This window comes from Canis lupus, chromosome 16, assembly GCF_003254725.2.
Source record: "Canis lupus dingo isolate Sandy chromosome 16, ASM325472v2, whole genome shotgun sequence".
In the NCBI taxonomy this organism is placed as follows: Eukaryota; Metazoa; Chordata; class Mammalia; order Carnivora; family Canidae; genus Canis; species Canis lupus.
The window spans coordinates 26428789-26540980 of NC_064258.1; the positions used below are offsets into that span (position 1 = coordinate 26428789).

Here is a 112192-nt window from a genome sequence, read left to right on the forward strand (position 1 = left end):
CCTCAGCATCCGATTCCTGAAGAATATGAGGACATTCATTACTTACTCATTACCACTCAAACAATAATCACCTCAGTTCTCATTCTGCTTGATCTCTAAGTAGCATTTGAAGTTTTTAAAATTCTACTTTGAAATTCTATTTGTAATCACCATAATATCTTCTTTTTTCGCTCTCTCTCTCTGTAATAAATATTTAAAGAAAAATCATTGTCTGGCAAACAAGTCCTTGCAAAATGGAAATTACGCAAGCCATCAACTTGCATAGTAAGCCAAAAAATAAAAGTTCTGTCCAAGTTACTCCCTTCTCATGTGTGAATGTCATACTGATGGGGAGAAAAGTTTACGTTTAACATTTTACTAGCCACAGATTTTCTTAGGAAAATATTTTTTTTCCATTTGCTGAATTTATTTAAAGAAATCAATTTAGAAATATCATAGAATGAAACGAGACTTCTGACATGTAAACACACTGCTGTATTCCTGAAACAGATGTTAACACCTGATAAAAGTTAATCCTCGGCAGGAAAGCCGGTCTTCAGCAGTTACTAAAACCATTTTGCTTCTTCAGCTTTCCTGGTGTAACAATGCAATACTATCAAACCACAATCAGATATAATAAAGGACAAGATTGGATGGACAGGTCAGTACCATTGGTTACAGCTGTTAAACAGTTTCATTCTTGGCGCCACGTAAAAACAAGCCAATCACATCAAATAAATCATGGCTTTTAATTGATTTTATTTTTTACATAAAAAGTTCAGTAAAAATTGGATAAAGTAAAGTGATTTTAAGCAGTAAATCAATCTTATCAACATAGCACAAGGCTGGCCAAAACCACAAGGCAGCCTGCTTTGGAATATTTACATGATAACAAATTAAACCTTGCAGGAGAACTTAAAACGGTCCTTACAAAGTCTTTTCTGTGATCTAGCACGTAGAGGCTAAAAGCAAAACGAAAAACAAAACCAGGAAAAAACAAATTATTTTCAATATATTCACATATACATTAAAATATAATACAGATTGTCAGGGTGAAGGGTTATGGGTGGGGATGCGTATGGGTCTGTGCGCTGACAGCACCGCCAAGGAGACCCAGGTTTGGGAGTGGGGCTAGCCTGGCCAGGATCTTAGCGGGGTCCTTCCCTAAGCCCTCGCCTCTGACGGGCTTCCAACCACACCCCAACAGCTCCTGACCAGGGATCGCCTGTTGCAGATGGAGCTCAATTTCGTGGCTTTCAGTTGAAATCTGCAGGTCTGAAATCCCCAGGGCGATGTGTCACCAGTAGCACAGCCCTGACAGAGGGGGAGGGAAGGGGGCAGCAGGCCCACGGGGTTTCTTCTCCCGAGTCGGTCCTACCTGCTCATCTGTCCTCCCACCCTGGCCCCACAAGTCACTCTAATTCAGTGTCCTCTTTGGGTTTGTACACAGCCCCAAACTTCTTCTTAATATACTCCTTGGAAGCCATGCTATACACATGGGATAAATAAATAATGGGAAGATAAAGTTGTTATTACATGATTATTTCATAGATGTGATTTGTTTTTGCCCTGATATTTAAACTGCAATTCTATATTGAAGGATTAAAACACATACATGCATCCATGTCATAATTAGCGTTTTATTTAGTTTCCTTAACAAATGAGCTTTCTAAGAAAGTTATCGACCATAGAACTAATTGGTTCAGATACGTTTTTTTACACTCTTTATCTGTGTGCACCTGTATTTGTTTTGATCCGAGACTTCTAGAAATCTGGCAGTAGATATGCTTAAAACAGACACCTGTCTGCTAATAAACATATTGTGAATTTCCATTTTCTATTTTCTTTCACTACAGTAATTCAGCCATTGCGCCAGAAAACTACGACGTGGACTATTAACACCGCCAAGCACTTCACCGGCAAACGGCCCGTCTCCAGGGTAGAAAATGCACTTCGTGACCCTCACGTCACCCCCGAACGAGTCTCCGATGTCCCCGCCTTGCAAAATAAAGCGCAAGCCCACGAGGGCAGCAGGACCCGCGGGTGTGCGCTTCCCACGCGCAGCGGGCGGGGCAGGGGGCGGGGCGGGGGGACTGCGGCTGCGCGCGGGTCCGCGGAGGGGGCGGAGGGGGCGGGGTGGGCGGAGCAGCCGCGCCCCCGCCCCGCCCCGCCCCGCCCCGCCCCGCCCCGCCCCGCCCCGCCCCGCGGCCCGCGCCGACGCTTCCCACCGGCCGGAGGGCAGGGCCCCGCGCGCGGCCGCCGTTCCGCAGCCAACAGCCGTCACCGTGGCCAGGCCGGCGGGCCCCGCGATGCTGTCTCTCCTGCTGATGCTCTCAGGTCTGGGCCGGCTGACCTCCGCGGGCCATCGTGAGTGACGGACCCTGCTCCGCGGAGGGCCACCGGCCGCAGAGCCTCTGGGCTCGGCGGGCCCCGGGACCTTGCTCCAGAGCCCCGGTCCGCTGGGGAGAGACCAGCGTCTTGTCAGAGCCCGCCTGGCGTCAGGGTCGTCCTGGGCCTGCTGCGGGGAGGGCTCGGAGCGAGGCTGGGACAGGTGCCCCTCCCTCGCCGGACCCTGCACCTGGAGGGGAGGGCGCGCACCTCTGGGGCCTGGGGCCTGGGGCCTGGGGCCTGGGGCGCAGCACTCCTTCACCTGCGGGCTGAGGTCGGCCAGTCCCGAAGTCTGGACCGGGGCAGGTCACGCTCCCCACTTCCTGGGAGCCTCTTCCCGGGATGTAAAAGTCTGATTTTGTGGTGGGTGCGTGCGTGCCTCTGTGTGTGTGTGTGTGTGTGTGTGTGTGTGTGTGTGTTGGGGCTTGGAGCTTCAGAGTGAGGTGGTGTGAGAGGAGAAGTGAAGAATCAGGATGCGGCCGGGCACTGGGGAATGCTCACACATGTTGTCCTTACTGTAGATCCTGAACCATCCCTTCTACAAATTACCGTGCCGCGGAAGATTGGGACAAGTACCAATGACGGTGAAGATTTCAAAACACATGTAATTAAGAAGTCACTTTTTTTTAATGAAAAAAAATTTGTTATCTGCAAATAGTGAAAGTTTTACTTCTTCCCTGCCAATTTGGATGCCTTTTATTTATTTTTGTTGTCTGCTGACTAGGACTTCTAGCACTATGTTAAATAACAGTGGTGAGAGTGGACATCCTTGCCTTGTTCCTGATTATATTGGAAAAGCTCTGTCTTTCCCCATTGAAGATGATAATTAACTGTAGGTTTTTTATATACGGCCTTTATTATGTTGGGGTATGTTCCCTCTAAAATTACTTTGTAGGGTTTTTGCCGTGAATGGATTTTTACTTTGTCAAATGCTTTTTCTGCATCTATTGAGAGGATCGTATGGTTCTTATCTAATCTTTTGTTAAAGTGGTGTATCACATTGATTTGTGAATATTGAACCATGCTTGTAGGCCAGGAGTAAATTCACCACCATTGATCCTGGTGAATGATTTCCTTAATGTATTGTTGAATTTAGTTTGCTAGTATGTTATTGAGAATTTTTACATCTGTGTTAATCAGAGATATTGGTCTATAATTCTCTTTATTATTGGAATCTTCATCTGGTTTTGGTAACTCCTTAAATGTTGGGTAGCGTTTGCCTGGGAAGCCATCTCATCCTGGACTTTTATTTGTTCAGAGATTTTGATTACTGATTCATTTTCTTTGCTGGTAATTGCTCTGTTCAAGTTTTCTATTTCTTCCTGTTTCAGTTTTGGTAGTTTATGTGTCTTGGAATATATCCATTTTCTTCCGTGTTGTCCAGTTTGTTGGGATATAGTTTTTCATAATATTCTCTTATATTTGTTTGTATTTCTGTAGCATGGGTTGTTATTTTTTACTCCCTCATTTGTAATTTTATTTATTTAGTTGCTTTCTCTTTTCTCTTTGATAGGCCTAGCTAGAGGCTTATCAATTTTATTTTTCAAACAACCAGATCCTGGTTTCATTGACCTATTGTTTTTTTGTTTGTTTGTTTTTGTTTTTGTCTTGTTTTGTTTCTGTCTCATTTATTTCTCCTAATCCTCTTTCATTTCTTGTGATGCTTTCAGGTTTCACTAATTGTCCTTTAGGTGTAAGGATAGGTTGTTTGAGATTTTCTTTGCTTCCCAGGGAAGATCTTTATTGCTATATACCTCCCTCTTAGGACTGCTTTTGGTGCATCTTAAAGGTTTTTAAAGGTTTGGACTATTGTGTTTTCATTTTCATTTGTTTCCATGTGTTTGTTTTATTTAAATTCAATTTAGTCAATGCATAGTGTATTAGTAGTTTCCGGGGTAGAATTCAGGGTTTCATAAGTTGCAGTGCTCATTCCATCAAGTGTCTTTTTTATTGCCCATCACCCAGTTACCCCATCCTCCCACCCACCTCCCTAGCAGCCCTCATGTTTCCTAGAGTCCAGCATTTCTTATGGTTTGCTTCCCTCTCTATTTTCATCTTATTTTTCCTTCACTTCTCCTAAGTTCATCTTTTTTGTTTTTTAAAATACACATATGAGTGAAATAAATGGTATTTGTCTTTATCTGGCTAATTTATTTTGCTTAATACTTAATATCTGTATAATAACCTCTACTTCCATCCACATTGTTGCAACTGACAAGATTTCAGTCATTTTGATGACTAATATTCCATTGTATATATACACCACATCTCTTTTCTTTCTTGTTTTTTTTCCTAAAGATTTTATTTATTTATTCATAAGAGACACAGAGAGAGAGGCAGAGACATAGAAGAGGGAGAAGCAGGCTCTGTGCAGGGACCCTGATGCAGGACTCGATCCAGGGACTCCAGGATCAGAACCTGAGCCAAAGTCAGACACTTAACCGCTGAGCCACCCAGGCGTCCCTCTTTTCTTTTCTTTCTTTCTTAAATTCAAATCACTAACATAGTGTATTACTAGTTTCAGAAGTAGAGATCAGTGACTCATCACTTGCATAAAACACCCAGTGCTCATTACATCACTTGCCCTCCTGAATGTTCATCATCCAGTTAACCGATTCCTCCACCCTCATCCCCTCCAGCAACCCTCAATTTGTTACCTAGAGTTAAGAGTCTCTTATGGTTTGTCTCCCTCTCTGATACCATGTTTTATTCTTTCCTCTCTTCCTCTATGATACCGTGTTTTGTTTCTTAAATTCCACATATGAGTGAGATCATATGATAATTGTCTTTCTCTGATTGACTTATTTCATTTAGCCTTATATCCTCTAGTTCCAGCCATGTCATTTCAAATGTCAGGATTTCTTTTCTTTTCTCTTTTTTCTTGTCTTTCTTTTCTTTTCTTTTCTTTCTTTTCTTTTTTTTCTTTCTTTCTTTTCTTTTTTCTTTTCTCCTTTCCTTTCCTTTCCTTTCTTTTTTCTTTCTTTCTTTCCTTCCTTCCTTCCTTCCTTCCTTCCTTCCTTCCTTCCTTCCTTCCTTCCTTCCTTCTTTCTCTTTTTCTTTCTTTCATTCATGGCTGAGTAGTGGTCCATTGTGTGTATGTGTGTATGTATGTATATATACATATCTTCCTTATCTATTAATTTGTCAATGGACATCTGGTCTCTTTCCATAGTTTGGCTATTGTGGACATCACTGCTATAAATATTGGGGTGCAGGTGCCCCTTTGATCACTACATTTGTATCTTTGGGGTAAATACCCAGTAGTGCAATTGCTGGCTTATAGAGTCAGCAATGCTGGGTGCAAATGCTGGGTCATTTCCTTCTATTTTTAACTTCTTGAGAAACCTCCATACTATTTTCCAGAGTAGCTTCACCAGCTTGCATTCTTTTTTTTTTTTTTTAAGATTTTATTTATTTATTCATGAGAGACAGAGAGAGAGAGAGAGAGAGAGAGAGAAAGGAGAGAGAGAGAGAGAGAGAGAGAGAGGTGCAGAGATACAGGCAGAGGGAGAAGCAGGCTCCATGCGCGGAGCCCGATGTGGGACTTGACCCCAGGGCCCCAGGATCACGCCCTGAGCCGAAGGCAGGTGCTGAACCACTGAGCCACCCAGGGATGCCCCAGCCAGCCAGCTTGCATTCTTACCAACAGAGGAAGGGAGTTCCCCTTTCTCTGCATCCTCACCAACATATGTACTTTCCTGACTTGTTAATTTTAGCCATTCTGACTGGTGTGAGGTGGCATCTCACTATGGTTTTGTTTTCACTGATGCCAAGTGATGTGGAGCATTTTTTTCTTGTGTCTGTTGGCCATTTGAATGTCTTCTTTGAAGAAATGTCTGTTCATATCTTCTGCTCATTTCTTGACTGGATTATTCTTTGGGTGTTGAGTTTGATAAATTCTTTATAGATTTTGGATACTAGGCCTTTCTCAGATATGTTATTTGGCAAGTATCTCCTCCTATTGTGTTGATTGCCTTTGGTTTCCTTTACTGTGCAAAAGTTTTTTATCTTGATAAAGTCCCAATAGTTCATTGTTGCTTTTGTTTTCTGTGCCTTTGAAGACATGTCTAGCAAGAAGTTGCTGTGGCTGAGGTCACAGAAGTGCTGCCTCTGTTCTCTAGGATTTAGGTCTTTCATCCATTTTTAGTCTGTTGTGTCCAGTTTCATCCTTCTGCATGTGGCTGTCCAGTTTTCCCAACACCATTTCTTGAAGAAAGAGGCAGTTTTCCCTTGTATATTCTTTCCTGCTTTGTCAAAGATTAGTTGACCATTGAAATTGAGAGTCCATTTCTGGTTTCACTATTGTGTTCCATTGATCTATATGTCTGCTTTTGTGCCAGTAGCAAACTGCCTTGATGATTACAGCTTTGTAATATAGTTTGAAGTCTAGCATTGAAGTCTAGCATTGTAATGCCACCAGCCTTGGTCTTTTTTAACATTCCTCTGGCTGTTCATGATCTTTTCTGGTTCCATACAAATTTTAGGACTATTTATTCCATGTCTGTGAAAAATGTTGATGGTATTTTGATAGGGATTGAATTGAATGTATTTATTGCTGTGGGTAGCATAGACTTTTTTTTTTTTTCCCTGGAGATTCAACCCTTTATTTGTTTTTTTCTGTTTTTCTGGTCCAATCTTTTTAGCATAAACATATTAACAATATTTATTCTTCCAATCCATGGGCATGGAATGTTTTTCCATTTTTTTTTGTGTTTTCCTCGATTGTTTTCATAAATGTTCTGTAGTTTTTAGAGTTCAGTTCCTTTACTTCTTTGGTTAGGTTATTCCTAGTATGTTATGGTTTTTGGTGCAGTTGTAAACAGGATCAATTTATTAATTTCTTGGGCAGTCCGGGTAGCTCAGCGGTTCAGCACCACCTTCGGTCCAAGGCATGATCCTGGAATCCCGGGATTGGGTCCCATGTCAGGCTCCCTGCATGGAGCCTGCTTCTCCCTCTGCATATGTCTCTGCCCCCCCCGCCCCAACTCTCATGAGTAAATGAATAAAATCTTTAAAAAATTTTAATTTCTCTTTCTTTAGTCTTATTGTTAGTGCATAGAAATATAAATGATTTCTGTGCATTGATTTTGTATCCTCTCACTTTGCTGAATTGCTGTATGAGTTCAAGCAATTTTGGGGTGGAGTCTTTTGGGTTTTTCATATAGAGTATTATGTCATCTATGAAGGGTGAGTTAGACTACTTCTTTGCTGATTTGAATGCCCTTTTATTTATTTATTTTATTGTTCTAGCTGAGGCTAGGACTTCTAGTACTATGTTGAACAACAGTGGTGAGGGTGGTCATCCCTGTCATGTTCCTGACCTTAGGAGAAAAGATCTGTTTTTCTCCTTGAGAATTATATTCATTGTGGGCTTTTCATGTATGACTTTTATGATAATGAAGTATGTTCCCACTATCCCTACTCAGTGAAGAGCTTTAATCATGAAAGAGTAGTGTACTTTGTCAAATGCTTTCTCTGTATCAGTTGAGAGGATAATATGGTTCTTTTCCTTTCATTTATTAATGTGATGTATAATGCTGTATGATTTGTGAATATTGAACCCCCCTTGCATGCCAGGATGCAAGGTCATTGTGAATAATTCTTTTAATATACTTTTGGATCCTCTTGGCTAGTATATTGGTGAGTATTTTGACATCCATGTTCATTAGGGCTATTGGTCTGTAATTCTCCTTTTTGATGAGGTCTTTGTATGGTTTTTGGATCAAGGTAATGCTGGCCTCATGGAAAGGGTTTGGAAGTTTTCCTTCTATTCTGCTTTTTGAAATAGCTTCAGAAGCCTAGGTATTATTTCTTCCTTAAAGGTTTGGTAGAATTCCTCTAGGAAGCCACTTGGTCCTGGACTCTTGTTTATTGGGAGGTTTTTGATTACTGCTTCAATTTCCTTGCTGGTTATGGGTCTGTTCTGATTTTCTATTTCTTCTTTTTTTCAGTTTGGTAGTTTGTACATCTCTAAGAATGCACTCATTCCTTCCAGATTCCTTAATTTGTTGGCATATAATTGCTCATAATATGTTCTTGAAATTGTTTGAATTTCCTTGGTGTTGGTTGTGATTTCTTTTCTTTCATGCTTTTATTAATTTGTATCATTCCTATTTTGTTTTTGACACATCTGGCTAGGGGTGTCAAATTCTTTTGAAGAACCAACTTCTAATTTTGTTGATCTGTTCTATTCCTCTGGTTTCTATTTCATTGATTTCTGTTCTAATCTTTATTATTTTTCTTATCCTGTGTGTTTAGTCTTTACTTTCTGTTCTTTCTCTACCTCCTTTAGGTGTAAAGTTAGCTTGTGTATTTGAGATTTTTCTAATTTTTTGAGCAAGGCTTGTATTGCAATTTACTTCCCTCTTAGGTTTGTCTATGCTGTATCCCAAAGGTTTTGAACAGTTATGTTCTCATTTTCATTAGGTTCCATAATTTTTTTTAATTCTTTAATTTTCTGGTTTACCCTTTGCTTCTATAGTAGGATGATCTATAGCTTCTTTGTATTTGAGTTCTTTCCAAATTTCCTCTTGTGACTGAGTTCAAGTTTCAAAGCATTGTGGTCTGAAAACATGCAGGGAATAATCCCAATCTTTTGGTAGCAGTTGAGACTTGTGACCCAGTATGTGATCTCTTCTGGAGAAAGTTTCATGTGCACCCAAGAAGAATGTGTATTCTATTGCTTTAGGATGGAATATTCTGAATATATCTGTAAAGTCCATGTAGTCCAGTGTGTCATTCAAAGCCATTATTTTCTTATTGATCTTCTTCTTAAATGATCTGTCCATTGCTGTGAGTGGATGTTGAAGTCCCCTACTATTACTGTATTATTATCAATGTGTTTCTTTAATTTTGTTGTTAATTGTTTTAAATAACTGGCTGTTCCCAAGTTAGGAACATAAATATTTATAATCATTAGAGCTTCTTATGGATAGACCCTTTAATTATGACATAGTGTTCTTCGTCATGTGTTATTACAATTTTTGGTTTAAACTCTAATTTGTCTTATATAAGGATCACCACCCCAGCTTTCTTTTGAGGTCCATTAACACGATAAATGGAATTCCACTCCCTCACTTTTAGTCTGGAAGTGTTTAGGCCAGAAAGAGTCTCTTGTATCAATGGGTCTTGATTTTTTATCCAATCTGATACCTTGTGTCTTAACCCTATAGGTTGTCTTAACCCTCTTGTCTCAAGCTGCTTTCAGTATTTTCTCTTTATCTCTGAAATTTGCAAGGTTCACTATTATAATTCAGGGTGTTCATGAATTTTTATTAATTTTGGGAGGGGTCCTCTCTACCTCTTGGTCTTGAATGCTATTTCCCTCCCCTGATTAGGGAGATTCTCAGCTATGATTTGTTCAGATATACCTTCTGCTCTTCTCTCTCTTTTTTCTCCCTCAGAGAACCCAATAATTCTAATATATATAATTTTTTGTTTTATGGTATCACTGATGTCTTGAAGCCTCCTGTCATGGTCCATTGTTGTTTTACTCTTTTATTCAGCTTCCTTCCTTTGCATCAAGTTTCTTCTAAGTCAGTTACTCTATCTTCCACCTCATTACCCTAGCTGTTAGAGCATCGAATTTAGACTGCATCTCAGTTATAACATTTTTAATTTTGGCCTGATTAGATGTCATTTCTGTACTAAGAGATTCTCTAGTGTCATTTATGCTTTTACCAAGTCTAGCTAGTAACTTTATAATTGTTGTCCTGAATTCCAGCTCTGATATTTTACTTATATCCTTATTGGTTAGGTCTGTGGCAGAGAGGATTACCTCTAGTTTTTTTCTTCTGTTTTGAATTCCTCTTTATAGTCATTTTTCCCAGAGAAAAATAGATGAATGAATGAAAAAAATAAATGATATCAACCATGACCTATGCAAATACATACTAGACAAATCCAAAGAGGTCAGAAACCAAAAAAAGAAGAGAAAAAGAAAAAGAAAATGAAAAGAAAAGAAAAGGGAAAGAAAGAAAAGGAAAAAACCGGAGGGGGGTGGGTGGGGTGAGTAGAGAATATAATCTCACAGGGTGGACAAAACAGGGTGATCCATTTGGTCCTGAGTGTATTTTGGTCTCTGTGTTAGAAAACACTAAATCCTAAAATTGTGAAGAAAGCAAAACATTATATATATATATATTATAATTATATTATATATATAATATATATAATTGAATAGGTGAAAGGATACCAAAAATGAAGAATATATCTATAAAATGTAGGAATATATCTATAAAATGTAGATGTAAAAAATGGAAGTTAAAAAAAGACCTAAATCAGAGTTTGGAAAAACAAGAAACTAGTTGAAAAGGGGAAGAAAAATAGGAAATGGAAAATTTTAAACCAAAAGATAAATAAATCATGAGAAATAACCTTGAATTCTTTATAGCTTTTTCCCCTACCTCTGGAGCTTTCCAGTACTGTGAGATCCATAAAGTTTGCTATTCAACTGTTCTTCCAGTTGGTCTTCTGAGGGGAAGGGCCTACTGTGCTGATTCTCAGGTGTCTTTTGCTGGGTGGCGTTCACTGACCCTTGGCAGAGGGCCAGTCTCAGTATAAGCTATTTTGGGTTGCTTTGTGTGGCTTTTGTTCCTTGAAAGCTTTCTGCAACTCTTTAGAGGACCAAAACAAAAATAGCGATGACCTGATCTCCAGCCCCAGAGCTGAAAGGTTGAGGTTTTCTGTCTTCAGTAAACCCTCAGACATAAGCAATCTTCATTTTTATGTGTCTCAAACTCTGCTGACTCTTGTGGAGCGTGCCCACACTGATTCTCCCAGGGGAAGATGGAGGATCACCCTGTTACTGTCCTTTACAGGGTCTCCATACTGAGAGCTGCTGCCCAGTCCTGTGCACATCCTCTCTGTCCCTCCCAGGGAAAGACAGGGGGTCCCTACTTTCCTACCCTTTATAGGGTCCCCACAGGGAGAGCAGTTACCCAATTGGGCCTCAGCTTGAGGTGTATGGCAAACTGTGCTGACAGCCCACTCCTGAGCTTGCTGTGCTGATTGTAGCCAAATTCCCTGCTCTGATGCCTGGGAACTCGACAGGTTCAGGCATCCTCATTCTTTCTCCAGCTGTGGGGATCCTGAGATACACTGTCCCAACTAATATTCTGCCCCATTTCACCACCTGAGCACCTTTCAGGCAGGGATGTCTCTTACTGGAGTAGATTTCTAAGGGTTCCAATTTTGTACTCTGGGGCTATATCACTTTCCAGTAGCTGGCTTATGGAGGCTTCCTCCCATCGCTGTTTATCTTCTGATACATTGCTTAGGATTCACTTCTCCACACCTTGTACCTTGCTTCAAGTGATCACTTTTCTATTTGTAGAGTTCCAGCAATTCTCTTATTACATCTCAAGTTGAATTCATGGGTGTTCAGAATGATTTGACAGTTATCTATTTAAATTCAACAGCTCCAATTAAACGAGGTCCCCTACTCTTCCACCATTTTGCCCCTTCCCTTCTTGTGATTGATTTTTAATTTCATAGTTTTGTGCTTAGGGAAGGTGCATGATATGATTTCAGTCCTTTTGCATTTGTTGTGGCCTGATCTGTGAACTAATATGTGATCTATTCTGGAGAATGTGCCAAATGCACTTGAAAAGAATGTATATTCCTCTGTTTTAATGGGTTGTTTTGAATATATCTGTTCAATCCATCTTGTTGTGGGTCTTTTTTTTTTTTTTTGAAGATTTTACATATTTATTCATGAGGGACACAGAGAGAGGCACAGACACAGGCAGAGGGAGAAGCAGGCTGCATGCAGGGAGCCTGACGTGGGACTCGATCCTGGGTCTCCAGGATCATGCCCTGGGTTGAAGGTGGCGCTAAACCTCTGAGCCACCCAGGCTGCCCCAGTGGGTCTTTCAAAGTTGTTTCCTTGTTGATTTTCCACTTAGGTGATCTGCCCATTAATGTGAGTGTGGTATTAAAGTGTCCTACTATTATTGCATTATTATCAGTTAGTTCCTTAGGTTTGTTATTGTTTTATATATTTTTGTGTTTCCATGTTGGGGGCATAAATATTTACACTTGTTATAGCTCTTGTCAGATTGTATCCTTTATGATGATATGGTGCCATACTTGTCTCTTGCTACAGTCTCTATTTTATTTTATTTTATTTTTTATTTTTTATTTTTTTAATTTTTATTTATTTATGATAGTCACAGAGAGAGAGAGAGAGAGAGGCAGAGACACAGGCAGAGGGAGAAGCAGGCTCCATGCACCGGGAGCCTGACGTGGGATTCGATCCCGGGTCTCCAGGATCGCGCCCTGGGCCAAAGGCAGGCGCCAAACCGCTGCACCACCCAGGGATCCCCAGTCTCTATTTTAAAGTCTAACTTCTCTGATAAAAGTTTTGCTACTCTGGCTTTCTTTTGACATACATTTAGATAATAAATATTTTTCCATCTCCTTACTTTTCCTCTACAGTTGTCTTTAGGTCTAAAATTGAGTCTCTTGAATGTACCATTAGATGGATCTTGTTTTATTGTCCATTCTAATATCTGTGTCTTGATTGGAGAATTTAGTCCATTTACATTCAAAGTAATTATTGATAAATATGTATATATTGCCATTTTATTATTTTGTTTTGTTTCTGGTGATTTCTCTGATACTTTCTTGCCTTTATCATTTTTAGACTCTCCTTTGCACTCAAAAAATCCCTTTTAATATTTCTTGCAGGGCTGGTTTAATGATAATATATTCCTTTAGTGTTTGTTTGTCTGGGATACACTTTATCTCTCCTCTATTCTGAATGATAGCCTTGCTGATAGAGTATTCTTGGCTGCAAACTTTTCCCATTTGGCACTTTCAATTTGTCATACCACTACATTCTGTCTTGCCAAGTTTCTGTTGGGGAATCTCCAGCTAAACTTATGGGTCTTCCTTTGTAGGTTAAAGACTTTGTCATGCTGCTTTTAACATTTTTTCTTTATCACTGTATTTTTCAAATTTAATTACAATATATCTTGGTATTGGCTTGCTTTTGTTGATTTTAATGGAAGTTCTCTGTGCCTCCTGGATCTAAATGCCTGTTTCCTTCTACAGATTTGGAATATATTCAATTATTATTTCTTCAATTAAATTTTCTGTCCTCTTTTCTCTGTCATTTTCTTCTGGGACATATAGATAGCACAGAGAATTTTTGAGAAAGTGAATGTCCACCTACATTTCTAGAGATAGGAAATTTGAAGTTAGTTAATTTTTAGATATATGCACACTCATTTTTAATTTTTGTGATTATAAGTTTAGTGTAAGTCTCCAATCTTGATTTTTTTTTTACCCAAATACATTTCTTTTGACTCAGGCAGAAATACAATATCTGCTTGTAGATTGATTATACTTATAATCATAAAATTATTTGAATTAGTAATTAAATAAATTGCCAGAAAATCCCATGCATCAGGTAGTTTTAAGATTGATTGATTTTAAAGAGAGAAAGAGACAGGACAAGAGAGGGGCAGAGAGAGAGGGAGAGAGAATATTAAGCAGGCTCCACACCCAGCATGGAGCATCATGAGGAGCTTGATCTCAGAACCCAGAGATGATGACTTTAGCCAAAATTAAGAGTTGGATACTTAACCAACTAACCCACCTGGATACTCTTATTTTAAACTTTTAGACAAAATTCAAGGAAAAATGATATATCCTTTTTAGAGACTAGAACACAGAATAGAACATAAGTTAACTAATCCTTCAGATCATTTAGTAACATTTAAAAATATTGATGTACCTTTAATAGAGGCCAAGTAAAATATGAGAAAGGGGAATTATAGGTCCTTTCACTTAACTAAAATATTTAAAAAGTGAAAGTAGCAAATAATTATAGAATATTATGACCAAGTAGATTTTCTCTGTTAAAGTCTTAATAGTAGAAAAAATTAAACTACCACACTAACATATTCTTAAATATCAATAAATGTATCCAAAAGAGCATTTCAGAAAATTACTCACATATTCATACATACATGTTCACCAAATATGTACATAATACTTCTCTTTGGAAGAGAATGGCCTCAATGTGTTTAAATGGCTCCAGAGAACAAGGGAGCATCAACCAAAGCTATAACTAATATCACACTTAATGTTTTACACATTATATAATTCTATTTAGGATCAGAGTAACAGAGGTGCATATTATTTCCATTTTATTCAGTAATTTAAAATATAAAAAGTTAAGAAATATTTAAAAAGTAGGGTTTAAAAGATAAGACATAGATCAGCTATCACATAGACCATGGTTCTGCTTTGAGTAACTTTGTTATATGGTGATGTCATTACCTACCTAAAATCCATAATTTAGAAGGGAATTACACAGATTTATTCTCAAACAATAGAAAGAGGAGGGATACTAAAGAACTGGTACTTAAATCAATTTGTTTTCCATTTCGTTTGCATTTATACAATTACTTTTAGCAATAGCCATTGTGAAATAAATGCCAGTAAATCTCTGAAATTTGTCCTTCAGAAAGCATCCTTAAATTTTAAATGATTAGGAAACATTTTTTAGAAAACCTAACTATTACATCAAAATGGACCAAATGCTAAATATTAAAAAAGTGAAACATCACGGGTAAGCTGATGCAACTACAATATCAGATAAAGAAACACTTCAAGAAATGAAAGATACCTTAATGATAATTTATCCTGAAGATATCACCATATTAAATAGGTTTTATACCAACAATAGAGTTCTAAAATCTGTAAGGTCAAAAACTACAGACGAAAGGAGAAAGAAATAATATCACAATAATTTAGGGAGATGTCAACACACCTTTTTCAATAGCTGCAAACTTGCAGAGGACTGAACATGAGAAGGTTTAAAATGACTTATACAGAAAACTGTACCCTAATGACAAAATTCATATTCTTTGCAAATGTGGAAAATTTACCCTTATTAACAACATGCTATGCCATGAAGAACAGGTATGTATTATGATGATGTCACAGATTAGATTCTTTGGGATGGAGTATTTGAGAAGATTCCTGTGAAGGCAGTTTATTAGAGTATGCTCTTGTGATGAACCCCTGTGAAAGGGGAGGGGAGGAAGTAAGAAGGGGAGATGGAGACTCAACTGGGTCTCAGCAAAATGTGAAGCTTGCATTGCCCATCAGTATTTGGAGTTGGGATGAGGGGACTTCTAGGTAAACGTGGGCCGTCTCAGAAAGTTGTGACTTGGTAAGAGGTGACCCTCTGTAGCTGAGGCAATTCTCAAAGAAGACATGGAGAAGAAATATGTTCTTACAGTTAGGAGATACTTCTTTTCTTTTTAATCTGAAAAGGGGACCTGTCCTGTATTCTTTCCCTCTTCTTTTCACCTTCATTATTTTCCATAACTTTATCTTCTGTATCACATAATCATTATATCCAATTTCAAGTCTTGGTTATCACTTTTTTCATTTTGGCTTCACTAGTTTTTAGATCTTTTATTTCTGTGATAAGGGAATTCTTGGTGTCTTCTATGCTTTTCTAAAGCCCAGCTAGTATCCTTATGATTGTTGCTTTAAATTCTGATCAGGTGTATTATTTATATCTTTTTTGATTAGATCCCTGGCCATGACCTTTTCTGTTTTTTTCTTTTGGGATGAATTCCTCCATCTTGGCATTTTGTGTGGGTCTCTGTCTTCTCTGTGTTAGAAAACTTGTTATGTTTCCTGCTCCTAAGAGTAATGGTTTTATGAAGAAGAGACCATATGCTGTCCAGGGCCTGCCACTTCAGGAAGTGTCTCTGGTGTACGCTGCATGTACTCTGCTGTTGTGTTTTGGCTGCTCTTTCCCTCAGGTCAGTCCTCTGCAGAGTTTTTCCTTGCCTGCAGTGGGGAGTGTTTGGACCTTGGCCAGAGCATGGCAAGTTTTGATTAAATGTGCACTGGTTTGCTTGTTAAAAGAGACCTAAGAACTGAAGCTTTCAGGACCCTATGCTCAATAGGCATGGTATGTGCAAGGGTTTGTGCTAGTCTTCTTGAAGATGGGCCCACTGCTCTGGTTCTCAGGTGCAGTGGCCTGAGAAAGGCGGCACCTGTAGAGCTCAAGGGGGCGGGGCTTGGTGTAAGAACTTCAGGCAGACAGTGTTGGTGGTGTGCTGCTTACTGAAGTAAGTTTATGCTGAAGGGTGGAAGAGAGATATGGCACCAGCCAGCTCTCTTGTCCCTAGAGAGAGGAGTTCACACCTGCTGCTTCCTGGAAGACCTCCCAGAAGAGCAAACAGTCTTCCATCCTGGTCCCAGGCATCCCTCAGAATGCTGCTTTCACCCTGTCTGTGTCGGGCCACCTGCCAGACTGGCAGCACAGTGCACCTTGGGATCTATCCAAGGCAGGACAGCTGAGTTTTAAAACTCCAAACTTTAGAGATATGGGCGGGTGTGGACCCAACCACGCTGGTCCTCTGGCGGAGGATCTTGCTATTCTGGGACTGATGCAGATTCGTCCCAGAAGGGCAGTCACAGCCAAAGCACAGGGGTGCAGAGTTTGGAGTAAAGTGCAGCAGTCTGTGATAGGTGTCCTCAGCATCTATGCTGAGGGGCCAGGGAGGGTAATGGTGCCCACTGGTTGTTTTGTTCCCTAGAGGGGCAATGCTCTCTCTCCTATATGCACTCCAAGAAGGGGAATGGTCTCTCCCTGTGCATCCTGGGGATCCTCAGATGGCAATGTCTGTTCCTGGGCTCTCCACCCTCCTTCTCCACAGGAGCACTGCACCCTCAGGGTGCACACTCTTAGACTCCAGTCTTTGAGCCCTGCTGGTTGTAAAACCTTCTGAAAATCAGTCCCTCTCATTTTGCCAGTCAATGGTTTTGGGAAAATGTTTTCCTTGCGCTATCCCCTGTATGCTCCTCTCTCTCTGTCTCGCTTCCCTCTGTGACTAGGGCTTCCTCCCTTCTGCAGCACCTGCAGTCCATTTCTCCCCCAAACCACATCTTCACACCTCCTACCTTCCACAATGTGGCCTCTTTCCTCTAGTCCTGCAGTCCTCAGATGATTTCTTGGGTATTCAGAGTGATTGGTTAGAATTATCCATCAGTGTTCGGGATGAGGCAAGCCTAGGGTTTTCCTACTTCTCTGCCATCTCAGTTCCACACAACCTGTGTAGTAGTCTTTAATTTTCAATTTATTTGGGCTAGAAATCAGAAAGTAGAAAAAAGTTAATAAAATTTATTTCGGAAGATTACTCAGCATTTCTAAATGTAACCATTTTAAATTAAAATTTCATATGATGATAAATGCTAATAACTAATTCTCTTAGTTTTGAAAGAGTTAACTCCTAATTGTATTTAAATGTAATTATACTTAATTCTGTCACATTCCAAGAGTGAAGATAGTAATATATATATGTTATATACTTTATATATATATATATAATTTTGAGACATTTGTGATACCATTTGTTTACATGAATGAATACTGACATTTAAAAAATTGTGGCTTTTGACTTAAGAATTTTAGATTTCTGCTAATTACTTTCTGAATACTTTATTGTAGGTCATTTATGCCATCAAAATTGACAGGGAAACCTATACTCTCCATCTTAAAAAACAGTAAGTGGTCATTTTTCTTTTCATGCCCTTCTTTGTTGTTTCTTTTTTTCTAAGATTTGATTTATTTATTTATGAGAGAGAGAGAGAGAACAAGTGGCGGGTGGGGGGGTGGGTGGCGCAGAGGGAGAAGGAGAAACAGGCTCTGTGCTGAGCAGGGAGCCCAACATGGGCCTGTATCCCAGGACCCTGAAGTCATAACCTGAGCTGAAGGTAGCCACTTAACCAACTGAGCCACCTAGGCACCCCATTCTTTTTCGCTACTTAGATTTTTCAAATTAGTACTCTATATTGAGTCTAAAGAGCATGATCATTGTATTTATTTAATATGTTATATCTTTGTGATTTATGACAGATTAGAATTTCAAGTCTTCCTCTTGAGATTTTAAATCTAATATTGAAGCCAAATTCTAATTTAATGATATAAATATTAATGTATATTAGATAAATTACAATTATTCTATGCAATTTCTTGAAATATAACTACAATAACATTCGGGAAATAATTTTATTTGTATGTTTAATTTTGTTTTCATGTCATTTTATATACTTATGTAATTTTAAGCATTCTACTTGGTAATACACCATAATTTTTCTCATCTTGGAATAATATAGAATTTAATCTCTTAAATTTTGTGTTCTTTAATTTTTCTGTTTGAGGAAACCAATGTTAATAATCTTTGGTGTATATTTTCACCATTTTCTATTCTAAATTTCATGTCTCCCTTAAATGAACCTATCAAAAGAGTTTGTTTTTACACAAATGGAAATACTGTTTTGTCACTAGCAGATCTTATTTAATAATGGTGTTCATTTTCTTGCTATATATATTTTAACTCATTCTTTAAGAGATAACATTTCACTGTATGTAATATTAATAATGAGTTTCATTCCAGGAATTATTACTATAGAGTCCTGCAACAAACATCCTTGTATGTATATTCTTACGTAATAGAGATTTTGTTTTGTAGACTTGATATCAAGAAATGGGTTTCTGAGTCAAGAAGTATGAATGATAATAATAATAATAACAACAACAAAAGTAACTGACATTTATAGAGCACATACCAGTTGCCAGGAATCTATCTTTTTTCATCCCTCCCTCCCCTCCTTCCTCCCTCCCTCCCTTCCTTTTTTTTTTTTTTTCCAGAGAGAAAGAGAAAGCAAGTGTGTGCACATGTGGTGGGGGCAAGGAGGAAAAGAGGTAGAGGGAGAGAGGATCCTAAGCAGACTCCATTCTCAGTGTGGAGCCCAGCACGGGGCTATGTCTCATGACCCTGAGATCACAACCTGAGCCAAAATCAAGAGTTGATCCCTTAACCAACTGAGCCACCCAGGCACTCTTTACCAGGCATGTTTCTAAGCAGTTTGCATGTAGGAACTGATTTAATGTTCACAACAACTTTCTTTATTACTCACATTTTGTAGGATAGGATATTGAGAGATATTTTCAGTTTCTGAAATCAGTTTAGATTTTCAAAAGTATGTGAGATATGCTAAAATATTATATTGCATCTTTGTACCAATTTATATTTCCCTCAATAACTTCTCTAAACAATTATTAGCCATTTGCATTTTCCTCCTTCCTATTCAATATTTATTTTTCAGAGCAGTTTTAGGTTCACAGTAAAATTAAGGGGAAAGTATAGTTTCTGTGTACCCCTTGACCCCACACATGCATGTCCTTTCCTGTAATGAACTTGCCTCACCAGAGTGATACATATGTTATAATTGATGATCATTATCACCCAAAGTCCATAGTTTATATTAGTCCCGAATTTTTTACATTGACATTTTTTTTGGTTAAAAATAAAAAGGAAAATTCTGAGAATATAAGCAATTAGGTTTTCACCATGAATGACACACATGTAAGCATTTTGTTTATATATTTTTCTAGAAAGTGTACATGGTAGGTAATAGTGAAATCTATTATTCCTATCCTTAGACATATTCAGTTCTTTCACTCCCCAGTGCTAATTATAGTTGTGATACTGACACATACTGTCATATTTTTTTCATTCGTCTGTATGCCTAGAGTTCAATATGAATCATCATGTTTTGAGTATTACCTTAAATAAACATAAATGGCACAATACTCCTTTATATAATTTATTTATCTGAATATGGTGGGCCACTAAGGTGACCCCAATTCTTTACTTCTTTCTGTATCTTCAATCTTTGCCATAAAACATTGAGTTCTTATCTTCAAGAGGTGGAACATAGGGGTACCTGGTGGCTCAGTGATTGAGCATTTGCTTTCAGCTCACATTGTGATCCTGGAGTCCTGGGATCGAGTCCACTCTGGAAGATTAGTCCCTTGCTCAAATTTCATAAGCTAAATGATTTCTATAGACAAACTTCATATAAGTGGTACCAAAGTGTCATCTTGCAGAGAAGATAGTGATTGTTATGGTACAGCCTGACACCATTATTTATTGCTGGGAGACTGGGATTCTTAAGGATTCCAAACACCAAGGGGCAGTTCAGGGCCAGAATCAAAGAGAGACCAGCACATTCATGGAATGTGCACTTTCACCCCTTCTCATTTCAGATCTGCTTCTTCATCTTTTATCACTCCTGACAGCTCTTCCTTTCCTCAATCCAAATAACAAAACTAGAGAGCTTCCCAGAAAAAAAAAATACTGCTATTTATCAGACCATATCCCACATGTATTCAGAGACAATGCTGAGTGGCTTGGGTTGCTTTAGGTGTGAGTACCTGGAATATGGTCAGAGCCATATTTTGTAACTAAGCATGTCAATGGAGGTGGTTGAAATGGGAATCCAGAAGCATCTCCCAGGAAAAGGAAATTCAACAGATTCCTGACAAGCATAATTAAAAAGACACAACTTAGTTTTAGTCAATAGAGAGAACAAATTTTGTAGTAAAAAACACAGCCAAAATAGAGATTTGAAAATAGTTGGAGGAAAACTATACTATAAAGAGGGCAGATCCATAAGACCCAGGAATAAACTATAGATTTCCATATTTTTTTGATTTCCATAAAATTTTAAAAAATATGTAGTGATTTAAAATTAAAATGAAAAATTAAGGGATTTATCACGTTAGGGAAGATGAATGTAAAGCCACACATGTACGCATGCACATGTACTCAAATGTACAAAACACACACTAGAAAACTGATATAAGATGAATTATTTCATGTATTATAAAAATTAATAGCAAAGGAATAGGACTCAAAATTCTACATACTGCCAAGATGTTATTCAGTTATGAGAACAAAAGGTACATTGCATATTTCTGCACAGATCCAGAAAACATGCCATTTGCATAGTCTATCTGAAGAAAACAATGTGAAAGTAGAATAAATATACAATAATCAAGTCAGCATAAAATCACAAATAAAAAAAGAAGCAGGAGCCTCGGTGTCCAACGAAAGATGAATGGATAAAGAAGATGTGGTTTATGTATACAATGGAATATTACTCAGCTATTAGAAATGACAAATACCCACCATTTGCTTCAACGTGGATGGAACTGGAGGGTATTATGCTGAGTGAAGTAAGCCAGTCGGAGAAGGACAAACATTATATGTTCTCATTCATTTGGGGAATATAAATAATAGTGAAAGGGAATATAAGGGAAGGGGGAAGAAATGTGTGGGAAATATCAGAAAGGGAGACAGAACGTAAAGACTGCTAACTCTGGGAAACGAACTAGGGGTGGTGGAAGGGGAGGAGGGCAGGGGGTGGGAGTGAATGGGTGACGAGCACTGGGGGTTATTCTGTATGTTAGTAAATTGAACACCAATAAAAAATAAATTAAAAAAAAAAAAAGAAGCAGTGGTAAAATTTGGAAAATGCAATACAGTTGTAAAATACTGAAAGATTTTACATCTTAAATATAAAATAATTTTTAATACTATCATAATATTATGATACAAGTTCAGAATATGAGAGACATGAGAGAAATCTGAAAACCTATAAAAATAATGAACATATGATTACATAAAAATTTCACTTTTATAGCAATGAATCCCACAAAGATAAAGGGGGGAGGACAACAGGCTGGCAGTGTTTGTGCAACATATAGAACAGATAAAGGGGGGATCCTTGGGTGGCGCAGCGGTTTGGCGCCTGCCTTTGGCCCAGGGCGAGATCCTGGAGACCCGGGATCGAATCCCACATCGGGCTCCCGGTGCATGGAGCCTGCTTCTCCCTCTGCCTGTGTCTCTGCCTCTCTCTCTCTCTCTATGACTATCATAAATAAATAAAAAAAAATTAAAAAAAAAGAGAACAGATAAAGGGTTGACGTCTACAGTAAATAAAAATTCCCACAATTTGATCTTGAAGAAAAAATTTAAACAGATAAACCATGGATTGACAATAACTCGAAACAAATGATTAAAACTAAAAACGCAAGGAGAAAACAAAACATTGGAAATGAAATTCAATTAGTGTAGTCAGTGAATATTCAAAAAGATACTCCTAAACAACAATTAAAACATATTAAAAGCATTATTTAAAGCAGAATAAGGGGTGCCTAGATGGCTCAGTCAGGCTAAACATCTGCCCTTGACTCAGGTAATAGTCCTGGGATCAAGACCTCAGTCAGGCTCCCTGCTTGGCAAGGAGACTACTTCTCCCTCTCCCTCTGCAGCTCTCCCAGCTTGTGGTCTCTCCCTCTTTCTCAAATAAATAAATCAAAATAAGATCTTTAAACAAAAATAAATAAAGCATAATAAAGCATTAGCATATATTAAAATGCCTTACAATAGCATTTCTTATCCATTAATTAACAAAAATAAATAAGTGAAGATACTAATTTTGTTGATAAGATAGAGAACAAAAATGCTTTTGAATGATTGACAAAAGCAAAAACTGGTATAAACCCTCAAGTAAAAGTGGGTGGTATATAGCACTCTTGGGAATTGTATCATTTATAACCCATCAATTTCACTGGTGCCCAGGAAGTCATGGCCAAGGATATCCACAATACACCTTTTCTTGCTATAAATATGGGTGAATAAATAATAAATGAGATATATTTATTTGATAGTTATATATTTAAAACTATCATTTTGCACACATCAGTATGAATGAATCTTGAAAAATATTATACAAACTGTTGCACAAAAAGCACAACCCCCAAAAACAGAACCACACACATTAACATAGTAAATATCTACTGCTCACACTTATGGGTTATGTGTGAGTAACAATAGTAGTTCTGCTAATGGTGACCAGGCTTGCTTGCTCAATGGTCTAGGATTCTTTCATTCAGCTAGATTCTGGATTCATTCATTCAGCTGAATGTTGACTGATCTAGGTATGATTAGGGCACCTTGACTGTGCTCCACTTGTCTCCATCTTCCAGAAAGCTGATCAAAGCATATTCTCATGGGGATGGCAGACAAACAAGATGAAAAATACAAAAGCAGGAGAGCTTTTTCAAAACTCTGTTTGAATCAAGTCAGCTAGCATCTTTTTGGCCAAAGTCACATAGCCATAGAATGGGCTGCATGATTTGCATGAAATGAAAATATAAGATCTCTTTTTCAAAAGTACTAAGAATCACAGAGCATCAATAGCAGAGCATTTAATCAAGGACAGGGCACTTCTAACCTTGGGGCCCTGGGGGAACACAAACTCAGGAAGTTGGCTTTGCAGGCATAAACACAGATCCAAGACCTGGGGAGTGGGGAGGCTGGGGAAGATGTATATGTTCCACCCGCCCCCCCCTTTTTTTAAAAGATTTTATTTACTGGGCAGCCCGGGTGGCTCATTGGTTTGGCGCTGCCTTCCACCCAGGGTGTGATCCTGGAGACCCGGAATCGAGTCCCGCGTCGGGCTCCCTGCATTGGGCCTGCTTCTCTCTCTGCCTGTGTCTCTGCCTCTCTCTGTGGCTCTCATGAATAAATAAGATTTAAGATTTTTTTTTATTTATTTATTCATGAGAGACACACAGAGAGGCAGAGACACAGGCAGAGAGAGAAGCAGGCTCCAGGCAAGGGAGCCTGATTCAGGACTCTATCCCAGGACCCCGGGATCATGCCCTCAGGTTTCCTAGTCTTCTGCTTCTAAACAAAGGCTTTAGGAATTGTTGTGTGCTTCTACAATTTTTTTTTGCCTTCTGCTACAAAGAAAGGTATGTTCCAGGGGTAGAAGGTATGTCTTTTCCCAGGTTCCAGAATGAAGGCAGATGGAGCTGAACCTGCAATAAACTGTGAAGAGCATTCACTGTTGTTTTGAGGCATTGAGAATTTGGAGCGTATTTTTACCATGGTATAATTTCATGGAAACTATTGGAAAAAGCATATTTTTTTCTTATCAATCTATGGCTATTTGTTAGCAAATATTAGCTAACATATTTATGCAATGAGATTGATTGTTGAATCTAAAAGAAAACTTTGCCATAGGAATCAAGAAGTCCTGGTTTCTAGTATACATAAATCTATGTCATTATGATGTCCCTGATGCTATCTGATTATGCTGCTTATTATTTTTTATTACATACAAAATATGCTATCAAAATGCAAATGAGATAATGGAGAGAGGAGACCATTTAATTTTTGGATATTTGAGCTTGTAAAATTGAATGAAAATTTTAATTTCATGACTCTGGTTTTGTTAATGTTACTATTACATGAAGTGTCATTACTTTGGTTGAATTAGGTCATTTTTAGACCCTCATTTCCTGGTGTATGCATACAACAAATTAGGAAAATTGTATCCAGATTCTTCTTTTGAAAAGGTAAGTTTTCTTTATGCTGTGTAGATTTACTTTTTTGTTTTTTAAAGATTGTGTTTATTCATGAGAGACATAGAGAGAGACAGAGACACAGGCAGAGGGAGAAGCAGGCTCCATGCAGGAAGCCTGATGTGGGACTCGATCCCGGGACTCTAGGATCACGCCTTGGGCCAAAGGCAGGCTGCCAAACCGCTGAGCCACCCAGGGATCCCCTAGATTTACTTTTTAAATATCATTAAGATACCATTGGCAAGAAGAAAAAGAATGCTTTCTACCCCACAGTATGATTGGGCAAACAGATCAGAAGCCCAAATGTAATGTGGCTTTACTATGAAGGCAGATTGAAAGGAACAACTGCTTTTCACATTTGGAACTCAAGGAATCTTTTACGTAAAAAGGTCGTTTAAACTATCAGAAGTATTAGCAGGGGTGTGAGAGAGAGAGAGAGAGAGAGAGAGAAAGTGGGTTAAGGAGCTAAGAATAAGAATCCCCTAAACACAGAGTCATTTTAACTGAAATGTCCTAGGACCTGAGCAATGGAGGAAGTGGTGGAAATCACTTTGCGGAAAGACCTAATAGAAAGAACCGCCTTATGGAAAGAGTGAGGATGTCAAAGCATATTGGGTACAGAATCTGAAGAGGTTCACGTGTGAAACATAGGAGTTTGTATTGATCTGAAATTGCAGATAGGGTTCAAGAAATTTTTAAGTATCTGAGAAAATTAGTGAGTTATTTACTTTGTGAGAACAGATGATTGGCAAGAAGTAAATGCAAGTGAAGGGTCAAATTCTATTGCTATATTGCAGTTGAGAGGTAATAAAATTAAAAATAATTACTGCAACATTGTCGCCATCTGTAAGTAGAAGACAGAACAAAATACAAAAGACACCTGTTCTGAGACATTTGGCAATAGGCAGATCAGGAAAAATTTTTTTTCTGAGAGATAAGAGAACCCAGAAGGTGAGTCACATTCAACTTGGCCCTTCTGACTGAGGATAAAGTCTCAACCATAGCATACATAGGGAGTTGGGACCAAGCAGAGCTTGCAGATTTTGGACCAGAGCTGCTGATGCAGCTTCAACTGGGATGACACAGGACCAGAGAGAGGGGCCGTCAGATGTATGAATTTTTTGCAGGGAGGGGAGTTGTCCTTACGTCCTTGACTAACGATTAGGCTGCCTGTGTGCTCTACTGAAGAGGGTAAGACTCTACTGAAGAGCAGAGAGTAAGATGGAGGTAATACTAACTGTCCAACAGAATCAGGAGATGTTGGATTTTCAGCCTGGACAGAGTAGAGTGACTTTGCTAAAACCCCAGACATTCAGCTGAGCCCAGAACCCTAATCCTTAGGAGGAAAGACCAAGCTTTAGAGTAAGAGATACTCTTATCACCCTCCGTACCCCGAGGGCTAAAACTCAGCAACAAGAGGATTAAGGAAGGTTGCCATCAAATTAATTACAATACAATATGAAATACTCTATAAAGGGTTAAAGCATAGTAGAGGAAGGAAATAATTCAGATAAGGGTAGAAATCAATGAGATAGAAAAAGGAAAAAGAATAGGAAAAAATTAAGCCCATAATTTAATTCTTTAAAAGGACTAATAACATTAATAACCCTTAGTAAGACTGACCCAGAACAAAAACAAATTCCATCAATATTAGGGATGAAGGGAGATATGACTAGTCATACAGAAGATAAAATATTTGGGAGTATTATGAAAACTTTAGGTCAATAAATTTGATAATTTAGATGAAATGGGCAACCTCTTTGAAAGGGTAACATCAAAATTGAGGGGAGAAATAATAGAAAATCTCAATCACTTGAAATCTACTTAAAAAATTGAGTTTCTTAATAACTACATTCCCATGCCAGGTTTAAATGTTTTCACACTTTACCTATTGAGAGATATTTGTTGTTTCTAATTTAGCTATTAAAAAGAATGTTTATATGAACATTCATGTGCAATTTGTTGTGTGGATATAATTTTTTAATTCTCTGGAATGTATATCCAAGAATATGATTACCAGGTCATATGATAAGTGTGAGTTTATTTAATTTAAAAAATTCTATTTAAATTCAATTTAGTCAACATATACTGTTTTATTACTTTCAGGAGTAGAATTTAGTGATTCATCAGTTGCATATAACACCCAGTGTTCATTATCAAGTGCCCTCCTTAATACCCATCACCCAATTACCCTACAGCCCTACCAACTTCCCCTCCAGCAAACCTCTGTTCAATTACTAAACTGTTTTTCAGAGTAGCTCTACTATTTCACATTTCCAATGCCAGTGTATGAGAGAGAAAGAGTGCATTTTTGCCACCACTTGGTATTATCACAATTAAAAAAAAAATTTAGCCATTGTGATAGATGTGTAGTGATTTTTTTCATGTAATTTGGTTTGCATTTTCCTAATGACCAGTGATGTTGAACATATTTTCATGTGCTTATTTGTCATCTTCTGTGAAATGTCTATTAATATCCTTTACCCATTTTCTAATTGGATTGGTTGGTTTTTTACTGTTGACTTTTGAGCAATTTATGTATTCTAAATACATGTTCTTTGCCAGATATGTGATTTGATAATATTTATTTTCAGTCTGTAATTTACCTTTTCATCATTTCATAAGGTCTCTCATTGATCAGAAATTTTAAATTTTGTTGAGGGTTAATTTATCAACTTTGGATGAGTAGTGGTTTAGTTATCAAACCTAAGAACTTCATATAACTTTAGTTCTTAAAGATTCTGGTTTTTTTTCCTAAAAATTTTGTAGTTTCATTTATATTTAATTGTTCACTTTGATATAAAAGTGAACAATTAGCTTTGTATCAGGTGTGAGGTTTGAATCCAATTTCATTCTTTTGACTGAGGATGTGTATTTGTTTCAACATCATTGATAGAAAAGACTGTTGTGCATTAAATTGCTCTTGCATCTAAGTCAGAAAGTCAGTAGGACATATTTTTGTGGATATAGTTCTGGGTTCTTCAATCTGTTCAATTCCTTTATGGGTCTATACTTATGTGATTATCATGCTGTCTTTTTTATTTTACCTACATATTAAGGATTTATGTAAACTATAGTGATTTCTCCCACTTTATTTTTATTTTTCAAGATTTTTAGACTATTCTTGATATTTCATACAAATTTTAGACTAAACTGCTTTATGTACACAAACTTGATAGGATTGTGATAGACATTATGTCAAACCTATACATCATTTTGGGGACAACTGACATCTTCACTATGTTGAGTCTTCCAATCCATGAATACAGTGAGTCTCTCCATTTATTTGGTCTTTTTTTACATGTCTTTTATTAGCATTTTGTAATTTTAGCATTTAGATTCTGTACATATCTTTTTTTAAGGCTTATGCCAAAGTATTTAATTTTATTGTTGCCATTATAAATGGTATTGTATTTTCAGTATTTATATATTTGTTATTATACAGAAACGCATTTTGTTTTATTCTCATGTCCTTCAAACTTACTGAAGTTACATAATTCTATGATGATTTTTGTTTTGTTTTCATTTTTTTGGGTAGAGTCTTTGAGATTTCTACATAGACCTGTCATTTACAAACTTGAAAATTTTTCCTTTTTTTGTTTTCAATCTGTGTGCTTTTATTCACTGCTTTGCCTTTCTGTGCTTGCTACAACTTCCAGTACTGTTCAAATCACAATAGGAAGGGAAAACATCCTCATTTGTTCCCAATCTTAAGGAAAATTTATTTACTCTTTACCATTAAGGATAATGTTAGTTGTAGGGTTGTTTTTAAACATTCTTTATAAAGTTGAGGACATTCTCCATTTTTAGGTTTCTAAGACTTTTTTATATCAAAGTGTGTGTCTAATTGTACCCAGTGCCTTTTTTTTTTTGCTTCAGTTGATAAGATCACATAAATCTTTGTCAGCCTGTTGATATGATGGATTACACTGATTGATGATCAAATACTGAAAACAATATTGCATATCTAGAAAAGCTACAACATGGTCCTGCTATACAATTCTTTTTATTCATGACCAGGTTTATTTGCTAATAATGTGAGAGACACAGAGAGAGAGAGAGGCAGAGACACAGGCAGAGGGAGAAGCAGGCTCCATGAGCCTGACATGGGACTCAATCCCACCGGGACACCTGCACCCCGATGTTTATAGCAGCAATGTCCACAGTAGCCACACTGTGGAAGGAGCCTCGGTGTCCATCAAAAGATGAATGGATAAAGAAGATGTGGTCTATGTATACAATGGAGTATTACTCAGCCATTAGAAATGACAAATACCCACCATTTGCTTCAACATGGATGGAACTGGAGGGTATTATGCTGAGTGAAATAAGTCAATCGGAAAAGGACAAACATATGGTCTCATTCATTTGGGGAATATAAAAAATAGTGAAAGGGAGTAAAGGGAAAGGAGAGAAAATGCGTGAAAGGTTCAGTGAGGGTGACAAAACATGAGAGACTCCTAACTCTGGGAAATGAACAAGGGGTAGTGGAAGGGGAGGTGGGCGGGGGGTTGGGGTGACTGGGTGATGGGCACTGAGGGGGGCACTTGGGATGAGCACTGGCTGTAATGCTGTATGTTGGCAAATTGAACTCCAATTAAAAAAAAAAAAGAAAAAAAGAGGGAGAAGCAGGCTCCACGCAGGGAGCCCAATGTGAGATTCAATCCGGGTCTCCAGAATCACGCCCTGGACCGAAGGCGGCCCTAAACCACTGAGCCACCTGGGCTGCCCCGGTTGTTATGTTTCTAAGAACAAGTCCATTTTCTATCATATTCAGTTGTTGGTGTGTGATTGTTAATAGTATTCTCTTTTGATCCTTTTTATTTCTGTGACATCAGTTTTAATTTGCTTTCATTTCTCATTTTGTCTATTTGTGTTTTCTCTTTTTTCTTAATGTAGCTGGAGGTCTGTCAATTTTATCGAGTTAAAAAAAACCCCTTAGCTTCACAATTTTTTTCTATTATTTTCTTTCTTTTTCTTTTATTCTTTCCATTTTATTTACTTCTGCTCTAATCTTTATTTTTAGTACTTTGACCTTTCTTCTATTTTTAGATTTTTAAAAGTTTTATTTCTAATTAGGCTCCAATGCCCAGTGTGTAACTGTGTGTGTGTATATATATCTATATATATATATCTGTGTGTGTGTGTGTGTTTCCTATTCAGCCACTCTATGTCTTTTGTTCATGGAATTTAATCTATTTACATTTAAATTAATTATTGATAGGGAAGTTATTTACTATTAAAATTTTGTTAATTGTTTTGTGTTTATTTTGCAGTTATTTTGTCTGTCTTTTCCTCTCTTACTGTCTGTTGTGTTTCATTTATTTTTTTCTTATTTGCCAATTTTTACTTAAAATATTTTTCTGCTATTGAGTTTCTTACGTATTTTGCATTAACTCCTTATCAAATACATGGTTTATAAGTATCTCCTATTCCATATTTTGCCTTTTCATTTTGTGATTTGTTTCTTTTGATGTGAAGAGTCTTTTAGTTGGATGCATCCCCATTTTTTAAAAATTTTCTTTTCTTATCAAACCCCAAAAATCATTGCTAAGCCAACATTAAGGCATGTTTTCCTATGTTTTTTCTAGTTATTATAGTTTCACATCTTATAGTTATGTCTTTAATCCATTTCAAGTTCATTTCTGTAAATGATGTAGGATAGGGGTCCAATATCACCAGTTTTACAACTACATTTATTGAAGACACTATCATTTTCTCATTGTGTGTTCTTGCCATCCCTGTAAAAGATGAGTTGACATTTTATGTATGGATTTGTATCGGGGCTCCCAAATATGCTGCATTGGTCTGTCTTTTCATGCCAGGAGCATATTGTTATAATGACCTATAGATTTTTAATACAGGGTAAAATCATGTAGTGTGATACTTCAACTTTCTCATTTACTTTGCCTATATGGGGTCTTTTGTGGTGCCATAAGAATTTTAGGATTTTTTAATCTGCTTCTGTGAAAAACACGATTGAATTTTTGATAGGGATTACTTTGCATCTGTTCATTTCTTTAGGTAGTGTGAACATTTTAACATTATTAATTCTAATTCATGAACATAAGATATCTAATCATTGTGTCCTTATCAATTTCTTTCATCAGTGTACTATAGTTTTCAGTGTACTGTTTTTTCAACTTCTTGGTTAAATTTATTTCTAAGTACTTTATTATTTGAGAACTATTGTAAGGGGATTATTTTGTTAATTTCTTTTTCTGATAGTTTGGCAGTGAATAGAAACACAACTGATTTTTGTATGTTCACATTGTACCCTGCAACATAGTTCAGTTGACTGATTTTTCCCTTTTAACCTGTAGTGATTACTTACATTATCTGATTTTTTAAAAAAATTTTATTCATGAAATAGAGAGAGAGAGGAGAGAGAGAGAGAGAAAGAGAGAGAGGAGAGAGAGAGGCAGAGACACAGGCAGAGGGAGAAGCAGGCTCCATGCAGGGAGTCTGACGCAGGACTCTGACCCTGGGTCTCCAGGATCATGCCCCGGGGCCAAAGGTGGCACTAAACCACTAAGCCATCCAGGCTGCCCACATTATCTGATTTTTTAATGTTGAACCAGCTCTGCATATCTGGGGTAAATCCCAGTTAGTTGTGGTCTATAATTTTTTTTATTCACTGTTGCATTCAGTTTTCTAATATTTTGTTAGGAATTTTTGCATCTATATTTATGAAAGATATTGGTCATAGTTTTTTTTTATGTATTTGTCTGATTTTGGTATTAGAGTAATGGACCCACTGTTTGTTTATCTTTTTAGAAGCATTAAAAGCTAGTTCAGTTTTGAGATTTGTTTTGAAAAGCCCAGGCAGTTTTGTCTGGCATCTGCCCCTCTTCCATTCCTGTGTGGGATGTGGCCACGGTGGCCTGGATTCCTGGCTGTTATTCTCTATGGTCACCCAGAAAGTGGCCCCTCTCAGGGCTACTCTGGTCCTGGGGGCTTCATGCAGTGGAGCTCCCAATTGGAAGCAAGGTGGCAGAAGTCAAGCCCAGGGATGGCTCAGGTTGGGGGACCTATCAGGTTTGAGCTGGTTTACCAACATCTCAACCCCCAGGATGAGGGTGAACCAGGACCAGACATTGACACCTGCTTAAATACAGAGCAAGAAAGGAGATAGGCATTCCTGCAACTGCTGTGCTAATTCAGTAAATCTAAGTAAAAGTCCCCCCCCCAAAAAAAAAAACCTTCCTAATTGAAGTAGTGCCTCTGCTTCTATACCCTGAAAGAGTGTTTAGAGAATTGGTATTATTTCTCCCTTAAAATTTTAGTAGAATTTGACAGTGAAACCCATCTGGGCCAGCTGATTCCTGTTTCAAAGGTTATTGTTTTTATTTAATTTCTTTAATAGATATATACCTATTCATATTGTCTATTTCCTCTTGTTGAAGTTTAACAAACTATGTCTTTCATAGAAGATTAACAAATTGTGCCCACTTCATCTAAATTTTCAAATTTGTGGTCATAGGGTTGTTCATCATTTTCCTTTATTGTGTTTATATGTATATGTATATTTTATTAAATTTGATTTGCCATCATATAGTATAACACGCGTGCTTATCCTGTGTCAAGTGCCCCCCTCAGTGCTTGTCACCCAGTCACCCCATCCTCCCACCCACCCCCCCTTCCACTACCCCTTGTTCATTTCCCAGAGTTAGGAGTCTCTCATGGTTTGTCATCCTCTCTAATTTTTCCCACTCATTTTCTCTCCTTTCCCCTATAATCCCTTTCACTATTTCTTATACTCCCTGTATGAGTGAAACCATATGATGATTGTCCTTCTCCGATTGACTTACTTCACTCAGCAAAATACCCTCCAGTTCCATCCATATCGAAGCAAATGGTGGGTATTTGTTTCTAAAGGCTGAGTAGTATTCCATTGTATATATAGACCACATCTTTATCCATTCATCTTTTGATGGACATCAAGGCTCCTTCCACAGTTTGGCTATTGTGGACATTCCTGCTATGAACTTTGCGGTGCAGGTGTCCCGGCTTTTACTGCATCTGTATCTTTGGGATAAATCCCCAGTAGTGCAATTGCTGGGTCATAGGGTAGCTCTATTTTTAACTCTTTGAGGAACTTCCACACGGTTATCCAGAGTGTCTGCACCAGTTCACATTCCCACCAACCGTGCAAGAGGGTTCCCCTTTCTCCATATTCTCTCAAACATTTGTTATTTCCGGTCTTGTTAATTTTCACCATACTCACTGGTGTGAGATAGTATCTCATTGTGGTTTTGATTTGTATTTTCCTGATAAGTGTTGTGGAGCATTTTCTCATGTGCTTGTTGGCTATATGTATGTCTTCTTTGGTGAAGATAAAGAGCTTCTGCACAGCAAAAGAAAGAGTCAACAAAACTAAAAGACAACCTAGAGAATGGGAGAAGGTATTTGCAAATGACATATCAGATAAAGGGCTAGTATCCAAGATCTATAAACAACTTATTAAACTTAACACCCAAGAAACAACAACAACAAAAAAATCCAATCATGAAATGGGCAGAAGACATGAACAGACATTTCACCAAAGAAGACATATGCATGACTTTATTATGCTTTAAATGGGCATGAGATGTAGAATTATGCTTTTTTTTTTTTTTTTTTTTTTTTTTAGATCTGATATGAGTAACTAATGTCCTTTCTCTTTTGTACTTAGTTTACCTGGCTAGAGGTTCAGTAATTTTATTGATAGGAACCACCTTTCAGTTTCATTGATTTTCTCTATTGATTTCCTTTTAAATTTCTTTTCAAATTGTTATAATTAATTTCTGTCTGCTTACCTTAGATTTAATTTGTTCTTTTCTAGTTTTCTAAGGTGGAAACTTATATTAGGGTTTTTAGATACTTTTTCTTTTCTAATATGTGTATTGAATATAATATAAATTTCCCTCTAAGCACTGTGATTTGGTGTCTGATATTAATTCAGGGAGATTTTCAGTCATTGCTTTCAAATGTGTCTTATATTCCTTTCTCCTTTTGGTATTCTAATTATCTTTATGTAAGCTCTTTTGTAGTTGTGGCATAGTACTTGGATGATCTCTTCTGTTTTTTTTTTCTTTGTGTTCTTTGCTTTTTATTTCGTTTTTGAAGTTTCTACTGATAATAGTCTCAAGCTCAGAGATTCTTTCTTTAGCCATGCCCAGTCTACTGGTGAGCCATCAAAGGCATTTTTCATTTCTCTTAACATTTTTTAATCTCTAGAGTTATTTATTTATTTATTTATTTATTTATTTATTTATTTATTTATCTATCCATCCTTAGAATTTTCATCTCTCTGAATACATCTCCTCATCTGTTCTTGCTTGATGTCTACTTTATCCATCAGAGTCCTTAGCATCATATAATCATGGTTGTTTTAAATTTCCAGGCTAACAATTGAAATATCGTTGCCATTCTTTTTTTTTTTTTTTTTTTTAATGATAGTCACACAGAGAGAGAGAGAGAGAGAGGCAGAGACATAGGCAGAGGGAGAAGCAGGCTCCATGCACTGGGAGCCCGACGTGGGATTCGATCCGGGTCTCCAGGATCGCGCCCTAGGCCAAAGGCAGGTGCTAAACCGCTGCACCACCCAGGGATCCCTATCGTTGCCATTCTGATGCTTGCTCTCTCTCTCCAAATTGTTTTTTGAATTTTGGCATGCCCTGTAATCTTTTTCTTAATAGTTGGATATGACGTAATGGGTAAAGGGGATGCTATGAATAAATCTTTTGTAATGTACTGGTGAGGTGTCAGGAGAAACGAGGTGTTCTACAGTTTTATGATTAAGTCTCAGTTTTGTAGTAAACCTATGCCTCTGAACTATGAACTTCACAGGTGTTTCTCAGTTTTATTTCACCTCAATCCAGGTTCTGTTAAGAAGAGAGTGCTCTGATGTATTTAAGAATGTTTCCCCCCCTCCCATTGCTCAAAGTATGAGGAGTTTTTCTGATATTTACTATGGCATCATTGTCAAGCTCCTGTAGGTAAATTCACAAAACTGTGGGCCACCCTCATGAGTTCTCTGGAGCATTATTCTAGCATTGTCCATATTCTAGCATTTCATAAATTATAATCAGGATCACATGCTTTGGTTCTGGCTCCAGCAGCAGTTTTCACTGATTCTCTACTTCAGTAAGTTGCAACTCCCTGTGTTCTCTCCAATCCTGGAGTCTGATTTTCCCTGTGTCCTTCCTCTCTTACAGATCCAAGAAGACTTGTTGATTTTTCAGTATAATTAACATTTTACATGCTGTTAGGGTAGAGTGGTGACTTCTAAGCTCCTTACATGCAGAACCAGAAACTAGAAGTCTCTGATTCATTCTTCAGTTTGGCAGGATACAATATTTTTGGTTGACTTTTTTCCTCTGAGTACTTTGAATCTACTATCTCACTGCCTTCTGGCTTGCAAGGTTTCTGCTGAAAAATCTAAACTTAATGGTGTTCCATTATATATGATAAACCACTTTTCTCCTGTTGCTCTCAAAATTTTCTCTTTATATTTCACTTTTGATAATTTAATTATAATATATCTCAATGTACATTTCTTTAGGAACATATTATTTGGTGTCTTTTGAACTTCTTGGATCTGGATATTAATTTTCTTCTATATGTTTGGCGATTTTCTTTTTTTTTCTTTAAAGATTTATTTATTTATTTATTTATTTATTTATTTATTTATTTATTTATTATGATAGAGAGAGGCAGAGACACAGCAGGATGGAGAAACAGGCTCCATGTTGGGAGCCTGACGCCGAATTCGATCCTGGGACTCCAGGATCGCGCCCTGGGCCAAAGGCAGGTGCCAAACTGCTGAGCCACCCAGGGTTCCCCATGTTTGGGGATTTTCAAGCCATAATTTATTTGAATAAGCTTTCTGTTTTTTTCAATTAAGATATAATTGGTTGGCAGCCCTGGTGGCACAGCGGTTTAGCGCCTGCAGCCTGGGATGTGATCCTGGAGACCCAGGATCGAGTCCCATGTCGGGCTCCCTGCATGTAGCCTGCTTCTCCCTGCCTGTGTCTCTGCCTCTCTCTCTGAATAAATAAATAAATAAATAAATAAATAAATAAATAAATAAATAAATCTTTAAAAAAAAGATATAATTGGCATAACATTATGTAAGTTTAAGGTATACAGTGTGTTGATTTGATATTTATATATTTCAGTATGATTATCATTATAGCACTAGCTAACTCCTTTATCATATCACATTATTCCTCCCTTCTCTCTCTTTGCCTTCTGAGACTTCTATTATGTGGATATTGTTCCTCTTGATAATGTTCCACAAGTACCTTAAGCTTTTTTCACTGTTTCAGTCACTTTTCTTTTTGCTTCTCTGACCTGTCTTTGAGGTCAGTTATTTTTTCTTAATGTTAATCTAGTCTGCTATTGAAACTTTCTAGTGTATTTTTCAGTTCAGTTATTTTTCAGCTCTGTGCTTGCTATTTGGTACTTTATTTTTTCAAGTTTTAATTTAAATTCTAGTTAACATAAAATGTAATATCAGTTGCAGGAGAATTTAGTGGTTCATCACATATATATAACACCCAGTAATCATTATAGCATGTGTTCTCCCTAATCTAAATCACCCATTTAGCCCATCCCCTACCCACTTCCCCTCCATCAACCCTCAATTTGTTCTCTATCATTAAGAGTCTCTTATGAAAAACAAGACTCTTATGTCTTTTTTATTCTCTCTCCTTTTTTCCCTTTCCCAAATGTTCATCTGCTTTGTTTTTTATATTCCATATATGAGTGAAATCATATGTATTTGTCTTTTTCTTACTGATGTATCTTACTTAGCATAATAGACTCTAGCTCCATCTACATCATTGCAAATGGCAACATTTCATTCTTTTTGATAGCTGAGTAATAACCCACGATGTATCTATAGATATAGACATGTATCTATATCTGTATCATCTATATCTATATATATATACCTTCTTGTTATCCATTCATCAGCTGATGGACGTTTGGGCTCTTTCCATAGTTTGGCTATTGTTGATAATGCCGCTATAAACATCAATGGTGCATGTACCCCCTTCAAATCTGTATTTTTGTATCTTTTGCGTAAATAACTGATAGTACAATTCTTGGATCATAGAGTAGTTCTATTTTTAACTTTTTGAGGAACCTCCATACAGTTTTCCCGAGTGGTTGCACCAGTTTGCATTCCTACCACCAGTGCAAGAGGTTTCCCTTTTCTCTGCATCGTTGCCAACATCTTTTGTTTCCTGGCATTTCATTGTGGTTTTGATTTGTATTTTCCTGATGCTGAGTGATGTTGAGCATATTTTCATGTTTCTATAAGCCATCTGGATATCTTCTTTGGAAGAAGTCTATTCAAGTCTTCTCTCCATTTTGTAATTGGTTTGGGTTTTGGTGTTGAGTTTGATAAATTCTTTATATTTTGAATACTAACCCTTTATCAGATACACTATTTGCCAATATATTCTTCCATTTCATAGGCTGCCTTTTAGTTTTGTTGATTGTCTCCTTCACTGTGCAGAAACTTTTTATCTTGATGAAGCTCCCATAGTTCATTTTTACTTTTGTTTCCCTTTCCTCCAGAGATGTGTATAGTAAGAAGTTGCTGTGGTCAATGTTAAAGAGGCTTCTGCCTGTGATCTCCTCTAGGATTTTGATGGTTTCTTGTCTCACATTTAGGTCTTTCATCCATTTTGAATTAGTTTTGTTTATAGTGTTAGAAAGTGTTCTAGTTTCTTTTGCAGGGTACTGTCCAGTTTTTCCAATACCACTTGTTGAAGAGACTTTTTTTTTAATTGGGAAAAGACTTTTATTCCTGCTTTGTCAAAGATTAGTTGACAATATAGTTGTGGTTACATTTCTGGCTTCTCTATTCTGTTCCATTGATCTATGAGTCTGTTTCTCTAAAGATTCCATGTATTTATTTGGCAGAGAGAGAGAGAGAGAGTGCACAAGCAAGGGGGAGCAGCAGGCAGAGGGAGGGGGAGAAGCAGACCCCCCACAGAACAGGGAACCCAATGCAGGGCTCAATCCCAGGACCTTGGGATCATGACCTGAGCTGAAGGCAGACTGAGCCAACTAGCATGACTATGTGTCTGTCTTTATGCCAGTACTATCCTGTCTTGATGATCACAGCTTTGTAATATAGCTTGAAGTCTGGAATCATGATGCCTCCAGCTTTGCTTTTCTTTTTCAGGGTTGCTTTGGCTATATGGGGTCTTTTGTCATTCCATACAAATTTTAGGATTGTTTGGTCTAGCGCTGTGAAAAATATTGGCATTTTGATAGGAATTGCTTGTCTTGGGTAGTATACACATTTTTAAAAAAGAGTTTTAAACTTATTTTAGAGACACAGAGTGCAAAAGGGAGGAGAGAGACAGCAGAGGGGGGAGAGAAGAAGAGGGAGAGTTAGAGAATTTCAAGCAGAGTCCCTGATAAGCACAGGGCCCAATGTGGGGCTTGATCCCAAAACCCTGAGATCATGACCTGAGATGAATTCGGGTTGGATGCTTAACTGATTGAGCCATCCAGGTGCTCCAGGTAGTATAGACATTTTAACAATATTGGTTCTTCCGACCCATGAACATGGAATGTTTTCCATTTCTTGTGTTCTTTCAGTTCCTTTCTTCAGTGTTCAATAGTTTTCAGAGTACAGATCTTTTACCTCTTAGGTTAGGTATTTTATGGTCTTTTGGTGCAATTATAAATGAGATCAATTCCTCTATTTCTTTTTCTGCTGCCTCATTACTGATGTATAGAAATGCAACAGATTTCTGTACATTGATTTTTATATCCTGTGACTGCTGAATTCATGTATTAGTTCTAGCAATTTTTTGGTTGAGTCTTTCAGGTTTTCTACATAGAGTATCATGTCATACATAAATAGTGAAAGTTTGACTTCTTTGCTAATTTGGATGCCTTCTATTTCTTTTTATGGTCTTATTGGTGAGGCTAAGACTTCCAGTACTATCCTAAATAACAATGGTGAGAGTGGACATGTCTGTCATGTTCCTGGCCTTAGGAGAAAAGCTCTCAGTTTTTCCCCATTGAGGATAATATTGATGTGGATCTTTTGTATGTGGCTTTTATGATGTTGAGGTATGTTCCATCTATGCCTACTTTTTCAAGGGTTTTATTTAAGAATGGATGCTGTATTTTTTCAAATGCTTTTTCTGCATCTATTGAGAGGGTCATATGGTTCTATCCATTCTTTTATTAATGTGATGTTTTACATTCTTTGTTTTGTGAATATTGAACCACCCCTACAGCCCAAGAATAAATCTCACTTGATCATGAGAATAATTTTTCTTTTGAGAGAGAGCTAGTGGGGGGGGGGGCGCGGAGGAAAAAGGAGGGAGAGAGTCCCAAGCAGGCTTTATACCCAACCCAAAGCCCAGCACAGGACTTGATCTCATGATCTTGAGACCATTACCTGAGCTGAAATCAAGTGTAGTTGCTTCACTTAACTGAGCAAGCTAGACATCCCATGGTGAATAATTATAACACATTGTTAGATTCAATTTGCTGGTATCTTGTTGAGAATTTTTGCATCCATGTTCATTAAGGATATTGACTTGTAATTCTCCTTTTCAGTGGAATCTTTGTCTAGTTTTGGAATCAAGTTAATGCTAGTTTTGTAGAATGAGTTTGGAAGTTTTCTTCCTTCTCTATTTTTTGGAACAGTTTGAGAAGAATAGATAGAACTCTTCTATAAATGACTAGTATTTCCCTGGGAAGCCATCTGGCCCTGAACTTTTGTATTTTGGGAGATTTTTGATTATTGATTCTATTTTTTTTGTGGTTATGAGTCTGTTTAAATTTTCTATTTTTTCCTGTTCCAGTTTTGATAGGTTGCATGTTTCTGTGAATTTATCCATTTCTTCCAGATTGCCCAGTTTGTTGGCATACATTTTTTTCATAATGTTCTATTATAATTGCTTGCATTTCTGTGGTATTTGTGATCTCTCCATTTCATTCATGATTTTACTTATTTGGTTCCTTTCTCTTTTCTTTTTGATAAGTCTAAGTAGGGTTTTTATCAATTTTATTAATTCTTTCAAAGAGCCAGTTCTTAGTTTAGTTTATCTGTTCTACTGTTGTTGTTTTTTTATCATTTATTTCTGTTCTAATCTTTATTATTTCCCTTCTTCTGCTGGCTTTAGGCTTTATTTGCTGTTCCTTTTCTAGCTCCTGTAGGTAGAAGGTTAGGTTGTATATTTGAGACTTTCTTGCTTCTTGAGGTAGACCTGTATTGCAATATACTTTCATCTTATGATAGTCTTTGCTGCATCCCAGAAGTTTTGCACTGTTGTGTTTCCATTTTCATTTGTTTCCATGTATTTTTTTTTATTTATCCTTTAATTTCCTGGTTAACTCATTAATTCTTTAACCTTAGTATTCTTTAATATCCATGTATTTCTGGTCTTTCCAATTTTTTTCTTGTGGTTGACTTCAAGGTTCATAGTGTTATGGTATGAAACTATCCATGGTATGATCTCAATATTTTTGTACTTGTTGAGTGCTGATTTGTGACCCAGTGTGTGATCTATTCTGGAGAATATTCCATGTGCACTCAAAAAAGTGCTTTAGGGTGAAATGTTCTGAGTATATCTGTTAAGTCCATCTGGTCCAGTGTGTCATTCAAAGACGTTTCCTTGTTGATTTTCTGCTTAGATGATCTGTCTGTTGGCTGTAAGTGTGGTGTTATAATCCCCTACTATCATTGTATTATTATCAATGAGTTTATGTACATCTGTTATTAATTGATTTATATATATATTTGGGTGCTCTCAAGTAGGGGGCATATATATTTACAGTTGTTAGTGCTTAATGTATAGAACCCTTAATTATGATATTGTACCTTTCTTTGTCTCTTATTACAAGTTTGGTTTTAAAATCTATTTTTTTCTGATATAAGTATGGCTACTCCAGCTTTCTTTTGATATCCATTAGCTTAATAGACGATCCTCCGTCCCCTCACTTTCAATCTGCAGGGGTCTTTAGGTCTAACATGAGTCTCTTGTAGGTGGCATACAGATTGGTCATGGGTTTTCTTTTTTTTTTTTTTTAAACCCATTCTGATACCCTGTGTCTTCTGTTGGAACATTTAATCAATTTACATTCAGAGTAATTATTGATAGACATTATTAGTGCCATTTGTTGCCTATAATTTTGGTGTCTCTCATGATGTTCTCTGTTCCATTCTAGTCTTTGTTGCTTTTTTGTCTTTCTTTCCCACTCAAAGTGTCCTCTTTAAGGGCTGGTTTAGTGGTCACAAACTCCTTTAGTTTTGGTTTGTCTGGGAATATCTTTATCTCTCCTCTTATTCTGAATGACAGCCTTCCTGGATAAAGTATTCTTGGCTGCATATATTTTCCATTCAGCACATTGAATATATCCTGACACTCTTTTCTAGCCTGCTACATTTCTGTGGTTAGATCTGCTACAAACCTGATATGTCTTTCCTTGTAGGTTAAGGACTTTTTTCCCTTGCTGCTTTCTGGATTCTTTCCTTGTCTGCATATTTTGTGAATTTGACTATGATATGTCTTAATATGGGCTGGCTTTTGTTGAATTTGATGGAAATTCTCTGTTCCTCTCGAATTTTGATGTGTTTCCTTCTCCTGTTTAGGGAAGGTCTCAGCTATCATTTGTCAAAACAAAACAAAACAAAACAAAACACCATTTCCCCCTCTTCTGGGATGCCTCTGATATTGAATATTATACTTTAAGGCATTGCTGAGTTCCCTAATCTACATTCATATTCCAAAAATTTTTCTTTCTTCTTTTCAGCTTCATTATTTTGTATAATTTTATCTTCTATGTCACTGATTTGTTCCTCTTCTTCATCTATCCTTGTTGTTATTGCATCCGGTAACTTTTGTATCTCAGTTATAGCATTTTTTATTTTGGCCTGACTAGTATCTCTGTAGTCAGGGATTCTTTAGTGTCCTCTATGCTTTTATCAACCCCAGCTAGTATCCTTATTATTGTTGTTTTAAATTCTGATTCAGGCATCTTACTTGTATCAGTTTTGATATACATAAGAATGAGTCCTTTATTTTTTCCTGTTCTTTATTTTTTTGTGGTGAATTCCTCCATCTTGTCGATTTGTCTAGGTCACTAAATTTTTTGTTTGGTTGTTAGGAAAGCCTCGTATATTCCTGCTCCTGAGTGTAATGGCTATACTAAGGAAAATTTCCTGTAATATATTGGGCCTGGTGCTTTAGAAGGTGTTTCAGAGTGTACACTCTGCTGTTGTGTTTTGGCTGCTCCTTCCCTCAGGTCAGTCCTCTGCAGAGTTTCTCCTTGCCTAAAGTGGCAAGTGTTTGGACTTTGTCCACTATGTGGCGAGTTTCAACTCAGTGTGTTTTGGTCTGCTTGTTAAAAGAAGTTTATCCTAGTTCTACTAAAGCTGAAGTTTTGCAGTGCTGTGTGATCAGTAGACATAGTGTCTGCAAGGAGTTTCTGCTGGTCTTGGGGAGGGGCCTGCTGCACTGATTCTCAGGCTGACTTACTCTAGTGGAGGTATACTTTCAGGGCATATATGTGGGGGTGGGGCTTAGTGTAAGCAGCCCTGGCCTCCACTGAGGGCATGCTGTGTTGCTCACTGAAGTTGGTCAATGCTGATAGGGGTAGGGAGAGAGATAGCATCACCCTGCCCTCTCCTCCCTGCGGTGGGTAGTTCATGCCTGCCACTCTTCAGGAAGCCCTTGCAGAAGAGCAAACTTTCACACTTCTTGTGTCCCCTTCTTCCATCAGATCCCTACCTTCACCCTGTCTGTTTTCAAACTATCTGCCATCTGGTGGCACAGTACTCCTCTGTTTAACTCAGGCACTCAACTAGGTTTCAAAACTCCAAATTTAGGGAACTGTGTGGTGGTGACCCATGCTGATCCTCTGGGGGTCTTACCACACTCTAGCCATTGCCAGTTGTCTCAGAAAATCAGTCATATGACCACGCAGCAGTTTGAAGTTTATGGTATAGTCAAGGTTTGCTGCCCTCAACAGGTGTCTCTGTTCCTATGCTAGTGAACAAGGCAGTATGGTGGCACCACTAACTCTTTTGTCCTTGGAGAGGCCATGCCACCACTCTGAAATGCACTCCAAGAAGGGGAACTGTCTCTCATCGTTCAGGCCACAGGATCTTCAGAATACTCTGCCTTCTCCTGTGCCCCTGCCCCACTGGATCACCACTAAGCCCACCAGGCAGGACCCTAGAAATGGCATAGATTTCTAAAACCTCAGGCTTTGAGCTCTGCTGCTTATAAAATCTTGCAGTAGTCAGTAGTCAGCCCTTCTCCTTTTACAGTCAATAGTATTGGGGCAGTTTTTCTTGTGCAATCCCCTGTTCACACTTTCACTCATTCATCTCTATATCTTTTCACTCTCTATCTCTCATGTCTCTTTCTGTGATCAGGGCTCCCTCCCCTTTATAGCACTTGCAGTTCTTTTCTCTCCCAAATCAACTCTCTGCAGCTCCTACTTGCCATGATGTGATCATTTCTCTACCCATGGATATGAAGTTTGTTCTCTCAGTTCTCAGATTGATTTTTTAGGTGTTCAGAATGATTTGATATTTATCCAGCTATGTTTGAGGAAAAAGACCAGCGTAGGGGCCCCTCCTCCTCCATCTCAATTATGTCCTCTGTTTCATAGTTTAAGAAAATGTTTTCTATCTCTTTTTTTTTTAATTCTCACTTTGTTCATGCATTGTTCTCTTGAACTCAGCATTTTTAATTCTCTGTGAGATAATTAATTTAACTTCATTAAGATCAGTTTCTGGCTATATCTTCTTCCTTTCTTTGAAACTTCTTTTTCTGATTCTTCATTTTACTTGACTCTGCTTTGGTATCTGCTCATTAGAAAAAACTAGTTGCTACTTTCAGTCTTTACTGACTGACCTTGTACAGAAAAGGATCCCAACAAGTCATCCTGGCCAATGATTTTGGAGGCCTCCACCAAATCTTTATATCTCTCAAAGGGGAAACATGCATCTGTGTCTTTTTCCTGCTCTGTTTGTGTTGGTGAGGCGAGGGGATTAGTAGCATTTACCCTCACAAGCTGCTGCCTCTATTCTCACCCTGGCAATTATATTGTGGTTGGCCCATCTGTGCTCCAGCATTGGGAGACCGCTGCTGATTCTTTGGGCTGTTTTGGTGAGGTAGGAAAACTGCACACATGGATCAACTTTTTCCATCTCCAAGGAGAAGCAGAGCTGGTATCTTTTTGTCCATTTACTCTGTGTTTAGTGGTAACATGGGGGAAAAAAATCAATAGTGTCTACTAGCCCAAGTCACTATCTCCATTTTTGCCTGGGTGGCTAGTTTGTGCTGAACCCATTAGAGCTTCAAGACAAGTGAAATAGGACATAGTTCTTTGACTAGCCCCTTCAGAAAAATTGGGGCACTAGATATATGGAAAAACCCTTCTCATGGTCTGGGTCAAGCTGACAGCCTGAGGGTCTTTTTGTGACCATATGGTAATGGTCCGAGGCAGTGTCCCCATTGAAAGGGTCTACCAAGGGATCCCTGGGTGGCGCAGTGGTTTGGCGCCTGCCTTTGGCCCAGGGCGTGATCCCGGAGACCCGGGATCGAATCCCACATTGGGCTTCCGGTGCATGGAGCCTGCTTCTCCCTCTGCCTGTGTCTCTGCCTCCCTCTCTCTCTCTCTGTAACTATCATAAATAAATAAAAATTAAAAAAAAAAAAAAAAAGAAAGGGTCTACCAAGCCTCCATCTTGGTTTGGTAAGTCTTATTTGACATTCTCCCAGAGTGTGCAGGACCTTTCAATTAGTTTCTGATTCCTTATAAAGGAAATTTGTCTGTGAATTGTTGCTGAATTTGTTTTTTAGGGAAGAGAGGATTCAAGGATTCCTCCTCCATTATCTTCCTGACCATAGTTTTAGCCTTTAATTCTTTGATACTTTTTAGCTCCAAATTCTTTCTGTTCTTGTCAGATTCTGATATGTATTTTAGATCTTTTGTTATTGTACCACAGGTTCTTGAGGCTTTATTCATTTTCTTATTTTCTTTCTTTCTTTGTTCATTTTTCTGTGTTATATATTGAGTAAATTCTGTTGATCTGTTCTCAAGTTCACTGGTTGCTGTCTCCACTTTGCTGTCTCCACTTTACTTAAGAGCCTATCAAATATGTTTTTTTCTGCAGGTTTGTTTATTATATATTTTTAGTTCTAATATTTTAATATGTTTTTATGGCTTCTAGTTCTGTTCTTTAGCTTTTAAAAGATTATTTGTAATTGGTTGCTGAAGCAATAGTATCACAGCTACTTTAAAATCTTTGTTAGTTCCATCATGTGGCTTATCTCAATATTGTTAACAGGTGGCTTTCTTTTCTCATTCTTGTGATTTTCTTGGTTCTTGGTATAGTGTATGACTTTTGGCTGTATACTCAACATTCAACTCTTTTTAAAAGCAAGTAACCCAGGTTAAGTTTAGGTTTGTTGTGATTTACTGTACCAAAGGCAATTTCTCTTTTTTGTGGGGGACTTTTAATGTTATTCTATTGTGATTCATTCTTTTGGCTCTTAAGCTCCTGCTGGATCTCTGCTGATGCAGGCTATAGTGGTAAAAGGTACTGTCCTGGGCCACTTTGTATTGCGAGGTGGGGCTGGCTGATGAAGGTCCCATGGGATAGATAACATTTATTCTGGCTCTTCTCTAACCCTATCAGTACACTTCTCACTCCCTGTTAGTGCCCTTGGGTAAGGACAGTTCCTACCTGTGTCACTTTTTGTGTTGGGAATGTTGAGAATTATCTTATGAGGCTCATTTTCTCCCCCTGGCACAAGGCCAGGAGCTACAGAGACTTAACTACTGTCTGATGCTGGACAGAGGATTGGGGCATGGTTCACCTTATACCTTTTTGTGAAGGGCTTGTGGTACAGTCTGCTAGAACTAGTGCAGACAAAGGTGGCTGCTACTATTTCTTGGTGTGGGGCAGGGTAGGCCTTGCCACTGTCAGTGGGTGGAGGATAGGAGTTAAGCCTAGTTTTGAGGAAAAGTGAATGGTTACTGATAGAGATGTATGTCTGGCAGCTAATAACATATAAACAAATTCATAAAAGAGAATATGATGACACTGAAGTTTTAATAGCATATCATTAACAAAGCAACAGGATTGATTATAGATGTCACTAGATTTTTAAGGGAAGAAAAGGGAATATTCACTGAATGAGAATATTAGGGGAGAACCTGGGGAAACTAATGCTGCAAAAGTCCATGGGGAGGAGAGCTTGAACTAATGATGGTAAGATATTAAATAAATTAAATGATATGATGAGATATTAAAGAGAAATAAAAATGAGGAAATATCAATTAAGATACTTTTGGGTAACTTAGAAAAAAGTGATATGTTCACATTTGAAGTCAAATTAATATTATTTACATTGAGTTAGCAGTTATAGATTATGTATTCAGGAAATGTCAAATAAAAAAAATTAAATAACCTAACAAAAGGAAAAAATCCAACTGAGTCATTAAACATAAGTCTGTAAAATAAACTAAGGTAATAGAACAGGGTAAAGATTAAAACTGCAATGACCATATTTGAATAAAACTTTACAAGTTAGAAAAATAAAGAAGAAAAAGTATGGCTGAGAAAGAAAAGACATAGATAAGAAAGTTGTTCATCAAAAATTTAGAATTATAGCAAGAATTATTTTGTGGGAGAACAGAAGTCATAATCATTTTTAGGTAAAAGAGGGTTAAGAGAAAGAGATTTTAAGTAGATAACAAGGCAATGGAATCCCTGGTGAATAATATTATGGTAATGACTAAATCTGAACGTTTGATGATGTTTAGGAAGAAAAGATAAACCAAAAACTTTATATAAAATCATTCATGAATGTATCTTCATATACTCCTGTTTAGGGCCATTGCTTTTATCAAGGATATGCTGCAGAAGTTCCAAAATCAGCTGTGACACTTAGCACCTGTTCTGGACTTAGGTAATGGCATATTCCAGAGATGTACATGATTGAAAATCTTGTGTGACTCTTTAATTTTTAGAAATATCTTGAAGGATAGAGTGAAGGCAAAGAAAATAGAGTTTGATTGTGTTTTTACTCATATACTTTCTTTTCTTCCTCCTCCTATCATTTTTTCTATCTCTTGTCTCCATCCCAGGCTTGCAGTCATAAAATTTATGCAGGAAAAAAAAACCCTGGTATGAGGAGTATTCACATTCCTCAGTCATACTAAAAACACAATGAATCCTAAGTAACATAATAGACAGAAAAGATATAAAATTAGATTTGAAAGCTTATCCATGTAAGAAAGGATGGTTCTTAGATGCTAAACTACAAAGACCACTATTAAATTTTTATAAAATATTCTTATTTAATGGTGATTTATATTCTCTGTGGGAATATATATTAATTATCTTTTTATTTCTTTTTTATGTATTTAAATGTGTAGGGGATTATTGCAGTTGGAGAATGTCAGTTATGGCATTGAGCCAGTGGACTCTACAGCTGCATATGAGCATATGCTTTATCAAATAAATAATGATAAAATTGATTTTTCTCTCTTACACAAAAATCCTATGCCCCAATTGGTACAAAAGTCCTACAAGATTCTTGTGAAATCAGAAGTAAGTAACCCCTCTTATGAAATCTTAATTTGTGTTATTTCTAATAAATTTATTTATGTTTAAATGTGCTATATTTGGGAAAAATTTAACAGATATTGAACTTCTGTTGTAAGATCTTTATTTTAAATATGTTTTTATATTTAGTCATACAGTATTTAGAAACTGTAATAGATATAATCTCACATAAGTTAAAAATCAAAGTACTCACATTTCCTTAATTGAAAGTGTTTTTATGCATATAAACATAGGTTCATTGTTACCAAATTTGCATGCTAAAATATAATGATATCCATATTTACTTATTTTTAGTTTGTCTGCATTTCCTTGACAATACATGTTTTCTTTATTAGTTTGATTAAAAAAAATAAAATTAGAAGGGAAAGAAGAAATTGTCCAAGGTCATCATCTAGAAATAGTGCTTAGAATTTTGGATTATTTATTCCAATTCTTTTTATATACCTAGTTATAAATCTAGATGTATAAGTGCATAGATATTTTTAAACAAAAAAGTGATATAACCACATGTACTTCTTTGAAATTTATTTTTTTGCTATTAAGGTGATAATACACATTATGTTACACTTATTATAATTTACAATTAGATAATATATGGGTTAGCATCTATTAAAATATTAAGCATATGCATTTGTAAGGAAAATAAGAATGGATAAAATGTTATTTTCCAAAGGTAAGTGCAGTTGTATAACTATGTAGAAACCTTCATTCCTTTTCTTAACTAATTGTCTCTGTTGTAGACTGACAGATCAATGAAGGCTGTTTTCTTTGGGGAGCCTATGAAATGGAGATACCAGGCACATATTTCCCATTGTACTTCCTAATAGAGGAGGAGTACCATACTAAGACTTGTGTGCTTAAGTTAAATTTGACACACTGGATATTGTGAGCCAGGCTTACACATTCTAAGAAGTATATTGGAAGACCCCTCTTCAGGAGGGAATCAGACATGCCAAAATAATAAAAACTAACCACATTAACAGCAGGGTTTTCCTAACCAACCCAGACAAAATTACTCTCTGTAAACACAACACAACAGCCCATAAACTCCATATATAGTCATAAAGATATTGAAATAAGCTATTAAAAGTTCAATTGTTAATATGAAGAGGTACTAGACATATGATCAAACAATTTAACATGGAAGATAGAGACATGAATAAATCCAAATTTTCAAGTTTGAGGAACCAAAGAACACAGAGGGTGAAGAAAATAAAATGATACAGAGAAAATATTTTATCCACAAAATAAGAATGAAGTGTAATTTAAAAAATACCATTCCGCAGGTAAGTAACAGTTGTTGGAAATTGAAAGTATGATAATAAAAATGTAAAAGCTCAATAGAAAGTTCACAGGATTAAATTCCAGAAATTATACAAAAAGAAAGAAGACAAATGACAGAAATTTGAGATAAGAAATGAAATTAAAAGAACAATATTGGTGGTAGAAGTTTCAATATCAATAAATAGAGCAAATTGAATCAAATAACTCATAAAACAATTTAAGAAAACTTCTCAGAATTACTTAAGGTGAATTTCTGAACTGATATTAAAATTTTTGGTTTCTTATATATGATCAAGATGCAGAATGGCATGAAATTTTCCTACAGCAATACTTGAAATTGAAAGATGATGGCACAAATACTTAGGCAAAATAGTTTCTAATCTGTAATTCTATACCAATCCAGAACTACAGAATTGAGGGTTTTTTTTTTTTACTAAAACTATTTCTTCCTAATGTGAAACATTCTTCCTAATATAAAAACAAACAAACCACAATTAAGTGGAAAAAAGAGACTCTAATCTCATCTTGATGGAAGATAGTAGCCAGACACCATCACAACCAGATCCAAAAATAATAGTTGTCAAATATCATGAACTGTCAACCAAATGAAAAGAGGGAAGACCTGTGTAAGCAGCTGTCCTCAATCTGTATTTTTCATAAGCATCACTATTAGGTCATTGAGATTTGGAAGCAAACAATTCCAACTGTCAGTGGCTTAACAGGTTTATGTCTTGCTCATGAAAATGCCCAAGTGGATGAAACTCCCCTGATTGTTTCCCTTCCTAGCTCTGATTCAGGGCCTCTAAGAGTCCCCCTCACTAGATTATTTGAATTTAGTCAAGAGTAGAGGGTGAAGGGTGTATGCATCCCCACCTCAATACAGTTGAGCCTGGACAGGTGTCTCATTGACATCTTTTCTTTTGGAGAAGGGAGCAAACATCCTTAGATAATTGGCCATTTCTTATAGTAAAATAAAACTCATTGTTTGACTTTTATTATGAAATTTGACTTGAAAGAATGGTTTGACTTGAAAGAACTACGTATATTCTAAAATAATAGTAACTAGAAGGGATAAACATGGAGTAAGTATGGCCAAATTCAGTACCTATCCATGATAAAAAACTGTGATGTGGAAAACTTCCTTGATATCTCTGTGCCCCCTCACATCAACATACAAGAGGAAGACAGCCATTTGCAAAGTAGGAAGAGTGCTCTCACCAGATGCCACATCTGCTGGTGCCTTGATCTTGAACTTCCCAACCTCTAGGAATGTGAGAACTAAGTGTTCATTGTTTAAGCCCCCTAGTCTATGGTGTATTTATTAATTAGAGCCTGAACTGACTAAAACAGCCCATAAGATTAGGAATAAAGCAAGGCTATCTGCCCTCACTATTTCCAGCCAACTTTTTCCTAGAGTTCCTTTAGAGTGGTGCAATAGGAGAAAGAATAAGAAAGGGCATACATTTTTGAAAGAAAAATGTCTTTTTTCTTAAAATGACCTAAATCTGTACATAGAAAATACTAAACCAGTGTCCATAGCAGCAATGTCCACAGTAGCCAAATGGTGGAAAGAGCCGAGATGTCCATTGACTGAGGAATGGATAAAGATGTGATAATATACACAACGAAATATTACTCAGCCATCAGAAAGGATGAATACTTATCATTTATATTGATGTAGATGGAACTGGAGAGTATTCTGCTGGGTGAAATAAGTCAGAGAAAGAAAATTATCACATGGTTCCACTCATATGTGGAATATAAGAAACAGCTCAGAGGATCTTAGGAGAAGGGAGGGAAAACTGAATGGGAAGTCATCAGAGAGGGAGAGAAGACATGAAAGACTCTTAAATACAGGAAACAAAGTGAGAATTGCTGGAGGGGAAGTGGGTGGAAGGATGTGGTAATTGGGTGATGGACATCAGTTAGGGCACATGATGTGATAAACACTGGTTGTTGTACACAACCGATAAATTAATGAACACTACATGAAACAAATGATGTACTATATGTTGGCTAATTGAATTAAAAAAGAAAAACAAAGAAAGAAAAAGATGTTTTCTATAATAAAAGAAAAGATTAAACACTCCCCTCCAAAGCACCAGAACTAATAAGAGAGTCTAGCAAGATCACAGTAAGAAAGAAATTGATGTTATTAAAAATGTTTATTTTCTTCTAATGGATCTATAGATTCAGTGTAATTCCAATCGAAATTACAGAAAACTTTTTTGTGGAAGTTGGTCTTCAAACTTTCAAGGAGAAATGCAAGTATCCTAGATTACTCACCTAGTTTGAAAAATGAGAACAAGATGAAGGACTTCTATTATCTTTTTCTTAAAGGGCCAGAGTGTAAATATTTTAGATTTGTGGGGCAGATGATCTGTTGAAGCTACTTCATTCAGCCTTTGTAGCATGAAAACAGCTTAGAGGATCTATAAACAAATTGGTATGCCTCTGTTATAACAAGTTTTTTTTTTTTTTTTTTTTTTTTTATAAAACCGGTGGCCATGTCTTGGGCTATATTTGCTGGCCCCTGCTGTAGAGATGCAGATTGTGTTATTAATATAAATGAAGACATATTGATCAGTAGATCAAAATAGGTCAGAAATACACATGCTATTGGCTGATTGGTTTTCCACAAAGGTGCTAAGAAGGACTTAAAGAATGAACTCTTCTACAAGTGGTGCTAAAAGAGTGGATATTCACATGACATAAATTTTGGCCCTTACTCAGAAGAATTAAAATAGAGCATAGACAAATGTCAAGACTAAGCATAAAATTGCTACAGAACTTAAAAGAGAAACCAAATTAATGAGCTATAAGCCTGTGAAAGATGTTCTATATCATTAATCATCAGGAAACTGCAAATTAAAACCTCAATGAGATATCAGATATCAGACCTACAGGAATGGATACAATGAAAAAAACTGATAATGCCAAATACAGACAAAAATGTGGAGTAATTGGCAATATTTTTAGTTCTTGGTAAAAATGCAGAATGATCAAAAAGCTTTTAGAAACCAATCTGGCACTTTTGTCCTACTTCACACTCCTACAATTACCATATGACAGGCATTCCATTTTTAAAGATTTTCCAAGAAAAATTAAAGAACATAATTGCTCAAAGACCTCTACATGGATGTTCATAGTTTTATTTGTGATAGCTACAGTTTCTAAATAATCCAAGTGATTATCAACAGGTAAATATGTAAACAAATTGGTATATATTTCTCCAATGGCACACTACTTAGCAATAAACACTAATGAATTATGAATAATCACAGCATAGTAGATGAATACTAATGAAAGAAACCAGATATAAAAGTGTGACACATGATTTCAGTTTTATGAAATTAAGGAATAGATTATTCTAACCTATGGTGAAAGAAAGCAGATCATTGATTGTCTTGAGCCATGTGTGCTCTTGACTTGGAAAAGTGTGATGGAAATATTCTTTATCTTAATATAGAAATGGTTACATGGATGTATACATTAATATCAATGAAAAAAACTGTGATAGAGTTAACATAAAGAATTGAAAGTATAAAAAAAAGAGAAAATAAAGGCAATGTTTGGGGGAAAGATGATGGTCATTAATTTAACTTGAAGGTTGGAGGAGGGTCTAAGATGAAGATTTGAGAAAAAGGAAACATGGATTCTCCCTCATTTCAGTAACTTTTTTGAGGATTCTAATAAAAATGTAAGATAAAAGCTTTTGATTATTCCTAAAATTTTTATTTGGAATCTCACTTGCTTATTTATTCAGTGGCCTTCCATCCTTTATTTTCCTTTGACCTATATGTATCTTTATGTATCTGTAGTGAGCTATCTTACCTATTTATTTATTCGTCCATCCCTCTGTGTGTGTGTATGTGCACAAATAATGTATATAATAATAGAAGAATTTTTTCTTATAAAATGTTTTATTTTTATGTTTTATTTAATTCATGTCATCTGTTTTGCAGAAAGATTCAGATATACTATTAAAAAGAATTCTGAAAATACAAATCATTATGGATAAAGCCTTGGTATGCATTATTGATATTGATAGTATCTTTGTTTTGTGTTTAAGTTCAAAGGAAATTAAGAAAATTCCATTTGTCTGAAATACAGATATATTTTACTCTGAAATGTGTATCTCAGTGTAGCAAGACATAAAGAAATGTTGTCCATTGCCTTTGCATTGGCATTGGGGGCTCATATTTATATTATTGGTTTCAAAATCAATATAGAATTCTAACAAAACTGTATAATTTATATGTATGGAAAGGTTCTGCTACATTATGATCTAGTCAATTATAATGAGCTGTATATACTTCTGGATGCACTCCAAATAGTGATGAAATTCTTACACAAATTAATTTCTATTTTAAAATAAGCTATTTAATTTATTACTCAGTTGGAGGTTCCTGTTATTTAAAATGACCTTTTATTTTTTTAAGATTTTATTTATTCATGAGAGACAGAGAGGGAGAGAGAGGCAGAGACACAGGCAGAAGGAGAAGCAGGCTCCATGCAAGGAGCCTGATGCAGGACTCCATCCCCGGTCTCCAGGATCATGCTCTGGGCTGAAGGTGATGCTAAACTGCTGAGCCACCTGGGCTGCTGAAAATGACCTTTTATAAGATTTTTTTATGCTTCTACAATTTCTTGGATTCTCTGATGGAAATTCTATATTTTATTTTATTTTTTTTAAGATTTTACTTATTTATTCATGAGAGACACAGAGAGGCAGAGACATAGGCAGAGGGAGAAGCAGGCTTCCCGTGGGAAGCCTGATGCAAGACTTAATCCCAGGACCCCAGGATCACGACCTGAGCCAAAGGCAGATGCTCAACCACTGAACCACCTAGGCGTCCGGAAATTCTGTATTTTGAAAACAGGAAGAATTATTAATAGGAATATTTATTCAATTTTTGTTTATATAATCAGTTTTAGCCAAGTCATTATGGGTAGCAATTAAGAAATCTGATCTTTTCAGGATGCCTGGGTGGCTCACTGGTTGAATGTCTGCCTTCAGCTCAGGGCGTGATCCCAGAGTCCCAGGATTGAGTCCTACTTTGGGCTCCCAGCAGGGAACCTGCTTCTTCCTCTGCCTATGTCTCTGCCTCTCTCTGTGTCTCTCATGAATAAAGTCTTAAAAAAAAAGAAATCTGATCTTTTCATTATCACTAATATTTTTGCCTAAAGTCTGTCGATAAGTGCCATAATTTTCAACATAAAATTTTGTTGATAAAAGGAAATATTTAGATCTTTAAATAATTTGTAATAAAAGCAACAGGAAAGAATAGACATAATAAAGAAAAAAGCACATATAATTTTATTATCAGGAGGTAAATTTTATGCACACATTTTCTGTTTTTAATATATATATGTATATGTTCTTATACCTTTGTTTTATATATGCTATTTTGTAAGTTATTTTATTATGTTTTTCCACATATTTTTTAAACATGTTTTTTTTAAGAGATTTTATTCATTTGGTCATGAGAGACACAGAGAGAGACAGAGAGAGGCAGAGACACAGGCAGAGAGAGAAGCAGGCTCCATGCAGGGAGCCTGACATGGAACTAGATCCGGGTCTCCAGGATCATGCCCTGGCGCTAAACCTTGAGCCACCCAGGCTGCCCCTGTTTTTCCACATATTAATGAAATATATTATTACAGTTTTATTTTAACACTTACATAGTGTCTGATATATTTAATATAATTTAACCTATTTTACTAACTATTGCCCTTTGGGGGCATTTAGATTTAGATTTTTGTTATGTGGGGAATGTTAATACTTAACACCAGTATCATGAGCATTGAAATTATGCTCTGCAACAGCCACCTCCATGAGGTTGTTAATATTAAATCTAGACAGCCTACTTTCCTTTCTATTTAACGGGCTATCTTCTGACCATTCCAATAAAACAGAAGGCATTTTCAACGCACATATCATCATGCAAAAATAACAACAAAGAACTCCAGAGTTTTTATAATATCCTCTGATTAGTATTCCGTTTCTTTTTTATGTTGTATATCTGTCTTAAATTTTAAAATATGACTCTGTAAACTATTTTTTCTCCTTACTCGGAAAATCCCTGGCTTTTCATTGGAATGTTTAATTTATATTTATCAAAATTACTAGTGTTGTGCCCAAGATCGTGAATCCGAGAAACCGCCAAGGAGCCGACACCGATGCAATCACACGAGGGTTTATTTACAAGCTCGAGCCTGGGTCCAAGTGTACCCGACGCAGCGGAGCAGGGACTTGGACCCCGAGACTAAGAGGCGTAGCAGCTTTATAGGGGCCAGTGGCCCATGGGATAGGCAGAAAGTTGCACAGTCATGCTGGTCCGCTGAGCGGGATTTCCGGTTAGGGTGTGCCCTGGTCTTTGACTAGGCCTTGGCAGTGCCCTAAGTAATAAGCAGGTCAGCAGCAAGGCGGGTGCGGCCCAAAATAGAGTCAGTCCTGCTCTGCTTGTCCTAGGGGTAGGGGATTTTGTTAAATTTCCTGGGTCCCACAACTAATACTTTGGATGTAGGTTAAGTACTGCTATGCTATTAGTGTTGTGTGTCCTGTTATTCATTCCTTTGTTCCTCCGTTGCTGCCCTTGGATTAGTGGGTTATAAAAAAATTTTAAAAATAACCCACTAATCCAATCTTTATCTCCTGTAAAGATAAACCAATCTTTATCTTCTATATTGTTTTTTCCTGCACTCTCTCTTTGTCCCACATCTTACCCCAGTGGTTTCTCTGTTGGTTCAAATTAAGATTCCTAACTTATCACAATATAGAATTAATATTATACCACTTCACATATAATGTAAGAAGTTTATAACATTAAAGTTCCATTTAACCACTGTGTATTAGCTCCTTAACAGACATATCATTTGCAGACATATGCTCTTGTTCAGTAGGTTGTTTTTTCATTTTATGGATGGTTTCTTTCACCATTAAAAAGCTTTGTTTTTTCCCCCCAAAGCTTTTTATCTTAGTGTAGTACCAATAGTTTATTTTTGCTCTTTTTTCCCCCATTGCCTTAGGAGACCTATCTAGAAAACTGTTGCTATGGTGGATGTCAGAAAATTACTACCTGTGCTCTCTTCTAGGATTTTTATGGTTTCAGGGTTTACATTTACATATATAATCCATTTTGAATTTGTTTTTGTGTATGATGTTAGAAAGTGGTCCAGTTTCATTCTTTTATGTAGGTGTCCAGTTTCTGTAATATCATTTATGGAAGAAATTGTCTTTTCCCTCATTGTATATTCTTATCTCCTTTGTCATAGATTGATTGACTATTTAATTGTGGATTTACTTCTGGGATTTCTATTCTGTTCCATTGATCTATGTGTATACTTTTGTACCAGTACTATACTGTTTTGATCACTACAGCTTTGTAATACAACTTGAGATATGGAATTGTTGCCTCCAGCTTTGTTCTTGTTTCTCAACATTGCTTTGGCTATTTGGGATCTTTTGTGGTTCTACTACAAGCCATAAAGTAGAAAGAGGTCATGCTATTTGTGAGCTGCCCTAGAGGCTATTCTGCTAAATGAAAGAAGTCAGAAAAACAAGTGCTATATAATTTGACTCATGTGGAATCAAAAAAAAAGAAAGAAAGAAAGAAAGAAAGAAAGAAAGAAAGAAAGAAAGAAAGAAAGAAAGAAAGAAAGAAAAGAAAAGAAAAAAATTAGATACATAAATAGAGAAAAAACTGATGGTTGTCAAAGTGAATGGCGTCGGGGATAGGCAAAATGAGTGAAAGGGAGTGGGAGAGTCTTCCAGTTATGGAATGAATGTTACAGAAATAAAAGGCACAGCATAGCATTAGGAATAGAGTCAATGATATTATAATAGCTTTGTATGGCAACAAGTTGTAGCTACCCTTGTGGTAATCAGAGGTGTTGTTTGTTTACACTATGGGAGGAATTACTATGCTGTACACCTGAAACTAATGTGACATTGTCAACTACACTCAAATTAAAAATTAATGAAAATAATTATAAAAATAACCCTATGTATTATTGTAATACATTTTACTCTGCCATTTGTTATAAACCATAAAAGAAATTATTTTTTAAATATTCAGTTGCTTAAAGAAATTAAGGAAAAGAAAAAAATTCATTTTTCTCTCACATTTACCATTTTCAAAGCTCTTCTTTCCTTGTAGTCTGTGTTTCTGATGTTTAGCCGGTTGATGAATTTGCTTCAGCTTTTGTTCATCTGAAGTTATTTTTATCCTCACTTTTAAAATATTTTATTTGGAAATATTTTCAAACTTTCAAAAAAAGTTGCAAGAAGAAGAATAAGACAAAAAATACTTATAACTCTCTTTACTTAGATTTATGAATATTGTATCCTATTATCAATTGTGCTCTGTTCAAAAGTAAGTTGTAAATTGCAATATGGAGATTCATTTTCAGTGTGCATTTACCTAGAATAAGATCATTATCTTAAATAAACACAATAGTTATCCATGTAAGTAAAAATGACATTGTTAAAATACTTTATATTAAGTCCACTATAACTTAATTGCATTATAGTTGGACAATATGATCTAAGTGACGCTTAATGTTTTATATTCAAATAACTTTTGAATGGCCTAATATGGGTCAATTTATGTAAAACATTCATGTATGTTTGAAAAAATATATATATTCTCTCATTGTTTTATATAGGCCTTTATTCACCTTCACTCATAGTGCACATGCTACACTGTGTAAATATACAATGTAATTTATTGGGAAAGATTACATACAGAGAAATAGCAAAGTACATAATTTCTAGAGACTAGGAGGATATTACATTTTATTTTCTGTTAGTGGTTTTCAGCAGACGTGCTGCAAATTATAGAAGAATCTCAAACTGCCACTTTTCATTTTCAGCAAAAATCTTAGAAATGTGTGTACACATACAATTAAAGTATTTAAGAGAAAATATGTGATTTTTGTTTCCTTGAATGAGAACAGTTGCTTGAATTTCTTTTATTATGGTACATTGTTTATCCAGGATACATAGTCATGTTATCTTACTACAATGAAGATAAATGGTGGCAGATAGAGTAGATAAAAATGACTTTGTAGTTTAGTTAGAGATTTGAGTCCTGGTTCTTATGCTTAGTAGTTATAGAATCTTGGCATCTTAACTTTCAACCCTTCATTTTTATGTGTAAAGAGGAAAATATTCACAACCTTTTCATTTAATATTATTAATACATATGCTCCCTATATTTAAACCTAAAACTAACTAAGCAATTGATAAATCTTAGTTCTTTTTTCCTTTCACTGAGCACCACTTTAACATTTTTTTAAAGATTTTATTTATTTATTTGATAGAGAGATAGCAAGAGAGAGAGCATGAGCAGGGGGCAGAGAGAGGGAGGCTTGATCCCGGGACCCTGGGATCATGACCTGAGTTGAATGCAGAAGCTCAACTGACTGAGCCACCCAGGTGCCCCTTACCATATTATATCCATTTAAAATATGGTAGTTTAGTAATATTCAATAGTGAAACAAAATTTTTCTTTCAGTTTGATTATATGGGCTCTGAAGTGGCAGTTGCAGCTGAGAAAGTTGTCCATATCTTTGGTCTTGTCAATACTGTAAGTATTTTTCATTTAAATTTTAAGCATCCCTATTAATGCAATAACATTGTGTAAATAGCATTTGTAATTTTATTAAGTAGTCTTACCAACTAGTTTCATTCACCAATGGATTTCACTTCCAAAAATAAGTATGTTAGCATTATGTATAGAGATGTAATACTTACTACTACCTAAACCTGCATGTGGTGTATCTCCTATTTTTAGATGTTCTCCCAGCTTAAAGTGACTGTTAAGCTAACTTCTTTGGAGCTCTGGTCAGATCAAAATATGATTTCAACTAATGCGGATGCTGATGAAGTACTACAGAGATTTGTGTCATGGAAAGAACAATTTTTGTTTCAAAGATCCCATGATCTAGCATATTTATTAATGTAAGTGCATTATTTTCATGGATATAGGGCTTATCAAATTATGTGATATGTTAGCTATCAAAAAATGTGTTATATATAATGACAGGAAACCTAAAAAACTATATGCATACTGTGTTAGCGAAACGTAAAATATAAAAATTTGATAACAATGTAAGACACTAAATCATGGTAGGCCATTATTCTCAGAGTGGACTGTTTATCCATGGAAATGTAATAAATTTGGAAATTTGGAAAGCCTTGGAGCAACATGGTCCTCAAGGATTTTAAAGATTTTTCTCAGAGTTAAAGAACTGAAACCATTGTTTTAACATTAAATAAAATATAAATTAGTTAACAAAATAAAATAATTATATATAAAGCTGGTTATGCAAAAAAATTAAATTTAATAGTAATGTGGTGACTTTATATATATATATATATACACCATATATATTATATATATAATTATATGCACTATATGTACTAGATCTTTCAAAAGTTTTCATATAGATGTTTGCTTGACTTAACTTTATTCTTTATGGGGAAAAATAAAAATACAATTCTGAAGGTCTTAAGCAATATGGAATACATTTACAAATCTATTGGTGTCTCCTGTGGCTTTTAAAGTCTGATACGGGAGCTCAGGAGCAACATTAACAGAACTGAAATGTGTGAGGACACTTTCTGAATTCTCTTTTCGTTAGTGTACTGCACATTCTTCTTTCCCTCCTTATCCTCCAATTCAACATTTTTACACACCTTAAAGGCTCACTATGTGCAAATCATGGCAGTAAGCTATCTTGACTTGTACACCTTAGAATTATATCCATCCAGTCATGGTAACGCTTATGATTAGTATTTTGGATGGATTAGTCACTGCTGGGTTTGGGGCTGTGCATCATAAAATAGGCTATGGAACTTAACTTTGTAGGAACTGTGAGAAGTTATTCAAATACAAAATGATTAAAAACACTAGATGTGATATGTAATATTCAAGTTTCAAAACACAGCTTTTTTTTTTTTTTTTTTTTTTTTTTTTTTTTTTACTAAGGAGCCCAATTCTTAAAAGGTCATTAAGTTATTAAAAATTTAAAATGTATTTATTTACAAGAAAAATTTTGGTATTTAGTTATAGGGATCATCCTAATTATGTAGGAGCAACATATCATGGAATGGCATGCAATCCAAAGTTTGCTGCAGGAATTGCTCTGGTATGCATTTAATTCCCATCTATTTGGTAATTATATCACATTTTGAAAGTTAATATCCACTTCAAGGAGCAAAAGTACATATAGCATATCTATTATGCTGTTTTGACACATTTTTATAAAATAATTTTTATTCGGATTTTGAAATTCACATATTACAATTTTTAAAAAAATTTTGAGGGAAAAATATACAACATGAAATTTACCACCTTAACTGTTAAGTGTATATATGTCAGTAGTATTAAGTATGTTCCATTATTATGTAACAGATCTCCAGAACTCTTCATCTTGCATATATGTAGCTTTGTCCTTTTATTCAACATGGCCCCATTTTCCAAACCCTCTAGCCCCTGGCACTCACCATTCTACTGTCTGCTTCTGTGAGTATGAAATTTTTGGATTCCATATATAATGGTGATCATCTGATATTTGTCTTCATGTGTCTGGCTTATTTCTCTTAGCATAGTACCATCTAGGTTCATCCATGTCATTGCAAATAACAGGATTTCATTCTTTTTATGGCTAAGTAACATTCCATATCGTGTGTGTGTGTGGGGGGGGTTGTTTCATTTTTACATTCATCTATCAATGAGCACTTAAGTTGTTTTAAATACCTTGGCCATCATAAGTAATACTGCAGTGAATGTGGGAGTACAGGTATCTCTTTGTGATACTGATTTCAGTTATTTTGGATATATATGCAGAAGTGGGTTTGTTTATTAGATCATATGGTAATCCTATCGTTAATACTTTAAAGAACCATCATACTGATTTTGAGGGTGGTTTACAATTTTATAATCCCACCAGCAGTTCACATTATATTCATCACGTCCTCGCCAACATCTATTATTTTCTGTGGTTGCTTTTTTTTTTTTTTTATGGTAACCATCCTATTGAGTATCTCAATGTGGCTTTGATTTGCATTTCTATGATTATTTGTAATATTGAGGGTCTTTTTATATGCTTTCTGGTCTTTTGTATATCCTCTATGGAGAAATGTCTATTCATGTCTTTAGTCCAATTTTTAATTGGTTGATTTGAATTTGATTTTTTGTTTTTGTATTGTAGGAGTTCTTTATATTTTGGATGTTAATCCATTATCAGATATAGGATTTGCAAATTTTCCCATTTTGTAGGTTGTCTTTATACTCTGTTGATTATGTACTTTGAAACACAGAAGTTTTATGTTTGGTGTAGTCCCATTTGTCCGTTTTTGCTTTCATTGCCTGTGGTTTTGGCATGATATCTAAGAAATCATTGTCAAACCTAATATGTAGATTTTCCCCTGTGTTTTCTTTTAGGAGTTTTATAGTTTTGAGTTTTGCCCAAATCTTGCCCTTTAGATTTTTACCAAATTTAGATTTACCCGAATGTTACCCAATCTACTGTTTAGACTTTTAAGCTGTTTTTAATCAATTTTTGTATATGAAGTACATAGATACAACTTTATTCTGTATGTGGATATGCAAAGTTCCTATCACCATTTATTGAAAAAGCTATCTTTGGGATCCCTGGGTGGCGCAGCGGTTTGGCACCTGCCTTTGGCCCAGGGCGCGATCCTGGAGACCCAGGATCGAATCCCACGAGCCTGCTTCTCCCTCTGCCTGTGTCTCTGCCTCTCTCTCTCTCTGTGTGTGACTATCATAAATAATAAATAAAAATTTAAAAAAAGAAAAGAAAAAGCTATCTTTTATCTATTGAGAATACCTGTTGAAGAGAATGTCATTTCTGCATTATCTCATCTTGATCCCCTTTTATAGATCATTTAATCATACATGTAAGGATCTATTTCTAGGATATGTAATCTTGTTCAGTGATATTTATGTCTATCTGTATTGCCAGTACCATACTGTTTTTGATTATTGTAGCTTTGTAATACCTTTTGAAATCAGGAAATGTGTCCTTCAATTTTGTTCTTTTTTGAAATTGGCATATTTATTTAGTGTTCCTTGGGATTCCATATTAATTTGGGGGTTATTTTTTAATATTTCTATTAATAGCTTAAATTTAATTGCATACAAAAACACTGTCCTTTATAGTTCTATAGTTCTTTTCTAACCTTTATAGGGTTTTTTTAAAGATTTTATTTATTTATTTATTTATTTATTTATTTATTTATTTATTTATTTATGAGAGACACAGAGAGAGAGGCAGACACCCAGGCAGAGAGAGAAGCAGGCTCCATGCAGGGGCCCAACTGGGACTTGATTCCAGGACTCCAGGATCATGCCCTGAGCCGAAGGCAGACGCTCAACTGCTGAGCCACCCATGTGTCTCTATCCTCTGTAGTTCTATTACACAGATTATAGGATTTGTTTTGTTTTTCGGTATTTGTCTTCCAATTCTATCCACCAAAATTACAATAATGCATGTTACTATATTTGTCACTTTTGTCTTGCTGTTTTCAGGATTCTCTCCTTGTCTTTGACTAATGGGAATCTTTGTGAATCTTTTTGGGTTTATCCTGATTGGAATTTGTTGAGCTTCTTTTACAAAAAAGATTTCTGAAGTTTGTGGCCATTCTTTCTCCAAATAAACTCTGTCCTTTTCTTTCTCTCTTCTTTTTCTGAGACTTTTATAATGCATACATTAATCTGCTTGTTGATGTCAATAGGCTCTTTTTATATTCTTAATTCTTTTTTCTTTTATTTCTATGACTGGATAATTTCAAATGGACAGCCTTCAGATCTGATTCTTTCATCTGCCTTATCAAATCTGATTTTGAATACCTCCAGTGAATTTTTAAGTTCATTTATTGTATTTTTGGGGTCTAGAATTTTTTTAAAGATTTTATTTATTCATGAGAGAGCAGAGAGAGAGAGAGGGGCAGAGAGAGAGAGAGGTAGGCAAAGGGAGAAGCAGCCCCCCCTCAGCCCAATGCGGGACTCAATTCCAGACCCTGGGATCACATCCTGAGCTGAAGGCAGATGCTCAACAGCTGAGCCACCCAAGTGTCCCTGGATTTTTTTTTTATAATAGTTTATATCTCCTGTTGATATCTCTACCCAGAATTTATAGGTAAGGCAGTTCATCATTTGAAAATCAATTAATATAACCAATGCCATCAATAGGATAAATTTTAAAAATTATTTGATCATATTAATAGATGCAGAGAAAGAATTTAACAAATCCAATGCCGTTTGTGACAAAATTTAAGAAAGTAGATCAAGAAGGGACATTCCTTGAGGAAAAAAAACATCTAGAAAAAAACCTATAGCTAAAACCTTAATGGTGAGAAACTAAATTCTTTCCCAGTGATCAGGAACAAGGCAAGAATGTAACTTACCAGTCCTTTTCAGATTTGTACTAAAAGTGCAAAACACTGATATTACCAGATGCTGTGAGGATGTAGAGGAACAGAAACTCTCATTCATGAAGATATGAATGCAAAGTGGTACGGCCACTGTAGAAGTCAGTTGGGCAATTTCTTACTCTTACCATATGATCCAGCATATGTCCTCTTTGGCAGTCATTTAAATGAGTTGAAATCATATCCACATAAAATCATGTACATGAATATTTATAGCAGCTTTATTCATAATTACCAAAAATTTGAAGGGACCAAGATGTCTTTTAATAAGTCAGTGGATAAACAAACAGGAATAAATACATAAAAAGGAATACCATTCAGTGTTTTAAGAAGTGAACCATTAAGCGATTGGAAGATATAGAGGAATCTAATACTTGTTCATGAAAGAAGCCATTTGGAGAAAAGACTAAAAACTGTTTTATCCTGTATTATACTGTATTATTATTACTATTCTGTGACATTCCATAAAAGGCAAAACTATGGAGATAATGCCAAGGTTATTGATTGCCAGATGTTTCTGTGTTGCCAATGTCACTACTTCTCAAGTTTTACTTTTTAAGACAAAAGAAATGCTACTTGCAAGATATTTTAGTATTCCACCTTTAGAAAAAAGTTAATTTGTTTTTTTCCTCCCTAAAACTATTTCTAAAGTCCATACGATTTGCCAAGTCAAGCCTTAAGAACCTGTGTATTTTTTCTGAGTGTTCACTTGAAAAGTAATATAGTTACTGGAGAAATGCTTATTCTTCTCAATTAAAAAAATATATATTAAGGGCACCTGTGTAACTCAGTTAATTAAGTGTCCAACTCTTGATTTTGACTCATCCATAATCTTAGGGTCATTAGATTGAGCCCAATGTTGGGCTCCATGCTGGGTATGGAGCCTGCTTAAAATTCTCTCTCTCTCTCTCTCTCTCTCTCTCTCTCTTTCAAATAAATAAGGAAAGAAATTTTAAAAAATAAACAAAAAACAGAATTTAAATGAGTAATGTGTCAGGGCAGCTGGGTTTCTCAGTGGTTGAGTATCTGCCTTTGGCTCAGGTTTTGATCCCCAGGTCCGGGGATGGAGCCCTATATCAGGCTTCCCACAGGGAGCCTGCTTCTCCCTCTGCCTATGTCTCTGCCTTTCTCTGTGTGTCTCTCATGAATAAATAAAATATTTTAAAAATATAAATATTAGTAACATGTCAAAAGATTTCATTGATCTTAATTGTTATTTGTCAATGCTATTTGGACTAAAAATACCATTACTCAAAGAAAATAACAAAATTTACTATTTTTTTCCAAATTTTTAAGCAAATAATAATCTTTGGTATACTAGGTTTTCTTAAATTTGTATTTACATTTACTTGAAAAGATAAAATAGATGAATACACAACTTAGATAACAATTCTGATATTTTGTTTATTTAGTATCCACAGGTGATAACTTTAGAGGCGTTTTCAGTTGTTATAGCACAGTTGCTTGGAATTAGTCTGGGATTAACATATAATAATGACATCTTCACTTGTTACTGCCCAGGAGCTACATGCATAATGAACGCCAAAGCAATGTAAGGTTTTATTTTTGTTAAATCTGTATCTTCCCTTGGGAAATGTTTGTAATATTTTTAATGTATAATGTCTTTCAATATAATCTGATTAAGAGAATTGTTTATTACATAAACATGCAATTATTTAATGTTTATTAAAGGAAGTGAGTATATGATATTGTAGAAAATGTGCTTATTCTATATTCTATGTGATATTGTAGGGAGAAAGTGGATGTTGATGATGGCTTCCTGGGTAAAATTTAATTCACCCTCAAATTATTAATAAGCATCTACTGTGTCTTGGTTATTGTGTTACTTTGACTTACAAAAGGTTAACAAGATAGATAAGTCCTAAATATATTAGTCCATCAGGGACAGAAAATTTAAAAAAGGACAAAAGAACAAGCAAGATCTAAACAGTTTATGACAGATGCCAAGAAGAAAATAAATAGAGAAAATATTAGGAGAAGAAACTTTCTGATAAAGTGGTCTAGGAATAATTATGGAAATAATTATGTTGGGATCTGACAGAGAAGGAACAAAGATGTTTATTAAAGAGTTGAAAACTTTTCAATGAAAACAAGTGAAGTAATACTTGAATAGTAACAAGCTTGACAGACTGATATAAGGAGGCTTGTGGAGAGGATAAAAATGAAAAAAAATAGCTGGGCCTATAAGAAGAATGTTTAGACATAAGGAAAAGAAAATAATATAGAGTGAGGCTAAAGAATGAGTCAGGAGAAGTCCAGGATGTGATGTAGGAATATAGGGAAGACCTTAATCATGCATTAATGATGTGAAAAGGGATTTTATAATAAATGTAATGGAATATATTTTAATTGGTTTATTCAGTATGGATAATAAAAATTACCTTGTAAAATGAATGTAAAATATAGCACAGAGAACAATATAGTGATATTTGGGAATATTTGGGATATTTCAAAATAATAGCAGTTTTTTAAGACTGAGAGAAAAGGAGATGTCAAGAATTATTGGTAGGTAGGGGGCAACATAGGAAGAATCTGAACACATGTCCTTCATAAAAATAAAGATAAATAAGGAGCTTACTGGACAAATCAAGCAAACCACTATTCACAGTATAGAAGTCCCAGAAGGAGAGAGAAGAGTCAAAGGAACAGAAAACTAGTTAACATTTGTGATCATATGGACACCTGGGTGGCTCAGTGATTGAGCATCTGCCTTTGGCTTAGGGTGTGATCCTGCGGTCCTGGGATCGAGTTCTGCATCAGGTTCCCTGCATGAAGCCTCCTCCTCCCTCTGCCTATGTCTCTGCCTCTCCCTGTGTCTCTCATGAATAATTAAGTAAAATTAAAAAAAATTGTGATCATAAAGAATAACATATGTCTTTTTTTTCTTGTGATGAGAACTTTTAAGATCTAGTCTCTTAGCAACTTTCAAATTTGCAATACAGGGCCTTGCCACCCTGTCACTCCTGGTATGCACCCTAGTCTGTCATGGCCAGGACTCTCAGATGGGGCAAGAGCGAGCCCTAGTCACCAGTGTGCCTTTAGTAGTTGTGGCTGCACCTCACATACAGATGCACTGAGAAGGAGCCCCACTCACCAAAATCCACACCAGTCATGGCCTAGCCAGAACAGGATAATGCACACAGCCCATACAGAGGGCAGTCCTAGGGCACCTGGCTTTGGTGTCCAAGTGGGTTTGCATTACTAAGCCTCACAGGACCACCTTCTGCTTAAAGAGGCTCCTTCAAGACATAACTATCTAGTACATAGAGGCAAATTAGGCACCAGAGATTGCAAATGAAAGAACAAGACAAAACCTGAGAAATAGAGTGAAATGGAGATAGTCAATCTACTAGATAGAGTTCAAAGTAATAGTCATAAAGGTGGTCACCAAACCAGAAGAATGGGTGATCACAGTGAGAACAAAGACATAGAAAATATAAAAAAATAACCAATCAAGCTGAAGAATACAATAAATGAAATAAACATACTAAGGTAATCAATAGCAGATTAGGTGATGCTGAAGAATGGACAAGCAATCTGGAAGCCTGGATAGTGGAAAGCACTCAGAGAAGTAAAAAGAAAAAAGAATTTTTAAAATTGAGGTTATTTTAAGGGACTTCTAGGTAACATCAACCACACTACCATTCGTATTATAGATGCTCCATAAAGAGAAGAGCAAGAGAAAGGATCAGAAAGCATATTTGGAGAAATAATGTCTGAGAACTTACCTAATCTGGGGAAGGAAATAGACGTCCAAGTCCAGGAAGAACAAAGTCTCAAATAAGATTGATCCAAAGAGAGCAAAGACACATTAAAATCAAAGTGTCAACATTTAAAGAATCTTAAAAACAGAGAAAAATGAGTAGTCATGTATAAGGGAATCCTCATAGCTAGTTTTTCAACAAAAATTTACAGATCAGAAGGGAGTGGTAGGATATATTCAAATTGATGAAAAGAATATTAAAAAAATGGTACACATCAAGGTTATCACTCAGAATTGAAGGATAGATGAAGTTTCTCAGACAAACAAAGCTAAGGAAGTTCATCAAACCAAACAAATCTCACAAGAGATGTTAAGAGAATTCTTTCAATGGAAAAGAAGAGGCCGTAACTAGAAATAAGAAAATTATGAATGAAAAGAATCTCACTGGTAAAGGTAAATATATAGTAAGGGCAGCACAGCAGGTCAATCACCTATGTAATAATAGTATGAATGTTAAAAGACAAAAGTCATTTACCTGTAATAATTAGTCAAGGTATACACAAAATAAGATATCAAATATGATATCAAAAATAAAATGTAGGGGGGATATAAATGTAGCACTTTTGGAACACATTTGAACTTAAGCAACCATCAACTTAAAATAGGCTGCAATGTACATAGGTTGTCACATATGATTCTCGTGGTAAACCCAAAACAAATACCAATAATAGTTACAAACCTTTGCAGGGTGTTAATGTTTCCTACTATTACTGTATTACTGTCAACTTCTCCCTTTGTGTCTGATAATATTTACTTCATGTATTTAGGTTCCCCTATGCTAAATGCATAGATATTTATAAGTGTTACATCATCTTGTTGGATTGGTCCCTTTACCATCATGTAATGACCTTTTTCTTTTTTATCTGTTATGGTTTTTGTTTTAAAGTCCATTTTGTCTGATAGAAGTATTGCTACCTCAACTGTCTTTTCATTTCTATCTGCATGAGATATCCTTGTCCATTCCTTCATTTTCTCTCTGTGTATCTTTAGATCTGAAGTTAGTTTATTGCAGGTAGCTTTTGTATAGGTCTGATTTTTATCTGTCCATTTAAATACTCTATGTGTTTTGATTGGAGAATTCAGTCCATTTACATATTTAAGATATATACTTACTGCCATCCTATTGATTGTTTTATGTTTTTGTAGTTCTGTTTCTTTCTTCTCTTGCTGTCTTCTGTTGGTATTTGGTGACTTCTCTTGGTGTTATATTTATGTTCCTTTCTCTTTTTTGTGTCAATGGATAGATCATCTAGACAGAAAATCAATAAAGAACTATTGACCTTAAATGACATATTAACCAGATGAACTTAATAGATATATAGAGTTTTCCATCCAAAACTGGCAGAGTACACATTCTTTTTTTTTTTTTAATTTTTATTTATTTATGATAGTCACACACACACACACACAGAGAGAGAGAGAGAGAGAGAGAGAGAGGCAGAGACAGAAGCAGGCTCCATGCACCGGGAGCCCGACGTGGGATTCGATCCCGGGTCTCCAGGATCGCGCCCTGGGCCAAAGGCAGGCGCCAAACCGCTGCGCCACCCAGGGATCCCTACACATTCTTTTCAAGTACATTTGAGAACATTCTCCAGGATAGATTATGTTAGGTCACAAAACAAGTCTCAATAAATTTAAGAAGTTAAATTATATCAAGCATCTTTTCCAACCACAACAATATGAAACTATAAATCAATTACAAATTAATCAAGTTTAAAGTTAGTAGAAGTAAATAATAAAGAGGAGTAGAAATAAATGAAATATATACTTAAAAAACAATAGAAAAGATAAAGGAAACTAAGAGCAGATTATTTGAAATAACAAAATTGATATGCTTTTAGCCAGACTTTTCAAAAAAAGAACGCTGCAATAAAACCATAAATGAAAGAGAAGTTACAACTGATACAGAAATTTAAAGAATTCTAGGAAACTGCAAACAATTATATGCCAATTAATTGGACAACCTAGAATAAATGGGTAAATTCTTTCAAATAATAGTCTTACAAAACTGAATCGAGAAGAAATAGAAAAATTGAACAGATTTATCACTAGTAATGAAATCTAATTAGTAAAACAAACAATAACAAGAAAAACATCCTAAGTACAGTACTAGATGGTACTGAAGAAATGTTAATACCTGTACTTCTTAAAATATTCCAAAAAATTAATGAGGAAAGAACACTTCCAAACTTATTCTAGGAGTCCAGCATTACCCTAATTCCAAAACCAAATAAAGGCACTGAGCTCCCAAAAATATTACAGGCCAAAAGCCCTGATGAACATAGATTCAAAAATTCTCAACAAAGTATCAGGAAACAAATGCAATAATACATTAAAAGATCATACACTCAGATTAACCACGATTTATCCTAGGATGAAAGGATGGTTGAATATCCATAAATTAGTGTGATACACCCCATTAACACAAAGAAGGCTAAAAATCATATGACCATCACATTAGTGCAGAAAAAGCATTTGATAAAATTCAACATTTATGATAGCTGAAGTTGTAAACAAAGTGAGCATAGCATATATGGTCTTTATAAGACAAACCCACAGCTAACATCATACTCAATGGTGAAAAGCTGAAAGCTTTTCCTCTAAAATGCCCATTCTTGTCACTTTTTTTGAATACAGTGTTGGAAATCCTAGCCACAGCAATCAGAAAAAAAAAAAAAAAAAGAGAGAGAGAGAGAAGAAGAAGAAAAAGAAAAAGAAAAGAAACAAAAGCATTCAAATTGGAAAAGGAATATTCTCACTATTTGCAGATGACCTGATACTGTATACAGAAAACACTAAGGACCAACAACAACAAAAAATTAGAATAAATCAATTCAGTAAAGTTACAGGATATAAAAACAGTATAAAGAAATGTTGCATTTCTATACGCTAATAATGAACTATCAGAAAGAAAAATAAGGAAACAATACAATCAGAAAGCATGGTTCAAAATGAAAATTGTGAGCCATTTGTTAATATGCAATGAAAACAGACTCAGCAACACTTTTGTAATAATGTTGCCAAGATGCATAACCTCAGTGTAGTTATGAGAGAACATTTTATAATCCTAAATTGCAGAAAAGGATTACTTTAGCAAATAATCACCCTGTAACCATAAAACTTTTTTCAGGGTTATGAAATTCGATAAGAAATGTAGATAACTAAACTAAAAAACAAACCTAGATATTGAGAACTAAATGGTCGATTCTGAACTGAATCCTCTTGCTATAAAGTGCCAATATTGTAATGAAAGGTAAATTTGAATGGCATCTGAGGATTAGATATTAGTAAAGCATCAGTATTTCTTTATTTTTAAGGGCCTGCTTAAGGAAAATTCATTTCTATGTAAGAATTATACATTAAAATACTTAAAATTATTAAGATTGTTTTTGACAATTATTCTTAACTTTCAGTAAATAAAATTTATTCTTTGAACTATATTGTATCATTTAAGATTTAGATTGCTGCAAAATTAAACAAAAGCACATTAAGCAGTGCACTTAAAAATACAAATATAAAATAAAATTAAAAAGAATCTAGGACTTACAGATTTTATATACTCAATGTTGATATAGGTTAATTGATTGATTTTGATACAAAAGAATAACCCTGACTTTTCATTAGCATAATTAGCCATCTTTTATTCCTTCAGTTTACATAAATTTCCTAATGTTTCATTTTCTTGTAATTATTGCTTCTTGTTATAATGATAATTATATTGGCAATAATAATGAAAATAATGATATACCTAAAAGAGCTTTTTGTGTGTGAAGCACTGTTAAGAGTTTTAATGTATTCTAACTCGTGTCATTTTAACTTCCTCCATATTATGGAATTATAATATAGATGGATTTATTGCTTTTATTTATGACTTGCATTAGGGGAAAAAAGCACATGAAACTAATATTACACTATAAGTTAACTAACTGGTATTTAATCAAAAATGTAAGGGTAGAAAAGCATCCTCTCCTTGGCTCTTCTGTAAGTGAAGTGTACAGAATTCATAGTACTCTACTGAAGGACGTTTCTTTGAAACTGATTGTATTCCATTTATCTGAAGAATATAATTTTTTTTAGACGTTCCCATGGTGTAAAGTTTTTTAGCAGTTGCAGCATGGATGAATTTAAACGTATGGCTTCACAGCCTGAATTTGAATGTCTTCAGAATCAAGCCATTTCAAATGTGGGTTACCACACAGCAAGTTCACTCTGTGGCAATGGAATTTTGGAAAACTCAGAACAATGTGATTGTGGTAGTACAGAGGTTAGTGACAAACGTAATAGCTTATCTAAAGATTTTTCTTTGTGTTTCTTCTGTAGCCTTATAAATATAGATGCGATATAAAATGGACTTTTTTTTTTCAAATACTGCACAATGGGGCATGTGATAACTGATTCATCCTGAATTTTAAACATTTGAAGAATTTAAGTAAGGGGTAAGCATAGCATGGACTAAAGAGGTAGATTTTCTTCAATGTGTAATCATTAGTAGCAATACCCACTTTTCTGTATCATAAACATGGTTAAAGCCAATATTATAACCATCACCTCAGTCATCTCCTGAGTTCCTTCAAAGTGACTACACTGGTACGATTGTGATAGAATATCTATACACTTAACAGTATGTCACGTTTTATAAGAATTAGTATAATCCAGACAAGACCCATCACTGTGGAAGTCCAGAACAGTAAAACTATGCTCTAAGCATTGCCTGATGAAATTAAATTTGGTCAACTTCCCACAATGGTATATAAAGTAGTAGCTATACTCACTTCTATATGCTGAAGGCAATTAGTGGAAAAAATATTTTAATTATTGTTAATTTGTTATTCACTCTGAGAACAATGGTTTTCAATTCATTATTTCAGTGGTATAATGCAAGCCTCTATTCATGACTTCCTCCAGCCCCAGACAGTGCTTATTTTTTTTCCTCACATGTGTCATTTTACAACTTTGAAATACCTTAAGAGCATAGATGGTTCTTACTTTAACCAATCATTACAGAAGCTACAAATGTATATCACATCTGAGGACCAAGAAAAAATTTATCAAGTAATAAAACCTAATACAAGAACAAAAATACACAAAAGGCATAAAAAAACAATAGCCAGGTTAGTTCTAATGTTTAATAAGCTCAAACATACATTTTCAGAATGTGTTACTTGCTGCAAAATTTCAATCTATTTCTTTTAAAAAAATAGTTGATTTTTTAAAAATATAGTAATGATACAGGAGAGCTTGGTTCTTGGCTCGTGGAATCAAAGAATGAATCTCATGGACAATAGAGATAGAGGCTTAATAAGCAGAGATACAGAGAAGCTCCCAAAAGTGAGAGGTGTCCCAACAGGGTTGCCACTGAGGGCTTTTACAGTCCATCTTTTATAGGAAACTGACCAGGGAACCTGGTACATTTCTTGTCCATTTCAGGGTGGATATTTAGAACAAACATGGTGGACTTGAAACAAACAAGATGTTTTTTGTAAATATCCTGAGCACAAACAAGGTGTTCCCTTCTCTCTGGTTAATATCTCCTCCATAACATTTCTCTACATCTGGTATTTCTGTGATAACTTAGTAGCCATTAAAGGAGGATACTCCCTAATATTTTGGAGCTAGGGAGCCAGGTTTATTTTTTGTTTGTTTTTACTGTCTTATCTCAGTTTTCTTGGGATGGGTAGGATCCTGACTCTGGGCCTTTCCCTTATCTTTCCCTGACAAGTCCTGTCTGCCCCCTAACTCAGTCCTACATCAGTAATAGATTTATGGCAAAAAAAAAAAAGTGTTTATTTGGAGTACTTAATTGCTCAGTTCATGAATAGTTTTTTTTCAGAGATTATTCCTGGAACACAAGAGAAGATTCTTTGCTTTTGATAGCCAGTTTGCACTGTTTATATGAACTGATTGATCTGATTTACATGCCTATTTTATCGGGGCACTCTTAGTCTTTATTAAAACCTGGAATAGAGTCACAGTGGACCAAAGGGAAATGGTAGCTTGTCCCACTGGATTTCAAGGTGCATCTATTGGAACATGGGAATTTATCTCGGATAGGACACTGCTAATTATAGATGTAAAGATTGTTAAAAACAAGACAACAGGCCCATAGTGGAGTCACTTGGGCTAAGCCCCATGTTATCAAACCAAGGCTTAATTGTTGTTGTTGTTGTTTTTTTAGACTTACTTGGTTTTAACTCTCCCAGAAATAGAATCTTAAACCAGTCAAATACCTTATCAGTAATAGTTATTGCCTGATAGACCCCTGCAACCTCCTAAAGGAATGTTACTTTGCAATAGCAAACATACTTTTTTGCCTTTATAACTTCCTTATTCCTCCTCCCTTCTGCCTCTAAGTCTTTCATTTTGTGTAACTCCTTAGATCTTTCTTTTACTAGACTGGATGCTGCCCAATTTGAATTGATTTTTACTTAGTTTATCTTTTAACAAGACCTACTGCAATAAGCTGTAGTAAGTCTTTACATTCTCTTCTTCCATGTTTATATAATTAACCAGAGTAGTCACTGATAAATGATGCTTAGAGCATGAAGTTGGTTCTTAAGTGACCAAGTGACTCCGTACCCTCAAATCCAGAAAAATTTGCACTGATTCCCCCTAGTATGTTAGATGAGCTAATTTTTAGAATTTCATTCGGCTTTTCCTAAATATATCTCTAGTTCCTTCTCTTTCTCATGCACTGAGAATTCTCAGTGTATTTTATTTTTTTAAATTTTTGTATATTTTTTATTGGAGTTCAATATGCCAACATATAGTATAACACCCAGTGCTGATCCCGTCAAATGCCCCCATCTCTGAATTTTAGAGTAACCAACAGTTCTTATTAACAGGGATTTTTCTATCTATTGTTATGGCTATCAGCAGAAGGAAAGTACTTTTATTTTCTTGATAGTGTAGGTGAGTGACCAATAACCACAATAAGCTTTCCTTAATATTACAAAGACCACCAACCTCACTGATGGAACTCATCAGGAATCTCAGCAATGATGATCAAAAACCATTTGTCCTCATTATCACTGAAAACTTCAGAAACCAAGTTAGCTCCACACCTGGCTGGATGATCATAGAATCCATCTGTCTTTATAGGCATTGTGACTTTGTTTTTTGTTTCAGCACAAAGATTTAGGATGTATCTAGGTAGTGTGTATATATATATATATATATATATATATATATATATATATATATGTAAGTATGTATTGTTTTCCTTCTGGCTTGCTGAGTTTTTTTTTTTTTTAATTTGACTTATGTTATACTTAAATAGATGTGGATAAAAGAAATATTAGGACATTTACATTATCACAGGCAGTTCTACCTTAATTCCATTGATTGGAGGAGTCTAAGTTAATCCCATTAATATCTGAAACTTCTAATCCTGTCACAACACATTATTTTTGCCCACTACTGAATTTCACGTGAATGAATTATAGATGATGGATCCTTTCTGACTCTAGATTTTTTTTGCTTATATTTTTGATATTCAACTGCATGATTGAACGCATCTGTAGTTCATTGGTATTTATTGTGGAGTAGTATTTCTTTGTATGACTATAACAGTTTATTTATTCATGGATTTATTAGTGAACATTTAGGTTGTTTTTGGTTTTGAGTATTATGAAAAATGCTTCTAAAGCACATTCATATCTTCTTTGAACTTAAGTTTTGGATTTTAGAATGTGCTAAAGAACATTTATGGGCCATCTGGGTGCTCAGTGGTTGAGCATCTGCACAGGTCATGATCCTGGGGTCCTGGGATTGAGTCCCACATTCGGATCCCCATAGGAAGCCTGCTTCTCCCACTGCCTATGTCTCTGCCTATTTCTGTGTCTCTCATGAATAAACAAATAAAATCTTAAAAAAAAAAAAACATTTTTTTTTGGACTTAAGTTTTTATGTATATTGGATAAATTTCTAGGAATAGAATTGCTGGGTCATATGTTAATTGCACTATTAAATGTGTAACAAAGCATCAATCTGCATTTTAAAATCCTTGTAATATTTTACATTCCAATAATCTATGTATGAGAGTGGCAGTTAGTTGTTCCTTATTCTTACCAACTTTTGCTACTGCCAGTCCCTTACATGTTAGTCATTTCAATGTCTGCTGGTATTTTACTGCAGTTTTTATTCATGTTTCCCTGATGACTAATCATACTGGACAGTGTCTCATGTGGTTATGGGACATCTATATGTCTGTGTCTCCTTTTTGAATGTTCACATATTTTACATATTTTGAGGGTGTTGTTTATGTAGTTATTGGAATTCTTAGTATTAGCCATATGCAAATATGTGTCATGGCTTTGTATTTTGTGTCCTATCAATCCCAAAGTTGTGAAACTTTCTAATAAGTATTCTAGAAGTTTATTGATGTTAGCTTTTATGTGTATACCTATTAATCCATTTTCAGTAATTTTTGTAGTTTGAATTAGGGAATATATTTTTCTATATGTATATCTAATTTCTTTAGCCCCAATTATTGGAAAATTATCCTTTTTCCACTGAATTACTATGCTACTCTTACCGAAAAACAGTTCATCACATAGTTTGTGTTTTATTGATCAATATATCTATCTTTACACCAATACCAGCCCTTCTTACCCTGATTCACAAAATTAGGTAAATTGTGTCTTCATATTTACTTTTTTCTGAAGATAGATTTGGTGATCTTCGATTTTTGCTGTGTAAAATTTGGAATCAATTTTTCCATTTCTACCCACATTCCTAAAAAATAAAAAAAAATTAAAAAAAATAAAAACTTTGCTGGAATTTTGATTGAGACATTTTTGAATCCATACATGAATTTGTGGGGAAGTGATGTATTCATAATGTGATTTTCAAACTATGAACATGGTATATTATTCCATTTTTTTAGATGTCTCTAATTAAACTAAAACCTAAATATTTCATGTTCCTGCCTGTTACTGTAAATTTTGCACCTTTTTTTTAATTTATTTTTTATTGGTGTTCAATTTACTAACATAATGAATAACCCCCAGTGCCCGTCACCCATTCACTCCCACCCCCCGCCCTCCTCCCCTTCCAACACCCCTAGTTTGTTTCCCAGAGTTAGCAGTCTTTACGTTCTGTCTCCCTTTCTGATATTTCCCACACATTTCTTCCCCCTTCCCTTATATTCCCTTTCAGTATTATTTATATTCCCCAAATGAATGAGAACATATAATGTTTGTCCTTCTCCGACTGGCTTACTTCACTCAGCATAATACCCTCCAGTTCCATCCACGTTGAAGCAAATGGTGGGTATTTGTCATTTCTAATAGCTGAGTAATATTCCATTGTATACATAAACCACATCTTCTTTATCTATTCATCTTTGGATGGACACCGAGGCTCCTTCCACAGTTTGGCTATCGTGGCCATTGCTGCTATAAACATCTATCCACTTAAAGTGTCCTTTGCAGGCATATAGAAATAGAATTAAAATGTGAAAGTTGTTGATTCCTGTGATCACCAGCTTAACCTTACTTTGAATGATTGATCCATATTTTGGAAAATACCTGCAAAATGTCTAAATTAAAATTATCAAATAATCCCAGTGAATATATGAAAAAAAGAATATAATTTGAGTTTAAGAAATAAAGAAACATTTTGGTACTTTTCAACATATATCAAAATTGATAAAGATAAAAATTATGATATTAAATATTGAAGTGACATTTGATAAAGTTTGGACATATATACCCTTTTTATTTCTATAATTTTTCAATAGCATTCCACTGTTACTTGTTTTTTAACGGTCTCACATCCAGGGATGCCTGAGTGGCTCAGTGTTTGAGCATTTGCCTTTGGCTCAGGGCCTGATTATGGGGTCCTGGGATTGAATCCCACATCAAGCTCCCTGCAGGGAGCCTGCTTCTCCCCCTGCTTGTGTCTCTCATGAATAAATAAATAAAATCTTTAAAAGAAACTAACATAAATAAATAAATAAATAAATAAATAAATAAATAAATAAATAAATAAATATTCTCACTTTCAGGCCCATTGTGGGGTTCCATTTTTAAACCACAATGCATTGAACATCAATTTCTAAGCCCAGCATTTAGTGTAGCTTTCCATTATACATTGAATACTGTCAAAAGATCCCCTTTCCTCATATGCTCTCTCTTTGATTCTAGCCGTTGGAGGCTTTCCCTTTTGTGTCATTGATTTTTGTTTATTTCCCCGTAATATATAGTGTGTGTTCAATCTTCTGTCTTCATGAAATGCTCTTGATAATTTTTATTAAAATCTTTATATTATAAAGCATAATACATTCTTTTAATAATGAAACATAAAAATGGAAAATATCTGACTCCTGCAAATATTAAAACATGTTATATGATAACATTTTAAAATATACTTTTATATACAGTTGGTATAATTGAAGACACTGACATTATATCTAATTTTATAGAGGATGTTATATGACAATCCAGGTATTACAAAAGATCAGGAAAAAATTATTATCCTATAAAAGCAATTGATAAATTTAACTTCTGTTTTGGGAAAAAGATACATCATTATAGCTTCTTTCACAACACACTACTCAAACCATTCAATATAAAAATAAATAAATAAATACATAGTATATATAACACAAATATTTTGCACACACACACTAAGACTCACATATTTACTGGATATAGAGGGGAAGAAAGTTTTATCCATAAACTCAAGAACAAACCACAAAAAAAGATGATAGTTCTCAGACAGCATGAGTGTACCATTTCACAATCTCACAAATCTAACAGTTACCAAAACAAACAAACCCAAAATGCACCAAAACAAAAGTTGTCAATAACAAATTGTGAAACATAGTTAAGATATATTAGTGGCCAACGGTTAAAATAATTCATATAAAAGTGCTTACAAATAAAGGGAATAAACAGAGCACAATAAAATACATGCATAAAAATATAAAATAAATGAGAACGTGCATTTTTGTAAAATTTATAGCACGTCGGTAATGAAAATAATAAAATCGAAACAGATGTAGTTATTTTTGCCTATCGCTTGTAGCACTTAGTTATTTTTGCCTATTGCTTTGCTAATTTTTAAATATTACTATCAGTTTTGTGAAAAATCACTCTTTCACTGAACAGATAGGTATATAGAAATAAGGAAATAATACTATGTTATAGTCTTTTATATTTTTGGACTGTGTCTTAGTAACTTCTAGAATTAATTTTTAATATAAGATCTTAGAGCTAAAAATAAAATTTTCATGACACATCCTTTAAATAATAAAATATAATTTAGAAACCTCTTTTGTCACATTCATAAATATATTATCAAAATGATGCCTTGAGGAGAATTGATAAGGTGAAAAAGTATTTATGACATAATAAATGGAAAAATATTTTTAAAATTATAGTGCATATATTCATGAACACAAAGAAGATTGACAGAAATTCTATTAAAATTTTAACAGTTCAGTTTCTTAAGCATGGAATTATAAATAATTTCATTACTATCTTTTTTTTTCCTATACTGGAAATATATTAGTTTTAAATGAAGTGGTGTTAAGAATAAACACAGAGGGCAACTCTAGTGGCTCAGCGGTTTAATGCTGCCTTTGAGCCCAGGACCTGATCCTGGAGACCCAGGATCGAGTCCCACGTCGGGCTCCCTGCATGGAGCCTGCTTCTCCCTCTGCCTGTGTCTCTGCCTCTCTCTCTCTCTTTTTCTCTCTCTCTCTCTCCCTTTCTTTCTTTCCGGAATGAATAAATAAAATTTTAAAAAAGAAAAAATAAATACAGAAGTAAAAATCATACTATGGTTGTAATTAGCTAAGAGATTATAGTATATTTTGACAATAAATAAAATTATTTCTTTGATTGAAAATTCCTATTATTGTATATTTACTTTTAGCAGTGCAAAAAATATGAAAAATGCTGTAATCCTGAAGATTGTACTCTGCTTGAATTTGCAGAGTGTGGCACTGGACCATGCTGTAAAAAAGATACTTGTCAGGTAAGCTTTCAAATTATTGCTGTATTTTCTTTTGTGATTTTTTTTTTCTGTTCTTGTGCATTCACTTATTTTTTCTTACTTTTTTTACACAACTTTCAAATATATAGCTTAAAATACTTGATTCATACACAGTTGAATTCAGAATTCAGATGTCATTAGATCTTTCTCAACCTCCTTCTTATCTTTGCCTTCAGTGTATTGTTTCAGTCTCTACTCAAGATCCCTCAGGTTATCCAATACCAATTCCAGATTATTTGGGCATGATGGATTCCTCTTGGTCATACCTGAGTTCATATCTGAATGTAGCTTTCATGACCCAACAATTCACAACAAAATTACAAATAAGCAACCCAGCACATGGTTGACATAAAATGTTTGAATAAACATACAATAACAATAATAATCTCACTTTGAGAATAGCAGAAAAAAGAGTCCATGTAGTATAGTCAGCAAGGTGTAGCATGTCTAATACTGAAGTTCTATGCAAGGACTCCTGGTCCCAGAAGTGGATTGAATCATTGGGTTCCCTTGGCAAGTTTTCCATTCAATTTCCCTTTATCGCCACACCTAAAAGGAGACGAGTAAGACTTGTGTTTTGAGGATTACTTCATTGTAGCATCTTGCCACCTTTGTGTCACTTTCAGGCATCAACAACTGTCATAGAAGCTGATTCATTAGAGATCTTGATTGGCAGGTTTTCTGTAAATGAAATCTCTCCAAACGTCATTCTATTTTGTTCTGTGTGTGTTCCTTTTCACTCCATATGCTAGTAATTAAAGCCAGTGGTCACTTGTCTTCAAGGAGCATGAATAAAGAGGCAAGCCTAGAGTTTCTACTACCTAACAATAAACGTTCTTTCCTTCACCAGAGCTCTCATCTTGGCCTTGATCTCCAAATCAGCGGAATTGAACAATAAAGCTTTTCTGCACAGTCCCTTGCCCTTTCCCTTACACATGGGGATAATTCCTACATTTGGTAGAGCCTTTAAAAAAATTAAGGTGAAGATCCCATACCATAACGTTTGCCATTTTCAGATGAACAATTTAGGGGCATTCAGTACATTTACGATGCTGTGCAACTGCCACCTCTACCTAGTTCCAAAACATGTTCCTCATGCAAACAGGAGACTCCCAGCCCATTAAGCACTTGTTCTCCTTTCTCCCTCCCGCTCAGTCCCTGGCAACCACCAATTTGTGTTCTGTCTGGAGTAACATATTTTGGATATTTCATATAAGTAGAAGCATAGAATATGTGACCTTTTGTGTCTGGCTTTCTTAACATAGTGTAGAAGATTCAACAACTTTGTAGCATATGTATCAGTGCTCCTTTATATGGCTGAAAATCCTCCACTATATGAATATACCACAATTTGTTCATCTATTCATCCATTGATGGACATTTGGGTTTTTTCCAATCTATTTCAATTGAGCTTTTAAGTAAATTCATAACTTAAGTAGTTAAAAATGTAATAATAATGGCAATGACAGAAATCTATTATTCTTGTTTAAGTTTTTTTACATTTTTGGTTTACTACTTTACAAAAATAATTGTTTTTCTTTGTCTCACAGATATCCACCAAAGGAACTGTATGTCGGGAAAGTAAAGATCCCTGTGATTTTCCAGAATTTTGTGATGGAATACATGAGAATTGCGTACCTGATGTGCAATCTGCTGATTTAGAACCATGCAATAATAACACTGCTTATTGCTATGAGGGAAAATGCCGAGATACAGATAAACAGTGTGCAGAGTTATTTGGAAAATGTAATGGGTGTGCTTTTTTTCTGGGGTTCATTTTTATTATTTAATTGTGTATTTTTTTCAGTAATGTTAACATACAGAGTTATATTAGTTTCAGGTGTAAAATATAGTGACTTAACAATTCTATATATTACTCAGTGCTCATCATGATAAGCATACTCTTTAATATCCATCCCCCCAACTACCTCCCCTCTGGTTAACTATCAGTTTGTTCTCTATAGTTAAGAGTCTATTTCTTGGTTTGTGTGTGCCTCTCTCTTTTGTTCCCCCTCTGTTAGTTTTGTTTCTTAAATTCCACATATGAGTGAAATCATGTGGTATTTTTCTTTCTAAGATTGATATATTTTGCTTAGCATAAATTATACTCTCTAGCTCCATCCATATTATTGTAAACAGCAAGATTTCATTCTTTTTTTTGTGGCTGAACAACATTCCATTGTCATATATACCACTTATTCTTTATCCATTCAATTGATGGACACTTGGGCTGCCTCCATAATTTGGTTATTGTGAATAATGCTGTCGTAAACCTAGAAAGGCATGTATTTTTTTGAATTAATGTTTTTATAATTTGGGGGTAAACACCCAAGTAGTATAATTATTGGATCACAGAATAGTTCTATTTTTAGCTTTGTGAGGAATATCCACACTGATTTCCACAGTGGCTGCACCAGTTTAGATGCTCAAGAGTGCAAGAAGATTTTCTCCATATCTTCACAAACACTTGTTGTTTCTTGTGTTTCAATTTTTAAATTTTCTTAAATTTAAATTCAGCTAATTATATACAATGTGTTATTTGTTTCAGAGGTAGAGGTCAGTGATTCATCAGTCTTATATAATACCCAGTGCTAATTACATCACATGCCCTCCTTCATGTCTTTCACCCAGTATCTGATCTCCCACTCTCCTCCCTTCCAGCAACCATTAGTTTGTTTCCTGCGATTAAGAGTCTCTTATGGTTTGTCTCCCTCTTTGCTTTCATCTGGTTTTAATTTCCGTTCCCTATGATCCTCTGTTTTGTTTCTTAAATTCCATAAATGAGTGAGATCATATAATTGTCTTTCTCTGATTCTTATTTCACATAGCATAATATCCTCTGGTTCCATACACGTCATTGCAAATGGCAAGATTTCATTTTCTCAATGTCTGAGTAGTATCCCATTGTGTGTGTGTGTGTGTGTGTGTGTGTGTGTGTGTGTGTGTATAATCTTCTTTATCCATTCACCTGTGGAAGGACATCTGGACTCAATCCATAGTTTGGATATAGTGGAGATTGCTGCTATAAATATTGGGACATAAGTGCCTCATCAGATCACTATAGTTCTATCCTTGGGGTAAATACCCAGTAGTGCAATTGCTGGCTCATAGGGAGGGTAGCTCTATTTTCAACTTTTTGAGGAACCTCCATACTTTTCCAGAGAGGCTAAACAAGCTTGCATTCCCACCAGTATGTAAGAGGTTCCCCTTTCTCTGTATCCTCTCCAACATCTAACACTTTCTAACTTATTGTGGATTTGATGTGTATTTCCCTGATGCTGAGTGATGTGGAGTATTTTTTCATGTATCTGTTGAACATTTGCATGTCGCCTTTGCAGAAATGTCTGTTCCTGTCTTCTGCCCATTTCTTGATTTGATTATTTGTTCTTTGGGTGTTGAGTTTGATAAGTTCTTTATAGATTTTGGATATTAGCCCTTTATCTGATAAGGCATTTGTGAATAATATCTTCTCCTCGCTCCATAGTTTGTCTTTTGGTCTTGTCAGTTGTTTCATTTGCTATGCAAAAGCTTATTATCTTGATGAAGTCCCAATAGTTAATTTTTCCTTGTTTCTTTTGCATTGGGAGACATGTTTAGCAAGAAGTTACTGAGGCTGAGGTCACAGAATTGGCTGCCTGTGTTTTCCTCTAGGATTTTGATGGATTTCTATCTCACATTTGTGCTTGCCATCCATTTTGAGTCTATTTTTGTGTATGGTGTGAGGAAATGTTCCAGTTTCATTCTTCTGCATGTAGCTGTCAAATTTTCCCAACACCATTTGTTGAAGAAACTGTCTTTTATTCCATTGAATATTCTTTCCTGCTTTGTCAAAGATTAGTTGACCATAGTGTTGAGGGTTCACTTCTGGGTTCTCTATTTTGTTCCATTGATCTATGTTTCTGTGTTTGTGCCAGTACCATACTGTCTTGATGATTATAGATTTCTAATAGAATGCAAAGTCTGGAATTGAGATGCCACCAGCTTCAGTTTTCTTTTTCAACATTCCTTTGGTATTTGGGGTCTTAGTCTTGTTGATCTGTTCTACAGTTCTTTTGGTTTCTATTTCATTGATTTCTGCTCTAATCTTTATTAATTCTCTTCTCCTGGGCTTAGGCTTTAGTATGTTCTTTCTCCAGCTCCTTTAGGTGTAAGGTTGGGTTGTGTACTTGAGACCTTTCTTGTTTCTTTTTTTTTTTTTTTTTTTTAATGATAGTCACACAGAGAGAGAGAGAGGCAGAGACATAGGCAGAGGGAGAAGCAGGCTCCATGCACCGGGAGCCTGATGTGGGATTCGATCCCGGGTCTCCAGGATCACGCCCTGGGCCAAAGGCAGGCGCTAAACCGCTGCACCACCCAGGGATCCCCACCTTTCTTGTTTCTTGAGAAAGGCTTGATTGCTATATACTTCCCTCTTATGACCACCTCTGCTGCATTTCAAAGGTATTAAACAGTTGTGTTTTCATTTTTATTTGTTTCCATGAATTTTTAAAATTCTTCTTTAATTTTTTGGGTTGACCCATTCATTCTTTAGTAGCATACTCTTTAACCTCCATATATTTGAGTTCTTTCTAAATTTCCTCTTGTGATTGAGTCCAAGTTTCAAAGAATTGTATACTGAAAATGTGCAGGGAATAATCCCAATCTTTTGGTAGCAGTTGAGGCCTGAGTTGTGACCCAGTATATGATCTATTCTGGAGAATGTTCCATGTGCGCTTGAGAAGAATGTTTATTTTATTGCTTTAATATGGAATATTCTGAATATATCTGTGGAGTCCATCTAGTCCAGTGTATTATTCAAAGCTGTTGTTTCCTTGTTGATCTTCTGCTTGGGTAATCTGTCCATTGTAGTCAGAGGGATGTTAAAGTTCCCCACTATTATTATATTATTATCAATGTGTTTCTTTAATTTGGTTATTAATTGGCTTATATAACTGGTGCTCCCATGTTAGGGGTACAAATATTTACAATTGTTAGATCTTCTTGCTGGATATACCCTTTATGATATAGTGTCCTTCTTCATCTCTTATTATAGGCTTTGCTTTAAAATCTAATTGTATGGTATAGGGTTGCTACCCCAGCTTTCTTTTGATGTCCATTAGCATTCCAAATGGTTCTCCATGCCTCACTTTCAATCTGGAGGTGTCTTTGGGTCTAAAATGATTCTCTTGCAGACAGCATATCAATGAGTCTTGCTTTTTCATCCAATCTGAAAACCTGCATCTTTTGATTTGAACATTTAGCCTATTTACATTCAGAGTAATTATTGAAAGATATGAATTTAGTGCCATTGTATTACTTGTAAAGTCACTGTTTCTGTATATTGTCCCTGTTCTTTTCTGGTCTGTATTACTTTTAGACTCTTTCTCCACTTAAAGATCCCCTTTAATATTTCTTGTAGGGCTGATTGAGTAATCACAAATTCTTTTAGTTTCTTTTGTCCTGAATGCTTTTTTATCTCTCCTCTTTTAAATAAGAGCCATGCTGGATAAAGTATTCTTGGCTGCATATTTTTCTCATTTAGCACCCTTAATATATCATACCAGTCCTTTCTGGCATGCCAGGTTTCCATAGATAGGTCTACTATCAATCTAACATTTCTACTATTGTAGGTTAAGAACCTCTTGTCTTGAGAGGCTGTCAGGATTTTCTCTTTGTCTCTGAGTTTTGCAAGTTTCACTACTATATGTCCAGGTGTTGACCTGTTTTTATTGATATTAAGGGGGTGGGGTCCTCTGTGCCTCCTGGACTTATGTGCCTGTTTCCTTACCCATATTAGGGAAGTTCTCCACTATAATTTGCTCCAATATACCTCCTGCCCCTCTCTCTCTTTCCTCTTCTGGGATCCCAATTATTCTAATATTATTTCACCTTATTGTATCATTTATTTCTTGAATTCTGCCCTCATGATAGAGTAGTTGTTTATCTCTCCTTTTCTCAGCTTCTTTATTCTCTATCATTTTGTCTTCTGAACCACTAATTCTCTCTTCTGCCTCATTTATCCCAGCAGTTAGAAACTCTGTTTTTGATTGCATCTCATTAATAGCCTATTTTATTTTGACTTAATTAAATTTTAGTTCTTTTATTTCTCCAGAAAGGGATTCTCTACTGTCTTCTGTGCTTTTTTTCAAGCCTAGCTAGCATCTTTACAATCATTTCTCTGACCTCTAGTTCCAATATCTTACTTACATCCATACTGATTAGGTCCCTGACAATTAGTACTGCCTCTTGTTCTATTTTTTGAGGTGAGTTTTTTCTGTCCTCATTCTCTCCAGAGAAGAATAGATGAAAAAGTGAACAAAATACTAAAATGGTAACAATGACCCCAGAGAAATATACATTAAACAAATCAGAAGAGACCTGAAATTAAAAGAAAAATTAAAACAAAAAAAAGAATATAATCAGACAAATGAATTGAACAGAGTGATACACTGGTTCCTGTGTGTATTTTGGTCTGTTTGTTAGAAAACTAGATCCTAAAATTGTAAAGAAAGAAAAATTTATATAAGTACAAAAATAAAGTTAAATATAATGAAATGATAGAATATAATTGTAAAAATTAAAAAAAGAAGGAATATAAACAAACAGATGAACAGAACAATACAGTAAATCCTGGGTGTATTTTTGTTAGAAGAGACTACATCCTAGAATTGTAAAAAAGAAAAAATATATATATACAAAAGTAAAACTAAATGCATTGAAAGGGTACAATGTAGCTGTAGAGATGTTTCAGTTTTGGTAGGTTATACATTTCTAGGAATTTTTCCATTCTTTCTAGGTTGTCCAAATTGTTGGCATATAATTTTTCATAATATTTGCTTACAATTCTTTGTGTTTCTGTGATGTCATTTTTAAGTTTTCCTTTTCATTTCTGATTTTGGGGTGTCTTTCTCTCCCCCCCGCCTTTTTTGGATGAGTATGGCTAAAAGTTTATCAATTTTGTTGATATTTTCAAAGAACAAGCTCTTGATTTATTGATGTTTTACTATTTCTTTAGTTTCTATATCACTTATTTCTGCACTAATCTTTATTATTTCCTTCCTTATGCTGGTTTTGGGTTTTGTTTGTTATTCTTTTTGTAGCTCCTTTAGTACAGGGTTAGGCTGTTTATTTGAGATTTTTCTTGCTTCTTGAGGTAGACCTGCATTGCTGTAAACTCTCCTAGAACTGCTTTTTTTCTGCATTCCAGAGATTTTGGACTATTGTGTTTTCATTTTCATTTGTTTTCATGTGCTTTTTGATATCTTTGATTTCTTGGTTGACCCATTTATTGCTTAATAGCATGTCATTTAATTTCCATGTATTTATACTCTCACCAGATTTTTTTTCTTGTGGCTGACTTCTGGTTTCATAGTATTGTGGTAAAAAGATGCATGGTATGACTTCAATCTTCTTGAATTTGTTGAGGCTCTTTTTGTGGGCTACTAGGTGATGTATTCTGTAGACTGTCCCATGTGCCCTTGAAAAAAATGTGTATTCTGCTGTTTTAGGATGGAATGTTCTGCATATATCTGTTAAAGGTCCAGTGTGTCATTCAAAGCCGCTATTTCCTCATTGTATTGCTGTTTGATCTGTCCATCAGTGTAAGTGTGGTGTTAAATTCTCCCACTGTTATTGTATTACTATTGATTATTTTCAGCTATTATTTCTTCAAACAGAATTTCCACTCCCTTTTCTCTCTCTTCTTCTAGGATCCTTATAATGCAAATGTTTCATGCTTGATGCAGACACTAAGTTCCCTAAGACTGTTCTCAATTTGCATTATTATTTTTACTCTCATTTTGTCAGCTTGATTACTCTCCAGTACTCTGTCCTCCAGGTTATTAATTCTTTCTTCTGTTTTATCTAGCCTATTATTTATTGTATTGGGTATATTTTTAATTTCATTTATTGTGTTCTTTATCTGATTGGGTTTTTAAAATTTTTTTTTTGTTAAGAGTCTCACTGATATCCTCCACTCTTTTCTCAAGTCCAATGAGTATCTTTATGATTACCACTTTAAATTCTCTATCAGGTATATTATTTACATCTGTTTTAGTTAAGTTTCTTACTGTGGCTTGGTATTTTTCTTTCATTTGGGGCACAGTCCTCTGTCACCTCATTTTGTCTAACTCTGAGTTTGTTTCTCTGGTTAGGAAAGTCAGCTATTTCTCTTACTACTGAAAGTAATGGCCTTATGAAGAAGTACTTCATTAGTACTCTACAGTGCAGAGTTCCCTGTTCCCCAGGACCTCATGCTTCAAGAAGTGCCTCCTATATGTGTTGGCTATGCCTTGACTCTTTTTCCTTCAGTAAGGTTGTCTGCAGAGGGTCTCTTTGTCTGTTGGGGGCAGTGTTTGGTCCATGGCTAGGTGCAGCACATTTTAACAAGGTGGGTGCTGGTCTGCTTGTGAAATGAAACCTGCTACCACACCACCATAGGAACTGAGGTCCCATAAAACACATGGGTCCATTGACTGGGTATTGGTAGGGTTTCCACTAGTCTTTCCTGGGGTGGAGGCCCATGGATTTAGGACTGAGGCAAGCATGACTGGAAAGGGCCTCTCCTCTGAAGTGAAAGGGGGTGGGGCTTGGTGTAAGCAAATTAAATAGCAACTGTTTGCACCATACCGTTTCTTGCAGATAGCACCATGTTAATACTGGGGGTTTGGGGAGGGAAATGGCAGCTGACAGCTTTTATTCCTGGAGGTATTTTTCCATGATCTTGCTTCTCTGGACAATGCTCCAAGATGAGTAAATCCTTCTCCCTCATGTTTGCCTATGCTGTTTTTCAAACTGCTACTTCCATGCTGTAACTCTTTTGACTGTCCTGCTGTCTGAATGAAGACTCAGCTTCCTAATGCCCTCTGGGTTCAAACAGAGCCTAGCTGCTGATTTTTAAAATTCTAAGCTTTAAGTCCTGCTGGTTGTAAGAATTTATAAAATTTGGCTCCTCTTGCTTTCAAAGCCAAATATTATGGGGATTTGTCTTTACTGTGTGGGCTCCTCAGGGATTCATTTTTAAACTATATTTTCCTAAATTCAGTAATCTACCCATTGCTATGATAAAAGATATTGTTTGTGTAAATCCAAATTTGAAAATAAAATTGCAAGTCAAAACAACCTCAAACTACATGGAGAGGTAGATAGATCTAATAATTACCGAGCAAAGAAAAAATAAGATATTAGTTAAATTTCAGGTGATTGGTGGAAAAAGAGTAGAATATTAGAATTACAGATAAAGGAGTAAATGATTGATTTCTTAATAATTTCTTCACTATGATAGCAATTTTCTTATTCCCAAGTGGATAGTTTTTAGTAACTCTTCTTCTTGTATAGCCAGTAGATTACACCAAAAATTTATAGTAGCTGACACTGACTGGGCATTGCTTTCATCTAGATGTCTCTATATTAATTTACTATACTTTTAGTTTTTATTTTTTTAAGATGAGTAATTGGAACTTTATATTTTTCAGTTGCAAAGGGTTCTACTTCTCTGTGCACACAAGAAGTGAATATGCAGGATGATGATTTTGGAAACTGTAGAGGAGGATTTTGTAATTTTAGGTGTGTATTTAGAAAATTATAAATTTTCCAATTTTGTTGGTATGTTTGTACTGCAGAAAGTTGCTTAATGCAAGTGAGAAATAAATGTATTATGTACAGATAGATATTCATGTTCCACTTCCTAAGATTATTTTGTTCTGAATAGCTTTTATCTGTAACATTTTCAATTAATTTCATATTTTGAACAGTTATTTCCCTAATATTTTCATCCCTAGTGTCATATAAATACTTTTTTTCTGCCTTATATTGTTAGGGATATCTTATGTGGAAAGATAGTTTGTCACTGGACACAGTTAGAAATAATACCATTTAAAAAATTTGATATTCAGTATACTTACATGGAAGGCCATTTGTGTGTCTCTGCATATTTGAGAACACCAGCAGCACATTTAAGAGAAGATATTACCTATACATCAAATGGCACTATGTGCGGTCCAGATAGGGTAAGTAAAAATTTGACTTGATAAAGTATGGGAGTGTCTGTGTGTGTGTGTGTATGTGTGTATGTGCACATACACACATATGAGAGAGACAGAAAAGACCTTAATATTATAATTAACATTACAAATTTTGGTTACTATATCATGATCTTAAGCTTTAAAGTTCAGAATTTCTGTTGGTCAAAGGAACACATGCTTCAGTATCATTTTGTTTATTATGAATTTTGGTATAAATATTTAAACTTGTTTTCTCATACTTGAGAATATTAGCCTCTTAATTAGGCTAGGATCTGGTTTGCAAAAACTTATATAAACAACCAAAAAAGTAGGTGAAAACAATCTAAATAATAAGAACAAAGAAAACAAAATAGCCAAGTATTTAGTCCAGCAATTATTGACAGGAAGAATTAATTTGGTTGTAATGAAAATAAAACAGTTATTTGCTCATTAGCCAAATCCCCTAATTGTTTTTCCAAAAGCATAACAAATACTTGTTAAAAATTTGGTCTTCCCACAAGACACAATAAAGAAATGGAGTTTAAGCCTTATTTATTTTTCTTTTTCTTAAATAGCTTAAGAAACAAAATCAAGGACTGTTAAACTACTACCATTGAAAAATTGACTAATGTAAAACACTACTCAAGTATTTCACATTTGAATTTAGATAATTTACATTGAGATGCAAAATTTTAAGAAACAAACAATAGAGAAAAATGGAAATGAATAGTAAATTTATCTCAAAATGGGAAAACATATTCTCACATAAAAATAATGAAATAATCAAAGGGAACACACTAGTGCTGACTCCTTTATAATAGGTCATTCCGGGGACACCTGGGTGGCTCAGCGGTTGAGTGCCTGCCTTTGGCCCAGGGCATGATCTTGGGGTCCTGGGATGGAGTCCCACATCAGTCTCCCTGCATGGAGCCTGCTTCTCCCTCTGCCTGTGTCTCTGCCTCTCTCTCTCTCTGTTGCTCATGAATAAATAAATAAAATCTTAAAAAAAATAATATGTTATTCTTTTAAAGACATTTCAGACAAACTGAAAAAAATGTTTACTATGAATGTGAGAGATTAAATACATAAATTTATCAGCTAATTTAAGCATTCATCAATTAGGAGGGAAAAAAACACTTAAATGGTATACATGTGGTATAACATACAAAAATAATTTGGTCTTTGTCCCTTATTTCTTGCACAGAGCTCCTAAACTCCTTGGAATTTCATGAGTGATAGGAATGTTTTTTGTTATTCAAAAAAACCTCATTCAATCAAACTAATTTACACTTAACAAAGTGACAGAATGGGGCCTCTAGGATAACTTTATGATGGAGCTGATCACTAGTAAGACCAAGTGATTAAATTTTAGCTTCATCATAAGCTTCAGGAAGGGAAGTAATATGGTTAAGAGATTGAACACTATAAAAACTTTTGAATGATGAGATTTGGTGTTCTTGTGGGTTGGTGAAATAAATACAAACTACATGAATATCCAGCTAGTTTTTGTCTAATCAAATAGGAGTTAAAAATAATAATTGATGATGAGAAGCATAACTTATTACCATCCTAAAACAAATATAACTGGGCACATTCTTTCTGGAAAGTGATTTAGAAATATGTATGGAGTCAATATGTTATTACACATGTTATTGACTTTTAAAAATTACATTTTGTTACTATTTTTAACTCACAAACAGTTAAAATATAACATTACCTTAGTTTCAGGTGTACAACATAGGGGTTCAATATTTGTATATATTGTGAAATGACCAATGCAAGAAGTCTAGTTAACATCCATTACTGTATAGTCATGAAATTTTTTTTATTATATTGAGAACTTTCAAATTTTACTCTCTTAGCAAGTTTCAAATATGCAATACAGTGTTATTAACTCTTGTCACCATACTATACTATACTCTTCATTGTATATTTATTTACTTTATAACTGAAAGTTTGTAATTTTTGGCTCTGACACCCACTTTATCCACTCCCTCAAACCCTCATCATCAGAATCATGGGAACCAACCCGTTCTCTGCATCTATGAGCTCATATTTTGTTGTTGTTTAAATTACACATGGAAGTAAGATCACACAATATTTGTCTTTCTCTGTCTGACTTATTTCAATCAGCTAATGTTCTCAAGGTCCATTCATGTCACAAATGGCAAGATCTAATTCATTTTTATGGATGAATAATATTCCATTGTGTATATTTGCTACATTTGATCCATCCATTCATTCACCTCAGTTGCTTGCATATCCTGGCTACGTAAATAATTCTGCAATGAACGTGCAGGTGGATATATATTTTTGAGTTACATGTTTTCATTTATTTTGGATAAATACTCAGAAGTGGAATTGCTGTATTTGATGTTTCCATTTTTTAATTTTTGTAAGAACCTCCATACTATTTTCTATAGTGGCTGCACTCATTTACATTTCTATCAATAGTGCACAAGGGCTGCCTTTTCTCTACATTTTCAAAAATGTTTGTTATTACTTTTTGTCATGATAAAAGCCATTCTAAGATCCTAGGAGAATAGGAGAAAGAATTTAAGGATGGAAAAGTATTTCACGAAATAACGTTTGGTATGTCTCCAAATTTGGCAAAAGGTAAACACACAGATACAAAAAGCAAAGAACATCATATAGGATGAACCCAGCAAATCCGCAGCAGGATACAGCATAATGAGATTTCTGAAAATTAAAGGCAAAGAAAAAGAATCTTAAAAATAATGAGAGTAAAATAACATGTACAGGAAAAAATACAATTACAATGGTAACAAGTAAAATAAAACAATATGGGACCTAGACATACAAATGCCACAGAAGATTGCCATGGTTCTTTGTCCCACTGCCCCATATGACCACTAAAAGCTTTAGAGATCACTCCTCTCTCCATCAGTGATTCTCTGCCTGGGAAAGTCTGATCACTAGCTTATGCCCATCTGACCAATGTGCCCATGGAGGGAAAAGAAAAGAGTGAAGGAGAAAGAAAAGGGAAAGGAGAGGAAGGGAAGGAAAAGAAAGAAGGAAAATGGTTCCTACTTGGTTAGTAGGAACTTTAAGTTAGCAGGACTTTTTACTCCCACACCAATTAAAAACAAAACAAAACAAAACTGGAGTAGAATTCAGTGATTCATCAGTTACATGTAACACCCAGTGCTCTAATCCAGAAACCCAAATTGCACTGTATGTTAACTACCTAGAATTAAAAACAAACAAAAAAAACAATTAATTGACAAACCTCCATATGACAGGGACTTGTCACAAACAGTCTTCATTTTGGAAGTGGCCATTTAGGCTGTGGTACATTCTGTAGTTCAATTGGATAGTGACTCTCCTAGAGGACAGACCACTTGGAAATCCTAAATTCTATAGTCATCATTAATTCAATTGCTTTAGGAAACAAAATACCTTTCTAATTTTTCCCTTGGGATAAAAATGTTGTGTTGGCTGCATTTTGTAATTGAGAGAGAGGAGAGGTAAGTAGTGAATATAAGAGGTAACTACTTCTGTGGTTCTGTGGACAGACTTCCATGAATAATTCCACCTGTTAGCCTCCCTGCCCAACCTTTTTGGATATTCTTCTCTGCTTTTCCTTATTACTTTGAGGCTGCAGCTCCTCCAGAGCATTGTGTGGCTGATCAACTAGGCTCTCTCTTTTATCATTGTATTTGATGTGGTTGCTTCCACACTGCATTTTATCCACCAGTGGCCTTCATTTTATTTCAAAACCCCAGGAAGTTCTTAACTCTTTCATCTTCTAATTGGTTTGTTCTGATTCTCCTTTACCTACATTAATTAAGAAAGGGAGAACAATCGTGACTGCCATGTCTGTGAACTTAAATTGAAATTATTCTATGATTGTTTAAAAAATTCATTAAGGATACATGTTATTTTCATCTGTTATTCTACATTATTCAGTTGATTTCAGAGTGGTCGGAAAGGAAAGACTTCTTTACCTTACTCTCATTAAATGTGGGTCCTTTGTAAAAATTATCTTGATAGATAAGAAGACAAAGAGGGAGAGAGGGGAGACTTTATATCTTACTTATTAACAGAAAAGAGGTCTCTCTTACTAATCACAATGAAATTTTAAATAAAACACATGTATTTAATACTGTAATATACTGAGTGCAAAGTACACCACATGGAGATAAGCATTATTCCAACAATGCAAGTTTGTTTAATATTGGATGTGATAGAAGGCTTTTTTGATTTTTTTTTTTTATTTATAACACTCAGAACAGGAGAAATGTTTATTGAAGTGATTTCTAGCTCACACATGTAGCCTAGGGAAGATAAACACATCTCAGCACATTCATTTTACACTTGAAAAGGGGTATGTTTGATACATTTAATTATCCAAAATAAGATATGCTAATTATTGAATAAATAAATAAAATTAACTGCCTTTTTCTTACTTATACCTGGGACTATATGAGAAAAATGCTTACATAATCCAGGCATTTCACTTTAGGAAATATGTATTTACTTATATATTCTTTTCTTTGAACCATGATGTGTCTGCTTCTGTGACACCCTTTGTGTCTCTTATTCAAAGGAGGAAGCTTGTGTATTAGTTTATATTCAAAACATCATTCCACCCATTGCCCAGGGCTAAGTACTTTTATGGTGTCTCTTGCTTTTGCTGTCATTACAAAAGAGCCAACTACAAATTGATCTGTTTATTTGAAGGAAACTGTATCAGAAGCATAGGTCTTAACTTTTCCTGGCTTATTTTCCCCCTAAGGACAACCCAATGAAATATGACTAGTTGGTTATTGCCTCAGTGACAATGTTTAAGGAGCACTAGAATTAAAATGGTTTTGTGGACAGGTAATGCTGGTTTGTCCAACATTTTGTCATTCTTGCTGGCTTCATCAGAGCACTCTCAGTAAATGAACAAGCTGATATTCTTTCCCTTATGGTGATAATTGATTAATGATGATAGAAGATAATGGTTTTTAATACTATTCATTAAATAGTAAATATTCTATCAGATAACTTGAGAAAAGCCAACAGATAACTTTAACAGACTCCCCGAAAAATGTTCAAATTAAATTGAAATTTGGACGGAGGAATACATAGAGCTTATATAGAAATCAGGTCAAATAAGTAATAATTAAGATGATATCTTGTATTGAGTGTGCATTTACTATGCACCAGACACTGCTTTTGTTCCTTTATGTCTAACATATTATTTCATCCTTATACCGTACTTTTAAAAAATTTAAATATAATTGCTATTCCAAATTCAAAGATGGATAAATGGAGGTATGCAGAGATTAAATAACTTGTTTTAGCGCTAATGTGAAAGATAAGAGATATTGTCATTAAAGTTGGAAAAATATTAAAAAGACAAGAAACATTATTATTTAGCATTGATCAATATGTACTTCTGTTCTTAAGGAGTTCTTGCACTGCATATTGGCTCTGTCAATAACTTATACATGAATTTAGGAATACATTTATTTTCATCACATATAAAATGAAAATAAAAACATTTCCTTTGAATATATATGAGTATGTATTATAAAAATACAAAGAAGGTGCAAAGAAAGACCCAAGCTAATTATAGTCAGTAGAACTCGCCTATTTTTGTTCTTATACCAATTAGTGTCAGTATATCAATAAACTCATAGCCGTGCTCCCTCATAAGAAAGAAATAATATCTCATTCTCAAATTATTTTTGGTAAAATAATAACATGCTTTTTGGACTCCCAAATTCTTTTTTAGAATAAGTACGTGTCATGAATTCCATATTCATATTATATATTCAGATTCATAATATATGACAAATATAAAACATATTATGCATTTAATTTTTGTAGCAAGTAGAATTGCTCAACTCTTGGCTTTATATTTACAGTTCTTGTTTGTGGTTTTAACATTTTAGTACTGTTACCTGGGACAGTGCTCTTCTAGGACTTCATTTATACAGAGAACAAACTGTGACTCAAAAATAAATTGCAGTGGACATGGGGTATGTAATGGTTATTTCATTTCTAAGTATAGTTATTTTAATTCGCATCAAAAACATTGTCCAAGATAATGAGGTAGAATTATTTGATACAGAAATTTGAAAATTTGCAGCTAAAATAAGGAAAGTAGATTCCATTATTTATACACATATATATATGACATAATAATATAATAGTGTTCAGTCACATTATTATAGGCCTTATGAGCTTTGAACTTTGTACAAAAACACAATATAAAATATAGACTATTATGTTAGATTAAGATTATGACAATTTGGAAATTATTATTTTATTAAGGATTAACTCATACTCGTTTAACATACATGTAAATATTGCTTGTGGTTGAGTGTGTGTGTATTGATAAATATTTGAACACACTTAATATATTCATATTACACATAATATAATATAATATATAATCTAATATTTTTGTGAGAGCTGAAATTCTTGCTTATTCAAATCTCTTTCATCCTTTAGTAGCTTCAATTTATTTCCCTGAATATCTCCTCCATACTCTATTTTAGAAATCATTCACTGATGGACTTTTAGATAATGTTAATATTTACTTAACTATTGTAAGTAGTGGGACAATGGACGTTATGCTACAGTCACCTTTGCACATTTGTCTGATTTCTTAATTTGTTAATGAAATATTATTGGCTACATTTATGTACCACTTTTTGCATGAACCTACTTCTATATTCTCTAGTCTGCTTCTGATTCTTCTTTCAATTCATCTACTAGATCACATTTGTAGATATTTTCCAGCCTTCCTATTTCTGGCAAAATAAATTTTGGTACCTGTATCTCATTAAGCAAGCTTTCCCTTTTGTTTTTTTCCCCATTTTTTGGTAAAAGTTTGTTATTTTTTTAATTTAGCACAATTCAAAATAAATTTTAACTCCTACTATTTTATATTTTTATTGAAATATACTTGGCACACAATGTTACATTAATTTCAGGTGTAAAATATAGTGATTCAATAACTCTGTAAAATATGCTATCCTCACCACAAATATAGCTACCATCTGCTGTTATAGTATCATTGACTATATTCCCTAGGCTGAACCTCTCATCCCAATGACTTGTTCATCCCATAACTGGAACCTGCATCTCCCATTCCTCTCCACCCATTTTGCCCCTTTCTACCACTACTCTCCTTTCTGATAATCACTAGTTCTCTGTATTTATGGGTCTAATTCTTTTTGTTTGTTTATTCATTGTTTTATTTTTTAAATTCCAAATATGAGTGAAATCATTTCATATTTGTCTTTCTCAGTATGATTTACTTCACTTAGCACAATACCTCCTAGGTCCATTCATGTTGTCACAAATGGCAAGATCTCTCTCTCTGTCTCTCTGTCTCTGTCTCTCTCTCTCTCTCATGGCTGAGTAACATTCCATTGTTTATTTATATTACATCTATATATCCATTCATCTACTGTTAGCCCCTTAAGTTGTTTCCATATCTTTTCTAGTATAAATACTGCTGCACTAAACAGGAGTTTATAACTTTTCTAATTAGTGTTTTGGTTTTCATTGGGTAAATATTCAGTAGTAGAATTACTGAATTTATATATTTCTATTTTTATTTTTTGGAGGGACTTCTGTACTGTTTTTGATGGTGACTACCAATTTACACTTCCACCAACAATGCACAATAGTCCCCTTTTTCTCCACATCCTCACCAATGCTTGTTTTTCTTGTTTTGATACTAGTCATTCTGACTGGTGTGAGGTGATACCTCATTGTAATTTTGATTTGCATTTCTCTGATTATTAGTATAATTTTGGGAGTCATAATTTTATGCCTTTCTGGAATAAGGCATTTCAGTTCTATCAAGAAGCTAATCTACTTTTAGCTTTTAAATAAAAATTTAAAAATATATGAAACAAAAGAAAATATGACATTTGAAAGTTATAATAGCAACAAATTGCATAGGAATTTATTATATTACATTTTATTTTAAAAATATTTTCCACATTGAAATAAAAACTATAATATATAAATTATAATACTTTAATAATTTACATTGACTAACAATCAGAAAAATATATTTAATTTTTATTTTGTACATAAAATGTTCTCATTTTTTATTTGGTTTTGGTTTCAGGTTTGCAATAATTTGCTTCATTGTCACTGTGATGTTGGATATTCTCCTCCACTTTGTAAACCATCACGAACATCACCAGGAGGAAGTATTGATAACGGGTTTTGGAATAGGGGAAGTTAGTATCTAGATGAGTGTGCTTCGAAGAGCTTTCTGCCATCACAGAAAGATGGTTTTACATCGTCACGGACTATGTGTCTATCAAGTACCTGACATATGGATAGTACAACTAGGAATCTCAAAATTCCATTTTATTTTACTTTATTTTTTTAAAATTTTATTTATTTATTCACGATAGAAAGAGAGAGAGAGAGACAGAGAGAGAGAGAGAGAGGCAGAGACACAGGCAGAGGGAGAAGCAGGCTCCATGCCGGGAGCCCGACGTGGGACTTGATTCTGGGTCTCCAGGATCATGCCCTGGGCCAAAGGCAGGCGCGAAACCGCTGATCACCCAGGGATCCCCCATTTTATTTTACTTTAAGTAGCCACTTGTGGCTTGGTGGCAACTTTATTAAACAGTACAGCTCTAGATCATACTGCCAATCAAAATTTTGTATATGCTTTTAATTTCAATCAAGGAATGAACATTTTAATAGATCTCTCCTTAATTTTAACCATGGTTGCCAAAACCATTTCTATATATAGCAGAATTTTCTAGATAAGTATAGTATGATTATACAATAGGTGATAGTTTTATTATATACTCCAAATATTCCTAGGATGTTAGCTATTATCATGTTAGCTAGTTCACAAGTTGCATCTTTTAAGTTTCTCTTCAAAAGGGAAAGTTAATCAGATCTTCCATATCCATAGCATATTGATAGTAGATGGCACATATCATTTTAAAATTTTATTTGATGAACATTCATGAACAAATATACCATATTTGTTTTTCTAAATTCACAATGTAAAAATCTTAACAGTATAATTTCTTTAATGTTTTTCATCATTTTTACTTTTGTTTTCTATTTTACTTATATACATTATAAATCTGATAATGTTATTATATTTGCCTTAGACAATGGAATTTTAAACTTTTTGAATATAAATATTTACATTTACTCATTCATTTACTGTTTTTAAGTGCTTTTCAACTCTCTTAGGACGTTCAAATTGCATGTGGGTCATTTTCTTTCTCTCTGAAAAACTTCCTTTTTTACTTCTTTTGTTTTACTTTGTGATGAGCAATTGTCTCAGCTCTTGTTTTAAAAATGGTTTTTATGAAACCATTTAATTTGTGAAATTAAAATTTGTGAAAAGTATTTTCACTGGAATTAGAATCCTATTTTTTCTTTTAGTTGTTCAAAGATGTAATTCAATTGTATCTTAGCTTCCTTTTCTGATGAGAATACAATGTCATTCTTATTATTCTATTCATCTCAATAATATAATGCTTCTTTTATTCTTTGAGTTTCAGACTTCTTTTATATGTATTTTATATGATTTTCCACAGTTTTACTACAATTAAGACATTTCTTTTTTTAATATTTTATTTGTTTATTAATGAGAGAGAGAGAGAGAGAGGCAGAGACACAGGCAGAGGGAGAAGCAGGCTCCATGCAGGGACCCTGACATAGGACTCCATCCCTGGTCTCCAGGATCACGCCCTGGACTGAAGGTGGCGCTAAACTGCTGAGCCACCGGCGCTGCCCAAGACATGTTTCTCTTTGAATTTATCCTGCTTGGGTTGGCTGTGATTCTTCAAACTATAGCATAATGTGTTTTGGGAAATTTTAAAAAACCTCCTAGCTGTTATCTTTTTAAAAATATTTTTATTAAACATATTTGGGTTTTATAAATGGTATACTGTGATATTCACTCTGTGGCATATAATTCAAGGGTGTTGAAGAAATGCACATACTCTTGTTCTCACTGCCACAATCATGATACACAATAGATCTATTATCTCAAAATTTCTCTCTGGCTTCTGCTTTGCATTCATACCCAACTGCCAATTCCTGGCAACCAATGACCTATTCTTGTCCCTATAGATTTGACTTTTCCAGAATGTCATATACAGTACATATGAATTTGAGATACATTCCTGTTGCCATATGTTTTAATAGTTTTCTGTTTTTTTGAAGTAGGCTCCAGGCTTGAACTCACAGTGAAATTAAGTCTCGAGCTCTACCAATTGAGACAGCTAGGTGTTATTAATTGTTCATTCTTTTATGGTTAATGAGGCTTCTTTTTAAAAATTTTTAATTTAAATTTTACTTAGTTAATACACAGTGCAATATTGGTTTCAGGAGTAGAATTTAGTAGTTCAGGGCACCTGGATGATGTAGTCAGTTAAGTACCTGACTCTTGGTTTCTCCTAAGGTCGTGATCTCAAGGTTGGGAGATCAAGTCCTGTGTCTGGGCTCTGTGGTCAGTGCAGTCTGCTTAAGATTCTTCCTCCCCCTGTCCCTCTCCTCCACTCAATATCTCTCAAATAGTAAATAAATGTTGAAATGAAGAATTCAGTAACTCATCAATTACATCAACACCCAGTGCTCATTACAACAAGCGTCCTCTTTAATACCCATCCTTCCATTAGCCCCTCCCCACCCACGTCCCTCCATCAACCCTGTTTGTTCTCTACCCTTAACAAACTCTTATGTTTTATTGCCCTCTCTCCTTTTTCCTGCCTTCCCATATGTGCGTGTTTTCTTATATTTCAAATATGAATGAAATCATATATTTGTCTTTGACTTATTTTGCTTAGCATAAAACATTCTAGCTCCACATTGTTGCAAATGGCAAGAATTAATTCTTTTTGATGACTAATATTTCATTATAGTAATATATATCTAAGTATATATTTATTCATATACCACATCTTTATCCATTCATTAGTTGATGAACATTTGGGCTTTCTCCATAGTTTGGCTATTATTGATAACACAGCTATAATCTTTGGGGTGCATGTATTTGAATCTGTATTTTTGTGTCCTTTGGATAAATATCTAAGTAGGCTTCTATATTGAAATGATGCACTATAATTTCCTTATCCATTCATCCATTGAAAGGTATTTGGGTTGTTTCTAGATTTTGGCAATTATAAATAAACCTGCTATTAACATGCACATAGACCTCTCTTGTATGTAAGTTCTCTTTTTTTGGTTGGTAAATACCTAGGAGTAAGATTTTGGGGTCATTTATTAAAGTTTTTAGTTTTTACTTAGTGTATTTTTAATTTTATAAGAAACAAACTATTTGTAAAGTGACTATCCCAGCTCTCCTTCTTTCCATCATCTATGAGAGTTCCAGTTTCTCTGCACGGATGCTCCACATTTCACAGGCAATTGATACTGTCATTTTTTTGTTTTGTTTGATTTTGTTTTCCCAGTTGCAGATGTCTAATAATATCCCCCTGTGACTTATTTAACTTTTTACATTGAGATAACTATAGATTCACAAAAAGTTGCAATGAAATGCAGATAGAAGTCCTGTGTAACACTTACTCAGATTCTGTCAGTGTTAACATGTTTTAATACTATAGCAGAGTAGCAAACAAGGAAATAGACATTATTAAAATACACAGCCCTTATTTAGATTTCACCAGTATACATGCACTCATATGTGTGTGTATGTGTGTGTGAGCACATATGTGTCTTTGTATTTAGTTTCATGCAGTTTTATCAGATGTTCAAATTTGTGTAAGCATCACCACAATCAAGATACACAAGTGTATCATCACTATATGGCTCCTAATATCACCCCTTTATATAGCTACACTGATCCCCTTTTCTGCCATTCTTAACTCCTGGTGACCATTACTTCTATGCCTCTATTTATGTTATTTCATGAATGTTATATATATGGAATCATACAGCTTGTATCTCTTGGATATTGGCTTCTTTTTCTTCCATTATTTCTATGAACTATATCAGAATTTGTTGCATGTATAAATATTCCATTTATTTTTATTGATGACTAGTATTCCCTTGTATGGATGTATCAAACTATTGATGGACATTTGGGTGGTTGCCAATTTTTAACTATTATGAATAGACCTTCAGTGAACACTTGTGTAGAAAATACTGCACAAAAGTAAAATTTAAATTCCTTGGGAAACATCCTCAATAGTGAAATTACTGGGTTGATGGTGAGCCATTTGCAACTTTAAAAGCAACTGTCAAACTGTTTTTCAGAGAGACCATAACATTTGACATTCCTACTAATAATATATGAATGACTCAGTGTTTTGGCATCCTTACTAATATTCAATAATATCACTTTTTAAAGTCATTCTATTAAGTGTGTATTAATATCTCTTGTGTTTTTAATTTGCACCTCCCTAAAGGATAGTGATGTTGAGTATCTTTAAGATGTTTATTTGGCATCTGTATATTCTCTTCAGTGAAAACTCTGTTCATATCTTTGCTCATTTTCTAATTAGACTGTGTTTTTTAAATGTTGAATTGTCAGAGTTTTTGTTTGTTTCTTAGATATATATTTTATTAGATATCTGATATGAACGCATTTTTTCCATGTCTGTAATTTGTTTTCTCTGAGACCAAAACATTTTTTCAAATGCTTTTTCTGAGGAAATCTACTTAATTTCCTTTTTGGCTCATGTTTTTGGTGTCAAGAGTAGGAATTCTTTGTCAACCATAAGTCCTTAAGATTTTCTGCCATGATATCTCTAAAAGGCGTAGTTTTGTGTTTTACATTGAAGTACATGATCCAATTACTTTTTGTAGAGTGGGAGATTAACATTTTGACTAATGTGACTTCAATTGTCCCACCATAATTCTTTGAAAAGTCTCTCTCTCATCCTTTGAATTATTTTTGTTTCTTTGACAATAATTAATTGGACATTTTTGTGTTGGTGTATTTCTCACTTCTCTATTCTGTTCCATTGATCTCTGTATCATTTTTCTACTATCATTATGTTGTTTTGATTATTATAACTGTATGGTAATTTTTGACATTAGGAAAAGTGATTCCTCCCACTTTCTTCTTTTTCAAAATTGTTTTTGCTATTCTAGGGTCTCCTTTCCATATACATTTTAGAATAAACTTATCTATGTTTAAAAAAGTCTTTGCTGTGATCTTGATACAAATTATGCTAAACCTATGGAGCAATTTAGGAAGATATTGTAAACCTTTACTGTATATTATTGAACTTTCCAATCTATGAATATGGTGCGTCACTTCATTTATTTAGATTTTTTATGATTTTCTGCATCAGAATTTTATACTTTTCACCAGACACTGTATATGTCTTATTTTTAAAATTTTTATTTATTTTATTTAAATTCAATTAGGTAACAAATAATGTATTATTAGTTTCAGATGTATAGTAGTAGAGTGATTCATCAATTGCTTATAACACCTAGGGCTTGTTACATCAAGTGCCCTCCTTAATGCTCATCACCCAGTTACCCATCCCCCAAACTCCCCTCTAGCAACTCTCAGTTTGCTTCCTATAGTTAAAGTTCTTATGGTTTGCCTCTCCTCTGATTTTGTCTTATTTTATTTTTCCCTCCACATATGAATGAAATCATATGATAATTGTCTTTCTCTGATTCTCATTTTGCATAGCATAATACCTTTTTGTTCCATCCGTTTCCTTGCAAATGGTAAGATTTCAATTTTTGATGGCCGAGTAATATTCCATTATGTGTATATACAACATATTTATCCATTCATCTGTTTGTGGACATTAGGGCTCTTTCCATATTTTGGCTTTTGTGACCTTGTTGCTATAAACATTGGGGTGCACGTGCTCCTTCAAATCACTATATTTCTATCCTTTGGATAAATACCTTGTGGTATAGTTACTGGGTCATAGTGTAGCTCTATTTTTAACTTTTTTGAGGAAACTCCATACTCTTCCAGAGTGGCTGTACCAGTTTGCATTCCCACCAACAGTGTAAGATGGTCTCTCTTTCTCTACATCCATGCCAATGTCTGCCATTTCCTGAGTTATTAATTTTAGCCATTCCAACTAGTGTGTGGTGGTATCTCATTGTGAATTTGATGGGTATTTCCCTGATGCTGAGTGATGTTGAGCATTTTTTCATGTCTCTGTTGAACATTTGCATGTCGTCTTTCCAGAAATGTCTGTTCTTGTCTTCTGCCCATTTTTTTTTAAGATTTATTTATTTATTTATGATAGACAGAGAGAGAGAGAGAGAGAGAGAGAGGCAGAGACACAGGAGGAATGAGAAGCAGGCTCCATGCCAGGAACCCGATGCGGGGGACTCGATCCCAGGATTCCAGGATCGCGCCCTGGGCCAAAGGCAGGCGCCAAACCGCTGAGCCACCCAGGGATCCCCTCTTCTGCCCATTTTTTTTATTGAATTATTGTTCTTTGGTGTTGAGTTTGATAGGTTCTTTATAGATTTTGGATACTAGCCCTTTATCTGATAAGGCATTTGTGAATAATATCTTCTCCTCACTCCATAGTTCTTCTTTTTGGTTTTGTCAATTGTTTCCTTTGCTGTGCAAAAGCTTATTATCTTGATAAGGTCCCAATAGTTCATTTTTCCTTGTTTCCCTTGCATTGGGAGACATGTTTAGCAAGAAGTTACTGAGACTGAGATCACAGAAGTGGATGCCTGTGTTCTCCTCTAGGATTTTGATGGATTCCTCTCTCACATTTGTGCTTGCCATCCATTTTGAGTCTATTTTTGTGTATGGTGTGAGAAAATGGTCCAGTTTCATTCTTCTGCATGTTCTGTCAAATTTTTCCAACACCATTTGTTGAAAAGACTGTCTTTTTTTCCATTGAATATTCTTTCCTGCTTTGTCAAAGATTAACTGACCATAGAGTTGAGGGTCCCTGTCTGGGTTCTCTATTCTATGTGTCTGGCCCAGGACTTTTGTTTATTGGGAGGTTTTTGATGACTGTTTCAATTTCCTTGCTGGTTATGAGTCTGTTCAGGTATTCAGTTTTTTCCTGTTTCAGTTTTGGTAGTTTATGCATCTCTAGGAAGGCATCCAGTTACATATAATATTCTCTTATAATTGTATTTCTTGTTGTTTGCTGTGATCTCTCCTTTTTCATTCATAGTTTTATTTATTTGGGATCTTTTCTTTTTGATAAGGTTAGCTAGGAGTTTATTGATCTTATTCTTTCAAAGAACCAGCCCCTAGTTTTATTGATCTGTTCTACTGTTCTGATTTTTATATCATGGTTTCTGCTCTAATCTTTATTATTTCTCTTTCTCTTGCTGGATTTAGACTTTATTTACTCTTCTTTTTCCATCTTCTTTAATATTTTTACGTATTTGTCAATTTATTTCCTATAAACATGAACATCCTGAGTCACTCTCTTTTAGGTAAATCATTTCTTATCAACATACCACTGGATTCTATATTTTAAAGTTACAGAATTTTTTGCCTTTTTGGGGGGGAAACATTAAGTACATTTGCATTCAGTATCATCATAGTTGTTTTGGTGGTAATTCCAATTGCTTAATTTAGTGTTATGTATTTAGTTGTCTGATTTATTTATTTTGTACAGTTAGGACAGAACCTAATAGGTTTTTCTAATTTTCTGTAATGTTTTTATAACACCCAGAGAAATACTTTTTTTCCAATTAATATAGTCAAAATTAGAATAATATCACCTTATGCAGATAATATGGAAAATTAACCTAGTTTACCATAATTAATTGTTTTTTAAAAGTAACCATTAGTTATATCAATAATTTTTTTATTAAATTAGTTTTAAAACACTTCTCCTTTTCTTTTTGCTCTACTTTTAATAGAAGAAATATTAGATAAGAATATCAATTTAATATATTCTATGCAATTCGTAGAATAAAATGTAATAGAATAAAATATATTCAGTAAAGCACATAACTAAAGATAAAAGATTTAAAATAAATGTATGTCAGTGATACAGATAGACATAGATATGCATACACATATGTAATTGTAATGGACTTTGGGGAATAGTCACAGAATATAGGAAAATGCTTTTACATTTGTTTATTTCTTCTCTTACTATATTATTTGAATCTCTAACTTTTATACTTCAAATTACTAATATGCTTTGAATATATTTTTGAAAAAGTTAAAAGGTGCGTTTATGTTTTCAGGTGATGATAACAACCTGATTATAAAAAGACGTGCTTCTTTTCGAAAAAATAGCCTCTTGTTTGGTTTCTACATTTTTCTACCTCTCCTTATTATAGCTGCCATCATGGCTTTTAAATGGAATAAACTAAGATCTGGGAATCGAGAGGGAACAGCAACTGAAGGGTAAGTAAATTAATTAAAATCTGTATTTAATATTAAAATACATTATGAGAAAAATTCAAATTAATTTGAATTAATTAATTCATAATATTGCACGTAGAGATTCTTGGGTGGATTGTGTTAATATTTAGAAATATTGAGTCTTATTATATACCAAATTATTTCTAAATTTCAGTCAATTAGGTATACTTTATGTTCTTATAGGTCCAGAACTAACTGATACTCAGTAAACTTATAGGACCTTTCAAATAGAAAGCCACACTGGCTATAATTGCTTCAGGAGCAATTGCTACTTCTCAAGCAACCCCAATTTCCTTGCATTGATGTTCAGTTGTGGCAAGGAGATTAATAAAGATAGAAAAGTGGGACGCCTGGGTGACACAGGGGTTGAGCATCTGCCTCTGGCTCAGGGTGTGATCCCGGGATCCCGGACTGAGTCCCACATCGGGCACCCTGTGAGGAGCCTGGTTCTCCCTCTCTTGTGTCTCTGCCTCTCTCTTTATGTCTCTCATGAATAAATAAATAAATCTTTAAAAAAAGATAGAGAAGCAAATTTTGGAATATGTAGAAAGTGAGAAAAATATTTAAAAAAAAAAAGATACAAAAAAACCCCACCACAGAATATAGCCCATTTTATACTTAATATTGTTCATGAGTTTCTAAAATTAGAATTAAGGTACTTGCACAGTTATTTTTAATTTGTTTGATAGCTTAAGTCTTTTATTTTAATTAATCTACATATGACATTCTATTAGTTTCAGGTGTACAACATAATGATTCAATATTTTTATATATTACAAAATAAGCATTACAATATGCCTCATTAGCAACCATCATCACACATAGTTACAAATTTTTTCTTGTGAAGAAGACTTTTAAGATTTACTTTCTTAAGCAAGTTTTAAATATGCAATACTGTATTATTAATGATAGTTACCATGCTATATATTATATACCCTACTCATTTATGTCATAACTGGAGGTTTGTACCTTTTGACCCCCTTCACCCATTTTGCCCACTCTATACCCTTATCACTGGCAACCACCAGTTGCCATTCTATTCTCTGTATGTAATCTATTCTCTGTATGTATGAATTTGTTTGTTTAGTTTTGGTAGTTGTCTTCCTCTGAATTATTTCATTTAAACATAACTTTTTTTTTTAACCATAACACCAATACAAGGCATAATTTTTCTTAGTGAATATTTAGGAAAATGCAGAAGTAAAGATAAAAAAGTGAATCTTATTGTTCCATGCTAAAGGAAGATGTCTCTTACTTGTGTAGATGGAGATAAAATAATTAAAATTTCCATCAACATCTGTATGTCCAAAATTAATCCATTTTATTTCTCAATTAGTTAGTAGCAAAGTTAGTCAGTGTACTCTGCATAATTTATACAGACATTTACATAATAATTAAATTATTATAGTTTATATAGTTGAATGATGTCTGACATAAGTCTTCTAGTGCTCTTACCTGGGACATTTTGGCAAAATCTGAATAGTTGCTAGAAACAAACCTGACTTTTGGAAGAAATGTTATAATAAGGGCTAATTGATCATGAATAAAAATCTGGTCATAGCAGCCTAAGTTTTAGATCAATAATGAATGGTTTTAGGGCCACAAGTGTAAGTAATTATGCAGAGCTGAAGTCCAAAGGGATGGTATTAATGGATATTCAAGACATAGGTTATTCTTTCCATCACCCAAAGGATGTATGAATGAAATCATCTCTTCTTGTCTTTCTATTAATTCTCTCCAAAGTGACTGCTCTGCTTGCACATAATCCATCATAACTATCTCAATCCTTTCTAGATTCACTTTCAAATAAAATACAAATAATCTATCCACAGCAAATGCTTCTTAGTTCACATTCTCAAGAGATATAAGAAAATATCTGTGTAAGTGTACTTAAATTCAGCCAATCTTCTCTGCATTTATAATTCTGAGTTAGGTGTTCAAACCCCATTCCATCATCTCTGGCCAAGGAATTGTTGCCATATAGTAGGAAACTGAACACAATGACACTCCTCCTCAACAGGAAGTGAGTATGTATAGGAGTCAAAGGAAAAAAAAAAAAAGGAGTCTATATAAATTCTACAATAGGTAACTATATAACTGAAAGATATGAAGCCTCATCAAGGACCTCAATAATGAAAATGAAATAGTTATTTACTTAGTTATTTGACAGAATAATAAAATTGGAACTATGATAATTTAAGAATTTGAAGATTTGCACAAAAATCATCATTTTAACTTTGGAGAGGCATTATCAACCATATTAATATTTCTGTCTTCTGCGTAGACAAAATAGAGAAAAGTACTAGATGGATTTATGTTTGAAATTTAAAATGCCTCACATTGTTAAAACCTAGATTAACATTAGAGAAAGACCAAATGCTAGAATATGTGATTGCTGAGTGGGATATGAGAAGCAAAGTAGATACTGGTACATGGGAATGGAGTAAATAGTACAAGTCTTGTTTTTCTACTTATCTTGATTTTGTTTAAGACTAGTGGAAGGGGAGGTGGGAGGGGAATGGGGTGACTGAGTGACGGGCACTGAAGGGGACACTTGAAGGGTCGAGCACTGGGTATTATACTATATGTTGGCAAATCGAACTCCAATAAACAAATATACAAAACAATAAGACTACATGTTCCTTAACCCTAAAAGTAATGCTATTTCTTTTATACAGAACTATATCAGAAGACAGCAATAATAACAGCACCCTGTCATAGAGTTAAAGGTGAATTGAAGATGTCAAATTATTTAAGATCGTCTTTCATGAATTTTAAAAAATTTGTTAACAATACTTCACTATGAAGAGACAATTATTCCACATTCCATAATACAGATTCTTCATCAATGTCATTTACCAAAACAAACACTAAAAGCATTTGATAATTTTGTTTTTATTAATTTAGAAATTTTAATGTTAACTAAAATTAGCTGGAGATTTATTAACCAACAATTTTGGTAATGAGAAATTACTTTAAAGAGAATTTGAATATGTTCTTAAACTATTTATGAGCAATTATGCATCCTAATCCCATACTTGAGGTTCCTATTAGTAGACTTACACAGATTGACTCCTGATGATTACATTTCTTCTTCACTAAGACTTTGTGGTTATTGTTATTCTGATACTAAAATGAGGAAACAGACCTAAAGAATTTAAATAATTCCATGTGTTACAGAATTTTAGTAAGTTTTGAGCTGGAGTTTCATTTAAGACAATAAGACTCCTGGGTAATTCTTAAGAACTCTACAGTTTTGACACATAGACTGATATATGCCTGGTGATGGGAAATGAAATTTACATTTACTGAGGATCTATTAGATGCCAGGCAAAATTGTAAATACACTGTCCCTCCAGAGCAGTAAGACAAGTCTTTGCTATAAGATGGCATAAAATTTGCATCTGTATATATTCAATATACATATCAATATATTTTCTGTATATGTGTGTAATTATATACATATGTCAGAATAATCTGTATATATTCAAAATTATAAGTTATATACATAAAAAATCATAATATTTGACATATTAGACCTATTACTAGAAGTAAATGTAAAAATTCAACTGCATTCTTCCATATCTGACTTTGTTGGAAAGTTAAGCCAATGGATCTCTTTCCCATCTGCCACCAAAGAAAACATTCATAACTACTACCCTCCATGTTAAATGAGCTTATTTCTCAGTAGGGTTAATTGAGTTGATGGTAAAGGAGGAGATGAATAGTGAATTGTTTTAAATATGACTAAGTAGGCCCAATTCAGCAAGGGATATGTAAGCAAAGAATTGGGGGAGGTGCAAGTATTTCCTGAGTTTAGGTATTTGAAAGGAGGTACTTGACTTCCCAGGGGCAACTCACATGAGGCTTTTATTTAAAGGTAAAGTGTACAGTGTAGCAAAGAGAGGGCAGACAAGCAAGGAGCACCACAGAGACACCTCATGCACAGGTTCCTTATTTTAAATTTTAAACAGCCCACTACAAATTCCACTGCCATTGTCTTGGCAAAAAGTGAAACCAGGGACCTGGCTTTCCCAGAGATAAAGATAGAGCTTTTCCATTCCAGCTGTAAATCAACTTTTTCTGACATAGGCATAGAGCTGGCAGAGGTATCCATGCATATACCTGGGCGGGAGCTTTCCAAGTACATGAATGATCCAATGAAACAATAAGCCAGGAGGGATCCCTGGGTGGTGCAGCGGTTTAGCGCCTGCCTTTGGCCCAGGGCACGATCCTGGAGACCCGGGATCGAATCCCACGTCAGGCTCCCGGTGCATGGAGCCTGCTTCTCCCTCTGCCTGTGTCTCTGCCTCTCTCTCTCTCTGTGACTATCATAAATAAAAATTAAAAAAAAAAATAAAACTCCATACATTCTCTGAAACATATCACCTTGTCTTTAAAAAAAAAAAAAAAAAAAAAAAACAATAAGCCAGGAATGTTTGATGAATAAAAGTCATGTCCATTTAGCTGGAGCAGAGTTAGCAAGAGGGCTGTGGTAGTAGTAGGTCAGACAGTAAAACTCTTGTAGGCTGTGGGAGATTTGGGGGCCATCTGTGTTTTATTCCCTGTGAAAGGGGGAAATGACTGGAGGATTAAAGTTTCAAGCACCTGACTTCCACTTTATAAGTCTGGTTTGTTAATAAATAAATAAAATAAAATAAAATAAAATAAAATAAAATAAAATAAAAGGTTGGTGTGTTGAAAATAGTCTGTATGATGGCAAGAGTATGGCAACCAGTTAGTGGAGAAACTACTGCAAAAATCTAGGAGGGGAGGGATGGAACCTCTGATCAGGGATAGTAAAGATCGTTTTAGGAATAAATTTTGAAGGTGACCAACAGAATGAAATGACAGTTCAAACATAAAGTGTAAGAAAAAGTGTTTAAATAATGTTTATTGATAAAACAGCAAGATAAGCAAGGTTAAATGTAAATGTAAATACGTACAAAGGTAAATGTAAATGCAGTTTGTGCTCTTAGTACATTTTAAAATTTGTGTTAAAATTTATGAACATTGTGAGAGAAATCTCCATAGGTAATCATGAGCCATGAAAAGTGGCTGGTATGCCATGGCAAGAGGTTTGTTTTCTCATTTCTCATTTCTCTTAGAGTTTAAGGGATTCAGCATGACATTGTTTGTTACAAATTTCACTGGGATAAAGTAGGGAAAAAGTCAGACTCAGCAAGAACCAGAAATGTGTGAGAAGGGCAGGATTGAGCAAGAGACAAATAATAAAGTTTTGGGAGATATAACAGAGATAGACTCAAAGGAGTGACTGGATGGGTGTATTTGGGTTAGAATACTAGAGAGCTACAGAGACAAACACTTGTGACACAATAGATGACACGTTTAATAATGACACATTGCGTAGCCAGATCAACATCAGTTTGTGTTGGGAGTGACCCTGTGGAGCGGGTGAAGAATGAGTTTGGTTTTGAACATGTGTATATATGTGGGACACCTGTTGGAAATGCAGAGGACTTCTGGAAGTATTCTTCCTCTGTGGATAAAAATAGACAAATTAATATTTATTTATTCATATATTTTTTATTGTTATTTTCCTCTGTTTTATTGTTGGTGATTCTCTTTTATCCATGTGAATTGTTGAAACTGTGTAAATAAAATGTGTGCGAATACCACTTTATAATATTTCCGTCTACTGGGGCTGTTACAGACAATTTAGGAAAAAGAAAATTGGGTTTAAGAATTTCATGGAGCACAAGCATAGACTGTAACACTATAAGGAGTGTTCTATATGCTAATTACTTCCTACATTTGTAGTTGCATGATAAAATGAGATAGTTTTGATTAAAAATTAAAATTTAACATTTCTATTTTTCTCTATTTTATAACAGTGTTTAAAAAGCCATAGGTTGGGAAAAGAGTATTACCAAGACATTCACCATTAACTCTGATCTGAGAATGAAAAAAATCTACTAGTCTCTCCTTTTGTTATGGCTTAAAGCTTTCAATTTCACAAATAAAAATAAATCCTGAGAGTGAAAGTATGTAGGCTTGTGTCTATTAATTCTTTTACCTGCTGTGATGCTTTAGGAGGAAATAAGCAACATCGCCTCTTTTGAACCAGAGAAGCTCTCAAGTCCCAATCGTAAATATACCATTGTTCAATGCTGCTGCCACCCACTCTCAGATGCCCAGGGCCATGCTAACTGTTCTCTTCTCAGGAAAAGACATCCACTCCATACCTTTCTAGTAGCTCACAGTTCCCTGCTCTATCTGTTCCAGGCTTGATATTTAGAGGAAATGTTGTTAGGTAAGGCCAGCCCCAGAATGCTAACATCATTCTATCTTCAGGGAATTGCTTGAACTGAGTTCCTGGTCATAGATAACTATTGTGTCTCCAGGTGATACTTCCTTGGCTTCAGGTAAATTGAGATATGGGATATATCTTTGTCCTTGCAGGAACATTTCTGACACAGAATTGGAGTCTTGTTGCTCCTTCTTCACGAGCTGAGCTTTTCTGGATAAGATTTTCTTGCTTCAGTGCCTTCCTCCCCATCTTCCTCTTACTGAGATGAGTGCACTTCTACATACCTCAAAGCATTGTACATGGATAAGAGAACCATCAACCTAGGTGGAGTCTAATGAGAAACTACAGAGTCTCCATCAATACACAAAGATGCTCCTGGTTTAGGGGTAGGATTACTTCACCACAGAGACCAAGAGATTCCTTGGTCCATCAACTGATGAAAGGATATACATTGTATGGATAGTGATCTATGCACAATGAGTATTATTCAGCCATAAAAAGAAATGAAATACGCCTCTACAAAGTGGGTGAACATTTGAAACCATTATGCTAAGTAAATAAAGCCAGTCACAAAACGCATATGTTATTCCTTTGTATGAAATATGCAAAATGGACATCTATAGAGACAAAGATTAGTGATTGTGTAGGGCTGAGTTGTTTAGGAGGGGGATAAAGAGCTGGGGGTGAGGGGTGGTGATAGCACACATCTATGAACATATGAAGAATCCTAAAAGCAATTGTACACTTTAATGGGTGAATTATATGGTAAAATAATTAGATATGATGATTCTACCATGACGTTTCCTCAATTCTCACTGCCACTAACTTATTTTGGGTCATTGTGATCA

The 112192-nt window shown here is 35.0% G+C and overlaps 1 protein-coding gene across 1 annotated transcript; it reads left to right on the forward strand.

Annotated features, from left to right (window-relative positions):
- The first annotated feature begins 2166 nt into the window (after window positions 1–2166).
- Window positions 2167–111081, forward strand: LOC112652904 (A disintegrin and metallopeptidase domain 3-like). Its single transcript, XM_025436584.3, has 22 exons — window positions 2167–2346; window positions 2889–2971; window positions 17852–17907; window positions 18801–18836; window positions 24541–24619; window positions 46505–46581; window positions 47051–47225; window positions 52490–52552; window positions 58046–58117; window positions 58325–58491; window positions 59600–59681; window positions 64401–64540; window positions 70850–71036; window positions 78653–78754; window positions 80323–80518; window positions 88225–88315; window positions 88569–88758; window positions 94659–94745; window positions 96857–96971; window positions 104893–105055; window positions 107752–107802; window positions 110929–111081. The coding sequence occupies exons 1-21, from the start codon at window positions 2289–2291 to the stop codon at window positions 107792–107794; spliced, it is 2262 nt and encodes a 753-aa protein (XP_025292369.1). The 5' UTR covers window positions 2167–2288; the 3' UTR covers window positions 107795–107802; window positions 110929–111081.
- Window positions 111082–112192: the final 1111 nt, after the last annotated feature.

Coding starts and splice junctions, on each gene's coding strand:
- LOC112652904 (XM_025436584.3), top strand. CDS start 2,289: ATGCTGTCTCTCCTGCTGATGCTCTCAGGTCTGGGCCGGCTGACCTCC. Junction 47,226..52,489: donor AGATTCTTGTGAAATCAGAA/GTAAGTAACCCC, acceptor TCTGTTTTGCAG/AAAGATTCAGATATACTATT. Junction 105,056..107,751: donor GAGGGAACAGCAACTGAAGG/GTAAGTAAATTA, acceptor TCTTTTATACAG/AACTATATCAGAAGACAGCA.